Source organism: Oryza brachyantha, chromosome 9 (assembly GCF_000231095.2).
Source record: "Oryza brachyantha chromosome 9, ObraRS2, whole genome shotgun sequence".
Taxonomy (NCBI): domain Eukaryota; kingdom Viridiplantae; phylum Streptophyta; class Magnoliopsida; order Poales; family Poaceae; genus Oryza; species Oryza brachyantha.
In genome coordinates, this window is record NC_023171.2 from 5,488,024 (window position 1) to 5,630,013 (window position 141,990).

The 141,990-nt window shown below is 38.0% G+C and overlaps 15 protein-coding genes across 19 annotated transcripts in view; 7 read left to right on the top strand and 8 right to left on the bottom strand.

Moving 5' to 3' along the window:
• Nucleotides 1-6,987, top strand: part of LOC102702593 — a 10,521-nt gene extending 3,534 nt beyond the window's left edge. The window contains exons 8-16 of one of the 2 annotated variants that reach the window (XM_006660446.3): nt 34-159; nt 504-1,528; nt 1,827-2,033; nt 2,140-2,200; nt 2,461-2,574; nt 2,951-3,064; nt 3,138-3,218; nt 5,729-5,821; nt 6,520-6,987. In XM_006660446.3, coding sequence (XP_006660509.1) covers nt 34-159; nt 504-1,528; nt 1,827-2,033; nt 2,140-2,200; nt 2,461-2,574; nt 2,951-3,064; nt 3,138-3,218; nt 5,729-5,743 — 1,743 coding nt within the window. In that variant the 3' untranslated portion in view covers nt 5,744-5,821; nt 6,520-6,987. The remainder of the gene's footprint in view (nt 1-33; nt 160-503; nt 1,529-1,826; nt 2,034-2,139; nt 2,201-2,460; nt 2,575-2,950; nt 3,065-3,137; nt 3,219-5,728; nt 5,822-6,519) is intronic. The other variant, XM_006660445.3, reaches the window with a different exon arrangement.
• A 10,606-nt stretch (nt 6,988-17,593) lies between these two features.
• LOC102701577 (ferrochelatase-1, chloroplastic) lies at nt 17,594-23,215 on the top strand. The gene is made up of 9 exons (XM_006661027.3): nt 17,594-17,806; nt 19,026-19,341; nt 19,770-19,913; nt 20,118-20,219; nt 20,819-20,922; nt 21,043-21,169; nt 21,654-21,806; nt 22,021-22,121; nt 22,591-23,215. Exons 1-9 carry the CDS (start codon nt 17,730-17,732, stop codon nt 22,904-22,906), a joined length of 1,440 nt encoding a protein of 479 aa, XP_006661090.1. The 5' UTR covers nt 17,594-17,729; the 3' UTR covers nt 22,907-23,215.
• Nucleotides 23,216-23,646: 431 nt separating this feature from the next.
• Nucleotides 23,647-26,869, bottom strand: LOC102703059 (ubiquitin-conjugating enzyme E2 variant 1C-like). The gene is made up of 4 exons (XM_006660447.2): nt 26,730-26,869; nt 24,783-24,922; nt 24,251-24,376; nt 23,647-24,139 (listed from the first exon to the last, which is right to left on the bottom strand). Exons 1-4 carry the CDS (start codon nt 26,767-26,769, stop codon nt 23,999-24,001), a joined length of 447 nt encoding a protein of 148 aa, XP_006660510.1. The 5' UTR covers nt 26,770-26,869; the 3' UTR covers nt 23,647-23,998.
• A 4,034-nt stretch (nt 26,870-30,903) lies between these two features.
• On the bottom strand, nt 30,904-35,250 carry LOC102703331 (phosphoenolpyruvate/phosphate translocator 1, chloroplastic). Its single transcript, XM_006660448.2, has 9 exons — nt 34,768-35,250; nt 33,549-33,671; nt 33,294-33,446; nt 33,099-33,184; nt 32,550-32,634; nt 32,151-32,270; nt 31,984-32,052; nt 31,695-31,824; nt 30,904-31,259 (listed from the first exon to the last, which is right to left on the bottom strand). The coding sequence occupies exons 1-9, from the start codon at nt 35,137-35,139 to the stop codon at nt 31,183-31,185; spliced, it is 1,215 nt and encodes a 404-aa protein (XP_006660511.2). The 5' UTR covers nt 35,140-35,250; the 3' UTR covers nt 30,904-31,182.
• Nucleotides 35,251-38,193: 2,943 nt separating this feature from the next.
• On the bottom strand, nt 38,194-39,292 carry LOC102701855 (GPI-anchored protein LLG1). The gene is made up of 2 exons (XM_015841114.2): nt 39,065-39,292; nt 38,194-38,964 (listed from the first exon to the last, which is right to left on the bottom strand). The coding sequence occupies exons 1-2, from the start codon at nt 39,144-39,146 to the stop codon at nt 38,525-38,527; spliced, it is 522 nt and encodes a 173-aa protein (XP_015696600.2). The 5' UTR covers nt 39,147-39,292; the 3' UTR covers nt 38,194-38,524.
• Nucleotides 39,293-39,910: 618 nt separating this feature from the next.
• On the bottom strand, nt 39,911-40,745 carry LOC121055377. Its single transcript, XM_040527832.1, has one exon. The coding sequence runs from the start codon at nt 40,743-40,745 to the stop codon at nt 40,062-40,064; it is 684 nt and encodes a 227-aa protein (XP_040383766.1). The 3' UTR covers nt 39,911-40,061.
• An 8,559-nt stretch (nt 40,746-49,304) lies between these two features.
• LOC102703610 (pyrophosphate--fructose 6-phosphate 1-phosphotransferase subunit alpha) lies at nt 49,305-54,504 on the top strand. Of its 2 annotated transcripts, XM_006660449.3 has the most exons (19): nt 49,305-49,681; nt 49,927-50,093; nt 50,535-50,647; nt 50,897-50,971; nt 51,057-51,170; nt 51,395-51,462; nt 51,543-51,626; nt 51,753-51,806; nt 51,896-51,976; nt 52,051-52,144; nt 52,271-52,344; nt 52,427-52,537; nt 52,627-52,671; nt 52,754-52,810; nt 52,893-52,997; nt 53,075-53,191; nt 53,294-53,397; nt 53,739-53,904; nt 53,998-54,504. In XM_006660449.3, the coding sequence occupies exons 1-19, from the start codon at nt 49,586-49,588 to the stop codon at nt 54,133-54,135; spliced, it is 1,863 nt and encodes a 620-aa protein (XP_006660512.1). In that variant the 5' UTR covers nt 49,305-49,585; the 3' UTR covers nt 54,136-54,504. The 2 variants fall into 2 exon arrangements, with proteins under 2 accessions (XP_006660512.1, XP_040383419.1); XM_040527485.1 differs by lacking the exons at nt 53,739-53,904; nt 53,998-54,504 and having other exon boundaries at nt 53,265-53,315.
• Nucleotides 54,505-55,005: 501 nt separating this feature from the next.
• LOC102702130 (glucose-1-phosphate adenylyltransferase small subunit 1, chloroplastic/amyloplastic) lies at nt 55,006-59,802 on the bottom strand. Its single transcript, XM_040527717.1, has 10 exons — nt 59,411-59,802; nt 58,443-58,739; nt 57,527-57,796; nt 57,261-57,440; nt 56,975-57,078; nt 56,780-56,891; nt 56,488-56,586; nt 56,296-56,415; nt 55,499-55,641; nt 55,006-55,287 (listed from the first exon to the last, which is right to left on the bottom strand). Exons 1-9 carry the CDS (start codon nt 59,621-59,623, stop codon nt 55,525-55,527), a joined length of 1,512 nt encoding a protein of 503 aa, XP_040383651.1. The 5' UTR covers nt 59,624-59,802; the 3' UTR covers nt 55,006-55,287; nt 55,499-55,524.
• Nucleotides 59,803-64,609: 4,807 nt separating this feature from the next.
• Nucleotides 64,610-71,559, top strand: LOC102703894 (THO complex subunit 3). The gene is made up of 11 exons (XM_006660450.3): nt 64,610-64,909; nt 65,554-65,649; nt 65,878-66,007; nt 66,623-66,711; nt 68,192-68,260; nt 68,647-68,704; nt 68,843-68,954; nt 69,932-70,018; nt 70,656-70,734; nt 70,826-70,958; nt 71,213-71,559. The coding sequence occupies exons 1-11, from the start codon at nt 64,793-64,795 to the stop codon at nt 71,245-71,247; spliced, it is 1,005 nt and encodes a 334-aa protein (XP_006660513.1). The 5' UTR covers nt 64,610-64,792; the 3' UTR covers nt 71,248-71,559.
• A 2,579-nt stretch (nt 71,560-74,138) lies between these two features.
• On the bottom strand, nt 74,139-79,599 carry LOC102704173 (E3 ubiquitin-protein ligase WAV3-like). Its single transcript, XM_006660451.3, has 3 exons — nt 79,251-79,599; nt 77,441-77,533; nt 74,139-75,868 (listed from the first exon to the last, which is right to left on the bottom strand). The coding sequence occupies exons 1-3, from the start codon at nt 79,395-79,397 to the stop codon at nt 74,513-74,515; spliced, it is 1,596 nt and encodes a 531-aa protein (XP_006660514.2). The 5' UTR covers nt 79,398-79,599; the 3' UTR covers nt 74,139-74,512.
• Nucleotides 79,600-89,596: 9,997 nt separating this feature from the next.
• On the bottom strand, nt 89,597-98,024 carry LOC102702409 (flowering time control protein FPA). Its single transcript, XM_040527616.1, has 5 exons — nt 97,846-98,024; nt 97,331-97,747; nt 93,783-94,999; nt 91,363-92,813; nt 89,597-90,720 (listed from the first exon to the last, which is right to left on the bottom strand). The coding sequence occupies exons 1-4, from the start codon at nt 97,846-97,848 to the stop codon at nt 91,370-91,372; spliced, it is 3,081 nt and encodes a 1,026-aa protein (XP_040383550.1). The 5' UTR covers nt 97,849-98,024; the 3' UTR covers nt 89,597-90,720; nt 91,363-91,369.
• Nucleotides 98,025-104,924: 6,900 nt separating this feature from the next.
• Nucleotides 104,925-110,923, top strand: LOC102704445 (protein PHR1-LIKE 2-like). Its single transcript, XM_040527660.1, has 6 exons — nt 104,925-105,415; nt 108,288-108,364; nt 108,438-108,492; nt 109,637-109,706; nt 109,834-109,903; nt 110,273-110,923. Exons 1-6 carry the CDS (start codon nt 105,235-105,237, stop codon nt 110,585-110,587), a joined length of 768 nt encoding a protein of 255 aa, XP_040383594.1. The 5' UTR covers nt 104,925-105,234; the 3' UTR covers nt 110,588-110,923.
• A 6,128-nt stretch (nt 110,924-117,051) lies between these two features.
• Nucleotides 117,052-120,708, top strand: LOC102704731 (myb family transcription factor PHL7-like). 3 transcript variants are annotated; one of them, XM_040527786.1, is made up of 8 exons: nt 117,052-117,240; nt 118,306-118,534; nt 118,732-118,808; nt 118,899-118,941; nt 119,028-119,085; nt 119,607-119,676; nt 119,885-120,248; nt 120,351-120,708. In XM_040527786.1, exons 2-8 carry the CDS (start codon nt 118,393-118,395, stop codon nt 120,356-120,358), a joined length of 762 nt encoding a protein of 253 aa, XP_040383720.1. In that variant the 5' UTR covers nt 117,052-117,240; nt 118,306-118,392; the 3' UTR covers nt 120,359-120,708. The 3 variants fall into 3 exon arrangements, with proteins under 3 accessions (XP_040383720.1, XP_040383719.1, XP_006660517.1); XM_040527785.1 differs by having other exon boundaries at nt 117,058-117,240; nt 119,885-120,708; XM_006660454.3 differs by lacking the exon at nt 117,052-117,240 and adding an exon at nt 118,101-118,195 and having other exon boundaries at nt 119,885-120,708.
• A 617-nt stretch (nt 120,709-121,325) lies between these two features.
• LOC102702688 (putative uncharacterized protein DDB_G0287975) lies at nt 121,326-122,503 on the top strand. The gene is made up of 3 exons (XM_015841137.2): nt 121,326-121,618; nt 121,726-121,909; nt 122,044-122,503. The coding sequence occupies exons 1-3, from the start codon at nt 121,334-121,336 to the stop codon at nt 122,097-122,099; spliced, it is 525 nt and encodes a 174-aa protein (XP_015696623.1). The 5' UTR covers nt 121,326-121,333; the 3' UTR covers nt 122,100-122,503.
• A 2,295-nt stretch (nt 122,504-124,798) lies between these two features.
• Nucleotides 124,799-128,735, bottom strand: LOC102705372 (two pore potassium channel c). The gene is made up of 2 exons (XM_006660456.3): nt 127,242-128,735; nt 124,799-125,123 (listed from the first exon to the last, which is right to left on the bottom strand). Exons 1-2 carry the CDS (start codon nt 128,420-128,422, stop codon nt 124,934-124,936), a joined length of 1,371 nt encoding a protein of 456 aa, XP_006660519.2. The 5' UTR covers nt 128,423-128,735; the 3' UTR covers nt 124,799-124,933.
• Nucleotides 128,736-141,990: the final 13,255 nt, after the last annotated feature.

Sequence of the window (141,990 nt, forward strand, 5' to 3'; positions counted from 1 at the left end):
TGTTAGAGTTTAAATTTTGAAAATACATTTCAGCTGTTCATATGGGACTACAATAAACGAGATGAAGCATCTAACCCTTCAATGGTATTAAGAACTCGCCGTTCACTGAGAGCTGTTCAATTTCATCCTCATGGGGCTCCATATCTACTGACTGCAGAGGTAGAATTTGTCCCTTTAAATTGATGCTTTCTTTAATTTTACTACCTCTGTCCCATAATAACTTTATTTTTCGATTTCTGTGTCCAATATTTGACCATTCGTCTAATTTGAAAAAATTTGTACAAAAACTTTAAAAAAATAGTCATGCATAAAGTACTATTCATGTTTTATTATCTAGTAACAATAAAAATATTAATCACAAAAGAAATTAAAATAAGATGAAGAGTCAAAACATTGGATCTAGAAACTGAAAACTGAACTTATTTTAGGACGGAGGTAGTACTAATTTTCTCTATGTGTTCTCCTATTGTAATGTTTAATCTCATCCCGAGGTTCACTGGCAGGTTAACAATCTTGATTCCGCTGATTCAGAACTGACCCATGCAACATCTTCTGGCTATTCAAACTCTCCCTCACCTTTCTTTTTTGCAATGATGAACTCCGCATGTTGTCCAACTTCTGAGTCTAGGTTTTCATCAGCTTGCTTGATTTGTCCTGCATATGTCAGAGATGATGGAAGCATATGTCTGTTTCGAGCTAGTGGTTCATCCAATGTACAGCTGCCATCAGATTCTGAAACTCTGCAGGCAGACCATATGGTTACACCTATGGATGTATGCCCTGGAGAACCTGGGGTGAATAACAATGACGATGCAGCTTCAACATCTTTATCAACTAGAACTGAAATGCATACTCTCAGTGGGCAGAATAGCTCAACATTTCGCAACAGTAGTGCTGCTATCGATCTTCAAAGGTACAATGCTAGGGATATTACACAAATTTCTGACCTGAGCAGCAATATGCCAAATCGAGAAGTGCCTGTGCATTCAACAGCTGATGTCCCAAGTACAATGGATTTGTTCACCACGTCTAATACACTAGATGCTCTAATGTTCCTCAGAGATGTAGAGGCCGGAAATCACCACAATAATTCCAGTGGTGGTGCACATAGCTCAGAGTTGCCCTTTCTCCAAAGTTGGTTGATGGCACAAAACCATACAGGATCACGTCCAGCGCTTCCTAGCAATGAGGTCATAGGAGACTTACCTATCGGTGGCAGTTTGATCAGTGAATTATCAGACAGTTCGAGAGGGCTAAGTCAACATTATTCCTTACACCGTCATCTACTAGCCTCTGTACCTGGTGGAGATGCGAGCTCACATCAAGGTACTCAAAATGGTGAAGATCAGGTTAATGTTGTATCATTAGGCGTTGCATCAGAATTCGCTACGTCACTGTTTGTTGGTGATGGTGCTGAATTACCATGTACAGTGAAACTTAGAATATGGCAGCATAAAATTGAGAATCCTCGTGTTGCATTAGCGCCTGAGGCATGCTGCTTAACAATCTCTCATGCTGTTCTTTGCAGGTAAGCGTTGGTATTCCTTGTCTTTCGTCTGCTTTATCGTGTAACACAAATTTTCAATCTATTCCTGTTGTTATTTACTAATAGTTTGAATTATTAAACTGAAAGCATTGTTATTTTCTTGTGCTAGTGGTAGGAAGCATTAGCTATGTGTTTGTTGAACCACTAGACAGTAACGAATAAAACAATTGATGCACAAATGTGCATTTGTCTTGGCGCAGTTGAGTTGTATTTATATTTTTATAGATGAACTCTGTACTTCTGCTGAGATTTGAGATTCTGGACTTATTAATTGCTGCAGTGAAATGGGCACCCATTTTTCACCCTGTGGGCGTTTTTTGGTGGCTTGTGTTGCGTGCTTGCTGCCTCAAACAGAAGTTGGTGATCATGTAAGCCAATCACCTGTACATTATGATTCTACTGGGGCTGGAACATCACCAACTCGCCACCCTCTCCCCTCTCGTCGAGTTATATATGAGCTTCGGGTTTATTCTCTTGAGGAGGAAACGTGCGTTATCTCGATGCTACATTTTGACAATTTTTTGTATGTTCAGTATGTCAGTATTTGTAAATGGACTAGTGAAGGCATTTATTGCTTTTGTGGTTTCTTGTAGGTTTGGTACAGTTCTTGTGTCCCGGGCAATAAGGGCGGCTCATTGCTTAACTTCCATTCAGGTTGTTTTCTTCCCAATTTTCTTCATGTCTGACCATTAATATTTTTGAGGTGGTTGCTTACTTGGTTGTATGGGTGACAGAGACAAGTTTCTGCAGATTACTTCTATTCTGAGACCATTAACATGTATCGAACTCATGTTTTCACTGAGGACACGTTCGCTTAACATTTTTGGCAGATAATTCTTTTGTTTTAATCATTTAATTTTGGATTGACGTGATAGGAAATTTGTCTGTGTGATGATGTTTTTCATTCGCTGCAGTTTTCACCTACATCAGAGCACATACTACTGGCATATGGTCGTCGTCATAACTCACTTCTAAGGGGCATTTTCATGGATGGGGACACTACGATTCCTGTGTACACTGTCTTGGAGGTATATATGATTAACTTAACCTTGAATATTATCTAGTAAGTCTGACTCAGATGCTCCCATGATACTTGCTTCTTGTTAACAAAGCTTAATTGTGACCACTAGCTTGTATTGTAATTTTTTTCTTGCAGGACTTGATAAAATTATAATATCGTGAAAGAATACTTGTCACATGAATGTACTATTACCATTGTTTTAGAAGTCAAATCTAAACATTAATAAATATATTAGCCAATGTCAAAAATAATTTATATTCGGTCAAAAAAGTTCATATTGGGACCAAACTGTGGGGTTACAATTTGTATGCAGTTTAGAATGGCCAAACACTTTCAGGATAAAACGCTATGAGCTAATACTATTCTTTTTCGCACTACCATAGGTGTATAGAGTTTCAGACATGGAGCTTGTAAGAGTTATCCCTAGTGCTGAAGATGAAGTCAATGTTGCCTGTTTCCATCCTTCCCCTGGCACAGGTCTTGTTTATGGGACTAAGGTGAGTAACAAGTTAGGTTAACATCGAAGATGGCATGAATATTGGTATCTATGATGCTTATGATGAATTGCAGGAAGGAAAGCTCAGGATTATCAAACATAATGATGCAGACTCTGCAAGCATGGGGCCTCTTACTAGGGGAAATATACTTGAGGTACCACTTAGCCGTTATTTACTTTTATGTCTTTAATAATGCGCTCAAATTGGTACCTAGAATAAACAGAAACTTTTTGGGTATTTTTCTGCTTGCAAGTTTCAGATACCATGCATTTGGTCTTGATCAGATAGGTTAAAATCATTTACTTTTTCTAGTAAACTACCAATCGTATTAATAGAAGCTGGACTGCCTTTCAGATGTTAATAGAGGATCAACCATTTTAGCCTGAGCTTTCTTATGTCCAATCTTCTACTCATAATAGAGGATTCTAAGGCTAAAGTTGTTTTTATATTCATCATTTTCTGTATAATGTGGGGGTGCAGGTTTTCATTTTTTTTGCATCACTGATTTACTGTTAGTGAATTAATCCTAAGCTAGGGTCTATTAGGGCTTAATGCCTTAAAAAAAGTTTGTGTCAAGGATTATAATATCTACACTCCTTTAAAAGAAGCTAATGCTGGTGATGAGTGGTGAAACTGCCACCACCACCGACCTGACAATGAGCCCCATCAGTCAGCTTCCACCCTCTACAAAATTCGCTATCACCTCTCAACCTAGTGGACTAATGTCATGCCCGGAAAATAGACCACTATATTCCGTTTGTGAGTGCATTATTCCTTGTCCTAGGAGGCAAGGTACACATCACAGAGTTGATAGTTAACATAGTTTACAAGCGGAAGCGTAAATAGATTTTTAATTACATGGGCGACCAAAGGCCCTACATACAAAGACAAACGACAAGAAGTAGATGACCAACACGCGGGCAACCACAGACACTTGATGACAGGCAAGAAACCAAAGCCACCAACTTTGAAGAACTCCTCTACTGGGGGGAGGAAGAAGCAAGGCTAAGTACTTTCGTACTCCGCAAACCGCGCCGGAACAAAATGCAGAAGTAATGCAAGGGAGTACAATTGTACAAATGAAGCATATATAGGGCTATTTTGCAGTAAACAAGTAGTTAAATTTTAAAGGAGTTTGTCAAGCAATTTAACAAACCAAGTTCTATTCCTACAAGTTAAACTCAAGTCACACACCGACGTGATCTTGCCTCAACAAGCCACACACCAACGCGATCTTGCCATTCCAAGCCGTGCACCAATGCGAACTTGTGTTACCCTAGTTTTACAAGTTTTCAACTGATTCTCTAACTTTGGATTGTTGCTCCGCCTGCCCATAACCGAGGTTGTGACTATTCAAATAGATCATACTCTCTGGCTCAAGCTGTATCACTTTACTCACTAGACACTCCTTCCTCACGTGTCACCATGAGCCTCATGGCACCCGGGCGGAATTCGTGCCGAAACCCACCGTCTAGTATATCCCTAAACAAAGAGGACCGGCATAGACTTTCACGGCAAGTAACCCCTGGGACAGGTGAATAGTCTATGCCCCCAGGCTACATGCCAGGGAATGTCCACTTGACACTTGGGTCTCATCCACCCCTATCCATGTCCACCTTGTTCAAGACTACACTACCTGACAAGTTAAGCCTTACCCATTAAACCAGTGATCGAACGGAAAATGCGTTGCAATCGAGCCCCGAAGACTAGTCCTTATGACGGCCGAGGTTGATATCTCACAAACCACAGAAGCAAACCACACAAATGTGGTTGAAATGAAGATACGTAGAAAGTTGCTTCAATCCCTTATATCATCAGAAGATAGCCCCTTCCAAGCTATCAAAAGATCAGCACAATCAAATACCGTTTGACCCCTCAAATTGATTTTCTATCAGAAATGCTCAGTGCGCTCAGTGGTGAAACTGCATTTACCCGAACTGACAAAACCACTCTCAAATGTGGTGCTCTACTCAATATTTCCTCAAACCAACTGAACAAATCGAAGTAAAAAGCTCACCTAGTTTTGTGCTGATCTATGCACGTCTGAAACTCCAATTGCAAGCTTGAAGACTGAGTAGCAGCTAGCAATTTAGATAGATCTCTCTCTCTCTCTCTCACCTGAGTTGTGTTGCTTGTTTCTTCTCTTTATTTGCTACAGCAAGGAAATATGACAGTTCTCAATCACTTAATGTGACTGAAACTAATGGTTCCGATGGTAGTGCACAAGGGGATGTAAGTCGATATTTACTGCTGTATAAGGAAACACGATTTTTCTAGTGGCATGCTAGGATTGAAGCAACTTTAGATGGCATGTAGGGAATTTATTCAAATAGAAAAGGGTTTAAAAAATTGAAAGATTCTGCAAGAGGGATTTGGCTCGGTTTATATACTTCAATACCATACTATTTTATTATGTACACAGACAAATCTAACCAGGCTAGTCTTAAGCTGATTAAGTTCAAGCATAGTTGGGTAGTGCTTGTTTTTTAACCAATGCACAAAATGACAGTATCGTCTATCTGAAGGGTAACTATCTTAAATTTATCAAGACCTATTGCTTGAATTGTTTCCTCTTTTTCTTTCTGAAGATTGTCTACTTGATTCAATTATGCTAGTAGTGCTCTTGGTCATAATAGATAACTCTCTCCCTCTCTCTCTTTGTAGATTCAGAGGCATTGACTGTAATGATGGACATAACCACTGTATCATATGCTTCTTAACTTCCCTGATAACTTCTTTTACAACATCCAGGAAAAGGTTCCTACTACTCTTTGTTCTTTGTTTTCCGATATTCACACTATGTTGTTGCTGCTAGCATTTACCAATATTCATTTACTAGCTATATGAAATTGATCCACGGACTGACTGACTTGGTTACTATTGAGTATAACTTCCAAAAGAAGGAAGTTCCTACTGACACAAGCTTCGATATTGGAATTATTTTTAATTAAATATTTCAACTTCATGTTGATACTTGTATTTGTATACAGTATTTTGCTATGTATTGTTGATTGTGCAATTGGCCCTGTGGTGAAATTAGTCCTCCACAGCAGCCTGGTTGCAATTTACCAACTTTATAAAAAAATCTTAACAACTTTGATATCAAACTTTATGGATAAAAACAATCTCTTAGTGATAGCATGTTATATTTAGTTCTTTGTTAATTTTGCACATTGATTTCAAAATGGCATCCTACATTTTGGATCATCAAATAAAATATTAACATACTATATTTTTACATGGTTTTGGGTCAAAAGGGACTTTGAAACTTCGAGATAATATAATTGGAGGTTTTGGATTAATTATCAAAATGTATATTGGATCGTTACATTACCATATCATTTCAAAACAAAGGCTATATAAATACATGCATTTTGGCAAGCCAACTATAAACTAAATCCTTGTTTGGTTCTAGTTCTACTTCTGAGTGAAGCCAATGCTATTTCTTATTCCAGGAACTTATCTGTGCAGATTCATCCATGTCCAAAAGGGCGTAACGTAATTTAATCAAATTTCATGGAGGACAATTTTGAATGATCAAAGGATCAGTATGCAGATGTTGTATTCCTGAGTAATCAACAACTTGGTTACACCGAGACCTCGTGAAACTTTTCCGACAACCCTGGAGACTTTTCTTTGCATCTAGGTACAGGTAATGTGGCAAGAATCACGCTGTGTGAGAACAGTCAATGAAATTGCTCCATGTTGGCAACATGTATGTGACTAAGTGATTGGCTGCTTGTATTTTCCATGCTAGAGGGGGTAGAGGAGGATGCTGGTGTATATGTGATGAAATGATTCCATAAGAAATCTAGGAATTCTGTCATACACGTCAATATGTCATGTTGCTTTGCATGCCCCAATGGTCTGAAACAAACTGATATTGTTGCAAACGGAAGTTAAAAATGCTGGCTAAAATTAATTTGAAAGTTTCAATTATGAGTTGACTTTCAGTTAATTTTTTTTTATTTTAAGTAGAAAGTTTACTTTCGAAGAAGTCTCTGTTACAAAATTTTACTCAAATTTGGAAAGTGTTAAAAACGACAACTGCAAATATAATTCAAATCTATCAAAAATTTCCAAATACCAATTCAGATAACTTTCAGAATATGTTAATCATTTATCCATACTTGTGTTTGTTTGTGGGATATATGTACTAGAGGTATCTGTATACTACATGTATACATACAGTCGTAGGGTATCGAATAGAAAGGATATTATACCTGTATTATACATACAGTCGTAGGGGTATCGAGTAGGACAGGGGCATCTCTCATGTGGAGACGGCTAGACACGTCATATTTAGATCGGCTATCTTTTAGTTGATTTGTCCACAATTCAATACAATCTCTAAGCAGGAGTGCGGTATTATCTTGCTAGTCGAGAGCCTAAATCTGGGTAATCTTGTGTCTTCATCTTAATCATTGATTTGTTAAATACTTTCTCAACTTTTGTCCACTTATTTTCCGCGAGCATGTTTCTGGAACGTGTGTTTTTTGCAAAAGAAATACCATAGAAAGTTTTTAAAATCATATTAATATATTTTTCTATAGATAATATTTAATTAATCATGCGCTAATCGGTGCTCCGTTTTATGTGGCTGATAGTTGGACAACCCTCCAAATGAATATAGCTTTACTCCTTCAAAAAGTGTAGTGGTGGGACTACTATCCATCATCTTTACTCAAAAAAGAGTAGTGGTGGGACTACTATCCATCATCTTTACTCAAAAAAGAGTAGTGGTGGGACTACTATCCATCCTCTCTACGATTATACATGAGAAATAGTCTTGGATTAAAGTCGTACCAAAACAACTCGAGCGCTTAACTTGGAACGTTGAGTGTAAAGAAAATCACCTCCAATACTTAAGACCTTGAATCTCGGCACCAGTGGCTTTGACATGGAGCTCGATAACTATTTTCTTATTATATTTTGGACTTCTTTAATAGTACACATAAATTGTTGTGCACCATCCATGGCCTATGGCCTCTGGATCTAATGGCTCAATCCCACACATGGTAAGACATCATTTACGGTAATTTAATTCTATTAAAGACAGTTAATGTAAGATCAATGTTATCATTAATATTTTGGGATGAATGCTTGAAAATGGTTGGTTTATTAATCTCGGTCATTGGTGATGACCAAGACTAGTAAGGAGACTAGTAAGGAACAGAGGTCTAGCACGGTTAAGATGTCATATAACAAGGTTGGACTACATTCTAAATACTTAGGGTCAACATCGATCGACAATGAGATCAGGAGTAGGTTTACGAAGGAGCTAAGGTCTGTAACGATCAAGGATGTGGGGTGACGAGGTTGGACATAAGTTGCCATATGATGGATGGACACCGTGTGACAATGTAATCATAACGGGATTCACATTTTATATGTAAACACAAAGAAAGCGTGGAGAAATTCAAACAAAAAACGAAGAAAGAATATTACATTGATGCTATGGTACTCGGACGACTAAAGTAGTAATATATGCGGTTTTGGTTTGGACACCAGAATTTATAAGAAGATAATTTAATTTGGTAAATCGATTTTGGTATTCAAAATTGAGGGTTTGGGTCCTATTAGGAATAAAACATTGGTGATGGAGTTTTTAATAGAAATAGATGAGGGGTTGAAGCCCTAGGAATAAAAATTTTGTAAGAGAAAAATTAGGGTTTGAGAGAAGTACTTTGTATGCATTTTGTAAACACATGTTGATATAATAAAATTGATCTATCATTAAGTTGTCGTGTCTAGTTCTTGTGCGATCGGATTGACGGTATAAGGAAGATTAATATCGACACGTTAGTCCATTAATTTTGAGGTTCTTTTATTTTGCTAAAAGATTTGGTTGATTGATTTTTCTTACCACTCGTGCCCCCTCTGGTAAGTTTAGTCTTGTATTTTGACCCAAGAGTTAATGTATAATATGGAATGCATTAATATTTTTTATTACATTCAGAATACCAATAAATAAAAAAACATGTTGCATATTGAAAATTCCTGTATCCAAATTACAATAGTTTTGTTTGTAAAGAAAGTTTAATTCAAGATTTTCAATTATATAAGTTTAGATCCTTTAGGAAAAGTTACTTGGCTTTTATTCCAAATTAGGATTACCATGAGAGAATATAATTTTATATAATGACAATCATATGTGTCTATACATAAGGAAGAATTTAAAATTTGCCCGTTCAAATTCATATAATTTAAATTTAATGAAACTATTAATCTTCACACTATATTCACTTAAATGATTATGATAAATTTTAGATATTTTTAAATTCGAAATATATTTTTATTTTATGTCTTACTTCTAAAATGTTGTAATTTTGACATTTTGGACCTTTTTAAAAACTTATTTTATAAATAAACCTCCTAAAAAACTTATTGCATGAATAGATCTTTTGACCATACCATCGTCATTGGTGCCGTCGTTGAATAGGACAGTGCCAATATTGTTGGCACCGTCCTCCGGTCACGTGAATATGATTTGGAGGATGACGCCAATGACGTTACGCAGTTAAAAAGGCTCATTCGTGCAATAGGTTTTTTTAGGGGTATATTTGTAAAATAAGTTTTTTAAAGGACCGAAATATCAAAATTCCAGTTATTTCTTTTCAGAAGTGTAATATTTGTTTGCACATTCATGGCATGCGTGATTGAAATTTATAAAGAGTAATTATAAGTGCTTCTTAATGTGATTTAATTACTAACCGCTAAGATATACCTATATTTATCTACGTATCAATGAATATGTTTTATACTAAATTATTTTCATGCTTTGCTATGCATATATATATGAATATATATTAAATATTGTAGAAATATGGATATATGGTGAAAATAATGTTGAATGTATATATACTAGAAAAAGTACCCGTGCATTGGGATGGGTAAGGAATAAGTGATGGTGCTAAAGTATTAGATGGATAAAACACTTAAAAAAAGAATTGTGTGGATTATTAAAAGATTATAATGCTATTTATTGATATTATTTTATAGTTATATCTTATAAATTATATATGTAGCACATAGTAATGTAGGAATATAGCAATTGAAATAGCCGAGCCACCTAGGAGGCCCAAGGTGGAGGAGTCGTGAACGTCTAGCCGATTTATCTTTGTTGCTGCCGATGGCTGCCCAAAATCCAAATAAAAATGTTTGCTTCCTTTCTATCATTGTGTAAGATAAGCTGCTTTAGAAAAAGAGCATGTAAGGACTTCCTCTATTTTTTTTTTATTTTAAGCCATTGACGAATTGTGCCCGGGAGATATCCAGCATCTCAAACCAGGGCATGAATTCGAGTCTCCCCTTGATGGAGGGGTATCGCGCCAGGCCGTAGATCTTATCACCGATGGTCAGTACAACTGGGTGGAGCTTGGTCGACAATGGCTTGGGTCCATGGATTGCCACACGCGTCTCGGTGTTGAAGACATCTCCGATGCATAATCTTGACCACTAAAGTGACCAGAAGGGAATGTTTTAATATCTTCTCAGTCTATCATAAACAATCTAGAAATTTTATATTTTGAAATGGATGTCCTAAGTAATAGGAAAATAATTATAATATGTTGGTGAAATTAACATTTTTATACACATGGTTTTGCCGGATTTTAAGCTTAAAAAACAAACTATAATACGAAAACCCTCAAAATCACTCAAAAATAAGGTATTAGAAGTTTAAAATTTCATTGTGGCTACTTATATTTCATACGCTAATGTTATACACAAATCCCTTTCTTCTCTCGAATTTATCACTCGTAGTTAATTAGTTAATTTACATTTTACAGCTAGGAGAATAATGATAAAAGCATGCTTTTACTGGGGCACAGTCTAGTTGGTGCACACACGATCGAACGCACGAGCCTTCCGCCGCCATCGATCATATCGACGTTTTTATTGTATATACATACGCATACACCACACATAGTATAGTACTTACTCTTGTAGCTAGCAAATTAACTTGATCGATCGATATAGATACGACCGTATGTACTTCAGCTAGTCACTGAATGAAAATACATTCTAATATCTTGAGGTCGAGGGTATGCTCTCTCGTTTTCATATGCCATCTAAAAAGTTATAAAAAATATCAATAAGAGAGCTTACTATGTAATATATCGATCACTTCATAAGTTACATATCTAAATTCTCTCTATAAATTAAAAAAAAGAAGAAATTAAACTTTCATTAGTATAAATAGTAATTTTTTTAATAACTATACTGTATTGCACATTTGTACACACAGTGACATATTACACATTATTTTAATTTTTTAATAACTATATTTAGATAATATATTTTAGAAAAGATCGGCTGTCTCCCACCAAATGCATCCATACCTGCTGCGTGCAAAAAGGAAATAAAAGAAGAGACAAACGGTGATCAAACCAGGGACCTTACACAGGTAGGGCGTGTTTGGTTGCCTACTTTAGGTTGGCTCGTATGGTGGATGCAGAGGGATGCATATTTGGTTTTCTGATCATGTGCCAGACCCTGCACCTGCGGGTGCAAAAAGCATCGTCCAACCAGGATGAGGAGGGAAGCTCGAATCGATTTTCGCTCCTCAGCTTGGCCCCGGTCGTGCAGCGGGTGAACGAGGGACGAGCAGCGCCGCCGCGCCTGAGGGACTCTCTTCATGCCGCCGCACCGGAGAGACTCTCTTTGCGTCGCTGCGCCGGAGGGACGAGCAGCGCGCCGCCGCGACGGAGGGACGGGCAGCAACTAGATCCACCGTTGTCGTCTCCACCGTGGTCGTCGTCGCCGTGTCGTCTCACCCGTGGTCACCGTCTTCACGTCGTCTCCACCGTTGTCACCGTCGCCTCGTCGTCTCGCCAGATCCGCCGCCGTGTCGTCTCACCCATGGTCGCTGTCTCCGCCGTCGTCGTCGTCGCCTCGTCGTCTTGCCAGATCCACCGCCGCGCGGCATGCTGCTGCCTCCGTCATTGGCCTGCCGGAGATGGGTGCGGCACCGACCTCAGTGAAGGAGAGAGATTTGTTTTTTTTTTATTTTCTTCCATACCATTGTATGTATATATGTGATATGACAAAAAAAACTATTAATATATGTGATGTTTTAACTATAAACTATTTCAAACAAACAAATTCTCGGGTATATTTTTTTATATATGTATCTCATGCATTCAAACTAACGAAACCTCTTGTGTACAACATATATACATGCAACCAACCAAGTAACATCTTAGGGCGTACAGGCTCAACAGAGACATCAACCAAACAACTTTCTTTGATCCACCTATCCAAGCTAGAGTTAGCTTGGGTGGCTAGTACGGGCCATGCTAGACTGATGCGAGCAACAGAACAGACCCGGAGTGATTCGTGAATTTTGGTTGAGCACAAGCAGACTTAATATAACTTGGTTACGGCGTGGGCCTAGACGAACGACGAAAACCTTGCTTACTTTTATAATAGGTATAGATATAGATATATCAGTTTTGTTATAAATTATTTTTCACTCGTAACTACATCGTTTCGCTTATTCCTTTCAAAAGCCAAAATAAATAACCTATTTATACAAGTTTTTGAGGGATGAAAAGCGGGTTCGTGCCAACTTGCGGGGCACAGTACCGATTCCATTGGCAATAGGGACGGCAATTTCCCAAGCGAGTATTGGCTCGGCTCGTGAAAGCTTGATCAAGGATATGCTTGGCTTGACTCGGCTTGATAAAGAAAACGAGCAAAAAGGATAGCTCGACTTGGCTTGTTTCAAAACTCGAGCTAGCTTGGTTAGAGATGTCGGCGGCGTGGGGGCGTCGAGATCAAGTGGCACTAGGGGGAGGCCGGAGTCGGCGCAGCCACACGGGGGAGGGAGGCGGTGCCGCGGTGGCCAGCAACTCCTCTCGTCGTAGTCATGCTCGCTGTCTCGGTCTCGGTGTGATTGCGATGTGGTATCGTGAGAAGCTAGGAAGAGGAGAGGAGTTTTTGTTGGGTGATCACGTAATAGGTTAGGGTTTCTCTATCTTATAGACAGACAACTTTTTAATGGGCCAGATTAGTTTTTCATAGCTCGACAAGCAGTGGCAAATCTAGGATTTCAGCTAAGGGTATGCACAATCAATGACGGACCCATAATAAAAATTATCGGGAGTCTTATACATACAAATGATATAATTATTGATAAATATAGCAATTAATATGGTATAAATTAGTTAGAAATAACTAATCTACCCAAGGTCCAATGCACCGAGCTGAGGGTACGTAGGTACGCCACCGTGCACAGTAAAAGAATTACTATACGTCTCGCTATATTTATTTTAGCAAATTGGTAAAATTGACAATGTGATTGAATACATATGTATTAAGTATCATGTTAAGGTTTAAATTCATGTATTAAGTTGAAATCATCTATAAATATAATATATATAGTTCAAATGCTATATTGATATTTGACCTCGCAGCGCCAATGTGCTGATGATTTAGGATATTAGAGCTTATCAAATGGTAATTAGACTAGAAATTATTTTTATGAAAAACTGAAGAACAATCGAACAAATAGCAATCAAATCTCACACTGCCATGAACCCGTGCTGCCGGCCTGCCGTGGGCCCATAGAGGTGGAGGCCGCAGAGTTTTTATGCAAGCACTGGCACTCTGGCAGAGCAGGCGAGTGGGCCCCAGGCAGATCGATCGCTCGACGCTCGCGCGCTCGCCTCCGCGTCTTCCGTCCTGGAGACCGGAAACTGGCAAGTGTATTTTTATTTTTTATTTTTTAAAATACATATATACAGTTATATATCACTAGATTACAGGGATGCCAGTGCATAACTGGCGTACCCTGTAGATCCGCCCCTGTCAACAAGCCTACCAAGCAGCTTGCGAGCTAGCTGGGCTCGACTATTTGCAAACAAACTATAGTGACAGCTTGGCCTTGGCTTGTTTAGTTTTCGAGCCGAGCCGAGCTTCACGAGCTCGAGTCGAAGCCTGAGACGAGCTCACGAGTCCAAGCTTTTTGTCCACCCCTACAAGCGAGAGAGGAGGATAATTTGTCCCCGCGGGGACTTGGACCGGGGCCCCGATTTTAGTCGAGGGCGGGGACGGTGGAAGATTTATACCCACAGGGACCTGAGAAATTATATTAGACTTTAATAGAGTAGATTGAAGATTTGAAGGCCTAGGAAACTAAAGCCCACTGAAACCCTAACTTCTCTCATTTTTTTATTTTTTATTTTATTTAATAAGTAATTTATAAAACTATTTTTTCATTTTCAAAATTTGTAAATCTAAACTCCTGCCACCTTCCGAGAGGGTATAAAGATGACATGGCAGACACCGGACGGCCGCCAGGGATGACCGCTGACGACGCCTGGGCATTTTTGTAGTTTGGCCCCTTGGTGCCCTTTGTAAGGGTGGCAAAGGGACAAAATACAAAAAAACATGCATGCCCGGGAAAGGTTAGACGGAAGAGAGCTTTGATCAGACTATCAGAGGGGTTTTGGGCCTTTGGAAGGGGGTAGGAGAGGGTTTGGGCCTTATGGTGGGAGGGGGGCATAAAATAGCTTATTCTACGAGGGTGCACATATTAGTTTTGATATATATATATATATATATATATACATATATATATATATATATATATATACATACAAACCCCATCTTTGAAAGGCCCAAAAGACCCATTAGAATAAGCTATTCTATGCCCCTCCCCATATGACCCAAACCCTCTCCCACTCCTTCCAAAGGCCCAAAACATCTCTTCTAGCCTGGTCAAAGCACTCTCCCACTGGTCAAACCCGTCATTTGACCTTCCTCCACACCTCACATTTACCAACTCCCATCTATCTGAAAAGTGCAATAACACGAAGCCAAAAATACAGTAACATGCCTTATAAAATACAGTAACAACGTCAAAATATAGTCATGACGGATCTATTTTTTAATCACATTTTTTTAACCAATGTGGTGAAAACGGTTTTGAAAAATAATATAAAACACATGAGATATTGCTCTCTAAAGATTAGGAATACAATATTTTTAGCTCCCTCACATGCATTAGTTGTACTGTAACAACAATATAAAGTCATGATGTTATTGTACTTCTATCGTGATGTTACTGTATTTCTATCACGACGTTACTGCAACCGTGCAACACGCATGTTATTGCACGTATATCGCGATGTTACTGCACATCTATCATGACGTTACTGCAATTATACAGTAACAATACATATATTTTATAGCAACATAACGCTATTCCTGTATAGGAGGCGCATTATTACTACACATATAGATATTTCTTAAGATTTTGAACTTTAAACAATTTTATCTCTCACCTTATATATTATTTTTTAAGAACTTTTGTACCAGACTGTTTGAAAAAAATTGTTCTAAAAAAGTAGATCCTTCATGAGTATGTTTTGACGTTGTTACTACAAATTAGTCATCGTGTTACTGCACAATTTCTATGAGACGAGGTGAGCTTAGACAGACATGAGGGGAATCCAATAAAGGGGTTGACCCACGGGATTAACCCTTTAACCAGCCTTTAAATAAGGTGGAGTGGATTTTTGCCTTGGGAGAAGGGTGGGAGGTGAGATGGCCTTGGGAGGCTTTGGAAGGGAGGGGATGTAGAATAACTTATACTAAGTAGGTGCACATATTAGTCTTGTCATATATATATATATATATATATATGTAATGTTATAATTATTTAATTAAAAGTACTATCTTGACTCATTCATCACTACCACTCTCTTCTATCTTCTATCTTGAAGAGTAGATGTCGAACCTTAGAAGTATATTAGCTTTTTTTTTGTTACCGTTCCCGGGGGTGCACGTTTTCTTTTTTTATTTTGCATTTTGCTGCAAGGGACCAAACTGCAAAAAAAGCTCAAGTGTTGTCAACGGTCGTCCCTACCTGCTAGGGACCAAACGGCAAAAATGCCTAGGTGCCGTCGGCGGCCATCCCTAGTGGCGGGGATTCCGCCCTCTAGGAAGGTGGCGAGATGTTAGATTTGTAAATTTTGTAAATGAGAATATAGTTTTATAAATTATTTAATAAATAGAAAAATTCAGCTTCTCTCTCACTCTCACCAACTCCTCTCTCTCAATCTCACCTGCTTCCCTCTCCCTCTCTCTCTCCGATGGCTGAAATTTTGACATTTTGGTTCTTTTGAAAAACTTATTTTACATATAGATCTCTGAAAAACTTATTGCATAGATAGACCTTTTTGACCGCACCAACGTTATTGGCGTCGTCGTTGTATAGGATGGCACCATTGACATTGGCGTCATCCTCCAAGTGATAATGTTGTGTTCATGTGGCCGGTCCTATACAACGACGATGCTAATGATGTTGGCGCGGTAAAAAAGATTCATTTGTGTAATAAGTTTTTTTAGGCGTCTATTTATAAAATAAGTTTTTCAAAGGACCAAAATGTCAAAATTGCAACTCTGGTGGTGCGCAGCGGCGGGGCGGCACACCGAGCGGCGAATCTCTTGACGGCGGGGTGGCTGCCCGGCGGCAGCTCGGTAGCGGATATGCTGGGCAGCCAGGCGGCGAGGCGGCAGGGCGGCAGGCATGTGCCACGGTAGGGTGGCGTGGCGGCTGGCGTCTCCATCCGCTCTCCGCCGACGGTGATTCTCTTCCTTTCTTTCGTGCAGTGTTTCTCGGGGGCGACGAGGCCGTTCAGGTGCGGGGGTCCATCATGGTCAGGACCAGGGTTTTTACTTATCGCGATAGTCGCGACGATTATCGTGATAATCGAGGACTCCGCCGAGAACCGATAACGGTTTTTGGGCGGTTCGCTCCGAGAAAAACCGTCCGCATTCAAAAAATTTGAAAAATTTTGATGAAAAATTAAGAAAAAAACAAGGTGCTAGATATGTATTTAGTGAGCTTAGATGTGAATAATTTTCAAAAAAAAACTCAATGTATCATTCGTACCTTTGAGAAAAGACGACTTGAGTTGATTGGAGAAAAATATGTTTTTTTTGCACAGCGCATCTGGCCCAACTTGATCCATTAGGGAGAATAACACGACCGATGAAATGGTCCAAAATCTCTGTCCATTTCCCCATTTGTTTGCATGACCAGTGTACTTTACTATATTTGTATGACAGACTTTATGTTATGATTGTAGACCTGAGCCTCTGGTCATTGTGGACTTTACTAGATTATTGTTGTGAACATTAATATATTATGGCTACCAACTTCCTTATAATATGCATGCTCATTTCATATCATAAATTGTGAATTTGTGATTGTTATATGTGTTCTTAATTGCTAATTTGTTGAACTATTAGCAAAGGTCATGCCAAAGGCAACCGTACGATATGGTGGTCAAAACCGTTATGATTTTGTTTGAATTTTTAAATTTGAATTCATGTGATTTTTGAGCGATTATCGTGGCTCCGTGCCAGACCGATTTGGAGGGCCTCTGAAAAACCCTGGTGAAGACGAGGGAGGATTTTCATTTTCGTGGCAGGTCGGGAGATAAATTTCGGAGCCCTTGTTCAACCCGGCTACGACCCGCCCAACCCAACTTGGAAGGAAGCTGCCACTTTTGACCCCCAACCCCAAGGCAAGGCGGAAGGAAGGAAGAAAGAAGACGTGGCAGTGTAGTCGTCGGGACACCACCATTCCTGGAACTCTCTCTCTCTCTCCTCGGATCTCTCCTCTCCTCTCCCCTCCCCTCCCAGGGTGGTCATGGAGTGCGCCCGCTGCTCCGGGGCTCTTCATCTCGACTGCTCTGCGCGCTTCCTCGGGAAGGGGGGCTCCTCCAGGTGAGCGGTTCTTCTTCGTCTCAAAGTGATCCCCCCCCCCCTTGCGATCTGCGATCTAATCTAGTTAATCTCCACGGAGGGTTTGGTCATGGTGCGGACTAGATCTTACTTGGCTCACCTGGGTCTGGGTTTTTTTTTCCACCCCTGATGTTTGTATCGCTAGAGATTTTTGTTTTTTGGTTCATGTGATGATTCGACACGATTTTTTTCAGCAGAAAGCAAATTATATTCAGAATTGAATTCGTCTGCCATGTATCATATCGAATCACCATGATAGGTAGTACTAGGGCTGTGTTCTTTTCCTCAGCTTTTGCAGAAACTGCTAAACAATGTATTTTTTTTTTACAAAAGTTTATATACATAAGTTCATCATCTCACCATTGTTCAGTACATTTTTCAATTCTATAGTAAGTAGTTTCAACGTTTATAATATTGAATAGTTGTTAAAAAAACCAGATAATCTTCTATCTTTCGTCCTCCAAAAGAAGACATGATTATCTTAATGAAGCATTTAGCCCCCCTAAACTATTTTTTGGCTTATTTTACACCTTGAACGGTTGAAAACAGTTCACTTTACTCTCTAGCGCTACTTCTATTTTTCGCTTCTCTATATTAGTCATAGTTTGCACTGCAATTTTGTTAGGATGATACATCGCAACTTATGTCTCACCATTTTTTTTAGAAATTTTCAGATTGTTACATAGGTTGGAAGCACCTTAGATTGATTGAAACAACAATATTTTAAAGTTCAAGCAAATAGTCATGAAAAAGATGAAAATATTTTAAAATTTTGATAATGGTGTTATCTATGGTTCTAAAATAATTCAGCTTAAAACACAACTTGTATTAACAATACTACAATAGCAACAAAGAGAAATGTTATTAAGTAGTGAAGTGAACTATTTTCAGTCGTTTAGGGGTTGAAATGAGCCAAAAAATAGTTTAAGGAGTTAAGTGATTCCATCAATTAGTTCGGGGGAGTAAAAAGAACTTTTTTCGTAGTACTAGTGTTTAGCCGAAATGGTGCTGTGTTTTTATTTTAGTTCAATTATTTTAATGTATCCATGGACCAGTCAGATATTTCGATCTCATGAACATGCAATTCCTTACAAATTTTTTTCCTATGTCTGCTGATTTTATTTTCGGATATGTGTTGAATCTGTTTCTCTATGAGTAGCATTATGTTTGTATTAACTTCGATAACTGATACCAATGACAGGTCGTCCAGTCACTCCAGTTCTACAAATCTCGTTTCCACCAAATATGAGCAAAACTCACGCAGGAATGTTAAACCCTCACAATTAGCTGCAAGTGGATCTTCTTGTCTTGTTAACAGAAGTCCAGTGCTTAAGCAGCGACAGAATCTTTCTCTGAGGTCTACCTTGGCAGATGTATATAATACTTTTGATGAAAAGGTCATATCTGTTTCTTCGCATGCTACTGAAGAAAAGGTTGGAGTACTCTTGCTAAACCTTGGTGGCCCAGAGACACTGGATGATGTTCAACCATTTTTATTCAACCTGTTCGCTGACCCAGTAAGTGATTACACTACATGCTTATAATTTTGATTCCCGTTTAATTTTGACTTGTTTATAACCATTTGTAGCCAATTTATCAGTGCTATTTGGCAGTTTTGACTCCTTGTATATTTGTATGGATGGGTTCCTTTAAGTGTTCTAAAATGGTTTGTTTTAGTATTAAGTGTTCTAAAATGGTTCATTTTAGTATATCAGACAATTGATCCACCAATTCAAAAGTTGTCAACTTGATTTTATCATATATGTTTATCTAACCAAAAAAATCAAGTTTTTTCCCCCTGTAAATCCATGCAAGTATTATGTCATGTCAATATGATATGAATGTCTCCATTCAGAATGTCTCTATTTCTTATTCGGTATGTCACATTGTTGGCCATAGAAAGCACATTTCATGTGACTGATTTACTTATATTTATACTGCTCAGGATATCATTCGATTGCCAAGGTTGTTCAGGTTTCTTCAAAGACCATTGGCCAAGCTTATCTCTACTTTTAGAGCTCCAAAGAGTAAGGACGGGTATGCTTCAATCGGTGGAGGTTCACCTTTGCGGAAAATTACTGATGAGCAGGTAAAATCTTGCCATCCTAATCATGTTTGAAACTTATCCTTCTTATAGTTTACATAAGTCCTGTTATTTGACTGTGATTTGTGAGCTTGCCATTATAAAAGAAATTATCAGCTTAATCGTAAATTAGATTTGCCCTACTCATAGGTTGTAGTATGGGAAAAAAAATTATGGTTCACACTCCTCACTCGGTTGAATGTGTTTCAGGCAAATGCTTTGAAGGTTGCACTGAAAAAGAAGAATTTGCATGCAAATATATATGTTGGAATGCGATACTGGTACCCTTTTACAGAAGAAGCCATTGATCAGGTGAAAATTTTTGCTTCTAGGAGTTCTTTTCATTTTTTGGTAATCCTCCATTCCTCCCATCCACAAATATAAGGGATTTTTGAGCCCTTCCATTTGTCCAGAAATATATGGGATTTTGAGATCCCGAGAAGAAAAGGTACAACAGACATCACATCAATTGTACATTCAATCCCCAAACCTCTCACTTTATGTATTTTAGCATCACCTCAAAATCCCTTATATTTGTGGACAAATGAACGGGGTCAAACTCCCTTATCTTCTCCAAGGAAGGTCAAGGTGCAATTTACATTAAGTTGGCAACTGGAACTATCTTGTGTCGCCCTTTTCTTTGTTTTATTTTCCCTGGAAATTACTACAATCTGCAATGTTATTTTTCTTGCAACCATCACTTAGATATTATCTGTTATTACTTTCTTTTTATTTTCACATAGATATAGTAATTTCTTTTCTCTATGTTGTTTATATATTTTCTTTTGATATGCTGTTGAGTATTCAGCAGCATATACTGCATTGTAAACAAGACATCTCTGCTGTACCATAGTTTCTAACCAGTAGTTTTCAATTGATTGTAACCGTTTCTATTCTTTGGTTGATCATAGATTAAGAAGGATAGGATTACAAAGCTTGTTGTTCTTCCATTGTACCCTCAGTACTCCATATCAACAAGTGGATCAAGCATCCGCGTTCTCCAAAATGTTGTCAGGTAGGCACTTGCTTTCTCATTTGAATTGTCATCTAGTCATCTTTCTTATTTGGTAGATCTTTAAATTCTAATCTTCCAGATGCTGTAGATCCTTAAATATTTCTATGCTGCATCATGCAGGGAGGATTCATATTTTGCTGGATTGCCAATTTCCATTATCGAATCATGGTACCAACGTGACGGTTATGTGAAATCAATGGCTGACTTAATTGAAAAGGAATTATCAATTTTTTCCAATCCTGAAGAGGTTTGACCAGTTGTGCATACCTGCCACCTGTATTTTTGACTATCCAATGCTAGTTATATTTGTACTGAACATATGAATTATGAAAATCATGTTTTTCCTTCTAGTCACAAGAATAATTTTAGTGGATACATACAGTCAAACTTTCTTAATTTTTGGATTCCAATACTCTCTAAACATTTGACACATGACAGTCGTGTCTTGAATTATATCTTAGAAAATTATTTTCACAATATTGTAATTTTATTGAGTCCTAGAAGTATATATTATGATAGAAATCTGTTGTCGAATTTGGATTTTGAGGACCGTGCTGATGTTCAAAATCCCACTTAGTAAGCTCATGTCTAAAATGGCATTTGTTCTATAATGCAAGGAGTGTTTTTTTTGTTGCATGCAATTGTTGGATGATTTATGGTGGAAAATTAGAAACTGAATAGACAGAGATATAAGTCTGATACTAATCATGATTGCAAATTTGTAATTTCAGGTTATGATATTCTTCAGTGCCCATGGAGTACCGCTTACATATGTTACAGATGCTGGAGATCCTTACAAAGATCAGATGGAGGACTGCATTGCTTTGATCATGGGAGAGTTAAGATCCAGAGGAATCTTAAACAGCCATACTCTGGCTTACCAGGTATAGAGATTAATACCTGTCTTATGAACCATTTTGTTTTGAATAAGGAAAGCGTCTTAGGATATTTTAAGTATATTAAAGCGATCATATCACCTTTGTTTTTGCCATTTTCACTTTGAAGGTAGCAACCAAACTTTCACTATCTAGTACAGTTGTGTTGTCTACCTTTGCTTCAGTGGTTAACACATCATTAACCTTTTTGCATACATGACAGAGTCGAGTTGGGCCAGTTCAGTGGCTTAAGCCGTATACTGATGAAGTTCTAGTTGAACTCGGTCAACAGGGTGTAAAGAGCCTCCTGGCTGTTCCAGTAAGGTAAACATAACTGCACATATTTTAGCTTAGCTTTTTCCTTGCATTTGCATTTCCATAAGAACAAGAAGATAAACTTGTATCTCTTGATTATAATTTAATCTTCTGTCTGCACTAATCACTTGATGCACAATTGTTGTTCTCCAGTAATATTTTCTTGTATAAAACAATTGTAATGTGGAAAATTCGTTCCATATGATTCTCATTTTATTAGTGACAAAATGGCAGGGTATCCTGTATGGACTTCATTCCTTATGCTTTTGTGTTTTGTGTTTTTTTTCTTGCTCGTTCTTACTGGATAGTTGATTGATTTTCTTATTTCATCAAAAGTACTTATAATGTTAAACTGGAAGCTCCAACTTTTATATTCATTCCTTTAAGCATTCAAGTATGATGTGTTGAAGTTTTGCATTCACTTTAATATATCACCTTGTGATTACCTTTTATTCCTAACCAATTCATCATAAACCAGCTTTGTGAGCGAGCACATCGAAACCTTGGAAGAAATTGACATGGAGTACAAGGAACTGGCTCTAGAATCGGGCATCGAGAACTGGGGAAGGGTTCCAGCTCTTGGGTGCACCTCATCCTTCATCTCTGACCTTGCTGATGCTGTGGTGGAAGCCCTGCCCTCCGCTTCGGCGATTGTAACCAAGAAGGCGGATGAAAGTGATTCTGACATGGACCTCATGCACTACCTGAGCAAGATGTTCTTCGGCTCCATCTTGGCGTTTGTCCTCCTGTTGTCGCCGAGGCTAATTTCCGCTTTCCGGAACACTCTGTTATAGGTGATGGTGGGTTCTTTCCTTTGGTTGGCACAACCAGGGTTTTGCTTGAGTAAAGTAGAAGGCAGACTCATGGATGTAGTGAATAGTGATTGTTAAAGTTCTCTTTTTTAGATCAGTAATGTTCATAAAGAACCTCAAGGACTAAATTGCCTATCTGCACCAGCTTTGTTGTACTGGTATACCGCAAGCCTATCCTTGAACTGTTGAACAATACCATTTTTCCTTTTTACTATTTGGTTTACATGAGCACATTGATAAAACAGCATTGATATGATTACTAATGCATACGCATCATAAATTTACCTTGTTTGATCATGATACTTTTCCTTTTTCCCAATTCAGCTTTCTGCCGTTCTGCGTACGTAAAGATCATACGATATGGCAACAATTGTCGGAAACTCGCAAAAATTATTTAATGGAATATATGTAATGTTTACCAAGTTGGGCTCAGATCTAAATACCTTTCAGCTCAAGCTGAAGCTACCTGCTACTTTTCCTTTCTTTTTATGCTTATAAACCAAAAGTTTTAACTTTATTTTGGGATTTTTTTACATATTTTATTTTAAAATCACTGAGACACATATATAAAAGATTTATTCATAAATTATTTTTCGTTTGCAAACACGTTTCGTTCTCTCTTAAAAAGCCCGAGGACCATCTATATACCACCTACATGTATCTGGAGAGACTTCAAAAGTAAAAATTCTATGGAACAGTTGACAATATTTTCTAGCAACGGCTGAAAGAAAAGCATGCACCACTATATTCATGTAGGCAATATAAAGGACCTGCAGTTACACATTTCTTGACACAACATTTGTCACTAATTTTACATCCTTCATACTGCCAATTTTGCGAAACCCTTTTCATCCCACCCATCTCCTGAATCAACAGCCACCCGACGAATCACAAGGCGCAAAGTTGATTCGATTGTTGGTACACACAGAGCAGGGGCGTAAACAGAACTAGAAAACAATTAAGCGCAGGAGCCAGATAATACAAGTTGATGATGTTGAATCTGAATTCTGGGGATGATATAAGTTGATGATGTTGAATCTGAATTCTGGAGATGAGCTAGGGGGTAACACTCCTCTAGAAGAACGTCCCTTCTGGAGGTTGCACTAACTTGCGATTCTGTGCGGTTGCCATCTCCTTCTTGAGCTGGGTAAGGATAGTCTCCATGGTGTACTCTCGCTGCCAGTTTGCTAGGACACCAAACCTCCTTGAGTCAACCTTCATGACCACAGCACCAAATAAACCGAATCAATTAGAAAAAATAGTCCACAAAAAAAAAACTTAAATTCATCATCTACACATGGGTTGGGAGAGTGAAAGAAAGAGCACCACTCCAGTCTCGTGATTAACACATGTCATGTTGATTCTGGAATGAAATCGGACAGATGGTGGCTTCTCCGGATAGTCCTTATCACAGAACAGCTTCAACTGGTATATGCGACCCTCATGGACACTCTGCCAGAACGAGGAAGATAGTCATTTGGTAAATGAATGTCAAAGTTAATATCTGATATATGCGATACAACAGGTGGAGCAAGGTTGAACTCTAAATCTCCACATCTCTTGGAGGAACAAAGTTGCATTTAGCTAATATACTATGTTAGTTTCAACTGGCAAGTAGCAGTTCTGCTTTTTGTGTGAATGTAAGGGAGTTGAAAAGCTAATAAAGTGTATCTCTTCACAAAAATATAAATCCAGATCCTCTTCACGCATATCTTGCTGTCATTCAACTAGTGCTTTCAACTAATTAAGGCCCACAGTAAGATGGTGAAAACGTTCAATAAAAAACTACACGAGAAGATTTCCAGATTAATAAGAATATATTGAGAGTGGATCAGGAGTAAAGAGTTCATGCTCTCACATTATGTGGACCAATAATGGTGCCAGTCCATGATCGCATATAGATGTCATCTGCATCGTCCATTCCATAGCTCACTGTTCCATCTCCAATGCCCTTCTCACCACGTTCAAGCTCTTCTAGCAACCTGAAGTTCCGAGGAACTGCAGGCATTTTACATATTAGTCAACACATCGGGTGTAATGCAGTGCATCCTCTTAAATTAAGAACTATATAATGCAATATCTCCACACAGAACAGGAAACAATAAGCAACCTAGAAACAATATGAGAGGTTTCCATACCCATGCATCAGTGATTGAATTATTGTGGAACTTGGCTAAAACCAACATTAATAAAACAGGAGTGTCAATATCTCATCTTTAGAATTTGGTGAACTTGCAGCCATTATTATTTATTACTGTTTCTTGAGGCAAAAGGGCCAAAAATGCATAACATTTATTATCACTCCCAGTGAGCAACATTCTCCCAGCAAGGGCCAAGAACACTGCAGCATAGTTTTCTTGTGTTCAAGTTATGCAAAACAAAACTTCACTATCTGCCACTGGGGGTATATTATTCTGTTTACAAGGCATTGAAAATATGTGATCTGAATCCAATAATTACATATATATAGAACAGAGACATCAGAATTTACTTTATGCTAGTCATTGTTGATCCATCACACAGACACTCAGATAGGACTTGGCAACACTAAAGATAATGATCACCGTCCACTTTGATTTTGGTAAGAAATGGTTTGACTCGTTTTTCAAACCTGAACTTTGTTTTTTTTATTGCTTATACAATGTAGTATTGATTATTATAACAAAATCAAGATGACACAGATTCAAATAAAATATAATGGTCACAATCTTTGTGTCACTGAACATCTAAAACTATGTATTGTTGGACTAATTGTCAGTCAAGTGTTATCAAGTGTTAACAAGTCTGAATTTTGGAATGCATGATGAACCAATAAAACCTAATTGAGTATAAGAGTTACAAATTTTCTTTCGTTGTTTTGGTAGATCATCCCAAAAATGAACAGTAGAAACAGTGGAAGTTAGCACATAAAGTTCATCAGTAGAATATAGTGAACAGCTTACATGAATTCAGGTGGTATAAATCACAATGTTGAAGACAAAACAAAATCAACACAATTAGTTGAATGGTGCAAAGTTCCAACTTGCGAATAGAACACAAAAGGAATTATGTTAAAACTTCAAATATAAGGAGATACAGGAATGCAACCTAACTCCAAGCAGAAAAGTAAAGGATAAATTACGAAGAACCAACTTACTGCAAGCAAATTGCAACGGAACCTCCATACGCAGATTTAACAAAGCACAGCCTGTATGCCCATGCAGTAAACAGAGCCAATAAAAATAAGCCATCGCAGACTTACACAGCCGCGCAAGGGTCTATACAACAGCTATGTGAGGGAATCATGATCAAAAGAGCATAGCTATCTTCACTCAATACATTGGCACCGTAAGTCTACAGCTATTAATCCCATGGTTACGCTTTCTCGTCCACAAGATAACGATCCCAAGCACTCATCTGTTCTCCCCTTGTAACAACCAAGCCAGAGATCGTAAGGACCACTTCCTAGCTAGTAAGCAACTTCATTCTCTCTCAGGATACCAAAATTACAACAAAAGACCAGATTTACAAACTAGCATATCATGTTGCCGTACATCAATCACCAGATACATATATGATTTTTTACATGCATCCACGTGATATCAGCCACAATTACCAACTTCCAATAGATCAATCGATGCTCTCCGCATCGCCTGATCACCCCCAAACCAGACTCCCCTCCTCAACGCCGCATCCTCCGCCCCAAGGCAACCAGATCCGAAAAAAGCGCGTGGTTCTCTCATGTACGCGATCCGAGGGGGCTACCAAGAGGGGGGAAAAACAAGAAGAGAGAAAAGAGGGGGGGGGGGTTCGATGGGTGGCTCACCGACGACGCTCGATCCGGCGCCGGAGCTCCCCAGCGTCATCGCCGACGGGTGGATCGAGGAAGGGAGCGAGCGAGGGTTTGGGGGGAATCGAGGAGAAGGGGGAAAGAGGGAAGTTTTGCACTCCTGCACTAGCGGTGAAATTGGGCGCCGGTTAATAATAATAATAATAATCGTTCTTTTATTATTATCATCCGTGTTATCGTTTTATTATTATTATCATCCGTATTATCGTTTTATTTTCTTGTTTTGGAATATGAAAAAGACATTATGAGTAGTATATTGGGATATCAGGCCAATTTATTTTTCGTTACGAAACATAAATATGAATAAAATATGATATGACATGACGGAGATAGATTTTCTTTTAAAAATGCAAACCATCGAAATTGCTTGTAACGAACTAACGACAAACACTATTCCATTTGATCTAAGTTCATATCAGCATGTCTTTCAGCTAGTATAAGCCCCGGCGAAAATGTAAATTTTGTTAGGTTGATTAGTGAGGTCTTTTTTACAATATTTTTTTATTGCTAAAAATACATATCTAATTTTTTATCTATAAATCATATTATGTCGCTAAAATGCAGCTTAGTGTGGACCAATTGATCATGGTGAATTGGTGATAATCTTATCGTAACCGATAACGGGAACCTATAGGTCTACAACCGTGTTCTTTTGGTGGTCAAAAAAAACATAGCAATGTATTAGCATAATTAATTAATTATTAGCTTTAAAAACTTGAAAAATTATATATAAAAACTTATGGTTATAAGTCAAAGTTTGAGTTTTTGAATTTTGATGTTTTTTCACTAAATTTATTTTTAAGCTTTGTTTATAGATAGCTGGGAATGAGTATAAGAAATACTATGTGTTTGCACATATGGCGTTGGTTTTTTTTTAAAAAAAACGTACAATCACCCTAATAAAAAAAACGGTGAATGACTAGTTGACTCTTTCAGATCGAGTCAGAGAGACCGAGACGGAGTATGTGAATCAGTGTCCGAAACTCCGAATGAATACGACGAAACGAAACGGACTCGGAATACTCTGTGGGTGACGGTGAAAAAGCATATTTATAAATAAAAGATAATTTATAAATAAAATTCGTAGGTATATATTCTTAATATCTAATCACTAATGCTGGAAACTAAAAATTAAATCTAGATTTAAGATTTAAAAAACGAAAAGACTAGGGAGTTCATCAAAGTCAAGACTTACCATTCACATGCACCGAGAGGGACGATAAATTTTTTTATTAAATAAATTCTTTTAGCGAGTAACTTTATTACTGTACGACGGTACGACGTTTAACATTTAGACATACCGTTTCACTATTTATCTTATTACAAAATAGTATAGATGTTAAAAGTTAGTGTAAATGTGCTGAAACATATTACATGTTTAAAGTAATTTTGATTATAAAACAAGCCACAACAAGATAAATTATACTTAAAAAAATAAATAAGATGAATAATTAAATATTATATCTAAAAGTCGAAGTGATATATTTAAATATGGAGTGCGTACTAAATCTACTGTTAGTAGGATGGTATAATAAGGATTACAAATTTGTACTATTAAGTTATAAAGAGCGCTAGATACCTACAAAGTTATCGTGTCACCGGAGGAAAATAATCTGGCTCCTCTAGTTATAAATATAAATGACAAATTGCAGTACACGCATTAACAAGTTTCAATTTTGATCATATATATCTCTTGTTTCTATCATAATTCGCCTACAACGTTTATCGCAAATAAAGGGAACACCAACGCAAATAGAACCTTATAAAACATTTTCCCTTGTTTCTATCGTAATTCACCTCCAACGTTAACACATTCATATTTTTACTTCTGCTTATGTTTATAAGCCAAAATTTAAATTTTTAACTTTAAATTTAGAGTTGACTTTAATGTTTTTTATTGTACTTTATTTTTTAGCATTTGCTTTAATTACTAAGAATACATATATGAAAGTTTTATTTATAAATTATTTTTATTTATAAATATATTGTTTGATTTGTTCAGCCAAAAAATTAAAAAATGAGGGGACTAAGACACACCAACATGAGCTGACTTGATTTCTGCCTTCTTGATTGCACCTCTTGCGTTGGCATAACTTCCTTCTGTATAATATCAGCTCTAGCCTTAACTGCGTTCTCCAAATCTGCCTCTATAACCATATCCAATATTGATAATTAAAAAAAAAGACAACACATTTTCATCAAGAGATTGGGGTAACTTTGTTTCAAATACAACACATTTGCCAAATTTGCCTCTAACCATATCCACTATAGTTCCAAATGGACTAATAAATTACAATCAAGCCAATAAAAACATGCCCAACTATAACCTTGACCAAAATTAATCAGGCAACAACATGCCCGACTCCAATAGTTGTTCCAAATTCCAGCTACTCAAACATATTTAGAAAGAACATAAACTTAAATAAAAAGATGATTTTATTGTTTCAGGTTGTTGCCAGAAGCAAATGTACCGAGGCTGTGTTCTCCCAAGTTTATTCTCTTTTTTCCCAAGTTTATTCTCTATCTTTTTCTTGACTTTTATGCGTGGTCTTTTCAAACTACTACCTCTATTTCCTCTATTTGATAGTGTAAGTCGTTCTAGTATTGCAGGCAATTCATTTATGAATGAATGTATATAATTTATATATGTATTTAGATTCATTAGTATTCATATGAATCTAGGCAATGCTAGAAACATTTACGTTATGAAACGGAGGGAATATTAAACAATACGTTTTTGCAAAAGTCTCTATACAAGTTCATCGTCTTGTATTTGTATTTCTAAAATAGATTTTTAACTTTATATTAATTAATTCTATTATTTTTAGTGTTAAATAGTCATTAAAACTCAAGTAATATTTCATCCTTCTTTAAAAAAGCTACTCGTAATAACATTCACAATACCTAGAATGATGTTGAATGAATTAAATAAGTTATAACAAATAATTAAATGAAAAAATAAGACCCTGCCTTCCATAAGATCTATACAACACCTAAATTCATGTGACCTAAGACATGATACGAAATAAGTGACCTAAGACATGATACGAAATAAGTCACGTATTGTAAAAGATATATAAATTAGTAATGCTTGATGGTAAGAATGAGGCCGTGTTCGGCAAACCTGTAAGATAACTTATCTTTCTCGTTTTTTACGCACATGCTTCTCGAACTTCTAAACAATGTATTTTTAAAAAAAATTATATAAAAAAGTTGTTTTAAAAAATCATATTAATTAATTTTTATTTTTAATAATTAATAATTCATTAATCATGTCCTAACATATTGCTACGTTTTCCGCAGGCAAGTTAACTTACCACCCTTATACAGGAACGCTGCCTGAGGCTGCGTTCGGCCCCCCAAATAAGATAACTTAGCCTCTCGTTTTCTACAAGCACGCTTTCTGAACTATTCAACGGTGTATTTTTTTAAAAAAAAGTTCCATAGGAAAGTTTTTTAAAAAATCATATTAATCTATTTTATATTTTTTTAATAATTAATAATTAATTAATCTGTACTAATCTATTAATACATTTTTTGTGCTAGATAAGTTAACTTATGTACCCCTCAACCGAATGCAGCCTGAGTCTAGTTACTAGTGTCTTCCATTCTTACATTAGGGCCTTGTTTAGTTTGCAAAAAGTTTTTACAAAAACATCAAATCAAGTTTTTGGACACCCATTTGAAATATTAAACGTACTCTAGTTAGAAAACAAATTTCAGATTTCGCCTAGAAACCACGAGACGATTCTTTTGAGTCTAATTAATCCGTCATTAGTACTAGTTACTGTAGCACTTATAGCTAATCACGTCCTAATTAGGTTTAAAAGATTCGTCTCACACATCCTAATTAGGTTTAAAAGATTCATCTCACGATTTCCTTAAATCTATATTTAAGGCTTCATTTAGGTGTCCACCGATTTAATACGATGTTTTTATATGAAAAGTTTTTAGTAACTAGGCAGGGCCGGATTGCTAGTCTGCATTGTACCCTTTTTTTTTAAAATCCCCAACACCCCCTCCCACGTTCAAGCAAGCCGCCCGAAGACTTTTTGAAGGGATTTTTTTTCCTTGCACAAACTTTGCAATGGACAATTGTTAAAAGTGGTCATACAAATACGATCATCAACACTTCGACAATTTCAAATACTAATACGTCAACATAGAAACATGCATAATATTATGATATTGCAGGAAATTTATTGATACAACCAAATAAAAAATAACAGTTCAAGCATAGGGTGGTAAAGAAGACACAAAAACCTTGCCCCGATTAGGACGCTAGTAACTCAACTAAAGATGACACACACAGCAGCATCAGTATACTGGACAGGGCTTCTCCAATGATCATTCGTTCGCTCTAAGCTAATGCACTCATTCCGATGGCGTGTGTGGTAATGCTTCTACAGTTCCTGACAACAGATACAAATCAAGCAGCCTTGGGCTTGGGCTTAAGCCGCTTCAACTGTGAGTACAGGAAAACTCCTGCAAGAGCGATCCCAGTTCCTGCAGGAGGCAAATATTGGAATATGTAAAAAATATGAGCTAAAATATGCAAGCAATTCGATACAGACGTGAACAGAAATGATTCTTTGATCCTGTTTGATCCATGGACTTTACTTAGTCACTATCACACATCATATTTGGACACTAAGTATAGGTATTAAATATAGGCTATTAATAAAAACCATTCTATACTCTGGACTATTTCGCGAGACGAATTTATTGAGCCTAACTAGTCTATGATTAGCGAACGTGATGCTATAATAAACATTTGCTAATCGTGGATTAATTAGCCTTAAAAAATTCTGTTTAATGAAATAACCTTTATTTATACAATTAGTTTTATTATCAGTATATATTTAATACTCTTAATTAACGTCCAAACATCCGATGTAACAAGGGACAAAAAAAAATCACTGGATCCAAACAGCCACTTACCCAGTGAATTGATAGGAGAAACAGGGGTCCTGAAGAACAGAACAGATGTCACAATGACCACCACACGCTTGACACAGTTACCGACTGAGTGAGTAACAGGAGACACCCTTGCCAAGATCATGTATGACACCTTCAACAAATTAAATATGAGATCATTAAGGGTTTTGCATATACACATCAATGTAACAACTGCAATGTAATTAGCGCTCAGGACCTGTTTGAAATGAACAAGCGAATCTAGATATTTCAAAAGATAAAGTCAACTTTAGTAAGTCATGACATGTCTCACCTGTTGGTATGCATGGAAACAGAACGCCGCGAGCAATGACCTTGTGTATATCTGTTTAAGGTTCAAACCCTACATAAGAAAGAAAAATAGAAAATAGTCAGAAATTTTTCACCAAGCAAAATACTGGGGCAAATTGTCTATCTATACTTAAATATCAAGATACTCACAGCAGATTGCAGAACTGTCGGAGTGACCTTGACACCCTCTGTTAGCAGGGTTACTGGGGCCAACAGGAAGAATGACATCACCGTAATGATTGAGAACAGGTTAATGTTGTCCAGAGATTCCTGGTCAGAAATGGGGAAGATAAGACTATTAGAATTAAATTATGTAAGCACCATGGGCATGCAATCGAGAGTCAATAAAGAAAGGCACGGATCAGCAAGTGCACATAAATAATGCTCACTCAAAGTGTGAATTTCATCTTGAATCAGAAAATTATGAAGTGGCATATAATAATGGACAAATATTGCTAAAGCAGAGTATTCAAGAGAAACAAAAAACTTATACTAATTCAGTTACCAATATCTGCAACTACGAGGATCACACATTAATCATTCAGTTACCTCCTTCTTCACCATAAGCTTCTTGCTCAGCACATTCCTTGACTGGAAGGTGACGTTTGAAGCCATTGCACTCCAAAATCCAGCCCTGATATAATACAAATTACACATGAATCAAATCTATATCACTAGCACTTTGCACACGATATCAAGAGGCCTATGTTAGAATAGCAATTTGCACAGCAAAGACACTAACACTTTCTTCAGGTCTTGTATTAGACACTAAATTGAAAATATCTAGATATATATCTTATCAGTTCTTTTTTAGAAAGAAAGGTTACACGGCACCTCTATCATTTCCATTACTAGACATAGGTTTAACAAACAGTTGAGTTCAACCACAAGATCAGGAGAAAAGTAACTTCTGATAAATTGGTACCAACCCACTACTCAGCAGGACAAAGAGAACATTAAAAGCACCTACAAGCTACAGCCATACTCAGACCCAACAGTCTAATGCAAAGAACTAAAAGACTACACCGTTCACCATGACATCCAGATGAAACCCCTACATAAGAAAACTCAACTTAGTTCTCCAGGAATATTCCTTACCAGTTAAATGAAGCTTCGGTAAGAGAAGCCAATGCCACACCACCAACAATTGGAAGAAGAGACAATACAACAAAAGGAGTAGGCATCTGCAAATTTATTCATGTTTCAGAACCAAACCAACAAACAGATGGCTTTTTAAGATTATATCCAGTTGCATAGTTATCACTGGGTACCAGTGCAGAGCCAAAAAATTACCTCACCAAGGAAAAGTGTTGAAAGCAGAACTGAAAAGAAAGGCTCCATAGCCTTAATGGTATGGGTAAATGACACTGCAACCTTTCCAAGGCTCATGTTCGTGAAAAGATTTCCCATGGTATGGACCATAGCAAGAGGAAGGATAGCAGCAAGCTGAAAACAAGAACAGTTACAGCAGTTACAATAGATGTTTGATAGAGCACTATAAGTATACCGAATGTTATCACAGTGTATTTTATAGAGAAATATATTTACCTGAGCACCAGAAATCTTTGGTCTTTTAAGGATACCGGTAATCCACATGAACAAAGCAATGACAGTACCGACAGCAAACTGAACATTTGTGATGTTTATGGGGTATGGGAAAACCTTCAGAACCTGTCACACAACAATGAATGAAAGTAGTTTTATCTACAAGAAACTAAAGAGGGGTTCAAGAAATTTCAGGAAATTAACCATAAACAGAAATACAATTCCATCACTAGCATAATTTGTTTTAGTAGACTTTGGCAACACTCACTAAAAGACATGGGCACTAGAAAGATTTGTTCTTTTTTCTGCTGTAGTCTATGCTACTACAAGATAAACTATAAACAAATATGACTTTTAGAAAGTTGCGCTAAAAGTTCGATAGGAAAGGTGTAGCGTGTTGAACATACACCGTAACACAAAAACCACTAGAGATAGACTAAGGGGTTGTTTAGAGCCCATGTCACATCGGATGTTTGGACACTAATTTGAAGTATTAAACATAGACTAATTAAAAAACTAATTTCATAAATGAGAGCTAATCCACGAGACGAATTTTTTAAGCCTAATTAATCTATAATTAGAGCATGTTTACTGTAGCATTAAGCCTAATTAATCTATAATTAGAGCATGTTTACTGTAGCATCACATAGGCTAATCATGGATTAATTAGGCTTAATAGATTCGTCTCACAAATTAGTCCAAGATTATAGGTGGGTTTATTAATAGTCTACATTTACTATATATAATAAATATCCAAACATTCGATGGGACAAGGGCAAAAGTTTAGCCCCTTGTCTCAAACACCCCCTAAGCCACGATCTACAGCATTATACTTTTTGACTCCGTACCAATTCAAGATCCGGATGAGTTTGAGCACCCATTCAGCAAGCGATGCTGAAACATATTTACAGAGAATGACACAAACAAGGTCTGCAACATATTATGGTGCAAGAGGGATTGCAGATTCTGTAGATTCATCAGGACAAACAAAATGACTTTCAAAATTGTTCCCTCCTTGCCCAACAATTCCAACCGAGCGAGTAGATCTTTGGGGAATCTAATAGACGAATGCCCGATCCAAGATCAGGTTGCCACCACCACTACCAAAATCACAAGCATGTAAACCCCCAAAGAGATCAATCGAATCGAATATCCTACACTCCCCTAACCTGCGCCGATTTGGATTTGGGAAGCCAATGGATCAGAGTTCAAACCGCCTCACCTGCTTGTTGTAAATGTTGAAGTAGATGTTGAAGAGGTACCACAGCCCGAAGAGCGCGCCGAGCTGCAGCGTCTTCGCGAGCCCTCCTCCCTCCTCCCCTCCGGCCTCACCCGCCTTAGCCGCCGCCGTCGCCGCCACGGCCACGTCACGGGCACCCCGCTGCCGCTGCTCCTCTTGCTCCGGAGAGGCCGGCACCAGCCCGATGCGCCGCGTAGCGGCAACGGAGAAGCCCGCGCGTGGGGCCACGGCGGAGTGGAGGCGGAGACCCCGCGGCTGGCCGACGCCGCAGCTCCGGGGGCTAGGGTTGCTGCCGACGTGGCGCGTGGCGGCGCCGCATGGCCGGAGGATCCCGACGGCCGCCGCGCTCTGCATTGCCGCCGCCGTGGACGGACGGACGGACGGAGGGAGGGGGTCCTCGCCTCGAAGGTTCTAGAAGCTTCCGGAGTGGCGGATGCGTCGAGGCGGCGGCGGAGTGCTCGAGGAGTAAGTGGGCGGCGTGAGAGTTGGAAGAGGTTTTAAAGCAGCGACGCGGCCGTGCTGAGCTGGCACTGGGAGAGGCTACGTGCTGAATGACAGGTGGGTCCACGGGTTACGGTGGGGCCAACATGGCAGTGAGAGGACGGGCTTGACGTGGGCTTGCCAGCTGCTGGATGGACCGGGAGCACGGTGGTCCAGCGAGGATACAGTGGTTAGCCTGGTAGGTGATGGCCGGGGGGGCCCACCTGTCGGCGAGTGAGCGGGTGGAGCAGGTTCAGCGACGAGCACGAGGACGACTGTGATGTGGGGCCCACGGTTTGGACTTCGGCGGCGACTGCAATGGCCAGCTGGCTGCTCATCGTGGATGCAGATTCGGAGCAGAATATTCTTTGACACCGATGCTGTTAGTTTCAACTTTCAACCACAAATGTGGAGCTCGGTAGTAGTAGTAAGGTTGCTTCAAACTTTTTTGAATTTCGAATTCAATTCTCGTTGGAGACAAAACTTAATTGAGTTCAAAGTGCCACGCTCTGCTAGAGCTATAAACTATAAACTTGTAACATATTTATGTATTAACTAGAAAAAATACACGCACGTTGTACCGAGTCAAGTTAATTATGTTGCATAATTCAAATAAATTTTGGAAAAAAAGAAGACGAGTGGTATTTCGACTGCCAAGAAAGATGGAGGCACATTAACCACTATTATTCCATTTTCAATTAGTTCTCTAAGTCATGCTCTCTTTGATTTATATTTTTATAGAATTATACATAGCTATACCCAACCCTGCGTGAGTTCATTTAAAAAAAACATAGGGACATTTTACATGATGTGACATATGACAGTTGAAAACTTGAAAAGGAATTCATACTGTGTTTAAACTTGAGAATATACCCACAGAAAAAACCTATAAATTTCTAGTATGTTTCATAAACTTAAGAATGCAAGAATTGAAAAATAGAAATTTTAGCAATTAAAAATGAATTTGAGAAAGTAGAAATAGAAAAAACATAAAAACAAAATTTAATATCATAACAAAAGAAAAGATTTGAGATTGTGTAGAAAAATACAAAATGAATATTGAGAATATATAGGAAAACACAAAACTATTGTGTGCAGAGAAAACACAAAAAATATAAATTTCAGATTATGTAGAAAATCACACAAAAATAGAATGCGTACAAAAAATTTCTACACAAATTATTCTATGTAGAGAAAAACAAAAAAAAAACTAAGATTGTGTAAAAAAGCAAAAAAATAAACTAAAAATATTCCGTGTAGAGAAAACACATAAATAAATAAGATTGTGTAAAAAATTAAAAAAATAATTATTGTTGCTGACGTGGATCAGACAAGAGACCATGCATAATGGGCTCTACCTTTAGACATACCCTATCAAAAGTTACTCACCTACTTTTTTACTTAGTTGGATGATATAATTGTGAACTACATAATAATTACTGCACGTGCATTTAATTGACGATCCATATAGCTGGTTTTTGCAGTAGATGTTTTGATTGAAACAAGATTCGTTCTTTTAATTGTTTTGCCTATTATTTGCTGAGCATTCTCATGACCTTAAATGCTACCATCAAAATTTTAGCCTGATATTGAACTTGATGAACACCGATAGATACTAAATAGCATCAGGGTTCACACAACCCCTGGTTAGCCGCTGTAGCTGGGCTTACATGTCAAGTGCAATAACGGTAATCCACGATTTTCTATTTTTATTTTTAATTTATCTTGATTCCAGAAATGATAATTTTCACTTTATATCATGTGGTAACCACAGTAAACCGTGTGGTTACCGTAATGAAACCACATCAAAATCATCCCTACCATGTGTTTTTAATCGTTACCTTAATTGATTCAACGAGTGGCGGTTTTTAAATTAAAATCACATGTTGACCATGACAAAACCATCCTTATCGTGGATTTTAAATTCAATTTTTTGAAGTTTGAGTTCATCACGGTTTTTTAGGTAACCGCAGGTAGTGTGCGATAATCATGTTACCACTAGACGGCTCGGCAAATGGTTTGTCGAACCATGGTGGAAGACCTAAGTACCTTTCATACCTACGAATTTTAATTTGAATTCCAAACTATAAATGCTTAAGCCACTAAAAATCCAGAACAAAACATAATAAATAAAAAGAACATTAAATGATGTACCGCTTTCTAGTTCAAATCACACGGTAACCATAAAAAAATATCCGTATCGTGGATATTGGATCCAAAATTTTGAAGGTTGGATTCATCACAGTTTTTGAAGTAACCACAGGTGCTAAAGAATAGTCACGCTACCACTAAGAGCATCCCCGCAACTTATCAAAATTTAGTCATCCATATCTTTATTTGAATAATCATCTAAGACGGTTTCGTCCTTCATATACGTTTGTACCCTAGCAGATCATCCATATATGACATCCTCTATATCTCTTTAGAGGATGGAGAGAGAACATACAAATATAAAGTTTCTCTCTCCTACTATCGATGACATCCCAAAAATAGAGATTGAGATTGATATTCTGCTAGAGCTCAATTTTTACCATTCATCTTATTTTTAAGATGGAGGATGGGATAGAGCTACTGCTGGGATGCTCTAAGTGGTGTCATGCACTCATGCATTGACGATCAGGAAAAAGTTTGTCGAACTACGGATGGAAGACGTAAGTACTTTTCATAGTCTCTGCGAATTTTAATTTGAATTTCAAACTAAAAATTATTAAGTACTAAAAAATCCAGAGTAAAACATAATAAATAAAAATAATATTAAATGATCTAGACAAATGATTTTATTCGAGGTGGTATCAATATATTTCTTGTACTTATCTAAGTGAATTGATTTAATATATGTTACATTGTTAAAATTATCTTTACCTCTTGCAACATTTTTAGTAAATTTAAAAATAAAAGGATTCAAAAAAATATCACAATCGAACCGGTCCTATGCATTATATGGCCTTGGAAGAATATATCTTCATAATAACGTTCGTAGTTGCATCTTCTCTGCTTTATATACAAGGCCACACATGCACCATACAAAAAATTGCATGATTGTTTCTTATATGAATTAAATCAAAATTGGAAATGGATTTCAAATCCAACATCCCAGCTTCCATGTCAACGTTCGTATTTCTCTCTAGCATCGATAAACATGCATTTAGATCGCAGGAAAAATCTCCAGCCTGAATTTGATTACCATCCACATTTCGAGAGCTGAAAGAACATGTTAATTAATTAATTTGATCGAGATCATACACATATGACGGGCCGATCAGGACATGGCGACGAGCATCAAGAAGGCGGACACGGCGGTGACGCCGGCGGCGGCGGCGATGGTGGCGGCGGAGGAGGCGGCGTCGGCCTTCTCCTCGCCGGGCTTGACCTGGGGGGTGTCCTCGGGGCAGGCGAGGCCGTGGGGGCCCTCCTTGCAGGTGTTGGCGAAGAGGCCCGGAGGGTACTTGCCGTAGAGGTTGATGTAGCTGAACATGGTGGCGGCGCAGCTGGTCTGGACGTCGTTGATGTAGGTGGTGTAGGGGCACGCGAAGTCCTTGAGCGCCTCGCAGCACAGCGACGGCGGGTACAGCGGGCCCTTGCACCGGCTCGTGATCACCGTGTAGTTCGCCTCCTCGAAGTTCACCGGGCACTCCTTCTTCGCCTGCAGCAAGCTCCTTCCCCCTCCTCCTCCGCCGCCGCCGTGTCCCACCGCCTCATCTGCATATGCATAGATGTTTCCATGGCCGTCATATCCAGAGACGGGAGATCGCGGCTAGCTTGAAGGTAAAGAAGGGGTGGGGGGTGTTTGTTGACGGACTTGAGATAAACCCGGCGGTGGCGGCGGAGAGGCCGACGGCGAGCACGGCGGCGAACAGCGCCACGCGGGCATGCAGACCCATCGCTCGATCGCCTCTCCCGTTTCTGGGAGAATCTGCAGGAAGAGGGAGAGAGACGACGACGGGCGTACGCGCGGGACGCTGGCTGGAGATGAGCGCGGGAGAAGGCGGCGACGGCGGAGGTGGCTCGTGCCGGAAATGGGAGGATGCGGCGGCGGAGGCGGAGGCGGAGGTGGAGAGATGGAGAGAGGAGAGCGGAGGCGGCGGGCGCGCGCGGCCGAGCGAAGTTTGGCGGGAAGGGGCACCCAGAAATAGCCAACGCTTTTTGGACGGCCATGACGCTACGCGCGCTCTCCTTCGAAGGAGGACCCTCCGATCTCCATCCTACGGTCCACAACGCACGCTGATCTGCTGATGGGTTGTGCGTTTGGATTTTCAAACTTTGGACAATGCTACATCGGTGTTTGATTTTTTTTTTTTTGAACATGAGTGCTCTCTTTTTCTGTTGCTCTCATGCGATTCTACGAAGAAATGTAGTTCTGAAATGTGGAAATACTAATTTGTCGATTATGATTATTCTTTCGGGAGTTGAACTGATTTATGCGAAATTCATTAAAAAATATTATCTAAGGTTTTCAAATAGGATCCTCTGCAGTCTGCACCTGTAGTATTATAGATGATCTGAACTTATTAAAGTGGTTTAGATTGAATCGGTGGGTTATGTCCTTTCTAATCTAAAGAAATATTGGGTTTGTTCAAATATTCTTGTTTCAGAGAGATTTTGGTACGAATGATAGCAAAATTCATGCTAAATGCCAGCCAAAAGGGGCACAAAGACCCATATGATTTGGTTGATTAATCTGACAAATTAACAGCAACACCTGAGAGAGACTCTCCTGATCTGAATTGAACCTAACAAACAACTAATCAGAAATTACAAGAAAAAAACTGATTAGACGTCCGTGGATCGATGGGGTTTCAGACGGCGAAGAACTCGAGGGCGTTGCGGAGGAGGCGGCCGGCGAAGGGGTTGGGGTGGTCGGGGTACGAGCAGCCGGAGCTGAAGAGCACCCAGTGGCGGCGGCACCGCTTCACCGGCAGGTCGCCGAGCACCCGCCGCGCGCCGTCGGGCGTCTCGACGGAGACCGCGCCGTCCTCGAACACGACGCGGCACATGGCGCCGCCGGCGGCGGCGGGGTCCTGGCACTGCGCCGCCTCCGGCCACTGCGTGTCGAACAGCTGCAGGTTGGAGAGGTAGTTCCCCTCGTAGGCCCAGCTGCAGAGCACCCAGGAGACGCGGCCGGGGTCGATGAGGATCTCGGCGACGCGGCGCCCGCCGCGGGGCACGCGGCCGCGGGGGACCACGCTGAACTCGGTGGCCACGTCGAAGCCGGCGCCGATGGCGCGGCAGACCAGCTCCATGCCGGCCGCGGCCGGGAGGCGGTTCTCCACGGACGCGTAGTAGGCCTCGGCGCGGGCGTGGTCGCGGTACGCCGAAGCCGCCGGAGCCATGCCGAGGAGGAGGACGACGGCGACGATCGCTGCCACGGTCGCCGCGGCGAGGCGGCGGCGCGGCATGGTCGACCGGTCGTCCGTCCTCGCTCGCGCGCGTTGCGTGGTGGTGGCGTCTTGGCGTTGCATGGGCCGTGCGAGGGGCGCCATTTTAAGAACGAACTCGCACGTGCTATGTGTCCTCGTACTAGGCATTTATTGAAAGCATGTGAACTCCTTTTAGTTTCTTTCCGCTATTGCACATTTGCACTGCTCCTTCTTACTGCTCGATCTCCATTTGAAAATTTTGAATCAACTTTGAAACAAGAATATTGAAGTTTCATATGAATTTGATAGCTTTTACTAAAATTGTGTTGACGCCAAATTCGTCCGATCTAGCGTGTTGAATACACGCAAAGTTCCGAGAGTCTCTGCGTCACTCAAGCGCGTGACCTAAATTCTTAGATGAGGTGCTTGCATACCTATCAGTTTGATCCTGCAACCGACAAGATAAAGAATAAAACAAGTCGATCGGCTACCAAGACAATAGATACAAAATTCAGCCGATACGATGTCGATGTAACAGTGTTTAGCTGATAGTTTGATCAATCAGTTTTTAAAAGCTTGGATCGGCTAGAGTCCAATATCGATAAACTTGAACAGTTAAATAGACAATGAATCATCTGCTACGATCTACCGAACTGACTTATATATAACCCTCATAAATCGATTCAACATAAATAACTACTGATATAAATAAAGTTGATTGGTGTAGAAACAATAGGTTAAAAAGCAATTGGCTACTCTCATGATATAAATATAATGAGTATGCAGAGTAGCAATGATAGTTGGCTATAACTAGCTAACAATCAACTAAGATCTATAAAATATCTAGCCTAGCTTGATCTATAAAATATCTAGCCTAGCTTAGAATAATCTTAGAAGATCGGAACGAACCGAGACAGTTTAAGATTACGGCTAGCAATATCAGGCAAGACACTTAAACATATCAAGATCGCTATCAAGATGATAAGCCAATCACTAATAGCATATCGGCTAGAACTTCGATAAAACAATGAGCAAGATACATTGATTTGATATAGAACATTTGATTACGTAATCTAATATATTGGACCGAACCGAGACAATATTAGATTAAATATATCAAACAAGCAAATATTAAATCAATGCACTTCACCCAAAGTGTTCGACCAGATCAACATTAAGCTGAAGCTGATACGATAACTAATAACCGTACAACCAGACAAAAAATCGGACCGAACTAAGACATTTTCAATCTAGCGATACAGTTACCGAGGCCGGCGGAACGTATGACTTACCCTTCTGCTAGATATCGAATCGATGTAGCCCCGCGTCAGGTGCCAAGTTCCACCGGTGATGAAACCTCGATGAGGGTGACGATGCGCTGGAATTTTATTGATCTGTATGGTATAGATGATTTTACAGGGACCCGGATATACATATTTATACCCATGGATGAATACTAGTCCATATTGGATACGTCACACGTTTCCTAAAAGATGCTTCCTCCATCTCATAATATAAGACATAACTACTACTAACACAAAGACCAATAAAGAGTTATAACCACCTCTTTGTTTAGACTACCTAGGCACATGTACGCATGCATGTAACATGGTTGAACGTTTTGATGTTGAACAATGTGCTAGTTAATGCATGCTTGCATGCACGCCTTATATTATGAAATAAAAAAATAGCTATGTCTTATATCATGGGATAGGTGGAGTAAAAGGAAACACATGAGTCCTGATCGTCCTCTAAATCTAATCTCTATTAGATGCGACACATGCTTCCTACGTATAAAAGGAAATCTAATCCTAATCTGACACAAAACTTTTCCAAAGATAAATAAAAATACTAAAACTGCCTAATTAATAGATAGAATTAACCATCATGTCATGGTCTTCACGATTTCTTCTTGAACTCGGACTCTTCTTGATAAGCGTTCCATCTGTTGATGGTGCCATTTCCTTAACCGAATCTTACTAAATTTTAGTGTTAATAAATTACTAGCCTTGTTTTAGAGCATTCTTCTTAGACACTGGTTATATGTCCATGCTTCGTAACAGAACTATATTTGAGAAGGAAATGGTTAACTCAGAGCACAAAGTAACAAGTTTTTTATGCATGCTAGCTAATTAACAAGTTTTAAATGTACTTTTCTTCAAAATTACTTCCCTAATATATGATTTGAGCACACCACTATGTTTGTTGTAAGGACTATTTTACGGTACTCCATATTTAGTTTAGACCATCCATTGGAGGCTAATCTAACGGATGTCATTAATCTTACCTCATTGGAGGTAATACATGGTAGAAAAGGAAAGAAACTGCTATAGAATATATTGGGATAATTAAAGTAGGTAATAAATGCATGATCGGCCTGTCTATTTTTACAAGTCCTAATTTGTAATTACTTTCAAATCTTCAGCATCATATGTATGTACAACCTGAATAAAAATTTAAAATTTATGTTTAAATTTGCAGAATTCAAATCCGATACTAGAATAGTATCAATACTTAGGCTATATGCATTTAGATGCTTGGGGGGCAATTCAAATATTCATAATTTCAAATATATTTCTATTTTATTTCTTCTATTAAGAATTTGAAAATTTATATATTATGACGTTTTGAAATGTTAAGGATACGAGATGATACACCGCGCGTTGCTGCGGAATATGCAATTGGAACAATAGAATTGGACTATAGAGAACATGGAAAATCTTGTACTTGTATTTTAAATGTTAACAATGCTATTATTCATAATAATATACCGGATAGGCACCACAGTGGACGCAAGAATGATTTGGGCCACCCAGGTTTAATGGTTCAAATATAGTGCCTAAAAGGTAGGCCATAGATAGAAGTGAAAGATTTTTAAGCAAAATTATGACTAAACTTGTTAAGATATGAGGAGTAAAAAAAAACTTACGCCTGTAAGAGAGTTTGATTTGACGTAGATGAACCAATATGAGCATGGTGCTCATTTTGGACAGTACGATTAGAAACAGAAGATTGACGAATTAATCGTGGGCATAATATACGCTGATCTGCAGAGGTTGATGCTAGATAAAAATATTGAGATTTGTGATGTGAGCAACATTATTTTTCCTAAATAGCCAAGTTTTTGATGTAAACTTTAATTTCTAGCCAACCTCTGCTCCTATTTGAATCAGTGACTTCCCTATGTCTGCGGTGAGATTCCGTTGCAGTAGCTTGATTAGGACACGAAACCGATATATTAGAGGGCTATCGTCGACCACGACGACGCATAATTTGATGAAAAACCCGATGCATTATCTATTGCACTAAATAGTAGAGACGGATAAATCCTACAAGAACAGTGTGATTTCAGACAATCGTCGAGCCTAAGCCAGACAAATTTTAGGCAATCATTGAGCCTAAGCCACACAAAGAGGTTTCGTTAAACAAAACATATGTTAGACACAGCATAATCGAACTGAACGTTTGTAACAACCAGTGGACTTGACAAACACAAAAAAAGGATAGATTCAACTGAACATTCGGTACAGAGAGTAGAGCTGAATAAAATTTGAGTGAGAATCTAAGGGAAAGTGATACATACCATATTTTTCTATCCAAGAAAAAAAATCAACAGGACCAGAAGAATAAATTCAGAAGTAAGGCTGTAAGAGCTTAAATGAACGCTTGTACGCACATCAAATTTCCAAAGAGCTGAAATTAAAACAACCAAAAGATTACAACATGATGAACAAATCAAAGAACATGTCAGATAATTTGAGCCAACAGTACCTATGCATAAGGGGGGCGATGCAAAACCTTTCTCGCTTAGAAACTGGGGTGAGATGAAGCATCGTGGTGAGAACCAAGCAGAAGCACAGTAGTAATAAGCGAGCGGAAGCGATGATTTCGCCATGCCGTTATGCGTAGAGAAAATCAATGCCTCGATGACAACCAACAAGAGTACTCTTGGTGTCCGTCAGACGGTTTGGTTTCCTCTAATACGGCGGGGAGGCGAACAGAAAGGAAGCTGCTAGTGAGACCGATGAGGCGGTAGGACCAAGGAGACGGAGAGGTTGCCTGACGCGGAGACCTCGCATAGCGCCGCCGGGCGTGCTGGCTCGCGAAGCACTTCGGGAGCTGTAGGCGTCGTGGGGCGCGGGCGGCGCGGGGGGAGAGCGCTTGGCAATGCTGGAGAGTGGAGGGGCACACATCGTGGCATTCAATGCGATGGATAGGGGGTGGCGTAGTTGCGGCAACATCAGATGCGACGGCCGAAGGGAGTAGAAAGGGAATCATGATGCTGCTGTTTCTTTACCTAGCCTAGCCTATAGGAATCGGGCCATCGTGGGGGCATGGGCCCATTTGTGGCTACCTCAGCCCAGGAAGAGAGAGAAGCAGCCCAGGAAAAGATAGTAGCGTGTGCTGTTGGATGATTTTCATTGGTTAACTGAGGACGTTTGATGGTGATCAAACGGCTAGGATTAAAAGGGTGACGTGGAAGCACGAAATTGCAGAGAATTGATAATAACTACACTAAGTGAGGATGAATTGTATAGGTTTATAGGATTTGTTTTGCAAGAAAGTATAAAATTTCGTATGCACCTCCCATTGCATGCGTGATCAAACTTGGAAAGTATAATTATAGGCATTAATTATTTCTTTTATTGCTAGGATTTATTAATTAAGAGGTGGAATTATATTTAGTAGTAGATAATCAATAAAATATATCAATGGCTAGGATTCACCATTAACTCTTATTACCACCACAAAGGTAAGATGGAGCACCTCAGTACGGCTCATGTCCTAATTAAAATTTACAACAAGATCTCATATGGTATATTTGAAAATACTCGATTTTGTTCAAACATTTATATATCATGTATGAAACGCCAAGTTTTAACGTTGAAACATAAAAAAAAAAACATTTGTTAAACATCCAAAGAATACCACGTGTAATATTTACAAATAAATTAGTGAAACATCATGGAATACTTAATGTTTTTTCGCTGAAATATAATCATATTGACAAAGTTGTCGCATTTTTGTATGAGGAAGAAGTAGTGCTGACATATGCAACCTGCTAGCCCTGCATTCAGAGAGAGAGAGACAGGATTATGATGCATGGAGAGCGTCCGACAGAAAGCGATACGTAGGAGCAGTGTAGGACGCTCGGACTAGAGCGTTTTCGCGTATATATCCAAGGCTTACCAACACCACATCGGTTCCCCAAAATTTTAATCCCTTTTATCCTTTTATTTGGAAGTATCTTCTCAAGATTTTGGGATTGAAAATAGAGGATTGCTACAAGACGGTATTCCGTCCGAACAGAATGTCCGTGCGGAGAAGAGCGGGAGGAGGCGGACGCGTGGAATACCGTTCCGTAGTTTTTCTCTTAAAAATAAAAATAAAGTTCTCTCCAATAGATAGATAAAATTTGATTCCTTAAACGAAATAAATGGGGCATATCCTCCATGCCATGTGATCTGTCTTGCCTACAAACGGAAGGATTGAGAGCGATGTGACTTCCCTAGATACAGGGAATCAAATTTTACGAATATGGGGTTTGCAATTTTGGACAGATGTATAGGATTACTGCTGGAGTTAGGTTTTTCTCCATTAAATCCCAAAATTTTTGGGTTGGAAACCATATAGGATCAATGTGGGTGATGCTCTAACCACGTTATAATTGGCTTGAGCTCAAAAGAAAAACACTTTTCTTTAGTATGATTGTAACTTTAGGATGCTTGCAAAAAAGAGAAAATGTAGACTAAAACAAGGTCCTTCGATCCTCTAATTTGGTATACAACATAAAAAATATGTCTAACCCAAATATCCATAGTTTATTTTTTCTAAGTTAGAAATAATCATAGTTTATTACCAGTTTCAAACTTTAAAATATTCGGTGCCAGATGAGAGTTTCCATGTTTTTAAGTAGAATTTTTTATCATCTTTAAAAAAACATCTCGATATACCACATTTTTCAGTGTAAAAGTCTAATACCTTTAGGTATAATATATTGATATTTTTGGTACTTTAAGATACTTCTCAAGGATGGTAAAAAAACCTTTTAGGTATATTTGGTGGGGTAGTATTGGCTAATGTTTGATTTGTTGCACTTTGACATGGTCGAAAGTAACAACAAACCAAATCAACATGCCCTTTTCACTCTTAAAACTCTATATTTAAAAATTTGGTAAGGCTTTTTAGCAACAAATTATTTGTGTTCTAAGTTCCTCTCTTATGTCGGCACATCGAACGTGGAGCTAGTAGCTTATACGTGGGCTATGTAATGTAGCCATTGTGCAGCCAGTAGCTTGACAATTCTGACGGTACCTAGCTAGCTTCCACACGACCACTGTGCTCCCGCGAGCACGACGATCGTATCAACCTAGTCAAAACCAATGGGATCCTACAAATGTCATGGGAATCTAATGGAGAACAAAAGGAAGATTCTGAGCTGAACTTCCCTTGACGAAATCTACCAAATTTGCTTTATAAATCGTAGACACATCAGCCAAAATGTTTTAACTTTTCTTTTATAGTGAAGAACATCAATCAACAAATCAAACTGTCCTTTAGGGTGAGTTTGAGATGGAGAGGAAGAGCATGAGTAAATACAAGACGAGATGAGTCATTAGCTCGCGATTAATGAGTATTAATTATTCCAGACGAAAAATAAATTAATATGGCTTTTTTAAATCCAAATTTGTATAGAAAATTTTTGAAAACGTAATGTTTAGTAGCTTGGAAAGTATGTTAAAAAAGGAGAGTTTTTCTTTCTTTGGTACAATAAGAGCAAGTTTAATAGTGGGGCCAGCAAGTAGCTATAAGCTCATCTTAGAGTTAACTATAATATGTTACTTATAAGGCTGGTTCAACCTTCTCCGTCTCGAAATATAAACATTTCTAGATTGTTTAGAAGAAAGTAAGGTTAATAAAAAATCTATAGTAAAAATCTACTATAAATCTTGAATGAAAAATGATAGATAGGACATGTGTTAAAAATGTTTATATTTTAGAATAATATTTAAATGTTAGAAATGTTTATATCTTGGGACGAGGGAATCACATTTTTTCCGTATCTCACTTACATATTTAATGTATATATATTAGAGCGTGTATAAAACTAGTTTTTTGCATGAGAGCTGATATTCCTTATTTTTTATTTTATCTAACATATATTTATATTTATAGTTAACTTGTAGCCTACTATTACCTCCGTTCCATATTATAAATATTCTATCCCTCATTAGACTAGACTATTATAGATGCTAAGACACATATATAAAACATATTCATTGAAAAAATCTAAATATAACCAAAACATCTTGCGGTATAAAAACATGGACGGAACCGATGGAATATTATATTTGCTCAAACGAACGCGTCGTTAATTTGGAAGTCCAAATGTGAAGACTGTGCCGGCGAAACGAATGAAAACCAGCCCACAGATGGACGCCGGCGAGAGCAAAGGAATGGTTTGGTTGCTTTCGTTCTTTCCAGGACGCCGGCGGCGACGGCGACGTGAGAGATTGTTGTAATCGGCAATTGGATGCTGACCAAATTAAGCATTCACGCATTATTGCATCGACGAAATTCATGGTTGTGTTTCAGTGGGAGAACAGAATAAATTTAGCCTTTGATGGCTCCGTGACCCCAGTTGGCTTTTGCAGAGGAAACAAGAATTAGAATCTCCAACACCAAGCTTAACCCTTTTTTTAACGCGTGAAATCGATCGTGGGATTTGATTTAATGAAGATGGCATATATCACCCTCGTCTTTTCACTTTTGCTCATAATTATTGGCTAAAATTTAAATTCTAAACCTTAAATTTGGAGTTAATTTTGATTCTTTTATCGTAGTTTATTTTTCATGTTTAGCTTTTAGATCATAAAAAATATATAAAAACTTTATTCATAAATTATTTTTTATTTTTAAAAATATCGTTTAACTTTTTTCCCCTTCAACTAGCAAGATGGCCCTTACAAAATATGCCGTTTGGCTTCGCAAGAAATCGATCGTGGGATGTGATTAAAAGAAGATGGCACATACTAGCAAGTTTGGACTTGAGTTGCGAGGATTAATTTCATTTAATTTGTAAAACACAGATCAAGTACTCTTCCTAATTTTGTGTGGGATTTAATCTCTTCTGACTTTGTTTTTTCTCCAAACATGGATGGCCCACGCAAATGTCATCACCTGGTTCTGGTCTTCCAGAAGGTGGTCACCTAACCAATCAACGGTTCAACACAACACATAGGCCGCGTTCGGTAGATGGAAAAGAAGGGTTAGTTGTTAAGCACAGAAAACATAGCAATAGATTAGTACATAATTAATTAATTAATAAAATTATAAAATAGATTAATATGATTTTTTAAAATAACTTTTCTATAGAAAATTTTTATAAAAATACACCGTTTAACAGTTTAGAAAGCGTGCACACGAAAAACGAAAAACGAGAGAATACAAGTTTAGTTGTCTAGGTGCGCCATATAGACCAATTGCTCCAAACTTCCATGGAAAAATTTTTAATGCTCACAAATAAAGCTCAAGAGTGGATGCTTTTGCTATGCTATCATGGGAATAATTTGTAGGCAGGTTTGATGTTAACACTATTGTTCTCTAACAAAAACAAAATTAAAAAGGTCACCTGCATCAGGGCAACCTAGAAGGTCACTCCACTTGACCAATCACACAGTTTGCACCCTTAGAACACCCAACACACAGACATATACAACAATGGAATCTGGGGTCAAATTTCTGTTGGTGTCATCAGAGGGCCAAGAAACACAAGGAGCAGGACTAGAAGCAGCACCAAAACTTTTACTCCCATCACCAAAAGTCTCACTTTCTTCTTCTTCTTCTTCCATTGTCTCCCTACAAAAAGGGGAGCAAGAGCACAAGGAGAAGAAAAGAACTGCACCAAGAACAATTAGTTGAATTCTCTTCTTAGCATCAGCATCAGAAGAGGAGAAGGAAAGATGTCCATGAACGCCGACTTAGGCAAGCCAAGGGAGCTCACAGGGTTGCAGCAGAGGAGGGCTCTGTACCAGCCAGAGCTTCCTCCATGCCTCCAGGTTTTCAAGCTCTTTCTTCTTCTTCACCTGCAGGATGCATCAAGCTATTTCTGTTCATGACTAATGACTAAAAATTTCATGTTCTTCAGTTCTTGATACAGTGTGCTGTTCTCTTTATATTTTGCTCCTTCACTTACTTCATTCGGTTACTTTGCTCAGAGCTCTGTGGCAATTTCAGATATTTACAGGTTACTTGACAGTATTATTTGTACTATCTCTCAAAGTTTTTCAACCATCATGATCAGGGAAAGGCTATTAGAGTGGAGCTTGGTGATGCAACTACAACCATCGACCCAACATGCGTGAACATGGTTGCACAGGAATTTCCCCACACCTTTGGTCAGCCTCTGGTGCATTTTCTGAAGTCAAACAAACTGGATGCTCAAGCCACAGATGCACATACATCAATCAGGTTTGGTTTCTTTTTCTTTTAGAATGATGCTAAACCCTGTTCCGTTTTTTCGTTAAGAAAAAGAATGGGTTTGGTTTCATGCCAAATTAGTATGATAACAGCTAATGTCAACGCTTTTCACTGAAAACCTGATGTTTTGTCTTAGAGCAAGGCTAACAATATAGCCAACAAGCTGGTTATAAGAGTAATCGTAGTTTTCTTTTAGCACACTCATATAGTATCTTAGCACACTCATATAGTAGTTAGTTCTTTATCATTAATACAAGACCCACATGTCTCTCTTATAGAGTTTCTTAGTCTCTATGCTCAAGCTAGCTATAAACTTACAACATGCTTCTACTCTCTCTACTCCACGTTAATATTTAGCTGACTTATAGTCTGCTATTATACTTGCTCTTACGAAGATAGTTTTCAGACAAGATTCTTTGTCTTTGTGTGTAGGGTTGGTGTAGTGTTCTCCGGGAGACAATCACCAGGGGGGCACAATGTTATATGGGGCATCTATGATGCTATGAAGACACAAAATCCACAGAGTGTTTTGCTTGGATTTATTGGTGAGAAATTGAGCATACGTCCAATTTCTATATTTTAAATTGGACACAAAAAGCAGTGTGTTCTTCCATTGGATGGATCGTCATGATACCTATCTGCTTAGTACATATATTTATTTCCCTGCAAAAAGAATTATATATAGGAAATTAGATGCTACAACTAGGTGTAGTTACTCTCTTTGCGTTTATAAGGTGCACAGAGAGAGAGATAATAAAATAATTTTCATGACGAATTTTTTTTTGTATATATAGGTGGCACTGAAGGCCTATTTACAAATAAGACATTGAAGATCACGGATGATGTTCTTTCAGCATACAAAAACCAAGGTTTTGCATTTATTTACCTTGATTGCTATCTTTCTAAATTGTAGTATGGCATATATAAAAAGAGTTTTTTTTTACTTTCTTGAAGGTGGATTTGATTTTCTCGGCAGAACTGTAGATCAAATCCACACAACTGAGCAAGTGAATGCTGCAATGTCAACATGCTGTGATCTTGACTTGGATGGCCTGGTTATCATTGGAGGTACTAATAGGTTATACCCAAAAATTGCTGATTAAAATGTTTAATGAGAATGAAACAATCGTTAAACAACATCACAACTAGTTTTATATGAGCACTTCCATGTCATTTCTAGAGCAAATAAGACCTGTGAAAAAAATAGGGTTAGGTGAAAACATGCAAGTTTATTTCATAAACATTCTCAGACTTTAGGACTCGTGTAATTCTTGATGTTTTATTATCTTTAGGGGTGACCTCCAATTCAGATGCTGCTCAGCTTGCAGAAACATTTGCTAGTCACAATTGTAAGACAAAGGTATATACACATTGTTAATTCCACATCCTTACATGTTTGGAATATAACACCCATTTTCAGATCTTTCTCCTTTTTAACAGGTTGTAGGCGTGCCTGTTTCATTAAATGGTGATCTCAAGAATCAGTTTGTTGAGACAACTGTTGGTTTTGATACAGTGTGCAAGGTGAGTCTTGCAGGTTATGTAGCAAAAAAGATTCCAATTTAAAGCTATGACAGTTTCTACGATTCCAGAAAAAGTCATAGACATGCTTTTTTTATGTAAATGTGTTTTTTGAATATGATTTTACAGGTGAATTCCCAGCTTATAAGCAATGTTTGCCTTGATGCAATCTCAGCTGGGAAGGTAAATTCTAATATTTTCTATCATAATAAATTGGAAATAATAGGATAGCTTATTATTTATCAACAGTGACTTGTATCATTTCCATGCAGTACTACCATTTTATCCGTGTGATGGGTTGGAAAGCATCTCATGTTGCCTTGGAGTGTGCACTTCAATCACAACCAAATATGGTCTGCTTCAAAATATCATAAAAACTAACATATGTGCAACGTTGTTTTTTTATAATTATTGATTTGCCATTCAGGTTATCTTAGGGGAAGAAGTGGCATTTTCCAAGCTCACTTTAAAGGAAATTGTAAGCAAGATATGCGATGGAGTGCAAGAAAGGGCAACACAAGGTTTCTACAGCTCATTGGCTGTTTGAGTTGATAAATTTCCATTAAATACTGTAGCGTGCACAGATCAATTAAATAAAAACATGATGGACTTTGCGACAATCTAATATGTTGGATATAAATTTTCAGATAAGTACCATGGTGTCTTACTTATTTCAGAGGGACTAATCGAAAGCATTCCAGAGATGTATGCACTTATTCAGGTAATACTTGTTAATACAACATAATCCAGTGACGAATCTCATTTGTATGGAATCTTATTGGTTTTCTTTATTCCTATTGTAGGAAATTAATATTCTCCACAGCAATAAAGTTCCTGAGAACAAGATTCCATCTCAACTTTCTCCATGGGCTACTGCCTTGTATAACTACTTGCCTCCTTTCATACGAAGAGAGGTATTGGTGTATTAAATTACTAATAACATAGAGTAGTTTATTTTGTTAATAAAAATTATGGTCTAAAGATTTGGATCTTTCTATTATAGTTGCTCCTACATCAAGACTCCGATAACTCAGCACAACTGTCCCAGGTTTGTGCTTTCTGGAATGCTCAATAGTCAGTTAAACATGGAAATGCAATTATTGAGTCAACATTTTTATCAAAATTATCAGATTGATACTGAGCAACTCTTGGCCCATTTAGTAGAAGCAGAAATGAACAGGCGAACAGTAAGTTTAGTTCAAACTTGAGCTTTATGTGACCTTTCCAGTATTCAGTTGTTTTCTAATTCTGATTGTGATTGATTCTCAGAAAGAGGGGAAATACAAGGGAAGGAAATTCAGTTCAGTTTGCCACTTCTTTGGTTATCAAGCACGAGGATCCCTACCATCAAACTTCGATTGTGATTACTCCTATGTAAGTAGTAAACCTGAACTATGTCGGTCACAAATGAAAAATTTTACATGATAGGCTCTAAACCTTGAACAATGCAGGTTCTTGGTCATATTTGCATGCACATACTAGCAGCTGGGTTGAATGGTTACATGGCTTTTGCAACAAATCTGAAGGAACCGACAAACAAATGGCGATGCGCTGCTGTTCCTCTAACTGTATGCTTTTAGCTGACTGACTTGTTTTCATTAATTTTGATAATTTTTAAGTGATCTCAATTCTCAAATTCAGGACATGATGCACATTTTACATCTTACCAGGCAATGATGAGTTTGAAGAGGCACTCACGCAGTCCTGGAGCTGTTCCTACTGGAAAGCCAGTTATTCATCCTTCTCCAGTTGACCTGCAAGGGAAGGCCTATGCGTAAGTTCATAGTTTACAACCTTAAAGCTAATATTAATTGCTGTTTCCAGCAAAAGAAAACAACTTAACACTGACATCTGTTAATCTCATTCAATGGCTTGTAGATAAATGACCACAAAAGTTCTTGAAAGATAGAAATACAAAACAATAACAGGCAATAAGTAAGTTTTTTAGATAATGGGCACTAGCAAGTTAATATAAAAACTTGTTTAGATCAATTTGCAAAACAGCTAGACACATTACTGCATCATTGTGTGTTAAGATCATTGATTTTTCACAGTGAATCTTCAAATTAAGGCAGAGGAAAACTGTAAACTAATTCTTTTCTCACATTACTCTAGGGTCCTGAGAGAAAAAGCCTCAAGCTTCCTGTTAGATGATTTCTACAGAACTCCAGGGGGCATTCAATATGATGGATCTGGTGCAGATGTGAAGCCAATCACATTGACTGTTGAAGATCAAGACTACCTAGGTGACATTGAGCTGCTGCAAGACTACTTGGAGAAGGTTTGTCACAAAATCAGCATCTGTTTAACTTCAGAAAAGCTAAGACTATTTTGGTACCTGTAGCTGAAACTTGTCATCAAACTGGTATCCCAGGTGAGGAACATTGTGAAGCCTGGATGCTCCAGGGAGATTCTGAAGGCTGCAATAAGCTCGATGTCGTCGGTGAAGGATGTGCTGAAGGTGATGTCGACTCCCTTCAGTGCAGAGCTTCCTCTGTTCAATCTCAACTGAAAGTCAGCTTCATCAGACATGAGTTATTTTTTTATCAGGTAGACATTGTGTTCATCATATGTGGCATCTGTCCATCTTGTAGAATTGGATCAGAGCCATGAGTGATGGTGGTTATTAACAAGTAGTAGACTGTTTTGTTTGATGTGTCTGTTCTGCTTGTGATATGAATGGAACCCAGCTATTCTTTTTCTTTTGTTTTGAGGGGATGAACCCTACCATTCATGTCAGTAAACATTGCATTGCAGTGCATATGACCAGCTAGTGGATATGAATAAGTACAAATTGCAGTGACTTCCTAGCTTGTAATCAGAGCATGTTTTTTTCCTATCATGGTAGCTGCTTACAACATCTGTAAATGCGATCCAACAAAGTGAGGGCTTAGTGAAACCAAAAAAAAAAAAAAAAACTGTAAACCAATTTAGAATTCTGATGTTCTTTTCCCAGATAGCTCAACTGTAGGAAACTGGTACTGTGCTATTTTGCATATCTATCTTGATATTTGCCTTGTTCAATATGCACCTGCCATGCCAGATAAAATTACATGATGGTCTATGAAAATTCTGACTTCTGATGGGCATTCTAATGGCCAACAGCATCATGCACCAAGATATCAAAATATGTGAGACTGCACTGTAGCACAGAGCCACACTTACACATCTAAATCACACCATTATTTTCAGACAATCCCTTTCCTCTCTACACGGTCTCTGTAACTACAGAGCAGATCTAGCTTACCTCTGTAGCATCTGGGAATGCCATATGTGAATCTCAAGGACAAATCCATGGTGCAAACTGGCTGCACTTCCATGGGCAAAGTGGATCATTCAGGCAGTAGAGAGAAATGGCATCTAACCAGAAGAGGTAGATATAAACACAGAATATTTAAATCTGATCATGCAAAAGGATAAGATTATACACATCAAAATATCCACATTTCAGACGCTGTTTTCAGACTCGACAACACCTCTAGTCTCTAGAGCGGCTGCTCATACTAGTAACAGTAAAACTGTGCCTTGAGGGGCACTGTTTTTATTTTTTTTATTTGTTTTTTATGATATCTTTGCAAATTGATGGAGAGCTTGGTGAACCCCGGTCTTAAAAAGTTGATTACTTGATGTGCACCTGAGATCAACATATGCTGCAAGGCCCAACCTGCATTACAGAACAAAAGAATCACTCATTTGAGCATAAAGATGAGGTTTACCAGCTAATAAGAAAATTCCAACATTAAGCAACACAGTTGATACAGTTATATTAGAAAATGTTTGTTAGAGAGGGACAGGAAAAGCTTTCAATTTCATGCTGATGTCCAAACGCCCTAAATAGAATCAATTGAGAAAATTCAGTTTCCCTTGGAGAGCACCTTATGTACATTGGTGAATGACGCCTTTATATGACTGTTCCACTAGGGATCAGGGCATCCTTGATCACAGTGACAATGCCGCTTTTGATGAAGTACCCTTCTGTCTCCCTTGAAGCTTCTTGGACGTTGTCGACATTGATTATCTGTCCAAGCAACAAATAATGTAAGATTGATCATTAATTAATGCAATAAACATTGTACATTATTTTGTTCAGTTCAGTATCAATTGATCATCTCTGGAAAAGTGGGAGAAACAATATACTCCTTTTGTTTCACAATTTAAGACTTTCTAGCCTTACCTGGATTCATATAGATGTTAATGTGTCTAGACATATATACAAACCATATATATTGAACAATGGATGAATCTAGGCAATACTAAAAAGCCTTATAATATGAACCGGAGGGAGTATGTAAATTGATCCATATTGCCTGGATATTTCAGTCTGTGCTTTTAGTAAGTAAATACCTAAAGATCCATACACAAGACAAATACTCATGACAAGACAAATAAATCATTTGAAAAGAACATTAATTTGAGAAAAAAACAGTATAATGGCATATTTGCATTTTGTAATGATAAAGGACTTCCAAATCAGTGGTGCAACATGCATACTTGCATAAGACCACCTTTCACGAAAAGCATGAAAATGCATCAAGTTTGTATAATTGCATTCAAACAAATATGTTTGTCCCTCTCTTTCTTTCAAGTAATGAATAGTTGAACAGTTAATACAGAACATACACATCTGATGATCTGATTGACTACCAAAAGTAGAAAAATATATATGAAATACCTTCACATTTTCTCCAATACGAGCATTCTTGTCAATTATTGCTTTTCTGATGTGTGCATTCTTTCCAATACCAATGGGAATGCCACCAGTCTCAGAAAGGGTTTTCTTGTCATTCTCCGTCTGAACAAAAAACTCGGTAAATTATCACAACAGAAATACATCATAATATGGTATATTTCTATTTTAGCTCACCTCATAATAGTCTGCACCCATTAGCAGAGAGTCCTCTATCACTGCACCTTCAGATATACAGGACCGTAGTCCAACCACAGAATGGTTGATTGTGCAATGCTATATTTTTTGAAGCAATGAGAAAGAAAGTATCAACTAATAAGTAAAATGGTATTCTATGTTTTGAAGCAATGAGAAAGAAAGTATCAACTAATAAGTAATAACTTGAAAGATCCTAATATGTTATGTTCTAATACTATCCACAGATCATACAAGGAAGTGCTATGGTAATTCATCTGACAATGATACTTACTCTAATGACACAGCCTTCACCAATAACACTATCTGTCACATCAGCATCAAGAACCTTTGATGGAGGCAAGTATCGAGGTTGCGTATAAATTGGGGAAGAACGGTCATAGAAGCTGCACACAATAATGTTTGATCAAAAATAAGTAAAATGAGTAAACTTCTGTAAAATGCACTGTACAAAATGAGTAAACCTTACCTAAAATCTGGCACAGGTTTCTTGGTTATCCCCAAGTTTGCATTGTAGAATGCTTCTATAGTACCGATATCTTCCCAGTAACCATCATATAAGTAAGCTTGTACCTATTAAAAACATTGACAGCATAAGCAAACATGCAAAGTAAAATTAAGTAAAGAAAAAACATTTCATAGTAGATGATGTAACTATAGTTTCTCAGTTAACCAAATACCAAAATTCACAAAACCTGCAGAATGAGCTGAGAAAAGGATAAAAATTCCCTATAAGTTTCAAGAGCATAGCATACCCTCAATCCAATTTCTGTTGCTCCAGGAATAACCTCGCTTCCAAAGTCATTTGCGGCAGGGAAATTTTCATGGAGAAGCTTAAGCATCACATCTTTGCTAAAAACATAGATTCCCATACTAGCAATATAAGGCATTTCCTTTGCCCTCTCAGTATCAAGGCCCAGTATGGTAGTGTCAACCTGAAAGATCAAAACATACCAATACATTACTGAAATTGCATAATTACAGAAGCAAATATGTTCTCAACAGATGACTCATCAATTACCATCATTGATTTCAACTTCTCTCCTTTTGGCTTTTCTGCAAATTCAATTATCCTCCCTTCATCATCAATTTTCATAAGGCCAAATGCTGTAGCACGTTGTTCATCCATGGGCAGTGCAGCAACAGTGATATCAGCATCTGTTTCTCTATGGGCTTGAATGAACTTTTGGTAATCCATGCGATACAGGTGATCTCCAGCCAAAATGAGAAACTCCATTACATTGTGTTCCTCAAATAGCCACAAGTATTGGCGCACAGCATCTGCAGTACCCTGAGATAGGAAGAAACAAACTTAATTAATCCAATGATAAATTAGGAAGCCTTCCTTGGGGATTGTAAATTGTAAAGCAGAAACTGTAAAACTTGAAAGTTAGCAACAGACGAGCACATCTAGCATTCTTAACTTTACAGACGAGTGGATCACTGAACGTCTAAACTAGTGAACAGTTAAATGTATTGAAGTAACAATGTAACAAAGTATAGACAAGTGAATCACTAGATGTACATTAACCCTAATGAACCTTTATATTCCATAAAAGAAGGTGTAGATGAGATATTGTTTCTTTTGGCTTAACTAATGTGTTCATATCGATATTTATCCCCTTTTGTCATTGTACCCTATAAAGTTTAACTACAAAGTATGTCCCAGGGAAAAAAAACTATAATGTATTCCCTCCGTTCCATATTATAAGACTTTCTGAGTTTGCCTAGATTCATCCATATATATGTTTTGTACATGTGTCTAGATTCATTAGCACATATGTGGCATCCATGCATTTTGGCTGCTGCAGGAGACAAATAGTGCGGAGAAGCAGAAACATCCAGTAACTGATGGTACAAAAATCATCGGTTATTGTGTCAATTCAAACTAGTACTCTTAGAAATTTGGTGAATCAGGTACAGATTAACCATGATACCTGAAACCAGTTGGGATTCTCTGGGCTCTGCTGCGCCGCAAGAACTTCAACGAACCCCTCATTCTTGTAACCACTAATGTTGTTTCCATAGGCCCTCGAGAGGTGGCGGTTGAGCGACGCGGAGTTGAACTGCGTAAGAACGTAGATCTTCGACACGTTGCTGTTCAGGCAATTGCTGACAGGGATATCTATGAGCCTGTAATTGGCACCCAATGGCACTGCCGGCTTCGCCCTCTTCTTTGTCAGTGGATACAGCCTTGTCCCAGCGCCACCTCCAAGGATGATCCCGAGAACACTCTGCAGGGACAAAATTTTGGATGTGAAAATTTGTACCAAATCATTATCTGACTATGGAAAGATGAACTACCCTGCGTTCTAGGTTCTTTACTTTTACCACAGTGTCTAATAATTAAACTGAAAAGTACAAAACTCAGATCTTGATGCAATTATTAAATGCAAGACATGGACCACGATAGATCCTCCACTATTAATTATAGGCATCTTGCTAACAATCACCGTTAAAGGCAATATCAATATTTCATCCAAAAACTAAAATAAGAGGTATGTCGCCATCAACTTTCCACCGTTTATTGGATCATAGAGTCTGAAGGCAATAGCTGATAGAATCACCGAGAAATCGACACCAAGACCCTCTAAAAAAAAATAAAGATTTTTCAGCTGCAGGAGAATACCATAAGAAACATATTAAACACATTTTGCTCATCCAAATGCGTCGAGTAAAATATGGTTCTCATCGAATCCCAAGAACGGCCCTTCGATTTCCCCAACTCTCTGCACGCAGAAACAACCACCCAAAAAAGATCCGACTTTTCCCCCACGTGAAACGCGGACAGATGCGAGCGCCGGAAGAATGGAACCGCCGCAATTAAACACACACACACACACACACACACACACAGAGTTTTTAGCACCGGCGGGCGGCGCCGGCGCCGGCGAGATGGGCGTACCGTGCTGGCGTCCGGATCGAGGCACGTCTGCGAGCTCCGGGAGTCCGACACGGCCCGCGGCGTGAACACGAACCGCGTCCCCCCGGCCGCCCGCAGCGGCCGCCGCGCCGCCCCAAGATCGCCGCCGCCCGGACAGAATGCGGCTGCCACCCTCGCCGGCGCCGGGATCGGGGCCCAGGACGCCGCCGCCGTGGCGCCCATCGCCATCGCCATGGGAGCGAGGAGGGACAGGGACAGGCAGCGACAGCTCGCAGCAACGGCGGAGAGAGCCGCGGGGATACTGACACCACCACCACTGTGGAGTGGCAGAGGCTTCAGCGGCCGTGAAAAAGCTCGCACCTTTTTCTTTTTTCTTTTCTTTTTTTTCGGCTCTCCAAACTGATGATGTGTGCAGGTGCAGGGGACGATTTGTCTGAATTTATAGAGCACTTTCTGATCTTCCACGGGGATGGTAGGTGTACATCAAATGGCCAAAATGCCCTTAAATTGTTTTTCTTTGAACTAGCTCACAAAATGTGCAAACTTTGAAAAAATATATTATTTGAACATTTTTCGTTTTAAATTTTATATAAAACTAACCTTTATCATTAATTTTATTTTTAGATCTGAATATTTTAGCCTGCAAAACAACAACAGCAACGATTGATTGTGCTAGTATAAAATAACTTTTTTAGGTAAAAGAATTAAATTTTGATGGAGTCTAGTTATAAAATTAAAAAGTATCATAAAACGAGGCTAATCATGGAGGGGTAAATTGGGGTTTATTATGTTGGAGTTTGGAGGGCTGAGAATGCTTTGGTGCAAGGTCACATTGATATCATGTGATTCACTAGATGCTAAGATAGTCCGAGTTGTTTAATGTGATTAAGCATGTAACTTTGATGGATGTGTGGAGGACAGGTGTCCGTGTTCTCAGAGATGATCAGCATTCGTCACCGTAGGTTTGGGCTATTTTACTGGTAATCTTTGTTTGCTAGTAGCTTAATAATTAGAGAAATTATTTTTGAGTCTTCCAGTGAAAATTGTATCAAGGGAGATGAATCATGCTAGGTCTAGCGTGCTTAAGTGGACCACACCTAATGCCATTCGAATTGGATCTATGGACGATGACAAATGATCAAATCGATATGGCACTTTCACCGTTTCACGTTTAGGCTGGCCAAGAAGAATCAAAAGAAAGAAACTTCAAAGGTAGCAATGGGCTTGCACGGCTTGCGATTTTTTGCGTTGAGTTAGGTGCGAGTTGTTTTTATTATTAGCTAATGTATGTGAGACAGCATGATTTGCTATGATTAAACAAAACCAACATTTTGTTTGATTTCATAAAAATAAATAGGCTTGTAATAACTTAACTCAAGGTATATTACCTTACTATTCACTCAACTCCAAAATATAAGTACTTATATATTTAAAATTTTACACCACATTACAAGCATTTATGGAGCACTAATTTTAGTGCATAAAAGTCCACAAGTTTTGGCCAAAAAGTGCTTGGAAAAGGAAGCTAAGTAATTCAAAATTTAAAAATCAACTATTGAATTAAAAGAGAGTATTTTTGCTCAACTTTAAATGAACTAAATGAAGTATAAATATTTATATTTTAGAATGGAGGAATTATAAGAGAAATTCTAACTTTTATCATCAACAAATGTCTAATTCTATTTTTTTTATCATGGATAAACCTTATTTTGAGAAAAATATATCGATGCTCATCTTTTCACTTATTCTAGGAATAAACGAAACGACATATTTATGAATAAAAAATAATTTGTAAATAAAACTTTTTATATGTGTTATTGGCGATCCAAAAACCAAGACTGGGAAATAAACTACCACAAAAAATATCAAAATAAATTTTAGTTTAAGGTTAAAAATCAAAGTTTGGCTAATAAACATAAGCATAAGCGAAAATATAAGGGTGCTCTGAAGTTCCGGGGAGACAGCCTAGAGGGGGTGAATATGTGTCCTGAAAATTCTTTCAAATTGCAACGGTAAGTAGGGCAAGACCGTTCGATCGGGGCTCTCGGGTTGAGCCGAGAGCTCTTGCCGGACTATCCGGGTATAAACATCGGACCGTCCGGTCAGTAAAAAGAGAGACTTTGAAATCCTCCAATCTCATTGAAGTTCCTGGGAACGTGTTGTGTTTATGTGCAAGAGATGAACGCAAAAAGATCACAAGAACAATGAGAAACCGAGAAACTCACAAAGAAAGACATAAGAGATTTTATCCCGAACTTCGGATCTTTCGATCTACTCTCTTGATCCTTTCCTACGAGCGAGATCTCCTTCGATACTTTCCCTCTCTTGGCTTCCTCCCACAAGGCTAATGCGACGCGGGTCTCCGTATTCACACCTAGGCACTAGCGAACCCTTGATTGAATACCAAGGTCAAGATCAAGGCGTTTCGCCTAGCTCTAGGTTACAACCCGCTCTACCTGGCAGCCTTCTATGAAGAAACACAAGAATTCACTAGAGATCTTACCTATTTTTTTTTGCGGAGGTTAGGCACAGACCTTCACAAACTTGATCCTAGCGATCCACAAAACTTGGAGGCTTGCAGGCGACGCCTATCCATCTAGGAACATGAACTCCAAGAGTAATATAGGCCACCGCGTCTTCACATGCATCCATATTTCGCTCAAGAACACTCACAATTACTCAAGATCACTCACTAATCCCTAATCTCACAAACCTAGGCTTGATTCTCGCATTAATCACTCTAGGATGTGTTTGGATTAGTGGAGGAGGCTTGGTAAGGGCTAGAACTCACTTAGGAACCCTAGAGTTTGAACATGATACCTCACCAATGGTTAGAATTCCGAGGTGGATTATATAGGGCTGTCAAATATCAGCTAGCCGTTGGATAAAGTTACAAGGGTCGGACCGTCCGGGCTCAGGGGTCGGACTATCCGGCCAACACTTGGCTCAAGTTTTGAGCTGGGGCCGGATTGTTCAGTCCAGCTTCTCTGGAATTTCACTAAACTAGGCCTCTCACTCTCATGACTCACTCAATGATGTATGTAACGACTTAGCTAGTGACCCCTCTGCTAGTGACCCCTCTTAATAGTACGGATTGCCATACGACTCAAAAACGAAAAAGAAAAAACGTCTTTGACCGTCTTGACTCTGTACTCTTTTTGCTTTTTTTGGATCACTCTTGCTTTAAACATTTTCGCGCACTCCATACATGAGTCAAATTGTCTACTTCTCTGCAATCACAAATTGTTAGGGCACATGCTTTGACTAGGATTGTCATTAATCATCCAAAACACGTTTTAGGGGCTAGATGCATTTTCATGCTCTTCTATAACTAACTTATGTTATGAAAAACATAACCATTATCACAGTTTCTTAGAAAAATTAAAAATTGTGGGTCGATTTAGATTTTGTTATTGCTACCAAATACAACCTTCTAATGATTTACTCCCCCATTTTATACTACGAGACATTTTGACTATACCAATAAATTCATCTATTAATCAAAGTATATTGCTAGATTCATTAACATTCATATGATTCTAGCAAATGCTAAAAGTCTTACATTCTGAATTATATTCTGAATAAGACCACATTTGTATCATAATATAAATATTTATAGATTGTTTAGCAACGATTAAGATCTGAGAATAAAATACTATATTATCATTTAATAAGTGATTGTTTAGCAGAGGAGAGGTAAAATATGAAGAATCTTAAATAATAAGTGATTGACGTGAATGTACTTAAATAGTGCTAAAAATAATTATATTCTGGTACAAGATTTAAATGCTAAAAATACATATATTTTGGGACGCATCGAGTAGTGTGGATACATAGTTTGGATGGAAGACAATTTATTGTAAATACGCATGCTAGATCTCGCACCAATTTAGAAAGTTCTGCACTATAATTTCACACTTTGCTTTTATATTTGTAGCAAACTAAATATGACCAAAATTTTGGCACTACCAAAGAATTAGTAGAGTAGCAATCCAAATGGGCCCTTTGTTTGAAGTTATTTGATCGTATCATGTTTTTCGGCATCAACTTTTAAATCACTCACATATATAATCTTAGTCATAAGTCAATTTTAAGTTGCTTTGTTCAAATTTCTATGAGTTATCAGCCTAACTCAGACAATCAAATACTAATACTAGGTTATGTTATTTTCTCCTCTTTTCTAACTTTTAAATCACTCACATGTTTAACGAACTGTTGGATGGTATTTTTTTAAAAAATATATAAGCTGTTTTCAGAAAAAATCACATTAATCTAATCCTCAAGTTTTTTTTATAGCTATGCTTAACGAATTATGTGCTGATGAGCAACCGTGTTTTTCATATGGAAGAGAGTTTCTAGACCTTTTTACCAAAAGCACCGTAAGATTTATGTGGATACAATTTCATATAGGGATAGGAGACGAAGAGCCCATCGTTTAGGATCTGGATGCTCTGCAGTACTGCTCACTAACAGGTGACACTATAAGGCTCAAATGTTAGTGAGCAATACCGCAGAGGATCCCAATTACATCGTTTTTCTCTTTTGAAAAAAAAAGTGAAACAATTTACTACAAACACAAAATAATTTAGGCGTAAAATAGACTATGTTTAAAATAAGGATAAAATCAACTTTAAAATTTAAACAGCTGTAAAAGCAAAATAATGGAAGATAACCCTATTTTAGAAAATTTAATTTGTTTTTAACTGTTACGGTTTATATATTTATCTATACGTCTCACCTCGATAAACAGTGAATAGAGTGACAAATACTTTAATGTAAGATGTTTAAGTTTTGTGCTTACAATGTTTGACCATTTATTTCTTTTTAAATATATAAATATTATTTATTTTGCTTGTGACTTACTTTATTATAAAAATACTTTAAACATAACTTGTTATTTTTTATATTTATACTAAATTTTTGAATAAGATGAATGGTAAAACGTTGTAACAAAAAAAATCAAACATCTTGCACTCCGTTTCATAAGATATTTGACTTTTGTGCTTATAATGTTTGATCATTTGTCTTATTTAAAAAATTATAAAAATATTATTTATTTTTTGTGACTTACTTTATTATAAAAAAGAACTTTAAACACGACTTATTATTTTTTATATTTATATTAAATTTTTAATAAAACAAATGATCAAAAAACGGAAGTAACAGTAGGATATATCCCCTTGTTGGGCCGCGCTCGAAATCTACGTTTTTGCCACCGAACCATCCCCGGCCCGGCCATCCTCAACTCCGAGCGCGGGCGCCGCCGCCACCGCCACCGCCGCCGCCGCCGTCCTATCTCCCACCCGCGCACGCCGCCGCCGTTCGCTGCCTCTTGTGTGCCCGGTCTTCCCTCGCCTTCAGTGGGGAGTAGTACAAGCAGCCTTGACTCAGTCCGCAGGGGCAATGGAGGGGAAAGAAGAGGACAGACGGCGCGCCGGCGGCGGCGGCGGCGGAAGCTCGACGGCGGGGATGAATTTGAAGAACCTGGTGTCGAGGGAGTACTACGGCCACAAGAAGAAGGTAACATCTCCATTCCCCCTCACCATTCCTGAAAGGAATACACTCGCGCACGGGGAGGTTAAACCCCAAAGGTCAAAAGTTTGCAATCTCTGCATGTCCCAGTTCCAGTTCTTGGGGTGAGCCCCTAAAACATGGAAGATACAAGCAAAATGACGAAAAAAATGCATGAAATCTTCGATCTTTGGGTCATCTCCAGGTAGAACAGGAGTCGTGGTTCCTAGCTTTTCTGGTTCATGTCATATGCTGAATTGCTGATTCTTTTGCTCTAGGGCTAAGCAATGTTGAGAGAGGAGCTTCGGTTGTTTTCCTTTTGGGCGATAGTGAATGTGCTTATTCTTAGAAATAATTCCTGTTCATAATTACTCCCAAAATTTGGTGCGAATTTGGCAGGACAAGAACTTTTATCTGGATTTGTAAAGTTGCTACGAGGGAAAGAGTGAAAAAATTCTTCCTTTCAGGAGGAATCATGGTAGACCAAGGTTTCTTGGTTACTTCTCTCGTTCTGTTTGTTGTGTTCCTAACTAATCCTTCCATTCAAATACATGGAGATGCAACAGTTAACTATTTTATGGCATTACATGTGCTGTTTCATTTATGGACATACTAATATTTTGTATAATTCTGGTCCTTTATTGTACTTTTAGGTGCACTCTGTAGCATGGAACTGCCTAGGTGCGAAGCTTGCTTCAGGCTCTATTGATCACACTGCACGTGTATGGAGTATTGATCCCCACGGCCATGTAACATTCTCTCCTTGTTTCCTTATTGCAATGAAATACAAAATAGCCTTCCTTATTATGTAATTGGATAACACATACTGCGAATGATATCTTAGCTAAAGTATATTGGTTTGACAACATTAAGGATTTTTTGGTAAGATCATAGGAGGTAAAGAACTGTAGATAGTCTCTGTTTCATTGGAAGTACCAAATTGCAGCTGTGCTGATTAGGATTTTTATCATGTACAGTCGAAAGTTAAAGATACTGAATTGAAAGGCCACACAGATTCTGTAGATCAGCTCTGCTGGGATCCAAAGCATCCTGATACACTAGCTACAGCAGCTGCTGACAAGTCAATTCGTCTCTGGGATGCACGGAGTAAGTAGTTCACTTCATCTATGAAGGTTAAAGAACTAAGATATTTAGTTGTGTTCAGCATTCTCAGCTTTTATCTCTGAAATTGATGACTCTCTTTTCGTCAATTTGTCCAATCCCTATGGTCTATTTACCATGAATTTGTTGTTACAGACAAGATCTCTTATTCTTTTGTGTAGTGACTTTACCTGAAAGTTAGTTTCAGATTTTTTGTTGTGCTTGGTTTTTGCTGTAGGATAGTACACCATACTCTTGACTATCTTTTTATAATCTACTTGCTTAACGCCTGTGCTTTGTTATGGATAAAAAAATATAATATTGCATAAAATAAATAAAAATATGCTTTCCATGGAATGTGTTACCCATCTTTTTTCTTTAGGGGATATTCAACTTACTTTGATTTTTATATGTAGCTATCCTTTTGGATTTCATTGTTTCTTAATATTAAGAAGTTCAAGGGGTAATATGCAAAGTTCACAATGAGAGTAGGGTGGGTGGCAGATTCACTGCCACCACCATTATCTTCTTTTAAAGAAGTATGCTTTGGCCAGAAGTTTACCTTTTAATATTATTTTATTATTTTGACCTTTTTCTCAACTATACGATGTTTTTTCGCAGGTGGAAAATGTCAAGTTGTCGAACTTAGTGGAGAAAACATCAACATCACCTATAAACATGGTGGTACTCACATAGCTGTTGGAAACAAGGTCTATATTGCTAGGCTATTATCCCTGTTAACTTCCACAACGGTAGCTATTTATGACTAAGAAACTAAATTTTATGTGCATATATAATGACAGAAGAGGGTTACAGGCTTTCTAAAGCGATACCCCCTCTGTACCAAGATGTAAGCATTTCTAGAGTTGGACACATGTATTAAGTGAGTGGGGGAATTAAGTGAGGGAAGCTTGTGGTTGATTGGGATGGGAAAGTACTTGGAGAAATTGGAGAAATTAAATGAAAGATGGTTGTGATTGGTTTAGATGAGTGGGTCGGTGGAGAAATAGCTACATCCTAGGACAACATTTGAATGCTAGAAACACTATATTTTGGATGACGGAGTATGCAACTATAATCTGATTTGTATTTGATTGATTGATTGAGTTATTTGGCAAATTAGCATCTAAATTGCGATGTTCATTCTTGTATTTGACATTGCTCTGACTCTGTGTCTCTGTGTTGCCTTTCTTGGAATACAACTGGCTCCAGGGGTCATAGTACCAGTAGCCCTATAGCCTATAGGTTTGTATAGGCGTCACACCTTGCTGTCCCAATACTTCTTTTTTTTTTAATAGAAAAAGATCATGATATGTTTCTATTATGGTATGATACTCACCTATACACCATCATCCTGCTCACATAACATCCCTCCATATCCCCCTACATTAGTGTTTGCTGCTTCCTCCATTGAACAAATGAATCAAATGGATTATGAGCTCCCAATATGCCTAAAAGGAGGGAGAGCAATAAGAGGCAGCAGTTGGGGCTCAGGTGGAGAAGGTCAATGCTGGAATCATGCCTCAAATCCCCTACCCCCAGAAAGATTGCTTATGGCAAATCAATTTTCAGTCCTAATTCCTCCTGTTTGTCCCTCCCTCCTGAGGACTGTCTATCTGTTCATTTTTGGTCGAGTGTACACTTTTGTAGCCGGAGTTGGTTGTGTAACTCTTTTGTAAGTTTATTGTGTTTTTCTAAGTTTTAACCCAGATTTCTTTGCATTATGCATTAGTTGTCTATTCTTTTGTCTGTCTGGATATTTTGAGTTTGTACCTTTTGTAATTTTGCTAGGAATTTAGATCTATTATTGCGTAAGTACTATACAAGAAATCAAGTTATATAATCCAGATAAATGTGTAACTTATTTCATAAAAATGTTCCCAGGAAAGTGTTCAACATCCATATCCTGTATAAGTATTAATACAGCTTAGTTCAGTGTGGACACATCTGAAGGTATACATATTAATCTAAATTAGATGAAATTATTAACTTTCTTGCTATGCAAGGTTAGCGAAGTGTTATTGAGCACAGGGGGTGATGTGTAAATTTTGTAATAATAGTTGTAAACCTTTTTTCTAATAAAATTTACAAGTTGGTTAACTAGGTCCCATGCACACCAAAGGGTTACTTTATGAATTCTAGTTTTATTACATTATACAAGTGTAGTAACATCTGTCACCATGGTTGCAGGAGGATGAGTTGACAATAGTGGATGTTCGGAAGCCAAAAGCTCTTCACAAATTTAAGTTTAATTATGAGGTACTTTCCAACTGAAGGTTTGGATGTTTGAAACATTCTAGCATTTTGTTTCTCCTTTTTTGGATTTTTGATTTCGTTGGATGAACATCCACATGTATTTTTTGAGAAGAACTAGAGGGGGAATAGATGGGCATAAGGGCATTATGTGGACCTTTGCTTGTCTGTGGGACTAGGAGCTTACCTACTGGTATTTGAATTAATACTGAGCATGAGTTACCTAACTATTGAATCTTTCATTTCACTGCTGCATTATTGATGTTACAGTTTTGTAATTTTCTATTTTCAACTAGCTAAATGCCTGTAGGCTTGCTGCAGATAAACAAATCATATAGGTCCTCAGATCAGTAAACTTTTCTGAAATAAATTATTGATTTGTTATATCTCAGATCAATGAGATTGCATGGAACAAAACTGGAGATTTATTCTTCATCACTACTGGACTCGGTAAGATACTAAAATGCTTTAGTAGTTCTGAATTGTCATATCATATTAATTTTGAAAAGAAACAAAGAACCCAGATGTACATGTCAATATCACAACAGTTGATGTCAGGTGTAATCACATTGTTTGTTATCTATGTAGGAAATGTTGAGGTGTTTGGTGATCCTTCTCTTGATGATACCCTTCATGTGGTTGGGAAATTGAATGCTCATACAGCAGGTTGCTATTGCATTGGAATGGATCCCCTTGATAGGTGATAATAATAATTTTTTAAGTGTCTCCTTTCATTTGTTCAATATCCATTCACATCTCAGCCCATGACATTTCATTTTAACTATATTATTCTTTTGACTTTATGTTATAGGCATGATTTCATGTTTGACTAAACATTAAACTCTAAATGCTTTACACTGATGCTGGTATTTTTTATTACTTAGTGATTTTTCTAATTTCATAGTAGTGTAGAGAACATGCATGTATGAAGTTATTTGGTCTATAATTATGCATTTTGGCTATTCCAATGTAGGGAGCAGCTGATATATTGTACTATAGTTTGATCTTTTAAACTACTATATCCGTTCCAAGATATAAACATTTCTAGTTTGTTTAGCATATACTAAGGAGATGTCAAAAGATTCATTTTAGTTGCTTCAATGGTCAATTTTTGAATTTTGAATTGATTAGATTCTCTTTATAAGCATTTGATTGGCTCTGGAATCATTGTAATGATTAAAATTATAGGAATAAGTGCAGAAATGCTTATATTGTGGTACAAAATATGAATCCTACAAATACTTATATTTTGGAACGGAGAGAGTAGTATATATAAAAAATAATTTTTGTCAAGCTACCTTTTGAGTGCATGATTACCTAGGATAGTACCTAGCCGTAAATGACTATAATTATAGGACTTCGAGGCCTATATATACATGGATACTGGATTCAGAGATTATGTAAAAGAAAAGGTGCAAAATAGTTTGCCACCTGTCCCTGATTTATTTGTTATACACCATGCAAACTTCATGTTTTTTTTTCTGTTTGGAAGTTTGAACTGCTAATGAACCTCTAACAAAACTTGCTGTGGAAAAGTATAAAAAAATGTTTCAGGCATTAGTGTAGTTAAGTAGTTATGTGAAAGTATTGTGCTCACATTTTGTTTTTGGGGTTCCAAATAATAATGGAGCTTAAAATGATTTTGACAAGGATACTTACAGAATGTGTTGATGCCAGGTATTTTGCTGTTGGAAGTGCAGATTCGCTTGTCAGTCTTTGGGATGTCAAAGAGCTGCTATGCATTAAAACCTTTAGTAAACTCGAGTATGTTTTCCTCTAGCATTTTATCATTACTTTGTAGGATGGTAGCAATAGCTTTTATTATTCTTATTTGAAACAACCTAGTTGAAAGTGTCATAATTAGTTTTCAGTTTGAACTGAGTTGAGTTTTTGAACTTGAGTATGGTTTTCTGTAGTGTGACCTTTACTTTGAATGGTATCATACAAATAGCTTCACATTTTTATATTCAAACCCTTGTTAGTAGTTGGTATTATTAATTTTTGCTTCAATCGAGCTATGAGTTTACCATGATACCACTGGATAATTCTGAGCATGAACTCTGATGTTCTCCATCACTTCCCTACAAAGCCTGTTACAGTATGAACTTCTGGAAATGTGTAAACTTGAATACTATGTTTTACTTTCTGTTTTCCTTACAAAATTATGACATCAAAAGTGTGCTTGATTAATTTTATATCATACCCTTTTCTGCAATATATTTAACAAACAGCCATGAATATTTGGACTAAAATTAGGTATAGCTACTTCTGATTGAAATTATACCTCATGTTAGAAATAATCAAAGGTCAATATGATTATGCTTTATGTAACCCTACCTTCAGTTCCAAGATGCTTAGAATGTGTGCCACTTGTAATCTTTAATTGCTGTTATTTTTCCAGGTGGCCTGTAAGAACAGTTAGCTTCAATCATACTGGAGAATTTATTGCATATGCTAGTGAAGACCCCTTCATTGACATTGTGAGTGGTTTCAACATAATATAATTCTAATATGTTCCTGACCTATCTGTTACCAAATAATATTTCTTTTACATTTCTATCATGCGATCAGGCCAATGTTCAAACTGGACGATCGATTCATCAGATTCCATGTAAGGCAGCTATGAATAGCGTTGAGTGGAACCCCAAGTACAACCTCCTGGCTTATGCAGGAGATGACAAGAACAAGTATCAGGCTGATGAAGGTACGATTGTTGCTGTTCACTCATTTTAGTTCGGCCAAATAAAATATCTAGCTTTGCACTTGACTTGCTACAAGAGAGTGAATTCATTTGCTTTCAGATACACTTGTTTCAGACTTCCTTTTCATTTAGTTTATAATTCTGCAAGACTGCAACTGCTTAGTAGTACCCAACAGTAGGGAAATTAAAACCAAAATGGTGGTGTTACTAATTATAAAAACCACTTCAATTAATTACTTGACCTTTTTTTTTTGCAGGTGTTTTCCGAATATTTGGCTTCGAAAGCACGTAATTGATGCTTAGCAGATTACATTTGCCAAGTCTTCCTTCTAGATTGACTTCTGAATTTGACCTGAACACTTTGACACAAGTTTGGCCTTCTAATGTAATTTAAATGTTATTAATCTCATAGCCTCTTAAACTGAACACTTGTTGTAATGTACTTTGTGACTCATGACCCATATTTTTGTTAGAGAAATTTGAGAAACACCATGTGTTCTTCAGGTATTGCAATTGTGGCACCGAATCTCAGTATTTTTTTTTTAGAACAAATTGTCCATACCATCAGACCTATGAGTTCCCTTCCATTGGTAGACTGTTGACAATGTCACTAATTTTCAACTTGTAGTTCTTAGCGCATGAATAATTGCCTAAATAGCTCTGATTTGTGTAAGCTCTTCACATAATATCTAGACTGCTTTCAGAAAACACCAAGTCATCCATTTAGCTAGTATGTAGTTACTTGGTTATATAAACAATTTAAAAACTTATATAATGGTATGCTGTCTGTATTATCGTCCGTTAACGACATGGTATTCAGGCAATCTTCTTTCTCCACTTGCTCTTTTCCACCTTATAAAAAACTGCATGAGAAATTCCCTTCTAGACAGTGACACTATTAAAACCGGTGTTTTTTTTTTTTTTGCCTTGAATCTCTACTCAAGTTGAGTAAATCAAATAGACTATAGCCGCGTTCGATACCATGAATAAGGTATCTAGACCTACTCGTTTTCTGTGCGCACACTTTTAGAACTGCTAAATGGTGTATTTTTTGCGAAAATTTTCTATAGAAAAGTTGTTTTAAATAATCATAACAATCTATTTTATATTTTTTAATAATTAATAATTAATTAATCATGCACTAATCTATTAGTACGTTTTCCGCGCCAGATAATTAATCTCCTTCTCCTCACTGCCGAACACGGCCTACAAGTGAATGGACATTCTTTCGTTTAAATAGAGTAAATTTTATATGACGTAAATTTGTGGGCAAGGGCAGCACACAACTCCTTTTTTTAATAGAAAAACCCAACATTTTACTTTAAATGAAGATGAAATTTGCTTTCATCTTCCAACTTTAAAGGTTCAAACTGTATGTAATCTACTAAGTGGTGGTGTAGCGGTGGTCTGTCACCTATCCTATCACCAACTTTCTTCTATTTTTTTAAAGAAAAAATAACTTATACCTATAAATCAAACCTATTTATTAATTTTATTTTAACAGCATGCTAATAATATTTTTAATAAAATCACATTGCAATGTAGGGGTAATATGCTAGTGTAATTTAAGTGTCATATATCCTCTATAGTGGCACTCTCGGGTAAAAACACACGAGCGCACACAACGTTTTGACGTTTTTTCTTTCTTTCATGGTCTTCTATGTATAACTTTGGCATCAATTTTGTATTAAAATAAGTTAATAAAATACAATAAATTTAAGAAATTACCAAAGTACTTATATTTTTGAAACCAAGTACTAGTATTTCAAAAGTCATTGCCAGTCAGTTTTAATAGTTTGGTCCGATCCTAGGTCGAAGTTTTAACACTTTGATCCAATCTTGCTTGAAATTTCAAATGCTTTATGACTAGAGGGAGTGGCACTACTTCTCATATCCATAATCTTTTACACTTCATATCACAATCAGAAGCTCTACGCAGTGGCATCCAGTGCCGATGGGATGAATTAATGAGCCACTCGTATTTCTTCTGGGCTTCCTTCCCACGTTGGCACTAGGGTTGAAAACGGAGCGCATACAGACGGATAACATATGTATCATATTTGTTTTCATATTTTTAGGCAGATACGAATATCTCGGATACGGAAACAAATACGACTTATCTCGAATACGAATGAGAATCGGATATAGTCGAACATGAATACGAAAATAAATATTTCTCGGAACATACAAACCACTCAAACCGTTCATAAAGACAAATAGCACCACATATGTATATAGCTAACTTAATCGAGATAGTTGTCATTTTAAGCCTTATCATAGATTAAACACATAACATTTAATTTCACGGGTAACAGATAAGTGACAAATACTGATAGTCTAATAGCATAAAAGTAATTTGTAATAAATTGGTTGATAGGCCAGAGCTGAAATCAAGTGGGCTGAACTGATTTCAGGTGTTCGGGGATATCCGCTTATTACAATCTTCGGATATCCGTATCCGTCGAAAACTGTCATACCATATTCGTATTTGTATTCGAAAAAAATTATCCATATTCATATCCGTATTTGAATTATCTAGGAAATATCTGCTCTGAGCTACCTCCGTATCCGTTTTTTTTCGGAGCGGACGGGAACTATCCGCTCCGTTTTCAGCCCTAGTTAGCACTGCATGCTCTTTCACCACCAGCGTAGCCTCCCCTGCGCCCTGGTCCTCTCTACGCTGATGTCCTCACCCCTCGCGGACTTCGCCGCTGGCGCCGATCTCCATCCGTGTTGGAGTGGGCTTTGCCACTACCAATCTCTGTCAGCACTCTCCCCTCCGCCGGCTTCACCACACTCCACCATGGCTCTGTGTTGTCTCATCGTGAGACGTCGATGATATCAAATGATACCAAATACTAAGTAGTTGGTACCATGTTGTCTCATCGTGAGACGTCGATGATCCTCAAATGATACCAAATACTAAGTAGTTAGTACCAACTAATATCATCTAGTTTATTATTTATCTCATTTGAACGAGATACCATTCTGCAGTTAGGGTATAACACAGTTTAGGAGTGAAAAGACTAGCGTAATACTGTCTTTAAAAAAGACTAGCATAATTCTATACTCATCGACCAGTGACAATGCAATCGAACAAGAGAATATGAATCCCATGGAAGACGGCAGCAGCTTGATAATTGCCGGAGAATACGAAAAACCATTAAACCTTCTGATTGCTGCAAGCATCACATTCGTTAAATTTCTTTTGAAAGATAGCATGTCAGTTGCTGACAATGAAATCAGAAAATTCACTCCAATGCAACCACCTCTCATTCCCTGTGCTGAGCTTTTTGTTCACATTCCGATTCACACATACAGATTGAGAACAACAGAAAACCTTGTGCACAGTCCACACGTCTGATGGAAATCAGACATCTTACATAGACTCAGATCCACAACAAAAACCCCAAAAGCAAGCACTTCCCTGATGAGATGCTTGCTGGAATGAAAGAAAAAGAAGAAAAAAAAATCAAGAACCAACATGAATCATATCCTGTCAAACTGGTAAACCAGCCTTGCTGAGCTGATGATCATCATCAAGCTCCCTCCTTTAGTCAGGCCCTGTACACATTGAAATGTTTCGCCCATCGCCGCGCCATGAACGGATCAAGGTAGTCCCATCTCTCAGCACAGCAGCTGCTCCTCCTCTCACCACCGATACTCAGACCACCTGCATCCCTGATCCCGCAGTACCGGTTTTCGCCTTTCTCTTCGAAACCTACGGCGACTTCACCGGTCCTGAACTGATCCTCTCTTCCACCCTCCAAGTAGCTATAGCCAACCAGTATGAATCCACAATCTGACACTAGATCAAGTGGGATCCTTCTCTCTTCACCACCCCTCAGCTCACCTAGCCTCACCACTCCACCATGCTCGCCGATCCTGAGCTGGGTATCGCCTATGACACCGCCAAGTAACCGTGCCAAGAGCTCCTCAAACTCATGCATCACAAAGCCATTCTGCACCCCGAAACCAAGCCCGACATGGAACTGGTGAACCGGGATATTGAAACGGTTCGTGTCGACCCCGAAACAGCTGCGGATCGGATGGTCGGACAGGTGAAGGATGCAACTGCTTGGATTCTGGTGTGCCCGGTCCTCTAGTATCTTCAGGCCCTTCTGCAAAGCCCCTACAGGATCTGTACCACCAACACAGCAGAGGTGTTCAATGACCTGCAATGCCATTCGTTTTCCATGGGATGACATCCGGCGCAAGGGGAAGGAGCGGGTTGCGGTTGTCGCATTTGTGACAATGGCTAACCGGTCAATTGCGCGCATTGAGAAGACAGCAAGTGCCATTGCCTGCTTCAAGAGCCTGAGATGTGGCCCATTTGGGCTGGCAACCAGAACTAGGTCCATGGCTGGCTGTGGAGCAAGACTGACAGAGAGGTAAGCACGCCTCTGCCCACTTGGTGAAGCAATCTGTGGCGGTGAGAGCATGGAAGAGCTGCTGTACTGGCAGTGCTGCTGCAGCGGCATCACATGGCCACAAGGGTAGTGCCCGAGGACATGATGGTGAGCTGCAACTGGAGATGGGATAAGAGCAAAGCGAAGGCATGGATCCACATGCTCGGTCAAGGTGTAAGGCTCAACTGGATCATCGTCATTGTATCGGGCAGCACGGATGGACGATCTTCTGTTGACACGAGAGGATGCGATGTTATCATCGAGGATTCGAAGGATTGGATCAGACTGGTTTTGCAGCAATGGTGGCACCTTCAAGTCGCGTGGCAGCTGAGACCACTGTGCACGGCAGATAGGACATGTAACGTTGCCATGCCGAATGTTGGAGGCGATGCATAGGAAGTGGAAAGAATGGGAGCATTGCGATGTGAAGATTGCTGGCTTGTCACCATTATCAGTATCATTGTTGCCAGTGCTGAGGGGTTCCAGACATATTGCACAGAGATTCTGCAAATGAATTGTATAAAATATTACAATTAGTGGTTATTATAAGAATACATGTGCAATGAGAGTATGAAGTAAATCCACATAAATACAAGATTGGGAAATATGCTACTTCCTCCGTTTCAAAATGTAATCATTTATAGGATTTGAATATTGTACCACAATTAACCATTTCTAATACTGTTCACAAACAATCAATTCTCATTCAAAATTCTTCGAATTTTATCCCCACCTACCATCCAACCCCTATCCATTACCGATTTATTGAGGGGCACCAGAGTTTTTTTTTTCCTCAACCTAATGCTTATCATTTAGCACTTCATTTAACCTAGACGTGTATAAAGTGCAGCAAGCACCATTTTCATAAGGTCATTATTTTGGGACTACTTCTGCCATCCCAAAATAAGTCCATCTTTCAGTTTAAATTTGAACTTATTTTGGGATGAAGTAATACACCAACTAGGGCATATGTGTAGCGCACCGGCATGTGTTGAGAGACAACAGAACATATGAAATTAGTTTGTAAAATACAGAAGGCGGTGCCATTTGGTTTGTAAAATGACACAGATGTAGTTTATTATTATTATTATTTTGTATGAATTTTCATAGACTGTTACCAAAAATCCCCAAACAACACATGCATCCAATCGAGCTACATCTTCACAAACCATATCTTTAAACATTACGGTATTATTTTTGCAATACGGAAACAAACATGTCGATTGCATTTGTATGCAAAAATGACTAGCATTCGATTTAATTCATGCAGAAGGCATCATGCATAATGTGCATGGTCATGAGCCACGACATTACAGATTATCTGTTAGACAAATTAAAAGTTCCTTTTTCTCAACCTTTGTATAATACTGATACAGGCCATGTCATTTTCAATATGTGAATGTTATTGTTTGTACCTTTATGTGGCACTAGGGAGACAATTATCATGTTATCTGGGAGACCACATAATTATTCACCAATTGCCACCAAAAAGTACTAAAGCTCCCAACTTATTTAAACTAACAAAGACTTAGAATGCTTGTATGGTCCAATGGTAGATGCTAGTGGATGGACATGCAACCCATCGTATGAACTAATTAAATTTACGAGTTCTTTTAAGAAAATGCTTACAATAGTGCCACTGTTTAAAACAAGACATGAAACCGTGGACATGGCAAAAGCTAATCCCAGTTGGCTAGATCGTCATGACTCAACATATGACAATACACTTTGGCTAACAAGAATAGGTTTTAGAGATAATCATTTAGAGCATCAATAACCTTCAGCACTGAGGAAGTTATCTAAACCCTTTAGCACTCCTCAGAGGGGTTAGAATGGACAATAATATTTCCTATTACAATCAACCACTTAACCCAGTTCTGTTTTTTAGCTTGTTTCTTCCTATCAACACACAAACAACCACTTAAGCATAATTCTGACTTAATATTAGTGAGTGAATATAAACATTATTATACCACTTGGTTAGAGAAACACATTTTACATATAAAAAGCTCCATACTGGATCCATTTAGGTGGCCCAGAACTCGAAAAGGAGGAAAATGGACATGGGGATGGTACCTTGTCAGCCATTCTTGTGCTAGTGGGCTCCTCCAGCTTTTCCTGGTCTTCATCAGTGGTGTCTGCAGGCGCATTCAGTGCTGAGCACGAGATCTGCATATATATATATTTACACAACACAATCTGTTACCACACTGCAATACAGCAGAAAGCTAAAAGCAAAAATTCTTACTGTTCTTGACTTGGAACAATATGCTACTACACGCGAAAAAAAGGAAAACGATAAACAAGATTGTCGCCTCCACTGTTACTATATTTTGTACTTTCCTCTCCTATTTACCTATCAATGAACAATGATATGATGAAAATAATGCACATGGACATTCGTCAATGTTTGTAAACTGTTAAGCAGGCAATTCTAGACACAATGCAGTCCCCACACGCTAATCTCACACAGTACTGACTACACATTAGCACTGGTAACAGCCAAGTTACTGAAGAAAGATATTAATCTAGGGTTCGTTAGCAAAGTAGTACAATGCTCCGAAAAGTGGACAATGTAAATATGATAACCAGTTCCAAGAAAACACAGCTTTGGGGGGATAAAGAAATATAAGTGCCCATTTTTCCAACAAAGAAAAGGAACAAAATTTGAGCAAAAGGGGAGAAAAAAAATAGAGACTCCATAGAAATATGTGCCCTATGCGCTCTGCAGTGCAACTTGCAACAACCATCAACTGACGTCCAATGTGGAAAGGGTACCAAGACCAGAGAGTATGCACAGGCTTTCACCAACAACTAAAAAACAATTTTATCTCAAGTATAGATAAACTGAAAATACAACCTTGTTCACAGCATTTTAACTTCATATAGATGGATAGAATTATAGTACTCCTAGATCCAAAGTAGATCTTTGGGTGGAAAAAGAAATGAAGGGACCATAAACATGGACCAAACCCAAAGAATGGTACCCCTCGCTGGCATTCTTTTTCTCATGACACTAGTACAAGATGGGATGGATGAGAGCTAGAACAATAATTCCAATAAACGAGTGATCAGTATCCATAAACCAGGTAGGCCACACAGCCACTGTTAGCACTGTTCACAACTCAAACCCAAGAAAAAGGGGGAAATGCAAAAGGAGTACAGCCTCATTCTTATTGGAGCTTCAGTACAGAATGCAGATAAATAGAAGGGCACGAAAAATAGAAAAATGAAATGTTCCGATGCAAATTCTAACAACAATTTTTCTAGGCAAAGACCAACAAATTAAACCAACCAGGCCAAAATGCATTCTGGAGCAACCTTTTTTCATATAAAAAATGCAAGAAATGTGGCACTGTGAGATTTTTTTTTCCCTTTTGATGAAACATCATCTGAAATTGTGAGACCGACATCTGAAGGGGAGAATGAAATAGGGATGCAATGTGGGAGGTGAAAAGGACAGGCAGTGATAGCTCTTCGAGTTTCAGAAGGAAAATCACCTGCAGATGATGGAGAAAAAAAAGGTCCAAGTCCCAAATATAGCTCAGATTGTGAAAGCCAGCAAGAAACTGATGAAAGCCAAGAACAACCAGAAACCGCGATGCAATGATGATGGACTAAAACTCCCAAAACTTCAAAATTTTTCCCAACAGAAGAAAAAAAGGAGCCTCCTTTTTCATCTTCGACACCTAGCAAACTGGGAACGAACTGCAAAAGGCAGAGCACAGAAAAAACACAAAAAAAAATTGAGCCATTTTGGGTGGGGCTGGTCTGTTTCTTCAAGAACAATAGCTTCTTGTCTCTGAATCATTAGAAAAGATAAAATCTTTGAAATGCAGAGAGATAGAGAGAGAGAGAGAGAGAGAGAGAGAGAGAGAACGCATACAGTCTTGGAAGGCGGGGAAGGGGAGGAGGCGGCGGCGGCGTGGGAGAAGAAGGAGGCGCAGGAGAGGCCGATCCGCTTGGCGGCCGCCCTCCGCAGCCGCGCGAGCATGCCGTCGCCGTCGCCGGCGCCGGCGCAACCCCTCGCCATTGCGTTCAGCGTTCGCCCCGCTCCTGCGCCCGCCTCGGCCGGAGAGCTACACCACCATAGGCTAGCTCCTCTTCCTCTCTCTCTCTCCCTCTGTCTCTCTCTCTCTCTACAAGCAAGCTAGCAAGCAGCCAGGTCTTGCTAATGGTAGCTTGGCTTGTCTGCCTGTCCGTCCTAGGTGGTGGTGTAAACGCAACGTTTTCTGCTTCTCTCTCTCTCTTTGTAGTAACATGGAGAGCAACGGGGCAAAGCTCTCTCTCTCTCTCCTCTCTCTCTATATCTCTCTTCTCTCTCTCCAGCTAGGAGGTGAGCAGATTTGCAGCTTTGCCCTTGCCATTTTTCTCATTTGGAATTTTCCACCAAACTTCAACCTCACCTGAAAAGAAAAGAAAAACATGATGATATCATGACATTTCTTAACGGCAGTGTTTTGTACTCGTATTATTTTTTTTAAAAAAAACACAGTTGTATGTCATCTCTCCCTTCTCACGCACCGATTGAGATTCGTCTAATGTAAAGTCAAGCATACGGGCGTTGTTAAGTTAAGTGAGTCACTAACACATGGGTCCCACTATTTATGGGTCCACATGCTAAGTATTTCAGTAGGTTATTTAAATTTGATCATTTATATCGTTGTGATCTAAAATAAATTTTCTTTTCGTATTAGTTATCACTTCAGCAGAATATCTATATTGCATCCTCTATATATATATTTTTTAATATTTTTAATTACTTCCTCTCATGTTGTTATTATTTTCTTCTCTTGAGATTAAATATTGAGATATAGAGTGAGGAGAGAACATCTAAATATAGAGTATAACTTTCTAGTACGGAGGATACTCTATTTGTTGAGGTTGTGATGAGTATATGCTGGAGCAACTTTTCTCTTTCACGTACTCTATTTTCAGGATGAATAATGAGATTGAGTGTCTACTAAAAACTATTTTAATGACCATGTCATTAGAGAGTTTACGCTAAAGAATACATAATGTGTCCTCTCCTTAAGAAATCAGAAGAAAAACAACTGCTACTTTCTACTCTATATCCCAACTTATATTTGTTCCTAATAGCTACATCAAAAATTAATAACCTATCATAACCTAATTTTTGTTGCAAAGCATGGACATCTTATTAGCTGCGGTAAACAAGTGGATTTTCTCGTCAACTTAATCTATGAATTATGGGTGTTTGTAACTCTTTACTCTTTTGTATTTTTTTAATTCTAGTTTTCACTACGCTGGCCATCATCAGATGATGTGGAGTACAATGAACTTGCTCATGTCTCATGGACAATTAACTAGGCAATTTGAATCGTGTAGCTTGTAGGAATTCAATATGAAATTTTACATGGTTCTCATGGAAACAAGTTCAAAGAAGAATAGATTTTTATTATGCCATGAAAAGGGTATTTAAGATGTATTAACATTGAAAATCAATTCTTTTCTTGGATTGTAACTCATCTCCGCTACAATATCATGGTAGTAGATCTTTTCGCTCAATCTTTAACCAATAAAATAATTATGTAGGGTATAACAAAACTCAACCCTGTGATAACAAGACGATGAACAAGTCGTTGTTAAGCCCTTTTAATACCCTTGACATACTACTGATGCACATATATCAGGGTGATTGTTTGCCTTATAGAGAAAAGTCAACGATATATTTATAAACACAGAATAATTTATAAATAAACTAAAAGTTGATGCTGTAAAATAAACTACTATAAAAAAAACTTTAAAATTAACTTTAAATTTAAGATTAAAATTTTAAATTTTTTAAGCATAAGCGGAAGCGAAAAGGAGTGATCATCGGTAAGTGTGGTTCCTCCGAAATAAGCATACACTTATGGGGTGTATCGCCAATTATTCCTCCAGGGGTCTTTATGCAAAATGCCATAGCTTGCTGAGCTGCTCCTGCTCTTTTCTTTCAAAGTGGTCCCTCTCACCCTTTTCTTCTCTTTGGACAAGGGATGAACAATTAAAAAACCCTTTTTTTGTACATATGCTTCAACTCACTCTCCTGCTGCTCAGCTTGACTGCCTTGGACTAATCACACCAATACACCACCAGGCCATGCAATCGGACGGTGATTGATCAACAAACCTGGCTAATCACAGCCGCCCATTATATCAGTTCAGTCAGTCTCAGGCAGGCAGTCAGAGTGGCACATTGCCCCAAATGTTCAGCTCAAGCTTTAACTTTTTTTTCCCCTTCTTTTTACTGTTACTAGTTGGAGGAGTGGTAGCCTAGTAGTATGAGTTTTTTTATGTATCTTTACTTTTTTTTTTTGTTTGTTTGTTTCAGTTCAACAGCTTAAGGCACAGGAAGGAGACAAATGGCAACAGAAGTGGCTTAAAAGTTGCAGAAGATATGGACAGTGTGTGCACAGCAATACAGGCATTCAAGTGAAGTGGTTGGATTAGTTGCAACCATTTTACAAGTATATGAAATTGTGTATTGTAAAAAGATTATAGTAAAAGCCAAGTTAAATTGGGACAGAGGATTATAGAGAAATATTGTGAAATGGTGATATATTTATCATGTATTTCACCATCCTCTAGGTGCTAGTCCCTTTTAAGCCCAACTCCTTCACATATAGCATCCTTACAGCTCATCTAAATTTGGTCATCCATATCTTTATTTAGATGATCATCTAAATTAGTTTCATCCTTCATATCTCTTTGTACTCCACTAGATCATTTATATATAACATCATCTCTATCTCTTTGGAGGATGGAGAGAGATCATTTAAATATGAAGATTCTCTCTTCAAATATGGATGACATATAAAAATAGATAATAGGTTGGAGTTTAATTTGTATTATTCATCCTTTATGAAAGAAATATATGAGCTGTTGGGGATGCTCTAAAGGTGATAGGAACTTATGAGCAGTAGTTAGGTTTTAGTTTGGAAATTACCATTATAGGCAGGCATGGGTATGTGTCTGAATTTTCAAGAGGTTCTTTCAAGCTTTCCCTGAATTTGCTGAAAGAGTTTAGATAAGAGTTGTTGAAGCTAACCCCAGTGAAAACGATGTTACCACGTTTATGTTGGGTTCTATGTTAAACAAGTATGCCTTTTGGCATGCTTTAAGTAAATGCTCACCAGTACAAAACTGATCAAATTCAGTGTTCAGTGTTCTCTATGGCAATTTGGTGACTTTTGCTTTGTAAGCAATTTAAATTAATTTAATCCGTTAATATAAAGTATTTTAAGACTTCTTTATCCACAAATATAAGGGATTTTACACTACTACTTTCCCAATCCTTCTAACCATGACATTTACTGCTTACTGGAAATTCACAATTATTAGGTGTGATTTATCCCAATCAAGAGAAATTCCATAGATATCAAAAAAATTTAGAGCGCATGGATATTATAGAATTTTTCATAAAAAAATATAACTTTTCTAAAATTTCCACGAATTTCCTCTAGACTGAATATATGCTTTTACATGTCTCTCCATAATCTTCTTCCCCAATTCAACTTGGCTTTTACTAGGCAACTTAACATAACCTACTATGGCCGCGTTCGGCCGATGGTTGGTTAACCAGCATGAAAAACACAGTGTATGATTAGTTAATTGTTAATTATAAAAAATTAAAAAAATAGATTAGTCTGAATTTTAAAAACAACTTTTCTATATAAAATTTTTGAAAAACTCACCGTTTAGTAATTTGGGATACGCACGTGCGAAGATTAGAAGGAGGAAAACGAGCGGGGCCTATATTTGTCGACATTCTACCTACTACTAGAAAAGTTAAATTAGCATGGTTTGCTACTTTAGCCGTGTATTGAACCGGAAAGTTGAAATTTGATTGAGGAATTAAGCTGACTGAAAGCACGGTTTTTCCAAGCAAATTTGGCTCTCTCTCTCTCTCTCTCTGAGCGGCAGGTACCTTGCTAGTAAATTAATCGCACTTGCTCTTATAATTAATCACAAGGGAGACATATATTAGAAGAATGGTTTATCAAGTAGGGCCTGGGCGTCTCCCGTAAGATTGACTTTGTTTTGCATATAATCTATTAACCAATTTACATAATTTAATTTTGAATTTCGTGAAAACACAAAAACCCACCAACCATACCCTACTTGCGTGGAAGCAAGTCCGAGATCACAAATTGGCTTAACAATTAGCCCCAATAATTCCATTGATTTTTCTTCTAGAGTAGGCATGCCTCTAGAACGCCTTCTTAAAAATTCCAAAAGAACACAAAACATAATCTTATTTTTTTTAAAAAAAATCCTTTATCATGTGGGTAATTAAGCATCTTTGACATGGCGTCGGAGTTGTATATACTCCATCCGTAATAAAATTTAATTATTTTTAAACTCTTTTGGAGATTAGATTAAGGAACAGGCTGGAAATACCAAAAATGCCAGATGCAAACATACAATGAGGTGAAATGCGGTTGACAGCCACGAGGCAGTCGGTAAGGGTATAATGGATATAAACACTAAAACAACTACAAATGACTACTCCCTCGGTTTCTATGTTTGACTTTTTTAGTGTTTGATTATTTGTCTTATTTAAAAATTATAAAAATATTATTTATTTTGCTTGTGACTTATTTTATTATAAAAAAACTTAAACAAGACTTGTCATTTTTTATTTATACTAAATTTTTTAAATAAGACGAATGGTTAAACATTGTAACTAAAAAAGTCAAACATTTTATATTATTAAATAGAGGTAGTATATTTTAGAATAAAGTTGGTTTCAAAATCGGACGGAGTATATATTTTCTAAGTCTATATTAAACTATTTTCGTACATGGTATAAGAGTCGTGGTTGCACAATTTTCACTCAAATCCCCCTCACATGTGTAAAACTCTATATTGGGATTTGCATAGCAATCATGCAATTAAAGGTCAAAAAAAGGTGAATGGCACATTGCATGGTGGATCCAATGTCATTGTCCTTGATGATTGCCCATCCATCGTGCATGTTTTGCGACGTTGAGATGCATTGTCTGAGGCCTACAAGGAAACAAAAGTAACCTAAGACGACAGATTGCATGCAGAAAATATTGCATATTGTGACGATGAGAAAAGGCCTACACACAAACTAGCTAAGAATATCTTCTTTGTAGATAGCAGAGAACTTTGTTGATGCTGATTTTGGTGCACCAGCAGTGGTGATTCTGTTAAATAGAAAAAACAGACAAAATAGTTCCATCTGTAGCATGATATATCCTGTGCTGTATAGTCTGTTATACAAATGAAAATGTTTTTAATAAGTATACACTAATTTTTTTTTGCTTATAAGACAAAATAAATTTTTAACCTTAAATTTAAAGTTGATTTTGGGTTTTTTTCATCGTAGTATATTTTTAGTTTTAGCTTTTAGATCGTTAAGAATATAAATAAATTTTTATTCACAAATTATTTGTTTGTTTGTAAATATGTTATTTTTTCTTCGTTAAAAAACATGTTTAAGCAAGCATTTGTTAACGTAGAGGTACATGGAGCTATATATGTGTGGTTGATGTCTTCCATAATATAATTCTAAAGGCCCGTGCCTTTTGAACTTATCCACCGGACTGTTTTCATAAAATTCTTATAAATAATATTATTTATTAAAAAACCTCTTCTAATAAATTATTTCGACCCGATGTTCTAATAAGCTGTCGGATTTATAGCATCTTTTTTCTTTGAAAATAAGTATATAAACCATCAACTTTGTTTTCTCTACCTAAAGCCCGATTGAGACTCTTGAGATTGAAAGATTATCCAGTGTTTCTACATCTGTTTGAGGATATAAATAAATGATTTAACTACTACAGAGTTAAATATTTATTCTAAAAAAATTCAGATGATAAAATTTTTTAAATAAAAATGCCATTCAAAAGCTTATAAATCGTGTCCGTAAAAATCCAAAATTCTACCACGAAAATAAGAGATTATTTATTTGGAGGGACTAATTCATAAGTCCCTCCACTTTAGTTCATTTTATTTCCTAAAATACCAAAGACTAAAAGAGACTAAAACTATCTAGGTTCATAAATTACTAGAGGAGGTACTAAGAGCAAGTATAATAGCAGGCTATAGACTGGCTATATACTTATGTGGAGGAGAGAGGAGATAAGAGAGTGTAAGCAGGCTGTAAGCTTGTAGCCAGCTTGTGCACAGGAAAAAAACTCTGTGAGAGTGACATGTGGGCCATGCATTAATGATAAGAGCTAACTAGTATATGGGTAAGCTAAGAGAAGGCTATAAAAAATCTTATAGTCAGCTTGTTGGCTATATTATTAGCCTTGCTCTAAAAGGAACTAAAGGCCTATAACACATACTCTACTACTCTAGACTATGCGTGGGTACTACGTACTATTGAGTAGGTTATTTAATGAGATTTTAGATCCTTTTAGTCTCTCCAAACAAACATGATAGTACTAAAATAAACTTATATTTTAGTCTGAGAACTAAATTTTAGTACTGGTACTTATAAAAACAAACCTAACAGGTCCTTAAAAATGCGACCGTACCAGCAGTAATCGGGCAAATTATCCGTACACAAGCACCATTTGTTTAATATCCCCTTTAGCGATTAGGCTGTTAACCTAACTTTTTCGTTCTTGTTTATATTTATAAGTCAAAATTTAAATTTTTAACCTTAAATTTAGAATAAGTTTTATTTTTTCATCATACTTTATTTTTCAGTATCCTTTTAAATCACTAAGAACACATATATAAAGTTTTTATTCACAAATTATTTTTAATTTTTAAATATGTTGTTTGGCACACTCCCTATGGTCCTCTTTAGATCTTTCAAAATGACAAAAGTTTTGTCATTTTGAAGCAATATTTGGTAAAATGGATCTAAACATTAGGATAAGAAAACGATAACTTTGCATTTGGCATTTGGCAGACTAGACTAGCAAATTTCCTCCAAAAGTGCACAGGAACATGAACCACCTCTCACTTTAAAAAAAAATGGTAACTTTTGCATGTCTCTAAACACTAACTTAAAAAATACAATGCCAAAACTTTTATCACCAAAACTTTTGCTATTTGTTATTTGCCATTCCAAATGCCTCTAAACAGGACATATATATCAATCTAACTACTTTTGCTGAATCGCTGTATTTCAGATATTGCAAACTTTTCTGTTGCAACCAGAAGAGAAGTACTCTAGCATGCGCCTTCATAATCATTCCAGTACTAGCTCAGCAAGCATGCGCCTTCATAAACATTCGTTGGGAGACCTCTCACACTCATAGTGAGTGAGATGCGGCCGTACTAATTGATGATTTGCTTGAATATTACATCAAGCACTAATGGATCACCAAAGTACTACTCCAGTGTACTACAGTAGCTGGTAGTACTAGATCAACTTTTGTTTGTATAATGGCGCTGGACAGAAAAGAGGCCTAGACCCTGTTGTTTCTCTCTAACTTTTTTTTAAAGTCACGCTCACGTCAAATGTTTGGATACTAATTATAAATATTAAATATAGACTATTAATAAAACTCATCTCATACTTTGGACTATTTCGGGAGACGAATCTATTGAGTCTAATTAGTCCATAATTAGCGAATGTGATGCTACAGTAAACATTTGCTAATCGTGGATTAATTAGGCTTAAAAATTTTGTCTAATGAAATAGCATTTATTTATGCAATTAGTTTTGTTATCGGTCTATAGAAGGGGGATAAGTTAACTTATGCCGGCGCGGAAAACGTAGTAGTAGATTAGTACATAATTAATTAATTATTAATTATTAAAGAAATATAAAATAGATTAATATGATTTTTTAGAACAACTTTCCTATAGAAAACTTTTGCAAAATATACACCGTTTAGCAAAATATGCACCGTTTAGCAGTTTGGAAAGCATGCGTAAAAAAAACGAGGAACACTGGTTAACTTACCATGGCAGCCGAATGCAGCCTAATTAACGTTCAAACATCTAATGTAACAAGGGACTAAAAAAGTCCCTAGATCCAAACACCACTTAAGTTGTTGACTCCTATCGATTTCCTTCTTTGTAAGAGAAAAATGAAATCATGTTTTTACGAATGAAAATTAATTCACAGATAAAACTTTTATATACATAGATCGACTAAAAAGCAAAAGCGCTAAAATAAAGCACAATAAAAAAATTACAAAATCACGTCCAGAGTCAAGTTTAAAATTTAAATTTTAGATTATAAACAATTAAACAATTGCAACGGTTAGACAATGGAAGCCTTGATTGATGGTCATTAGTTTATTTTCTCTAAAATAAGACTACACCATAACCTAGAAAATCACCACTTCACAGGATGCGATGCATTTTTGATTTCCAGATAAATAAGATAGTGGTCATGAATTGAAGCAAGGCAATGAGAGTTTTTGTAAGTAACAATATAAGGAGTTTCCTAAAACATAAACAAACAATGGGCACTCCCTGCCTTATTTTACAAAAGCCACTAATTATTTCAATATTTACGACATAACGCTGTGAATAAAATTTAGAAACATGACAAGGACATGGTAAATATCGTAATATTTGCTCCCATAATATCTTGAGTGGTCGTTTGGGGTTTCTGATCTCTAGATCCCTCAACATTAAATACATGTTTCACCTATGATCATATCAACAGAACTTTAAAAATTACACTTAAATATATAAGTCACACCCATTGAAGGTGTTTCCGTTGGACACACTCAATAAGCATGTGTCTGCTGTATACATTACATTATGTATAAGAGGGGAGCTAGAAAATTAGTTTGCCGGTGTTATTAGTGTCAGAGTACATGTTTAATTTTTAGTTCATCTTTGTTGCGTAAACTATTTGACAATAGATTTCACGGGAGGTCATTGGATCACATAACCCCTGATAAAATCATGTAGCTATGCCCCTTGATTTCGTAGATACACATAAAAAATATCAAAATATCGCATAAAACTTTATGTTGTTGCAGTGTTCATGGCCACCCAAAACTAATGGGGGTAATTGTTTCGTTTTTATGAAACAAGTCAAATGATATATTTATAAATAAAAAGTAATTTGTAAATAAAACTTTTATATATATATTCTTAGCCATCTAAAAACTACGATAAAAAAAACTTATAAGCATAAGTAGAAGTGAAATGATGGAGCTAAATAACATGTACATGTGCATTCAGCCATTTGCAAGATCCATGGACCATGGCTGAAAAGGAAAAGGCAAAGCAAAAGGCGCAAAAAAGAGGGAGAGGGGTTGCAATTGCAATGTTTGGGATCACCAATTTGGCCATGCAATGGCACACCACCACCACCATCATCATCACAACCTACACGCCGCATGATGCTGCCGTTCCATCGCGGTTTCCCGCATGCACGCACGCACGCAGGGTGACATGCTATCTGCCCATATGCCCAGGCGTCGACCTATTGACGTGTCCCTGATTTTTAATATGAGTGGCCAACTTACGTAATTTTTTTCTGATGATCACAAATATAATGTTCAATATTATAACGGATCAAAAGTAAATTTTGTATGTGTTAATAAATAATAATTTTCTTTTATATATGTAATATATATAAGCTTAATCTGGTATATATTTTTAGTCACAAGACCATTCTCTAGATCGGGCTCTGAAAGCAACCAAGCAATACCACACCTGCCCTCCCTGCTTATGAATCATCAGATACTATTTATATTTAAGCTTTAACCATGCGTCTTTTTCCCCAAAGTGTTTTATAAGTAATTTAGAAGATACCATGTATCAAAGTGTGTTGCATAAGCATTAAGCCTTCACTTATTGCAGTATAACTATTTTAAAATTATTATTGCTTAAAGTTAAACCGGTTACTTCCTCCGTCCCAAAATAATATCGTCTTTGTCCTTTCATGTTTATTCCAAAATATTTTTTAAAAAAAAATCATTATATTGAAGTAGACAACAAATACATTAAAAGTAGATAAAGTAGGAAACCGTTGTATTGAGATTTAATGAAGCGCAGGGTATTATAGGTTTTCCTTTGTTGCTATTGTATTGCTATGGGTTAATTGTAGGACCGGTTATTGTGGAACTAATGGAGTAATCAATACTGATAAGCATTATACTTATATCGTCGTATGAAATTCCTAGTTTCAAACGGTCTAACTTCATCGGCACAACTTGTACAAGTAATCTTCTCGTTGATGTGGTGTGTACTCGTTGTATCTTTGTTTAGGGTTTTGTATAGTATTTCAAGGATGAAAAAATGTCCTCCATGATTTTATATTCCTACGAGAATCTTACATCCAGAACTTATGTCTTGCTGCTAGGTTCAAACACATCCTCCCAACGCCCAAAAGAAAGAAAGAAAAAAACAGGTAACAATAGCCTGAATCACCCGTACGAATTTGCCTTGCTTTCAGCAAACAAAGCAAAATTAAATAAATCTTAAAGCACTGAAGGCCATCATTGGGTTGAGACCAGGAATATTTAGGGGGAGAAAAAGAACAGCTGCTGCAATGCTGTTCCATGGAACTCTGAACTCTGATACTACCACTGAACACTTTTAACAAGCTAAAGTTTGCAGTAACAGCAAATATATGCCATGCACTTTAGCAGACAGACCATACATGGCAGAGACCACAGAGATAAAGCTGCTGTGGTGTGCACTGAAAGTAGTGAAAGAATTTACAGCACACAGGTTATAAAGCTCAGACCCCTGCATCATGGGAAACCCCCTTAATACATCGTTAAGCATCTCAGGGAGGATTCCTTGTTCCATATCAAAAGACTGTTTCAGTACAGCAAACACAGTAGAATGTCATTTCCCTCTTCTTGCACTTCAAATCTTACCTGGAGGAGGATATCTTTTTGGATGCTCTGATCACACTTTAGTTCATAAACAGCCCATAAATTTGATGGTTTATTCACCCAAGAGATAAAATACTCATAATCAACCATCAAGCATACAAGGAACACAGGAAGCATGGTCTGAATTCTGATTCTTATAATCTGATTGAAAATTTGGACCCTTTGGGAAGCTGAAGATTCTGGGAGAAGCAATAGTTGCCAGAAGCTACTCAAACAAGGCCAAAATGAACTTTAGAGAGCTGACACATCAGAGCAATGCACAGGTGATCTATGGGTGCAAAAAAGGAAAGGGAAATAGTATTCAAGGCTCCATGTATTAACATAAAAATACAAAGAAAGGATAAACGGTGCAACACAAGATAGAGGTTACGACCTAGGAGTGAGCTTCAAAATTAAACTGTGAAACAGCAGAACCTATGTTAACAGAACATCAGAATAAATCTGGATGCCCAACAGCAGTTTCAGATTTTCAGGCTATTCAGTACCAAAGGCTAGAATAAGGAGAAATATCGCCATATGATACTTGCAGGCAGGAAGTTTCCATGACCTGTCATCATAGGTAATGGAATGGTTGTGAGTGGCGATTGCAGCAAACAGAATTAGCTCTCATTTTGTTACTCATGATAATAAATACTGAAAATGAAGAGCAAGTTCAGAATATGGCATCTGAAAATCTCATTACATTAAGCATCTTTGAGCACAAATAATGCCTTGAAAACCTCTTAGTTTAAAATTAGGCACGCTACATATATATCACTAAAGATGTGCTGCTTTTGCCAGAATTAGTCTCACACACTCCTTCTTTAACAAATAGTTTTTCCCTTAAAGTTGATTTGTTAATAGCAGACAGGTTTGCAAATAAAATTCTACCTAAGGTGACAAAAGTACAGCTGTTGTGTAAAGACAAGCAATGGGAATAAAAAAGATAATGTAAAAGTGATGGAATGTAAAAATGACAAACAATATCCATGATGTTTGGTTATCACATAAAAGTTTGGAAAAATGATGACCAAATGAGTAATACAAGGTACTAAGAGTTTCTACTAAACAATATACAAACCATTTAAGCAATTAAACTGATGGAATGTGCTAGCATAGACAATTTGGTTCAAAATTCAAATAGGGCATTCATTATATTCTTAGTGTAAATGGTACAGAAACTAAAACAGATCTTTGGGTAAATAATTACCTCACATCTACTTCTGGCCAGGTTTAGATTGCTGCTGTATCTGTTGAAGTAGGGTTGCTGCCAACTGCAATGTTGCTTGAAGGCGCTTTTGAGGGTCTCCATTATGGTCTTCCTGAACAGACAATTGCTGGCTAGTCTGCTGTCCAGCAGAAAGCGAAGGTTGTGCTTGTAGGGCACTTGATGTGTGCTGCCTAAGGGGTGGAGGACCTTCAGGAAGAGGAGGGACGAACGATCTCAAAGGCATAGAAGAATGAGCTGGGTTTCCCGGAGGATGCATAGGGGGTAAAGGCAAAGGGTTGTGAGAAGGCATAGGAGCATTTGATGTAAGCATAATGGACGGATTTGGTGGTACTGAACCTTGAACTGGTGGTGCATGGACCTGTAATTGTGATGCAGATGGTTGAACAGGTGAAAATGAGTTTTGGACAGGGATAGAACTTGAGCTGTTTGGCACCATTGAAGCATGTCCATATGGATTCTGTACAAATCCTGACTGTTTATTTAGGCTGTCCACAGGCACTTTTCCTTGTTGGTTTTGTTGTGCAAGAAGAGTGGCCAATTGTGCAAGTTGCTCTGGTGGAAGAGATACTGGGAGGGTTGGAGATTGTTGAGGTCTAACTACCTGCTGTGATGCAGGTTGCATGGGATGGAAGGACATGTTTGATGCCTCACCTGCAGATGGTGTATACCCTGATGTACTAGAGGCAAATGAGTATGCCTCTGGTGTCCTATGAGATGATGTATGTGGGATCGCACTCTGAGCCAAAGAATTCAAATTTCCAGAACCTGGACTTGGATTGTTCATGTTGTTGGACCATCTTGAGGGCAACACATCTGGGGGTTGCTGCTGCTTGTCTTGTGTTATCTCCCTGTGGGAGTCAGGTGGAGGCCTTTGTTGAGCTAATTCAGAGCCCAGATATGAAGGAGCATTTCCAAACTTGTAAGGCAGAACCGAATGTGCACTTGCTGGATTATAGCTTCCAGGTGACGATCCACGATAATCTGAACCCTGAGGAAGTGACCTGCTATCTGGTGGGTTGAGTCTTCTCAATGCATCTAGATTCTCATGAGCACGGACATCAAGGTTCAAGTGACTAGGAAGGTACGGGGGAGCTTTCTCAAATGCTTCTGGTTTGCGATTTGGTGAGATAGCTTCTGTATCTGACTGCTCAAACTTCAGAATGACTCCAGAGATGCTGACTTTACCTGGCACCCTCAGTACTTGTTCAGAGAAGTCTGAAGGTGGAACAAGAAATAAGCTGCTCCTTTCTCCAAGTTTACAAACTGCTGCACGCTGCTTATCACCAAGGTAATTCATGAACTCATTATAGGCTGCCATGTCAGCATCATTTTCTGGAACAAAAAACACCACCCAGCTGCTGGCAGCTTGGTAATAGTGCTTAGCAAGCATCTCCAGGCTTGTCCTAGCAGTGCAGTCCAAAATTTCAGGCCTGAAAAGTATGAAATCAACAGCCGTTTAAGACTGAAAGTTGAACTAGAGATACTCAAATCCAGAATGATAAAACATAACATGAAAACCAAAGGCTTCTCTCATCAGGTACAACCAAAAGCATGCAGCCTAGATGGAAATTAATCAACTAGATGGATTACATGAAAAGAACACAACACCTAAGATATTTTATCATGTACTTCCTATATTTTTTTTATATGACGCCATTGACTTTATGTTTACATTTAACCATTCGTTTTATTCAAAAAAAATTGTATAATTATTAATTATTTTGTTATAATTTGATTTATTATTATGGAAATTTTAAGAATGACTTATAATTTTGTATATTTCGATAAAATTTTTGGATAAGACAAATGGTCAAACGTAAACATAAAAGTCAACGGCGTCATATAAAAAAAATATGAAGAGAGTATTGTGTACTACCTCCGTCCCAAAATGTAAGCATTTCTAGAACTATTCACAATACTACTTCTCTCATCAATAATTTCACATTCAAAATTCTTCCCATTTTATCCCCACTCATCCATTTCTCATTTATTAAGGGGCATCATAGTTTTTTTTTTTCTTCTCAGCCTTAACATCTGCTAAACAACTTAGAAATGATTACATTTTGGGACGGAGGTAGTAGTTTAGACGATAAAGGCAAATGTCTGTATTTATTACGATTATGAGTAGAGGCAATGGTGAAGTGATACCCAAATCAAGAACTATGTGAACAAAACATAGATATGGAAGCCTTCTTTCTCATCAGGTGCAAACAAAAGCATGCAGTCAAGATACAAATTGCTCACCAAGGTAAATTAGATGTAAAATGCAAATATTAATCTTTCCTATGATTATACAGCTGCAACCATGATTACAATAAGCAGAACCAATGTTATAGATATGTTGAATAATGTACAGGGAAAGAACAAGAAAATACAGTGAAAGAAGAACCCAGACTTACAGCATGAAGTTAAGAACCTTCCCAACAGGGAAGCATCGAGCTCGGCAAATTGGTGTACCTCCCTTTGCTATTGTACCATCCCATTTCCATTCTTCCTTGAGAAGGGGTTCATGGTATTCAGGAGTTGGCTTTTCCACTTCTACATGCCTAGGGAAACTGTCCTGTGAATGATATGGTATATGTCTATCTACAAGAGGAGTTGGATTCCTCAAAGGATCAATGTGATTTCTAACATGCATAGGAGCAAGTTCATAGGCTCTGGGGTGTGTGTCATCTTCTGGCATACCATAGAGGGGCCTCCTTGGGTACCCGGAGCCAACCTTTCCTCGATCAAATTCAGAGAAAGGGTATTCAGGAAGTTCAGAGTCATGTGCTTCACCAGTCCTCAGCTTCTTTGAAAATGGGTACGGATTATCCCTAGCATTCCAAGAATCATCCAACGGTAAGGCTCCCTGGGATCGCTCGAACGGAATGTTGTACCATGGTGCATCATGTCTAACAGCAGGGCTACGTCTATGCTGCTCATATGGGTCATCAGACATCCTTCTTTCTGGACCCAACCCTCTTGTCTTATAAGGTTCAAAATGGGATCTATGATCAGGCTCTACTCCAGGTTCATATTGCAAATAATCATTCCTGTTGAAACCCACATCATCAGGATCCCTAGAAAGTCTCTTAGATCCAAAATGGGGTGATGGCATGTACATATCTTTTGGAGGACTATCAAAAGGCCTAGCCCTGGGGAAAGCTTCAAAATCATGCTCCCTGAATACAGATCTAACACTAGGGTTTAAATGTGGGGAATATGGGGCATCTAAGGAACCTTTTCCAAATTCTGCCGAAACACCATCGCTGCGAGAAAAGCAAATGCTAACTCGTGGGTTATTGAAAAGATTTCCCTGAAGTGCTTCCTTTGCCCTGCATGCTGCTGCAATAGTAGTGTATTGAACAAATGCATAAGTACGGCCTGGGAATGTAGTTATCTTGACAACCTCGCCAAAAGGCAAAAAGGCTTCCCAGAGGGTTGCCTCATCAACCTTTAGACCAACAGGAAAACCTATCCATAATACTTCACTAGGTTCTGTTGCCCTGCTTCTTTTGGATTTATCAGTTGATTTTTCAGGACTTGATTGATGATTTCTTCTATGTTCAGTCAAACGTCTTTGATCAGCATGTTGTGAATATCTGTCATCCATAGAGCTACTTGAACCTTTATCCTGTAAATTCAAATATTTCAGGTCTAGAGTAGCAAATGAATTATGATGAACATAAATACCATAAGTACTTATGCTCATACTGCTATTCAATTGACAAGGTCTATCCCCGCAAAAAAAAAATGATAAGGTCTATGACATAATAGTGGTTCGCTCAACCTATGTCCATGCTGCATCTGATCAATTCACCCTACCAGATGCAGTTTAAAACAGAATATATGAATGATAAAATCATCAGTCAAACAACTATACAAAACCACAATCACAGCCTGTTGTTTCAAACATGGAATAAGGCCACAAAGGAAGAGCACAGATCAACTCTATCAAGTACTAGATCATTTTTTTATCATAAAATCTTGTGGACAAACATTTGGTGCTTCTGCTGTCATGGTTCTGTGAATATCATCTGTAATAATATCATATTTGTTCTCAAATTCTATATCATGAACAAGACTCCTGTTATGGCATCTTTCTGTCATCTTGAATACCAGGTTTTTAACTGGGAATTTGGTATGAATACCGATGATGAGATTTGGTGAGATATAGTTCCATCATCTGACATGAACCTTTGGCTCATGTATTAATGTACTAACATAATGACGTATGGTGCATCAAACTTTATGAAGGTAGAGCTATTTACAACATATAAGCCAGTTCAACACTGTTGCTGCATTGACTAAGATATAGTTCTATCATCTGACATGAATCTTTGGCTCAGTTTTAGCATCAAGGTGGGATGGTGTATTACTATATCAAATTTCATGCAAATGGTGCTATTTACAACAACATATTCATCTACCCAAGAAGGTTGACTGATAATCTGTGATCAGTTCCAAAATTGTCTCATGTATTATGTGAATTCAAGGCACAAACCTTGATGAGACAAATAGACATGCATTAACAGGCCACAAAGCACTAGTAAGAAATCCTGCTTTTAACAAGTTTTAGCATGTATCAGGACATAAAGGGTGCAAAAGGTGGAGATTGATCTTTTAGATTAAGTCATGTGCAAGTGTCAACATCACCGTAGTCTTCCAGATCAAACTAAACATTAAGCATTTCAATCAAAGTTGCTGAAAAAGTGCTGTTATTTTCTGTCAATTAATAGACTGCCTCGGGATTCAAATGAGACTATTCTGGTTGCACACATGTTAGTATGTACCATGACATAAAGGGTGAGAAAGGTGAAGATTGATCTGTTCGATTAAGTCATGTGCAAGTAGCAACACTTCAACATAGTCCTTCAGACCAAACTAAACATTGAGCATTTCAATCACATTTGCTAAACTAGTGCTGTTATTTTTCTTTCAATTGAAAGAATGCCTCAGGATTCAAATGAGACTACTCTGGTTGCACAATAATATAATGCAAAAGCTCTTGTGAGTGCCTTCGGTAAGTTATGGAAACCAAGTCCTGTACCGGTCAAGTACACCATAGCATTGTGCTTGTAATACACGTTCTCTATTTAACCAAGGAGAGGTTATATCTTCTCAACAGCAGAATTTGAGTTCCATCTCAAACTTAACCATAAGCTGCAGAAGATGAGAAAGGGTGCTGACTAACCCAAAAAAATTAATGGCCAAGATTATTGAATGATCTTGATGTTTTGGAATCGTCAAAGGCCCTCGCTGATGTTTCATAAGCTGTTTGTAATGTGTGCAAAACTGAATATTCAGAGAGTTCCTTATGCAATACATTTCACCCAACTTTTTTGTGACTATCAATGTCAGGCCACAGCAATGTTCTGCATTAGATCTTCTAAAAACCCTATTTTGGAGTTTTGATCAGTGTTATGGAAGTTAAAAACTCATAGATTCAGACTTGAGACATCGCTACAGTTGTGCTTATCACAATCAGTTAATTTGAATCTCTGATTGAGTTCCAGAATTTTACTAGTTCCCAGTGGGATGACCAGGGAAAACATGTAACAATAGTCCTAAACATGTCCAATCTGAGATGCACTCTTGCCCTGTATAGAACACTTAAGGGTTTCTGATGAACAAACATGGCAGGAATTAAACCAAAGGTCCGACAAGTCTCTTTGTATAGAAGACTCATAGGATAAAGATTGAGGTTATGTGTTATCCAAGCGTGCAGGAGAACTTATAGTTCATCGATTGGCATATTAGGATGATCCTGTATCTGTCTGACTTTTTCTTACTATTAGCAAACATCCATATCAATTTTAAGCATTGTTGATACTCTGTTGTTCTGAAACATAGTTGTTCTTATTTTGGATTTCATGTTTTCACACATGAAAAGATTGGCATAACTCACTAGTGTGGATACTGATAATTTTGAGAATATGAACAATTCGACAAGAGCACGGCAAACCGTGGCAAAGGCGGGAGGACGATCAACACTAACCCCCTTGGAAAATTCGATCCTAATGGGCGCTCCGCGGAGCTGGATCCCCTGCAGCTCCCGCACCGCCGCGATGGCGTCCTCCACCCGCGCGAAGGTGACGAACGCGAAATTCCTGCCGGGGTCGCGCGAGATGCCCTCCACGTCGCCGCAGCGGAGGAAGAGCTCCGACAGGTCGGACGCGGTGACGCCGGGGCCCAGACTGCCCACCCACAGGTGCCGCGACGGCGGCGCCACGCCCCACCCGGAGGAGCGCCGAGCCTGCGGCCGCTGCGGCGGGTCCTCGCGGGCGGCGGAGAGACGGGACGGGCCGTCGCCCCTCCCGCCGCCGAACCTCCCCCTCCCGCCTCCGCCTCCGCCTCCCCCGCGGCCTCGGCCTCTCCCCATCTGCAAAGAAAACGAACCGCGATTTCGTCAGGGCAACCCGCATTTCCCGTCAACAAAGAGCGACCACGAGTACGAGAGGCGCGTGGGAGGGAGGGAACCATGTGCTTCGCTGCGGCGGCGGCGGCGGCGGCGGCGATTGGTGGGTTAGGGTTTCGCCTCCGGGGAGATGGATTGGGATGGTGGCCGAACCGAACGGTCTCTCTCTCTGCAGTTTATTCTTTTCTTGCTTTTTTTTCCCTTTATTTACTAGTTAAATATTCGTGCATAGTTAGCTTAAAGCATAAATTTCATTTTCAGTATATCAATAATAAATAAGTTTTATAAATCCTAAATAAAACGTGTAACAAAAAATAACATATTATCGACGATCAGTGTCGGCAATATATATGAGGCGGCTAGTGAGGCACAAAGATTAATGATTAGGATGAACACACGCGGTTAGCTAGGTTTAGACTCTCGGTATACAAGATAATATCGTACTTTTGCTTGACGATTATTTTGATTGTGTATAGATCACATAGAAAATAGCCGATCTAAATGTGACGTGCCCCTATGAGGGGGTGTCCTTGTTCCCCTTACAGATATAGGGCCTGTTTGGGGAGCTTCTCTCAGCTGCACCTTTTCTCCCAGAAGCTGCTTCTGCCAGAAGTTGCCCCAAATGGCCCACAACTTCTGAGAATCTATAGTTATAAATTCTAGAAAATGAACTAAGAATCCAGAATCTGGAGAAGCTGGGTTTAGGAGCTTTTCCAGATTCTCAGAAGCTGGATACCAAGCAGCTACTTCTCAGAATCTAAAGCTCCCTTAAACAGGCTCATAGTAGAGTACTAATCTAATAAGACTAGAATCTATCCTATGGATACGGTTGGGCCCAGTGCATGAGGCATGCAGTCTGGATATTACCAAACTTCTAACTGATCCAGTACCTATACGATTGTTTTCCCTATTCGGTAACCCCTGCCTAGAAGTGGTAATGGGCCAAGATCCTTGGCTTCTTTCACAATGCTATTTAATTCTTAAAAATTTTTAGCTTAAAACTCTATACAATTTTATTTTCAACCCATTTTAAACTTAACCCTTAAATTTTGTAGGCAAAATGGTTAGGTCCATTACCACCCCTACTCTATATGTACCTGTATAGTCTACGGATACCCTAGTACAGGTATTCTACACTAGTAATTAAATAATTAGGGCAGCACTCCCTCCATTTGAAAATATGTTGTGTACTTTACTTCGTTAGGACACGGATTTAACTAAAGATTGCACTATTAATATATTACTTATGTAATATAGAGTTATAATCATAAGAAAACAATTTCATATATGGATCTAATAATATCAATTTTATGTAAAAAGCTATAGTACTCTATAGTCAAACCTTATTGTAAAAAAATAAAATTCGTCATATATTATGAAATGGAGGGAGTATTAATGGGTAGGACTTGTTTGAGATTATAAGTTGATCATGTGCACTGTAATGTCAAATCCTATAGCACCATGAGTGGGACCATGGTTAAAAAAAGTAAAAGCTTCCTCTTCACATGTAAGAACATTCGTAGTGGAAGGCATATGAACTTAGTAGTCTCAAGTGCCACATAGAGACTGAGACCATTCATCCAAAAAAATCTTTCTATAATATGAGTGGTTTTAGTTGTAGCTTCAGATGCATATCGCAGCCATTGATATGTTTCATTTAAGCCCCTGTGTTTTGTCTTAATTTGCATCAAGTCCAAAATTTTGTATTAGCCCTCTCAAATCGGGAACAAATAAAAAACTAGTACTCTTCCCCTTCCTCTCATTTTCACCACATCCCCTCCCGTCGATCTCTCTTCCTCGCGTTGATTTGCCCACCAGCAGCCTCTCCCGTCTTCTCTTCTCTGGCCTCCATCTCCACCGGAGCCATGCCCTTCGTCCACCTCCGCCGGCCCACCACGCCCATTGTCCCTCTCAGAGCGGCAACCTTGACAAGTTGACGTGTCACCGCATCCATCCTCGAGCAACATTGCCTGGGATCCAGCCATCGGCAATGTCTCCACGACCATAAGCTTCGTCGTTAGAAGCCGAACTCCATCCCATCAAGACGCACGGTGAGGCTCTACTCTTCTTCCAGTGTGTGCCTCTAGTCGTGGCCTACAGAAAACGTGAGAGTCCTGCAGAAGAGACGCGGTCCTACGTCTTCTCTCCTTCATATCGGCATAATGTCTAGCTGGACTAATGAGGCCATTCGCTATAGTGGCCCACTATGAATGACCTAAGAGTCCATCTCAGTTATTCAGTGCAGCGGATGTTTGATAATGAATCGAGAAGTATTTGAAATATGTGTAGACAAGGTAAGGGTGGCTGAAAGACGCACACACTTATGAGTTCACATATGGTGGTGTGAGTGTGATATGTGTGCTCCAATTCTATTGCCTTCGTCTTTTTCATTTAACTTCGTTGGCTTTTGGGCCTTGCAGCGATTGTTTGGCTTTTCATGAAAAAAGTCAAATGACATATTTACAAACAAAAAATAATTTGTGCATAAAACTTTTATATACTTATTTATAGCGATCTAAAAGTCAATGCTGAAAAATAAATTTCGGTGAAAAAACCTCAAAATCAACTTTAAATTTAAGGTGAAATATTCAAATTTTAGTATATAAGTATAAGCATAAGCCAAAAGATAAGTGTTATCAGCATTTGCACGTTCGTCTTATTCAAAAAATTACATACTTATTAATTATTTTGTTTTGATTTGATTTATTACTTTAAAAATATTGTCTAAGTGCATGGTCGTGCTGTGTATCACAGGCTCGATATGCAACCCTCCTACCGAGCCATTCATCAACATCACCCAAAATTTTTAAATGCGAACTTTTAGTCTGTTTTAAGTTCCGTTACCTAGTTGCCTTAGTTGGTACGGTATCATTAGTTCATTACTTGATCTCATTTTGTCTTGCCTTGAAGAAACTCCAAACTTTACCTAATTAATTATTCAAACAAGTGATCTCCTACAATGAATGGAGTGCATGAATCCTGAAGCGACAATTCTTCCCACCACAGTACAGAGTACTATAATATTATCCCATAATAATAATCTGATTGCAGAATTAATTTTTCATGGAAAAAGCCGAACGCCATATTTACAAACAAAAAATAATTTATAAATAAAACTTTTATATATGTATTCTTAGCGATCTAAAAGCTAATGTTAGAAAATAAACTTCGATAAAAAACCCTAAAATAAACTTCAAATTTAAAGTTAAAAATTTAAAATTTAGCTTATAAGCATAAGAAAAAAATGAGGCGAATATGTTAACGTCTGGTGTTCTGTTAGGATCTGTAGCTTAGAGCGGTCCCTGTGTCCATAAGAATATTGCTTCTTCTAAAGAGGTAGGAGTAGCAGTGTAGCACGTTACCTCCATTCACATTTGCTCTTCAACCAGTGGCCATCGTTTATGCTACCATACATATAGCTGTGGAAATTTACATTCTAAAATTTAATCTTAGAATTGTTTTTTGACTTTTCTATTGTAGTTTTTTTTGTTTATTGACTTTTAAGTCGCTAAAACACATACGTAAAATTTTTAACTATAAGTTAATTTTTTCCTACCAATATACCTTTTTGTTAATTATCAATGATTGGTCAACCGATCAGGCCTTGTGTTAATAAGTGCCAAGAGATGCCTATGTCACTCTGTTGACTATAAAACTTGCCTTTTTTTGGTTGTTTCATATAGAGTCTATGCTTTAGGTCTAGTCTTTGGAAAAAGAAGGGCCCATTAAATTTGAATATGTATAAATTACTTTTTCAGAGCGAGTATAACGAAATAATGTAGCACGAGTTATCATGATTGATATTTTAGATTTGTGCTTAAATGGCTGAGAGAGGAGATGAGGAGAAGAAAATGAGCTTCAAATTTATAGTGAGCTAGAACACGGACTTTAACAAGTCATGTGTGAGAGATATGTGTCTGCACATTAATATTGTAGTATGTATATGTGTTAACTATCATTCATATGATGAGTTGGCTATTATATTAGCTATCGATAATATGTTATCTTTTTAGAGCTAGTAGTTAGCTATACTACTAATCTTGTTCTTGAGGGGTCCTCTTTTCTTTTTTAAAGGAAAAAACCAAAAGACGCATTTGCAAAAAGAAAATAATTTGTGAATAAAGTTTTATACATGTGTTCATAGCGATATAAAAGCGAAGACTAAAAAATAAGCTACAATAAAAAATCTCAAAATCAACTCTAAATTTAATGTTAAAAATTTAAATTTTGGATTATAAGCAAAAGCAAAACCAAAAAATATGGGGGTGTTTGTTTGCATAATTTTCTTGGTGGAGTCAATCTCCTCTACAAAAGATATGACCTAACTACGATTTTGAAAAAGAAAATAGTAGCTCTATACTTAAGAGAATGTCCAATGATGGGGCTAGCTCCCATCTCAATTGTCTAAGAGACATTATCACAAACAATAGTTTACAGTGGTCCCTAACAAAATCTCTATGAACTGTTGTATATGTTTCATCTTAATGTTATTGTCACTGAATACCGATACCACACCCTCTCAACCAAACCGTGGTTTCTTTCTCTCTTCCTATTTAACCCCAACATCCACTAGAGAACAACACAATCAGAAGCTCACATGAAGCTAGTAGCTCTCTTTTAAGCTGATTGTTCCGGTATAATTAAGCATAAACAAGATAACTTATTCATAACAAAAAAAATTAGGTAAAACTTTTATATATGTACTCTTAGCGATCTAAAAATAAATGTTGGAAGACAAACTTTGCTGGAAAAAAAAATCCAAAATCAACTCTAAAATTAAGTTTTGATATCTAAACTTTGACTATAAGCATAATCGAAAAGATGGGAGACTTTTTCGTACAAACTATTGAAGTGGAAGACAAGAAAGACAACATTAAAGTACATGGTCTTTTAAGTATGAAGTTGAGAGCAAGACATAGGAGGACACATTGGAGCAAATGGTTTTACATTATAAGATGTCATAACTTGAGAACATGGTACACCACCAAGCTTTGCATCGATTAAAGAAATGGTTTCTTCAACTTACTCTCGTCAGCGGCTCTTTCCCCATCCCCTTCTATTAATGAGCCGGATTATAAAAGGATAAATATAGATGTGCTATGTTTAAATACAGATCGGCTTCAACAATCTTACATTATAAAAATAATCTCACCAAATATGGCACATCAACCATATATACCTTCGTGGATAATACAAGTATTATAGTCTTGTATCCTAAGTTCACAAGTTAACTTGACCGTTTCATTTATTTGTTTCTTGTGGTTGCAGCATGGACCACACTCTGACATGGGCAAACAAATTCTGATGTATGCAGAGCCAGTAGCATGCTAATTTCTTCTAGGTCTGTTGCATCTACACTCTTATAATTAGCAAGGTGAAACCGCGCGAAAGAGACCATCGGAAGCACCACAATTTCTGCATTTGTACGCGTGCAAACACACATGACGTCTGGATATGGACATGAGCATGTGCAAAGCCGAGTAATCAGCAGATTTCACAAATTAAAAAACACACATTATAAAAAAAATAGAAATTTAAACAAATGGAGAAGGGCCACTGAACTGTCTGTTCACCTCTCACATGATCTTCCATCCACTAGCGCATTTTCTAAGCAAAAAAGGGTCATTAAAAAAACCTAATTAAAATAAACCCAAGTTGCCAATTTGCTAGCGTCACCAAACGCAAAAACACAGATAGAGATTGGGAGAGAGACAGCTAGAGAGGCCAGGCTGAAATTTCCAATTTCCATGCAGCAATCATTGGCTCATTGCCCAGCTCCCAACGCATACATCATCACCAAAGTGCAAGAAACCCAATTATCATATATTTTCTCCAACTAATTTACTATTTTATTTGTTTCGTAATAGTCATCTTACTGGATAACATCCCGGCGCCTTACAAATAACTTTGACCATTGTTTATATATAACAATATCAACAAACATATACACAATTTTATTAGAGCATCTTTCAGATGAATACTTGTAAACTTTAAAAGTTATGCATAGTCTAAGGTTTTAAAATTTTAACGTACAGATATATTTGTGTAAAAACAACCAGTACTATTAAACCAGAGTACACCGTGTTTGGTTTAAACTTCTCTATGATGCTCCAATCAAATTTGAGACTGGGAAGCACAATAATTTAGTACTAGTACTAGATGATGTACTTAATTCCATATTAAATGAGCTGATAAGAGTTGAGGTTGAGGTTTAGTCAGGTGTGTTGGTGATGGGGGTAGATGTAGTGTGCTAATTAAAGATATACAATCATTAGTAGGGATGTTAACGGATCGAATAATATCCGATCCGAATCCGCTTGAATTGAGAATGTGGTAGGAGTTTACAACTATCCGATGGATACGGATTCTGACAGTGAGTTGCGGATTCGGATACGGATATGGTATTGTTAATATCCGGTGGATGCGTATTATCCGATTTTCTTACTGGATTATCCGATAGACATTTTAGCGGATAATTCGAGTTTTTAACCCACAAAGCACTCAATCAAAAGCTCATCAATAGCCCCAAGAATTTTTAATTTAATATTGGATGACAATGTATTGATTACATGTATATATCACATCCGGTCATAATAATCCGTTTCCGAGCCGACTCCACACTGACTCCGCACCATTTCCGACATCCGCAACATTCCGCATCCGTATCCACATCCGGAAACATCCGCACCCGCTCCGCATCCGCTTAAAAAATATGGTTTAGGATATGGTATAACAACTATCCGTCCGAATCCGCTCCGTTAACACCCCTATTCATTAGAGCATATACAATAGCAGGCTATAAGCAAGTTGTAAACATATTTTAAGAAGATAAAGACAGGAGAGAGAAGAGCAGCTGGCTACAGCTGTAGCATAGACTCCAAGATATAATATGTGTATGACAGGTGAGACATGATAATATATGTTTTATAGGTAATTATTGTATGAATTGACTATTAGATTATATAGATGAATTAAAGCTAGCCGTATACTATTGAACTTGCCTTACTACTCACTCTAATAATGACAGTGGGAGTAAGTTGGGCGTAATATTCCGGGAACAGTAAGAAAATGACGTCGCTGTGGGCACTAACACGCATCATTATGGCCACTGCTGTTGCCATCCATCCTTCATCCAGACAAGTCTCCAAGCCACAGTAGCTGCAATACTCCAAAGAGAAGTGCAACAAGAGAGAGAAGAGAATAGAAGAGAGAGAAGAGAAGAGGAGGAGAGAGGAGAATCGCTGCCACTGGAAAGCAGCAGCTGAGCGCCTGAGCCTGCAGCTGCAGTAGGAGCAGAAGAGAAGCAAGAAACGAGAGAGAGAGAGGGAGGGAGAAAGCGTTGGGACTTTTCATTGGATCCTTCGCTTTTGGGAGGAGGAAGAAGAAGCCAGCAAGGTCTCGTCTTTCCTCTCTTCCTTCGCGCCGGCGAGGGGTTGGAGGAGGAGGAGGAGATGTTTCCGCCTGGGCTGATCCACCACAGGCCGGACGGCGGCGACGGGGGGAGGGCGGCGGCGGGGGGCGCGGGCGGGCCGAGCCTGGTGCTGACGGCCGACCCCAAGCCCCGGCTTCGGTGGACGGCCGACCTCCACGAGCGCTTCGTCGACGCCGTCGCGCAGCTCGGCGGGCCCGAGAGTGAGACTGCCCATTTGCCTCTCTCCCTTCTCTCCCCCATTCCCTCCTCCGAACCTCCGGTAGCTCCGGCATGCCGGAGCGGCGCATTGCGCTCCGCGCGCGCGCGGCTGGTGGGTGGGAGGGTGGTTGGGGCTTCCTCTCTTCTTCGTCTTGGCTGGTGTTCGCGTCTTGCTGCGGCGTGTGGATGTGGTGGTGGTGGTGGTGTTCGCGCCAAGGCCAAGCGGCTTGGGAGCAAAGATTCACGCGGGGTTGGGCTTTTTTTGATCTTGGATTCAGGAAAGCCTGGATCTTTGGTTTTATCAGGCTTCGATTTGGCGGGGAAATGCGCCCCGTATGCGAGGCGAATTAATGCCGCTGTTACGGTAGCGGATTTAGCAGCACGATGGATTTGGAGGGGGAAATCTGTGGGCATTAATTGCTTACAAGTTGGGAGTTGCTGATTCGAGTGAAGAAACAAGGTTGGCTAGTGATTGAGAGTAGCTTGCTAGTTCTGCGCTTCGCTGAATTCTGAGCTGATAGGAACCAGAATATGGTGTTTGTATATAAAAATTGCTGGTGGTTTCGATTGCTGGAATTGGGAGGAGGATGGGAGCGAAGTTTCTTCTCATTTTGGGTCCATGACTAGGATTTTTAAGTATCATGAGTGGGTCAACAGCGATATCACCACGATTCCCAAATTGATAAAGTGCAGTACCTCACATTGCCACAAGCATAGAGTAAATTAGTATGTGGAGGGAACTACTTGATTAGTACTACTCCGTTTTACAATGTAAGACTTTCTAGCCTTGTCTAGATTCATATGAATACTAATGAATCTAGACATACATATAAATTATATATATTCATCAATTAATGATTTTAGATAAGGCTAGAAAGTCTTACAATATTAAACGGAGGTAGTATATTTTTAGGAAGGTGTATGTGTAGCTCGGCCTAGGTGTGCGATCTTCCTGCCTCCCTGTATAGCCAATCACTCCATTTAGGGCCACCTGATTTGACATTAGGCACTTGCGATGGTATATCCTGACCTTGAGCGTGCGTGGAATGTTCTCTCGTGTAGCTATGTTTTTTGGGGGGCAATGGCATTCAGAAACGAAGGTTTTAGAGGATTGACTGCTCCAGTATCAGACATATGAATCTTAGTTCATTGAGGTAAACATGGTGCTGTTTGCACTAGCGAAGCAAACAGTAGTTCCTTCACATGACGATATGACAGGTTTTTTAACCTGACTATATGACATGGTTGTTGACTAATAGGCTCTGTGCTTAAGTGTTTTCATCCAAGTTTGAATTATGTAAATGAGTGTTATGTGGTGGCATTGTCTGCTATAGTCTATGGCTAGAACTTTTGTAATGATTGATGGTTGATTTCATGCCTTGAGCAGAGGCCAGAATAAAGACATCTGTTTATTGAAAAAATGACATAATTGCTGGGCTTGTTTGGTTTCAAGGAATTCCAACCCATGGGAATAGGAATGCATGCGCACATCAATCCATGAGAATTTTTCCAGAGGTTTAAGTGGATGCAAAATTTCTTGTTCCCTCTCTACACACTTGTAGGAAAGGAAACTTTCCTTTGGTTTTACTATACTTCATTCCTACAAACTGAATAACACGTATAGGAATTAATCCTTAGGACTCAAAATCCTTTGTTTTTCCTCCAAACTGAACAAGGATACTGTTTGATTTTTCTTGGGATGCAGTCGAGACATTGCGATGTATTTTTTTGGGATGTCTTTGCCCAAGATTGCCCTTAAAAAGTAGAATCTGGTGCCTACATGCCAAAATGCTTTACTTATCATATAGATAATTAGTTATTTATCTATGATGGTGATCTAGTGATCTACTTTAGCTTAAAGCTTTGATTTCTGCGGACTGGTGTCTGCAAGAAGTACAGCAAATAGAAGTGACTGTTCTTTTCTTTGAGGTCTTACTCAATTTTGTTGATTTAAGTTTAGTTCAATTAAATACTGTTGATTTTGTTTCAAATTTCACAAAACTATGCAAAATTACATATTTATGCCACAATATCATCAAACTACAAATTTAGCACCAAATTTGTGGTTTTGTGTATTGTTTATCAAAATTCAGGGGTTCACTTTTACCTTTTGGTTCTAATTATTTTGATGAACTATTTAAATTTCAGCCCAACGTCACATGTGCTTTTGTGATTACTGTCTTGCACTATGTTAGTTACCATCTAGTCGAAGCAAAGCATGTATCGCACTGTTCCTTACTTCCTTGTAAGACTAGGAAGCAAGTGAATACGCGGTTGTGCTTTTTGGTTGTGAGTGTTTGTGTAGCAAATATATGAGAAGAAAACATTTTCTTTACTTTGTGGAAATTCTTTTATTGACAAATGCATATTTTGGCCAGTAAACCTCTATGTAAATGTTAAAACATTTAAAAAAAATAAAGGACTGTTTAACTGACAATAAAATGGAGATGACCGGACAACATATATGAGATGTTGTTCTATTATGTGGTTTTGAGTCTTGATTTTTCAAAGTGTAGTTTCTTGAGTGATAATCAGTAACTTAGTCACACCAACATTATATCTAAATTCTAAGTACGGTTGTATCATAGCTATGTAAAGGGCAGAAATGTTCTCAATACAGTTGTATTATCTTGATGTATTGTCTAATATTCAATAAAGCTTCCATTATCTAAAAATGATCTGAATTCTAAATCTTATTTGAATCATGTTGGCGCTTGTTATCTAAAAGGGAAAATGTTGGCACTCTAAATCTAAATTGCTAGTTTGGCATTAGTCAGTTGCTATAGGTAATCAAATGCAATGTGATAAGATGTTATTTAATTTTTTAATTTTTTAATTTTTAAATATATTACTTAATGCATAATTATCTTGCAGAAGCAACACCTAAAACTATCTTGAGGACAATGGGTGTGAAAGGACTCACTCTTTTTCATCTGAAGAGTCATCTTCAGGTAATTCATAGTACTTTTGCGTGTCTTGCAATGTCTGAAATGCATCTATTAAAGTTTGATCTCCCTCAACCAGAAATATAGATTGGGGAAACAGTCTGGCAAAGAGGCATCAGAGCAATCTAAAGATGGTAAGCTAGCAATTTTCTGACGTTACTGTTTATTTCAATTAATGTTTCAATTCTTGCTGCAACAACTCCATTTTCTTTGCATCGTGGAAGTTCATTCTGAAGTCATGCAACTGGGCTACTATTAATCTGTGGGCATGTTAAATATGGTTCTGCTCTTGACCTAATATGTCATTTGATCGAATATAAAGTTGGTTGATCATTGATTGTGATTGATCAATATTGATGTATTTCAAGAATCACCATGTAGCTAACATCTTGTAAGATTGGAGTTAGGATTTGGACATGGCAGCTTAGATTTACTGGTGTAAAGTTTGTATGCATGTTTGGACGAATTAGTTGTTGGTAACTTCTTGAAAGACACGAATTTCTGGAAGTCCTATGGTTTGGAGATGGCAGCTAAGTTAACAGTGTTATGAATGTCATTTAAGCTTACCATGCATATATCTGTTCTGGGCACAAGTCTGTAGGGACAAGGAATAGAGTGAATCTGATGTGGAAAATAATGGGGAGGATATGGAGTTGAGTAGTCTGCAGGCAGCCAAGGACAGAATGGTGAGAGGGAATCTGTATGTGGAGGAGTATTTTATGTCAGTGGACAAACTTTTCTTTTTCAAATGTTTAACAAAAAGAGAAAAAATTGGTGGTGACTGTAGGTGTAGAAAAGATTTATATCCTATTCTGCGTTTGGGTGGTTCAATAATTTATATGTGCTTGGATAGTTGCATATAAGCAAATTCATATGGGCACACTGACTCAACACATTCTTAGCCAGAAGCTATCGGTCCTATCCAATAGGGAAAATCTGTGAGGTGTACTTGTTGCCTTGTATAAAAAAATCAGTCTTCAATTAAATTGAGCCCCAGTTGTAATTGAATATTACTAACATGAATAATCACATCGAAGCATGAAAGTTCATCAATGGGAAATGGAAGAGACATGTTGGTACATGTATCAATGAATTGCAGCTCAATGTAATTATGTCAGATGGAAACATTTGTAGGTTGAGTATGCTTGTCTAGTCAAATTATTGACTTGCACAGTGTTACATGTGCCATGCAGATATGCCTTTTTGACTTGAAAAAACAGCACTAGAAAGAGTTCCATTGGTCTTGTACTAACCTCTGACCTCTGCTTTGGTTTGCAGCGTCCTATCTTCTAGATGCTCAAGGTGGAATGAGTGTGTCTCCTAGAGTTTCCACTCAAGATGTGAAAGAGTAAGCTCCATCGGATACTTGTCGTAACTGTTTGTTTATGTATTCTGTAATATATGAATATTTTAATGATATTGCTCGTATTGTGCTAGTTGAAAAAGAGTTAAAATGCCACATGTACTTGTTACAGAAATCAAGAGGTCAAGGAAGCATTGAGGGCACAGATGGAAATGCAACGAAGACTGCATGAACAAGTGGAGGTAACTATGAGTCTATGATAGCTTGTTCCCATATAAACTCTTTGGTTGTCTCATACATGCCATCAGCAAGAAAGAAGTGCTAGTATTTCCCAACGTCAGTATTTGCTGATCTTAACCAATCTTCAGAATCAGAACAGCTGGTCTTTCAGGATTTGTGCTCCGCGTCTCTTGTGTCACCCTAAAAATGCGAATGCACACCCGTTCATTCTCATTGCTACAACTGCACTTTTGAACACTTTGCATGCCACAAAATGCCAATATGGAAAGCTCAATCGAGGACCTGCTTACTTTTAGAACTTAGATAGCAATCAGGAATACAATGTTACAACCTACAACATTTGACTCTTTCGTTTTCCCACCATGGATCAGGTCCAGAAGCATGTGCAGATCAGAATGGAAGCCTACCAGAAGTACATCGACACTCTACTAGAGAAGGCGTGCAAGATCGTCTCCGATCAGCTCGCCTCGAGCGGATTCAGCATCTCAGATAATGATCTCCCAGAGCTCTCCGGTGGTGGTGGTGTCATGTGTGGCTCCACTGACACACTGACCTCCGCCATCTTCCACCAGCTCTCTGTCAGCCCAATCAACTTACATAACCCTGAAGGCAAGCCGATGCCATCGGGCATCGACGGCCAAATGATCCTCCAGAAATCGCCTGAGCTGAAACGCAAGTCCTGCTGAACCCATATCGTTCGACGACGCATTAATCTGGATGCAACAACAGTTTTCAAGCCATGCATGAGTAGATTCATTGTCAGATTTCTGAAAGAGGATGGAGGGGGATGTCTCTGCCAATCTTGCAGAGCCCATCTTGGTCTCTGGCTAGTGCATGTCAAGTAGCAAGGTTTAATTTCTCTCTTATGACTTATTATTACGTTATCAATCCAATCAGCATATCTTATATAAAATGCCTAATGTGCTAGATTCAACTGCCTTCCTTGATAAATAATATTATTTATTATCATGGGATTTGGGTTCTGACATGTTTAACTGATATATCCATCTGGAACATTTCGAATATCAGTTCCTACTTTTCTATGCAAATAGGTTAATGCAGTTTCTTTTTGGGTCTACACATAGCGTTCCTATTGCCTAAACTGCTTCAGAAGCACAGGAAAAAAAAACCTTCATTTCTTAGAATCAGCAAACGGTTTTTTTTTATCAATATCGAAATTCTGTATGTAACCTCAAAATAAAAAATTATTTGACTTCGTAAGTCAACAGGAGAAGTACTTATTAAAAATTAGTTGAAGGCTGTAGCATTTCATAGACTGCTTCTTTATCGACAGGCTTTGCGACTAGAATGGCACTTGGCAGTTGGTGTATACAATCACTTGTCCTTTCAATTTCAATTATTTCTATAAAAGTACAGATCAACCACTACATCACAAATTTCACCATCACCATTTTCATTTAAAATACGATCAATTTTTTACAGATATAAGTTGTGATTGGTCACATACATGATCTGCAAGATAGAACCAGGACTACTTTTAATCGTAATATTTTAGAGTTAATAAATATTGATATATCGTTATGAAGCATACTCCCCCCAAAAAAAACTCCATCCTCACCCCACACGTATACCAGCACAGTTTACTTCCACAAACTTCAGTGCAATAATCGCTCTAATGCATGTCTCCTCACTGTCACCATCCCCAATGTATGTGTTATTCACTTTCACAAGCTCTAATATTATAATCACTTCAAATTCGAAATCTACGTGACACAAATAAAGAGTGTAAAAAAATAAAGCCTTTATGGGATGGAGGGATTTTTTTTTGGCAAATTACAAACATTATTTGCACCAATCTACACACCTTCTAGGAACACACCCATGTACACCCTCCGTCCCAAAATAAACCAATTCCTGCGTTTTTAGATTGAATTTTTAACTCTTCGTCTTATTTGAAATTTTTTTTATGATTTATATTTTTATTGTTATTACATGATAAAATATGAATAGTACTTTGTTTGTGACTATTTGTTTTTAATTTTTTAATAAAATTTTCAAATAAGATGGATGGTCAAATGCTCTATAGAAAAAACTTAGAAATCTATTTTGTTTTGGGACGGAGGAGTAGAGCTCAAAGTTGCCACCTTCTACCTGTTCTACCAGTAGGACAAAGTTAGAGAATAATGATCTCACACTCACTAAAACAATACAAAAGGTTCCAACAGGGAAAGCAGTCTCATCTAGCTTCATCTTAACCCTCATTTGTTTATGCCCTAATGCCCAATTAAGTACTCTCTCCGTATTTTTACGTATGATACCGTTGACATTTAGGATTATGTTTGACCATTCGTCTTATTCAAAATTTATATCCAAATATACAAAATTATAATGCACACTTAAAGTTCCTATAATAATAAATCATATTATAACAAAATAAGTAATAATATATAATTTTTTTAATAAGACGAATGGTCAAACGTGAACCTAAAAGTCAACGGCGTCATATAATATAAAAAAAATATAGAGGGAGCAGCATTTCAGCAACAAAGAAGAGACAGAGAAACCATTTCTCACAAGTGACTAGCCCTAAGGACAACCTTGAAGGAATATTCCGAGCATCATTTTCTGTAGATTCCTGCAATGGAAGCCTCCAAATCCAAAAAATATACTATAACTTTGGGCAACTTTCGACAACGACCAGCTGGTTTACATACAAGTACTCTCTCCTTCCCAAAAAAAACTTCATTTCTAACCTACCTCGTATATATAAAACTATAAATGCTAAAATATAATTTACTTTTTAAAACTCCAATGCATTTGTCCTTCGCCCTTTCAAATTTCAATGCATTTATTTCATATTCTACCTTATTACAATACAATAATTAATTAGAAAATAATAAAGTCGTTGAGAGACAACGACATGAGCCAAAGATAAAGTTTCTTTGGAATGGAAGTGGCATAGAATCCAGCTTTCAGGGTCTTAAAGATGAAATCGAGGTCAAACTGATGCATTTGATCTCTTTAACTTGCAACAGATGTCATGCATGGTTCCAACAGTCAGTAAAAGATTGTAATCAACCGGATATACCTCTTAGTTTCAAGAATTTGCATGGACAGTTCCAGTTCTTGTTCCTCTTCGTCAACCTTGTTGAGGGTTTCGCATTTCTACGATTTTCCCGGTTCTGGCCTGTCCTTTATAGATAATGAATTAAAAAAACCTATCCTCTGCATCTACTCTCTCCATTTCATAATGTAATGAATCTATACATATATATAAATTATATACATTCATCAATTGAGGCAAGACTAGAAAGTATCACAATATGAAACGGAGGCAGTATGATTTTTTCGGTTATGGCTAGTCTATACATATACAATATAAGTACATTCCACATTAGCTTACAAATGTTTGAACCATACGTATTTATTTTGTATATGAGTTTATAGCAAATTTCCATCCCCATTGTTTTGCCAACAATCTATAAGCATAAGCAAAAAATTTAAATTTTAAAACTTAATTTTGGGTTAATTTTAAGATTTTTTGTAATAGTTTATTTTATAATATTTGCTTTTAAATCATTGAAACACGTATATGAAGATTTTATCCATAATTATTTTTATAATTGCTAATAAATTGTTTTGCTGATACTATATATAAGCCAAACAACGAGCCTATTTATGGTCCCTACATGATTTTTAAATCAATATTCTATGCATAGTTATGTGATTTACTTGTTCTATAATTTAACATCCCTTGAAGTATCATCTCAAAAGGTTAAAAAAGAAGAAGATAATATTACCTTATCATAGCACCTTCAATATATTACTTGATTGAAGACTAAGAGCAAAACCACAAGTGAGAAAAAAGAATCATAATGGCAGTATCCAATTCTTTTTTTTACATCAACCTTTCTTTAGTACTACATCCATTTTATATTGTAAGACTTTTTAGCCTTATCCAAATTCATCAATTGATGAATGCATATAATTTATATGCATGTCTAAATTCATTAACATCAAGGTAAGGCTAGTAAGTCTTACATTGTGAAACGGAGGGAGTAAATTAAAATTAACCACCAGAGTTACCATGATATGTTTGTCTTTAGAGACAACACACAACAGAATACTTAAACATAAAAGTAGTAGTTAACTGTATCTCGGAAAACCATTTTAAAGAAAGGAGTGCCATATTATACGCTCCTATTTTGAAAAGACACTGCTATGATTTGGCCAACCATATACGGTATACCCTATATTTGGAACACTGGAATTTACCCAATTCTTATAGCATTGAACAAATTTTCATGATGTTCCGGTGAGGTTTATTATTTTGTAAAAAAAAGAGCACATGTGTGGAAAAGCAAGTAGTCTGTTCAAAGTGTTTTTTGAATGAACTTTGTAAAGATTCTAAAAATAATCCTATTGAGATCATACTTTCCACTTTGATAGCTTGATAAAACCATACTAGTACTGTACACAATGAAAATACTAGGTTTAAAAACATGGCAACGGCGGAACCAGGCCTAGAGCAAATATGACCAGAGCCTTAGGCCTAGATTCATAATCCTCTTAAAATTATGTAAAATTACAATGTAATTTTAAAAATAATTTAGTGTTGCATTGGTTTAGCCATACTCTTTAAACTTTTTTTTTCCAAACGCGGTATATATCCCATGGTCAATCGTTAGACTAACCATTAACACAAAAAATTGGAGGATCCATTTTAAGGGGTGACTGTTTGACTTTTTTTTATAAAAAAACAAATGATATATTTGTAAACAAAAATAATTTATGAATAAAAAATTCATATACAAATTTTAGCGATCTACGAGCTAAGGAAAAAAACAAACTACGGTTAAAAACCCTCAAAATTAACTCTAAATTTAAGATTAAAAATTTAATTTTTGGCTTTTAACATAAGCAGAAGCGAAAAGACGAGGAAGTAAAGTTTTGTTAAAATTGTTTAGAGAATAAGAACAATCCGTCCAAAGTGTGCGCTCTGTCCAAACTTTTCATAGAAAAGCCACTTGGTGCTGCACTTTCTAGCAGCAAAGCTTTTTTAGACCATCTACGACTTTGGACGTACCAAAATCTTCCACGTGGCACAATCTGCTACGATCCAACGGCCTGCAAACCGAGGCGAAGACGCCATTGGCCAGCGATCGATCGGAGGAGCAGGTGCGCTCCTTGTCTCTTCTAGCGTATGAAATTCAGCCTTGCGCCCGCTAAACTCGCCATATTATGAACAGGGATGATTAATCATGTCCAGGTTCATCAGGAGGCTTCATATTGCATCCAAGTTCATGCGTCAGGTTAATTAGTTAGTTGTTTGGACTGAAAGTCAACTCATCGTTCTTGTTTGTTGGTTGGTCGGGATGAGCAATTATCAGAGCTCCCATATGTGCTTATTATTATAAACTAAAATTTTTAAATTTAAAATTAGATCTAATTTTAGAGTTTTTTAATTATAATTTATTCTCTAGTCTTTTTTAAAAGATAGTTAAGAACACGTATATAAAATTTTTATTCATAAATTATTTTTTAATCATTAATTAGCGTTTCGCTTATGCTTATAATAAGCAAAAAGACGTGATTGTAAGCGTTTTACCAGGCCAGCTAGACCAGTTTGATGAAAAACACCATCATGCTAAACATATTATTATTACGTGACAGGGACGGACCTAGCCCAAAAATCGAGTGAGGACATCTTATTAGAATGGTTAGTGTGAAAAACTTATTTCCTTAATTACATATTAGTAATACACTAAGTATTAAATTTGAGTGTGTCCCTTGGATCCCACTCAGTACCCTATAGATCCGCCCCTGGTGTTATATTGCCATGTCGATATGATGGTGTGGTCAAATGGTGCAGATTTTGGAAATACATTTAGGATGATTTGTCTATATAAATACTAAAATGTGCAAGAAATCAAAATGAGTAAATATCACAACGTCATATGTATTATGATCTATGTTGCAAAAAACCATAGAGATTTTGGCACATGATACATAATCTCAGGTATTATGATACAAGAGTTTCATACAAGTACACTCAATTTAACTTACTGCTATAGCAAAACAAAATGATTAATGTTAAGTACTGCATCTTATATAATATGTATCGAAAAACCTATAAATCTTATATAATTTTGATCAAAAGTGTGCTTTTACGAAATTAAATTATCATAATAATACCTTGGTAGTGGGGGTTGGTTCTTTAACCTTTTCTTCCACTGTGCCCTGATTTTTTTTCTCGGGGTATAAAATTTATTACATAAATCATTTCCATAAATTATACTAAATTGTGAAGTAACTTATAAATCAATTAATGAGGAAAATAAAATTTTCCTTAATAAATATTTTTAGTAATAAATCAAATCACATAAAAACATTAATAATTATATAAGTTGTTTGAATAATATGAATGATCATCCAAAAGCCAATGACGTCAGATAAAAAAGACAAAGAGAATAGTTTTTGCTCAACTTAGGTGGTGTTTAGGAAAAGAGGCATTTAATCTTTGCCACTCTTATAAATGACACGTAACAGATTTGTCACTTACTACCTATTATATCGGGCCTTATATATCTATGACATATGGACCTTATGTATCTATGACATATGGGCCTAGTGACAAATATGTTGTGACCAAATATAAGAGTGGTAAAAAGTTAATTATTCCTTGAGAAAGACTAAAAAGTTTTTTAGTTCTTGCCACATCGGATGTTTAGACACTAATTTAGAGTATTAAACGTAGACTATTAATAAAACTCATCCATAATTTTGGACTAATTTACGAGATGTATCTATTGAGCCTAATTAATCGATGATTAGCCTATGTGATGCTACAGTAAACATTTGCTAATTATGGATTAATTAGACTTAAAAAATTCGTAAAGCGGATTAGCTCTTATTTATGAAATTAGTTTTTTATTAGTCTATATTTAATACTTTAAATTAGTGTCCAAATATCCGATATGATATGTACTAAAAATTTTAGCCCCATTAAAACACCCCCTTATACTCCTAAAAAGAATAATTATGTAAGTTATTTGAATAATATAAATGATCATCTAAGAATCAAACGTCAGGAAAAAAACTCAACTTATACTCGTAAAAAGAATTCTCCGACCAAACGATGATGATATCCAGAAAAGTGAAGGTCCAAACCGAAAAAGGTGCATCCGGTTCAGGTGAGAAAAGGGCGACGCGATGCCACACACACCCCAACGCGAGGAAGACGAAGACGAGAATCTCGTGGAATTCTCCTCTCCACGCCTCCGTCTCGCCGTGCGCCTCCGCTCCGGAGCCCACGCCGACCTGCTCCTCCTCCGCGCACGGATTTCGTCCTCCCCCGATCCCGCCGCTATCTCTTTCGGTACGTGCCAGGGTTTCCCCACCCCCAAATTCCGCTCACCTCACCTCCGTCCGTCCCACCCTCCGGAGGAATCTGTGTACTTTGTTCTCCATGCTTGTTTGGCTTGGTCCTCCCCACCCCCACAAAGAAGGGGAGGAGAAAAATGGAGGTGAGGTTGCCAGGTTCGGTGGGGCTGCTTGTGATGAGTTTGGTAACTTATCTGTGGAATTGGTGGTTGATTTGGTCGGTGTGACAAGGGGTGTTCTTGCTTTCGCCATGGAGCTGCTAATTGCTTTGCTTTGCTTGCTTAATTTCATTTTTTTGTAGTACTAGTAACCGAAGGCCGTCAGGAACAACGTCATGTAGGTAGGAGCGGTAGATTGGAGCAGGTTGCTTCCGTAATGTCTCACCTTGCCTGCTTAGTTCTTCATAGAACTAGTGTTGAGCAGTGTGATTCTTGGGGAGCTCTTATGTCCTCGTAAAAAGGGGTGGTTTTGGAGCCGTGTGATTCATGTGGGGGGGGGGGGGGGGGGTGTTCTTGCCTTTTTATTTTTGCAAAGCCCGTGAATCCAGAGCAAATAATCGGCCATGGTAGTAATCCGATCCGTTTGCCCATGCAAGCTGAGTGCACAATTATGTTTACCTAACAGTATGTTGTATTAAGAGTTAAGAGTGTTGCCTTGGTGAGCTTTGAGTTACGGGTCACTTGGCTACCCTTCCATGTAAAATAACACATGGGTGAAACGATTGGGTCGAGGGTATTGAATTGCACATGCTAGCTTTCTTGATTGAATACTATAATTTCATATGAATCATGACAAACGGCATCTGCCTGGTTGACTAGTGCTCTCGTCTGCAGCAGCGACCAACTTCCCTATGTAGTTAAGCTAATGATTGATCTTCCTAGAAACACTTGGGACTGTAATCATCTTCAGAAGATGGACAGAAAATTGCCGCTGCAACTTCGTACTGCTTAGTTATGTTCTACTTTTATCACCACAAAAATTGTTTGTGATCACTGTAAGTAAAACGGATCTTCTTGCTGAAAATTATCTAATATGTGCCTCTCGGATGTATTTTTCCCAGGTGATGATCATTGTATTAACCAAGATCTGAATCTAGTGCTGGGCTGCTGGCCCAACTGTAGTAACTCAGTTTGCTCATCTACAGCATATGGAATTAGGTGGCAACAATATGGGCCCAGATAATGGAGCAAACAACAATTCCAACTTGGCTGCAAGGCAACGCTTACGGTGGACAAATGAGCTGCACGAAAGATTTGTTGAAGCTGTTACTCAACTTGGTGGTCCGGATAGTATGTATTCATACTGCAATTGCGTTTTCATTTATTTGATTTTGTTAAACATATATAGAGACTGTTCTGTGTACATGTTTTTTTTGGATATGATAACCATGTTGATTCATGTAATCCTGTTCTCTTACCATTTAACTTACTACATGAAACAGTAAATTTCTGTTTCTGCTAACACTTGAATTCCTCAATTGTGTCAGGAGCAACTCCAAAAGGAGTTCTAAGGATTATGGGTGTGCAAGGATTGACAATATACCATGTGAAAAGTCACTTACAGGTATGTATTGTTACAGTGTGTCACTTCTCCTTTAATATCTTCTGCAGCTCATTCTTTTTGTCCTATTTAATTCCTCATTTATGTTTCTAGAAATACAGGCTCGCGAAGTACATTCCTGACTCTTCAGCTGATGGTACGTGAAAAATCTCATTATCATGCATTGGCGTATTTAGTACTCAATATGCTTTTAGCTTATCCTAATTTTTGTTTCCTTGGTAGGTAACAAGGCTGAAAACAAAGATCCTGGGGATTTGCTTGCTGGACTTGAAGGATCCTCGTAAGTATACCTGAGCCCAATTATTTCCCCCATATTGTCTTTTGTAAGAAAAAATCTACTGACATACTGTTATGGCATGAGATGGAAGTATGTGATGTATGCCACATTTTACCATTTACTAGCAAATCTACCATGACCAACTCTCATGAAATTGTTTTGCATGCTGTTAGGCAAATACCACTTTCCAAATTGTAGTCCCTCAGCAAGAATAGGCTTCTGCTGGATTGAAACTGAAACTACTATTGTTGTTTCTTTCACCCACCATTGAAATGCCTTAAGGTTGATCAATATGCTTTCTTCTTTTTAGTTAAAAAAATTCACCCATTTGCTTTTGCGGTTTTGCCTCTTCTATTTATCTTCTGTAAGATTTTGTTGCCTATTTTATCCATGCCTTCTTTGCTGTATGGGGTTATTCTTGAAATGTACTGCAAGCTTTTTAATGGACAGTTCTGATGTGTTACTGTTTGATTGATGCTATTCTCCAACTGAAATTTTCATGGGAACCTTTTTTCCCTGCACAGTGGATTACAGATATCTGAAGCTCTCAAACTGCAGATGGAGGTCCAAAAACGTCTACATGAACAGTTAGAAGTAAGTTTTTGTGGAAGTTCCATTCATGATATAATTGCTAGCTTCTAATGTTTGTACTCTAGCCCCTTTGCAAACCTATATATATATATCTATAAAGCCTGTTCCGGAGCTACCATTCCAAATTTTTGCAAAGAATTGCATGGAACAATTCATCAAATATTTGTGGTTAAAATCAATGACTATATGATACTATGAACATTCTTTTCAGGTACAAAGGCAGCTGCAGTTGCGAATTGAAGCGCAGGGCAAGTACCTCAAAAAGATCATTGAGGAGCAGCAGCGTCTTGGTGGTGTGAAATCTGAAACACCCGCTGCCAGCGCTATCACATTATCAAGTGATCAATTCCCTGACTCTGAAAGGACTGGCCCCTCGACTCCTGCACCGATATCTGAATCTCCAACTCAAGGTGTACCTTCAAATAGGGACAATGGAGGGCGAAACGAAGAAACCAAGAGCCCCCATCGTGAGGATTCTCTGTCCCACCCTGAACCACTAACCCCTGATTCCAACTGTCAGCCTGGTTCTCCTACCGTTAGTCCAAAGCATGAGAGGGCAGCAAAGAGGCAACGAGGTAATGGCACAGAGTTCTCGGAGACTGACTTCACCCTTCCTCATTCTATCTTCGAGTCGAGTTCAGGGTCAGAGTTCCAACAATGTTCCATGTCCTACTCAGGTCATTAGCCTCCGGGGATTCCATCCTCACCACAACTTTGCTAGCTTGTTCAAGACGAAGTAATGATCAGGATCCCTGTTTGTAGCTCTCAGTAGTGTATTTTTATGTCTCAGTGGAGATGTTGGTAGACAGAAGTTGTAGGTCTTCAGATGATTGTTTACATGATACTACATATGACAGCTATTTAATCTAGTAACTTTGTGGCATGTAAAGTTTATCGGCTGTTGAGTTGAGAAGTTTGAAGGTTGTGCTTTGTCGCTTCTCTACTCTTTTGGGTAAACTTTATTGACAAAAGTGTAACACAAACTATGTTTCGCCCACAATTTGTTGTAATGTGATCAGAAGCAAATTCCGTTGATGCAATGCTCTTACACTGGGGAAACTTACATTTATGCTGTCTTTTCTATAATTGTTTCTGTTATTTCCATTTATATGAGTACTGGAACCATATTCTTCTGCTCTATATTGCTGGCATATATCATGTGTGAAGTCTATCATTCATGGAAGGTGACTCTGGTAAACACTAGGATTATTTGGAAAAAAAAAAGATTCAATCCCATTCTGGCATGTCTGCCTATGGCCCCGTTTAACCCACCAGTTTACAAATCATATAAGACAAAAAGTTGGCTTAAAATCTTAAACCAATAAACCTAAGCCTAACCAATGGAGGACCTTAGTACAGCTCCAGCTACTGGATCCTGGTTTCCTGCTGCTGAAACTGTGCCAAAATATGGCTACTGGATCCATCGATCTGGATTTGTGCCGAAACCGTTGTAGATCCTCCAAAATATAGAGCTAGAAGCCTAGAACTATGCTGAAAACAGTTGTAGATACTCCAAGAAATAGAGAATTAGTTAATACATTTTGGGACGACGCTAGTATGATATTGTAAACTAGATCCCAATTCGATATCTTGTAACAAATCTTATCTTTATCCTATTATTGTTCTGGCGCGAAGCAAAGAAATAATTTGGGGGAAAGAAATGGCGGGAAAGCAGCAATGTAGCACGCCATTTTTGGCGCCAAACGCGCAGAAAAATCCCACCTTTCTTCTTCTTTGTTCCCCCTTCCTTCGCCTCCACCCACCGGACCGGGAGAAGCGGGCGGCGATGCAGATCCGAGTGCGGTGCGGGTGCGGCGAGGCGTCGTGCCCGGAGTGGGCGGTGGTGGAGGTGCAGGGCGTGGTGCAGCCGCAGCCGTCCTTCTCCGGCCGCATCCAGGGCCTCCACATCGGCCGCCTCTGCGCCGCCGCCTCCCCGTCTTCCAAGGCAAGAACGAAACCTCGCCGCCGGTCTCGTCTCCCCCTCTCGACCATCTCGAATCCGCCATAACTCTCTCTCTCTCTCTCTCTCGATTGATTCGATCGCCCGTGCAGGCGGCGTTCACCTTCACCGTGGGGTACCATGAGCTTGCCGGCACCAAGGTGACGCTCAAGAAGCCTCTCCTGGTGCTGAGGAAGCAGAAGACGTCGACGACGACGGCGGAGACGGAGCTGGAGGTGATCGGCGTCATCCGGCACAAGATCCTCTTCAAGGACAGGCCCAAGGCACTCATCTCAAGTAATCGACCAAACTTACTAATCACTCGACCAATTGAAATGTTCTTGAACTCCAATGAATCAACTCGCTAATGAATTTCGAGCAGAGATTAGCAAATTTGATTCTTTTTTCTGGGGGATGGCGATTTTATGCAGAGCCGCAGGTGAAGGAGAAGAAGACACTGCCGGCGCCGCCACCTCCAGCATCCTAGCAGCTGACGCCGATGCAGCTAAGATCAATCAAAACGCTGCCTTTGCCTTTGCTGCTGCCGCTGCTGCTGCTGCTGCTGTAGTTTTAGGATGAAGTGAAGAACTAACTAGTCATGGTTGTTCGTGTTCTTGGGGTTATCACTGGATTAGCCCTTTGTGATTGTTCTTGCTCTCTGCAATCAGTTTTTGAGGCGCATCAATGACAAATCTTCCTCTTTTTTATTTTTTGCGAGGATAATAGTATCAAATGACAAGACTGCTACACGAATACACGATAATTATTTTCACCTGATGCAGCCTGACAATTCCAAGATCTAATCCGATATGGCGCTCTCTTGTTTATCTTAATGTTTGCTCTATTATTTATGTTAATGTTGCTCCCTCTATTTCAAATTATAAGATTTGATTGTATCTAGATTTATTAATGGATCAATGAATATCCAGATTTGTTATTATTCATATAATCTAATATAATCTAAGGAGTAGAACATTTTATAACGTGAATCAGAGTTAATAATACAGAATCACAATTGATGGGGATGAGTTTGTGATGGGCCAGACCATCATAATTATACCAGTAAGGGTAGGCAGCTGTGATCGAAATTTCACTTGATTAACAGTTCACTTTCCACTTAATTATTAGCAGTTTACTTTTCGTTTACTCCATCCTCTTTAATAGAAGGCGCAGTAGATTTTTATATGAATTTTGACTAAATTGTCTTATTAACAAAATTAATGTAAATATGCAAAATTATAAATATCTTTTATAATAAAATAAGTTATAGCAAAATTAATCTTGAATGGTCAAACACCATGTTCAAAAGTCAAACAACATAATCTATTAAAAATAAAAATGGAGAGAACAACATACATTCCTCACATGTGGTTGATTGTTTGGCTTTTACAACATATTTATAATTAAAAATTAACTTATGAATGAAATTTTTATATATGTGTTTTTAGCCATCTAAAAGACAAGGCTGGATAAAAAACCCTAAAATCAACTCTAAATTTGAGTAAAGCAAAAAGATTAGACTCAAAGCGTTGATAAAAAGTGGAGTGGAAACCCCATATTATGGGATGAGGATAAGCTACATTTGCAGCTTTGACTGTAACTTATGTAGTCCATCCATTCGACTATTAAATGAGCAACCAATGGCTGGATTAGGGATGACAACGGGTCATTTGGTGTGGGTAGAGCAATTATCCATCCGCAAACTTGAAGGCCGCGGGTAGAATTTTCTACCCGTATCCGTACTCGCGGGAAAATCTAATACTTGTACCCGGCGGGTATCGGGTACCCGTTGGGTCTACCATTTCACATGTTAAAAGCACATCAAAATAACCATCCCAGCATAACTAAACATATTGCTCGTAATACAATATTGTATCACACATGAAAAGTTAAACAAATACAACATATTGCTCATAATAAAATATTCTAACAATTACAACAAACTAATTATAGCAATAATAACAACACATCGCACATTATCCGATGTTCAGATTCAATCATTCGATATTGCATCACACATCAAAAGTTTAAGACATAGGTCATATCAAGCTAAACGGGAATACATCACAAATATTATTGCATGAATAACATAATAAATTTTCAGCCAAAATTCAACGGGTACTCGATAGGTTATCCGCGGGTGGAGAAAAATACCCGTGCCCTTACCCGTATCGATTTGGATCGAGCACAGATATTACCCGCAGGTAAAAAATCGTACCCGTACCCATTCCCGTCGGGTTGGGTAGCCGTACCCGGATTGCCACTGCTTGATGTAGAGCTACTCGTTTCCCTGTAGCTACTTAGCAAACCTAAATTAAGTTATTCAAAACTTTATGAAGTAGTATTTTGTAACTAGAAAGTATAAACATTGTTTACCTATGAATATCTGCAAAAAAGTGGCAATGTAATTTATTACTTTGCTTAAGCTGAGAGTTTTATCTTTTCCTAGGGTAGAACACATTGAGCATAACTATTTAACCATTATATTCCTAATCCCATGAATTTTTTCTATCCATAATCTGCAAAATAACCAGTAAAGGAAAGAAGAGATAGTGCCTTAGATCTACCAGTTGGTATTCAGTTGAACGGTGGATCATTCAAGACTGCTTAAGTTGCAGTCATAGCTGCAACTGCAAGTCTGCAGCTGATCGCGATCCCATATTATGCGTCCCATATAATGTCCATAAATAAATACTACAAAAGAGATACTCAGTCTTAATCCTGCGTCCACGAATTCAGAGCCAAATGAGAGGAATTGTCAACAATCAGAGGCAAAAAATCCAAAATAAGTTTGATGACAAAGGCTGATGTCGCCTTCACAGTGTCAGCAGCAGAGACTTCGTCATCAAATCATTATGAAAAAAATGTCTGGTGTCTACTAGTACAAAGTACACAGAAACAGATATGGAGTGCTCATCTTTCTTGCCTCACCAACCAACCAGAATTATATGGACAATAGGGTCCACATCTGAAGAAATCGTTCCATGCAGCACAACATTGGCCATGATAATTTTCAGAACATAAAGGACAAATGTCCACCATCCAACCTACCATATATATATATATAAAATCTGAATTAATAGCCTTGTATAATTGTTCCTATTTACATCTTCCTATTCACAGCAGTGATCTTCTCACCCTTTCTAGGGTAGAATCATAGCTGGAGGGCAGCAACTACTTTGCTGGACCTATCCTACCATCAATGGTTGCTTTCTGAATTCAGCGGAGGAAGCTTCCTAGCTCCACCCTTGATGATTCAGCATATCTTACATGAGCAAAATGCTTACTACTCTACGGTTTTCCTGCGTCTTGCAACATCTATTATGATTTCTTCCCCTTTTTCTTTTCACTAAGGTCAGTGACCAAGTGATGACTTTCGAGAAGATCTGAAAGCGTAATCTTCCCACAGTTCCCTGTGTCCAGCCTTTGGAATTGGTCACAGATCATAATGATGTCTTTTTCTGAAATCTTTCCCATCTCCTTGAGCTTGTAAATTACAAATTCTGATTTCCTGAATAACAAAAAAACACAAAAGATGATCAAAACAATAACCAATACAGCTAGAAATTGCATTATTCTGGGATTATGACAAAATGATAAACATCCATGCTATTCCAGGAGGATAGCTGTCGTGGACGTTGGGACAAGGTCCATCAGCCCTGGCCATGGAGGAGCTCAGAGGGGGCACAAATGAACAGTACTGTTTTTTTACTATACTGTTCAAGTGCACACATCCCCACACTCCTCCATGGCCATGGGGCCTTGGCATAATACCCATGACAATAGCTCTCAACCAATTGTGGCAGATTCAGCGATGATCAATACATAATATTGGTAATGCTCTATAAACTAAAAGTTATCATCAAGCTATACGTCAATGTGGATTGTGGACAGAGTTTTATTACTACAGCTTTGTAGCTACCATATGCGAACAATGTGCTCCAAAATAAAATGTTATGCATATTATGTGAAAGTACTGTTGTTAGGCTTATGATTGTATTCTGCAGCTATTACATAATAAGCTTGCAGTATTGGAGATTAAATCAACCACACTAAAAGGTTTTAGTTTTCTAGGTATTTATGAACACACAACGATTTAATCTCTAGCAAATCAATCTAACACATCAAGCAAAGGACCAAGTAAATACAGTTCAAATAAACAAGCCAAAAGGTGTTCCCACTGTTTCACAATAATAGCCAGCCATCACCTAGATACAGAGAACAAAATATATGGTCAAGAAAAGAATGTTATATCATTATAAATTGAAATGCTCTCACTATGCAGCAGCACATTCTTCAAACTTCAAATGTTCTGAATTCATAATGTCATATTCCTCTGTTGACAAACTGTCAAGCTCTTCTGGTTTAGTATTTCTTTTGTTTACTAGACGTTAAATTGCATAATACATTTTTATTGTTTCTTCTGAGATGTGAAATGTGTTAAAACTATACAAGAAACGAGAATAAAGATGATTCCAATCCATTGACTACACAGTGAGTTTATTCATTTCATTCGTTTTATATTCCTTCCTTCCCTCTGTTCATAAATAAATGCCATTTATGAAGGCAACAAAATGTTTTAAACTGCTTCACATACAAAAAGGTCATTTTTTCAGAGCATATCTCAGTTTCTCATTTTCTCTTATAGTGTGATATATCCACAAATCGCAAACAGTGGCCCGTCTCCAAGCACAAATTGTTTAACACTTCTCAGATCTTCCATTTCAATAAATCCAAAATTCCAGTATCATAGAACTCATAATATCACTAAGCTGAGGTGTTTGTTTACCAGCTCTCTCCTGATTTCTCATTTACCTTAAGCACAAGAGTTATGAATTCCCATGTGTAATGTACAACCCACAAAAGCCAATAATCATCTATATAAATTGCGAGTCTGAAAATTCAATGTCCAATTGTACCAGTATCTAAGGCATATGCAAAACTAAAAGAAGTCCAAATTCGTAGTACTAGGATACGTTTAATCCAGTACTAGTTTTTTCTATTTTACGGAGGGTGTAGATGCTATCATGCTAATGTTCCTTGCTTACCATTCATTTTCCTCTTTCCATAAATTAGGCCTCTGTTGCACCTTACATTAGTTGCAACTAAGTTGCATACTAAAACGAACTACAGTCCACTCCAAGAACTAGAGAGCACCAAAAACAATATGTCAACACCCAACAACCTAGTAAACAACCAGTATTACTAGGTTGCTTAGATTCATATGGATGTTAATGAATCTAGACACATATATAAATTATATACATTCATCAATGAATGAATTTAGACAAAGCTAAAAAGTCTTACAATATGAAATGGAGGTAGTAATTAACTAGTGGAGATGAAAGCCTTCTGTTAACTTGTGACTAATAACATTGCCTGGTCATTTGACCTTCTACTAATGTCATAATGTGCTGGTGTCCAACTGCCACATATGCTGACTAATGTTTGGAAAATCTATACCTGTCTAAGTAACTTTGTTGGATGTTCTCCAAAGATCCATTTCAATTGCAAATTGGTAGATCATCATAAGGAAAAAAACAAGAAGTATATATGTATATGTGCACATTTTCTAAGAAACATGGTTAATGCAAGCAGGAAAAGAATAGCTAAAGCCTCTACGACTTACGTGACATATCCGTTGTTGTCGATATCTGCAGCTAGAAACTCTGACACAGTCATGTCTCTCGACAGCACCCAGTTAGCCATTGCGCGGTGCCTCTTGTCAATCCTCATCTCCGCCAAGTAGAGGAATGCCCGTGCAACAGCCAGAGTCGACACGAGCAGCCACGCGGACGCAAAGAGCCGCCCAGCCAGTGTCTGGAACGCATGATCACCATACCCAACGGTGGTCACTGACATCACAGCGAGGTAAACAGCATCGAGCCAACCCATGTTCTCGACCCTCTGGAGCACCGCGGCGCCAACTCCCACGCAGATGGCCACCACGGCAAGCGCGAGCGCGACCTTCATGCGCACACGCATCCGGCCCTTCTTGAGATCAAAGATGTAATTGTGCCGGTGCTTGCGCACAGAGCGGGGATTCTTGAGCGCGGTGATGAGGAGGTGCTCCTGGAGGTCGAGCACATAGGAGACCATCCCTGATAGGAGGATGTCGATGAAGCCAAATCCGATGAGGACAAAGGAGATGGAGAAGAGCTTCGCGGCGGGGGTCGCCGGGGTGATGTCTCCGTAGCCGATGGTGCAGAGCGTGACGATGCAGAAGTAGAGCGCGTCGGCGACGGGGTGGGTAGGGCCGGCGGAGGAGGTGAAGTTGCCCGGCAGGGCGGCGTAGAAAGTGACGCCCAGGGAGAGGTAGGCGAGCAGGAAGAGGAAGGCGTGCAGCACGATGGCCGGGCGCCGAGGGGGAGGCGGTGGGCTCCGGCTGTCCCCCGCGGCGGCGAGCATCGCCGCGTTGAGCGGCGCCATGGCCGGCGCGGTGCGCGAGCGGTGGAGGTTGGTGCGTGCCTCGGAGATGAAGCCGAACAGCGAGGGCGGGTTGGGCGGGGGGTTCTCCTCGTCGGAGGGAGGCGAGGAGGAGCAGGACGGCACATCGAGGTCATCCCCGGGCACACGCCGCCAGTGCCTCCCCCTCGAGGGGCACGGCGGGGGCGGAGGAGGAGGCGGGGGAGGCGGCGGCGGCGGCGGCGGTGGCGGATGCGCGCCGAAGATGATCCGGTCCTTATACGAGGACGCCGGCGAAGGGCAGGGGGAGAGGGGAGGGGAGAAGCGGGAGACCTCGGCGTGCTCCGGCAGCGGGTGGAGCAGGTGCTGGGGCGGCGACGGCTGCAGCAGCGGCTCCGTGTCCATGGACGAGCACCCTTGTGGGGTGCGGGGGTTTCTTGATTCTCCCCGGAATCCGGCTCCGGCGGTTTCCTTTGAATCCGGCCGCGGGATTCCTCACTGGATGATACGATTCCCGCGGGCCTGGAGGGAAGCAGATGGGATCGGATTGGTCGGATTGTTGGGGACCCCGTCGGCGGCGGCGAGGCGAGGAGGAAGACGATGAGAGAAGCGATGTGGCCGCGACGTCTACTTGACGACGGCGAAGTAAATTTCCCCTTCTCGGTTTGATTTTTATGTTATTGTGATAAATAAATAAATACATAAATATTACCTTTATCTGGTACTCGTGCCAATGCTAGGATAAATACGTATTATATTAAACTATTAATCCATAGATGGTTCTACGGAATACCAAGACATAACGAAAGGAGAAGCAGATAAATAATACTACTCCGCCATAAAATATAAATATTCGCGAGTTGCTCAAAAGAGAGTTAGGCCGAGAAGAAAATGCTACGACATCGCTGGATAAACAAGTACTACCTTCGTCTCATAATAATATTTGACGTTTCATAAAAAATACCAAGATAATATATTTACAAACAAAAAATAGTTTATGAATAAAATTTTTATATATATATTCTTAGCTATAAAAACAAAGATAATATAATAATCTACGATAAAAAATTCTCAAAATAAAATTTAACTTTAAAGCTGAAAATTTAAAATCAAAATATAAATGTGTTATATTTTAAATGTGTTATATTTCTAATCAAAGTAAATTAGAGTCTGTAGTATTATTGAATATATTTCGTGTGCGTGGCTGGAGATACGAGGAAATAAATAATGACAGGGATGGGAGGGGAGCATAAGCGCCGTACGTTTCCCAACAACATGTATTTATGTGGTATGTGGGTAGACTTTTTCTTTTTAAATTTAAACGGCACTAAATGTGGGAATGTTTGCCTGGAAAGTTTGAATTTTTCACCTGATTTTATTGTTTACTCACTCCAATTTAATCATTCTTATTGTTTGGACAACGCTACGGTCCCTGTTCTTAATTTTCTATTAAAATATATACATATATAAATAAATATTTACTTTTTTATAACTTACCTATACATGTTGTCATAATAATTTTAAACTATATACAATAAAAATATCAATAGCCAAAGTTTTAAAAGTTTAATTATGTTCTTATCTAAAATGATAAGAATTATTAATTTTCTATTAAATATATACGTACATAATTAAATATTTACTTTTTTATAACTTATCTATACATGCTGTCATAATAATTTTAAACTATATACAACAAACTAATAGCCAAAGTTTTAAAGTTCAATTATGTTCTTATGTAAAATGATAAGAATTATGGAAGTAACATTATGAGTCTGTCCTTTGTGTGAACTCAAGTACTGGGGCTGTGTTTGGGAGGAGGGGTTTGTGACTCTTTTACCATTGTATGCAAAATTGAGCAGAAAATTAGTATTAGTTAAATTTACTTAAAATTTAAAAAAAGATTAATGTGATTTTTAAAGTAAATTTATTTAGGTTTTTAAATGACACTATTTAGCAATTTGGGAAGCATGTATGTGAAAAACAAACAAATAAAGTTAAAAGAAGAGGGGCAAACAACCAAGCCTAATATTACCTCCGTCCCAAAATTATTTTATTATTCGTCACACATGTACCAAATATAAAAATTAAAAGACTAGAATACATTTCACTTCATCTATTCCAATACATGTATTCTTTGTTTTCACAAAATCTAACGCAATGATTACTTCAAAATAGATTTATTTTAAAATAATCTTATTTTCAGTGAGAGTTATTACTTGTTTAGAACCCTGACTTGGAGAGTTCATTTGAAATTTTTCAATGATGGAACGTCAGACATTTGAGATTAAAGGGTTATTCAATTTTTTATAGCTACCTGACGATATAAATGATTGAATTAAGTATTAAAGCATCATCCATGTATATAGAATAGCATCACAATGTATATAGACTATTTGGTCCATATAGCTGGAACCACGTAAGTGGTATTTTGCTATTTCAATTTGTATAATTTATAAAGATAGCAATGAACATATAAGGTAGGACCCACAAATTATATATAATATTCCTAGCTCTCTCACAAGAGAAAAGAAAGAAGAGAGAGATAATATATTTTAATCATATGGGTAATCCATAGCTAATGGTAGCTTCCCCTATTTTATTTCCTAATGTCTCTATCCACAATGGTAAAGTAGTTTTTTATAGAGCTACCACTTTTAGAGCGAGGCTAATAATATAGTCAACAAGCTGGCTATACACATATAGTAGTTGGCTCTTCATCATTAATACAGGACCCACATGTCACTGTAATACAGTTTTTTGGTTCTTGGGCCCAAGCTGGCTATAAGCTTACAACTCGTTTACACTCTCTCGTCCTCTCTCTCCTCCACATAAGCATTTAGCCAATTTATAGCCTACTATTATACTTGCTCTTAATAGACATTCTAGATGCCCTTATATCTTATTTTAGAAAGTTCAGATATGACACTCGTATATAATTTATTTTACCAAACACAATGTTTATGAGTACTGTACGAAGCATGCACGTGAAAAATCCAAAATCTAAACGTTGAAAGCGAACGCAACCAAAGAAGCGTTATGAAGTATTTCAAAAGAGGTATGATTGGTACAGCTCCCACAAAAAAAATCAAAATATTTCATTGAACTGCTCTTGTGTGTTTTTTTTTACTCGCATATGTACACAATTAAGTAGTACGGAAGATGGGCTAATTTCCATCTCTCTAAGTATAGTATTTTTTTTTATAAAGACAAAAACTTCTATAGCTAATTTCCATTCTCCCCTTGACCCTCTTTTGCCTACTGGCTTAAATTATGATCTCAATTAATCATGACCCTAGCTTTAACCATGTTGGATACATCTCAACATCGACTCAACGTTACCTACAATGTGATTTGAATGGGACAACAGTGCAAATGGACCACATAGGTTTAGGAGGTTGCAATACCAAAAAAATATTAGTCTTAGACCGCGTTCGCCCAGGGTATAAATTAACTTACTTTTTTTTTCTATGTGCACGCTTTCCAAACCACTAAACGGTGTATATTTTGTAAAAAATTTCTATAGGAAAGTTATTTTAAAAAACATATTAATCTATTTTATATTTTTTTACTAATTAATAATTAATTAGTCATGTACTAATCTATTACTATGTTTTCCGTGTCAAAGCAAGTTAACTTACCACCCCTTGGCGAACACAGCCTTACTCGTTATATATCTATCTAATTCTAGTTGCTTTTTTTGGGCATTGCCTATTTGTTCTATGGCCAATTTTTGAACTCATAACTTAATTTAAGAATAAATATAGGTTTTTTAAAAAAAATCTGAACCATACAACAAAATTGCGAAACAGTTTTCATGAAAGTAATATTGGGCATTTTGATTCGTTGTAAAAATATATGAAATTTATATAAGTTGGATCCTATAGAAAAGTTTTCTATTTGATCCTTTGAAACAAAGGATTGAGATTAAAAGGATGCTATGAAGTAGAGAGATTGGATTTTTTTTGACACTTCACAAATTGAGGTTTGATTTATTTGACATCCTAGCTCACTATTATTGATTTAGATGGTTCCATATGTCATACTCACGACTGTCAACATAAATAATTCGGTAACGAATAAAGTGTCAAAGTGAATTATTATAGAATGGCTCAAGATGGGGAGATTTCAAAGAAAAAGAGTAGCATATGTTGAACCTCTTGGAAATTTTCCTTCGAAGTCATTATGCCTTCTCAAATTTATGTGTTTTTTCTTGTGATCCAATCTGTATTTTTGTACGTTTTATGATCCCGTTAAAATCCTTTTTTTCCATTACTATGTTTTCGCAATCCCACATTTTAAAGGGAGCCTTAACCATGTATTTTGAACTATGAATTTCCAATCATTTAAATTGAAATGCTACTTGTGGATTTTATTATTAAGGTACGGGCATATTTTCTTTTGATACAAATAAGACAGTATTACGTCTCTTTATTTATGTCACCATTTACCAACTTAATTTTATTATTCCATCACACGCCAAATAGTATGACATGCATATTCAATCTTACACCAAAATTTGGGCATCCTAAACCAATGACATATGGTTGTTTACGAAAAATCAATTTTTGACTGCACTGTGGAGTTGGCTGTCCAACAATCTATTTGCTGTTGATCTCAAGATTCCAGCCCAACACAAAGGAAACTAAGCTCCTGATCCATGATGATGACCGTGTGGCTATGTGCACCACAGCCACATGACCCATTCTGGCATCCAAAGGTTTAAGGGAGCTTATTGAATCTAATGCCTATCATTATGCAGATCGAATTCTCGGTGTGTAATTATTTAAGAATTGCTGGATGATGCTTAGGGGTGATGGCGATGGCATGTGTGTATGATGGCTATTATTTGCTTGTCCACTTGAGCAAGCTGGACAAGGTCACTAAAAGCAGTGTTACGCATGCATGCATGTGACTGGATGGGGAACTGTTGCCTAATGTCTTGGAACGTCCAGTTAAGAGGTTGTTTGTATGTAGCGACTAAAGTTTAGTCCATAGTCATATCGGATGTTTAGACACTTATTATAATATAAATAGTAAACTTAGAATATCAATAAAACTCGTTCATAATCTTGGACTAATTCGCGAGACGAATCTAATGAGCTTAATTAATCTATGATTAGCCCTATGTGATGCTACAATAAACATTTGCTAGTTATGGATTAATTAGGCTTAAGAAATTCGTCTCGTGGATTAGCCTTTATTTATGAATTAGTTTTTTTATTAGTCTATATTTAATACTTTAAATTAATGTCTAAATATTCAATGTGACGTTAGGCTAAAAAGTTTAGCGTGCGTTTGTCTGTCTTATGTATATTTTGAGTTAGTATTGGCTACCTAACACAGTGATATGGTAGTGGGCATGACTTGTCAGCTCGAAGCCGAGCTAACGTCGCATCTGAACCCGTTGCGTTACAGAGCTCCATGTGACATGCAGACGTTATGGTGGCTCTACTGCATCTGATCTCTAGGGCAACAGCCCCGGCCCGTAACTCGGAGTCGCACGTCGGGTGAACCATCTTCGGTCTCCGTTTTTAAAAATAAGAACACTCATGAATTATTGGTACCAATTCCTTGATCAAGTACTCTCCTAGTTGATACCTCACAAATACATTTCTAAATATCAAGTGCTTATACATCAAGTGTTTCACCGTGATTAATACATAAATAGGGCCCAAGGTGCTAATTAATACACGCGCGCACATGGCTGGTGCAGCATGGAGCTGCTTGGGTCTGGATTCCCGGGACATTTAACTTTTTGCCACTCTTAAAAATGACACCTAACATATTTGTCACCCACTGTCTATCACATGTGAGCCCTCACGTGTCTATTACATGTGGGCCCAGTGGCAAATATGTTAACACCATTTCTAAGAGAGGCAAAAAGTTAATTATTTCTGGATTCGTAGGGGCGGGGGCAGCATGGGCGGCTGCCGCAGCAAAGGCTTTTGGTCCTTGGTAAAAACACCTCGCCCGCAATGAATAGTATCCAATAAAATAAAAGGAAATAGTAAAGTAGATGGCCGGTCCTTAAACTTGTGGCGCGGTACTATTTAGTTCCATAAACTTAGAAAATGCACGTTTAGGTCTATGAACTTGTTTTCATGTACCATCTAGATCCATGAACTCGTTTTAATGTATTATCCAGGTCCATAATTTTAGACATTAAAACGAGTTAATGGGTCTAAACGTGCATTTTCTAAGTTTATGGACCTAAGTGGTACCTTACTACAAGTTTAAGAACCGGCCATGTACTTTACTCAAAAGGAAAACTAGAATACAAGAACCTCTAGGATGTGTTTGGTTCGTGAATAAGATGGGTTAGGTTGGATCCATCCTTGAATTGTAGGATTGATTGATTCTATTTTTATGTTTGGTTGGATCTATGAGTTGGACCCCTTTTTTGTTTGGTAGAAGGGATGAGATGAGTTGGACCTATTTATTGTTTGGTCGAAGGGATGAGATGAGATAGAGGTCACATCTCATATCCAAAGTAAAATATTAAATACTAGCATTAATATATGAATAACCTAAAGTAATTAGATGTATATTTATAGAAGTAATATATTTTAAATAAATTTAATAAATAAAATGGACACCCTCTCCATACGTCATGGTCCTCCTTTGAGGGATCCGTCACACCGTTTTGGTGGGATGGGTTGGACCTAGATTTGAGAGAAATATTACTCTCCTGGGTCCAACTCATCCCACCCATCCACCAACTAAACAGGGTCAGGGATGAATTTGTTGCAGCGGGTATGGCTAGCAAAGGCCTCAGGTTAGCCCAAAAAATAGATTTTATTTTTTTGGTTATTGTACTCATCAATGACGGGCACGTAGTAATGCTCGTCAGAGATATCATCATCCGTGACAGGCATGTATGACCCGACAGCGGCACACTCATCCATGGTGGGCCTGGCTTTCTGTCTGATTGAGATAGTTGTCATCGGTGACAGCCAAATGCACGATTGAGATAACTTCTCATATCTGTGACCTCTTCGTAATGACGGTGGCCGTTCCCGACACTGATAAGTCTATTCGCCCGTTTGAGATGGTAGATCCCGTGCTAGTTGTATTTTCCGGTGTTTCTTATTCTCCATTTTATACACATATTTTTATCATAATCATACGTTTTTTTCTATTTCGACGTTTTTGTCAATCATGTGTCTCAAATTAAAGCCCATAAAAATGATGATACAATAAAAAGTTTATAAACTACGAGAAAAACCAATATGCCCAAATAGTATTCATTTTGCCGTATTTAAATGGAACCATTGGATTCGCCTTAAAATTGTTTTCCAGATGCTAACTCTTATCATATTTTTCACTAAATTGAACCTCAACCGATGCTTTCGTACGACCAAGTCGATATATAAAATCTTTGTATATATATAGGACTTTTTTCCCACAAAATTAATCATGCCGGGTCTCGTCATATAGATGATGATTAATTAGGTGATGATGCACCGCTCCTCCGCTTCTATTGAGCTGTTCAAACAGCAGTCACGATCGTGGCCTCAGCAAACTGATGTAATTATCCGTAAAAATCCCCTTATAATTTAAGGAATAATTAACGTTTTATCCCTCTTACGCTCTAACAGATTTACTATTGGACCCACATATCATAGACACATGAGGACCCACATGTTATAGACAGCGAGTGAGTTATATAGACAACGAGTGACAAATCTGTTATCATCAATTTTAATTTTAAGAGCGGTAAAAATGTTAAATGCCGCTGTATTTAACCTCGTTTGGCATGTTAGGCTTAATTATCCGTTCTCCGAGCAGTTTGGTCTGCCAGGTGTAATTTGGACAGGAGCGAGGCGTACCGTGTTAAAATGTGATAGTGAAGTAAGCCACGAATCAATTCACAGCTCCATTTTTTGTTTCTTTTATGCTTATAAGAAAAAAATAGTTTTAACTTTAAATTTGAAGTAGATTTTGGATTTTTCATCAAAGTTTGTTTTAACTATAAATTTAATTTTTTAACTTTTAGATTGCTAAGAACAAATATTTTTTCGTGAATAAGCTAAACGACCACTCCATCGAATTCTACTGCTGTTGATAGGGACGCACGGATGTTATGGAAATGTCAATGCATATGAATGATGGTGCAAATGACACCTACACAAATTATTAAACAACGTAATCATTTCCTGATTTCTTTTTCCAAGATTAATTGCCGAGACAGGTCGTGTGGTTCAGTTCGCCAGTAGTTGGCAATTTGTTAGTGATATAATACATGTAAAGTCTAAATAACCAGGAAAATTAAGTCCAAGTGGTATATACCCCAGCTGCAAATGAGATGAACTGGGTGTCTAAGGGCATGTTCAACGGTAGAGACTATTATGGGCTCTATCTCAAACCACGTTAGCAACAAGAGTCTATTTTATAATGATACGTGCAAAGGTAGAGCCAAGTGTAGTTTCTTTATTAATGCAATAAAATATTTTTTATTAAACTAGTTTTCTTTTTATATATTCTTATGCAAGAAAGTTTTCTTTAATAAATCCTAAGAGTCGACTCTAAGCCGTTGTCATGCATGACAACAGCTTTTCTCTCTCCTTCCCTCTCTTTCCTTCACGTCACTAAATTTGCTTATGTGGCAATTGAGAGAGTCAGTAAATATGCGCCTTTGTATGTGCCCTAACCAACGTCATTTAAAAAGAATATTGTAGTTCCAAGTGAACGTCATTACGGGAAAAATATCACATGAAAACAGTTCTTGAGCACCTATATATCACAATATATTTAATCAAAAGCTTAATTAATGGTCCGGTGCATCCAAAAGTTAAAAGATATACTTCCAGCGATAAAACAGATATAGAAGATCCATTCATAACTTAAGGGCCTATTTGATATGACTTCAACTCTTAACTTTAATTCTAGTAGTGGGATTTTGAGTGAATCTATTGAGCGGCCAAAACCTAGATCTATCCATCTGATTTATTTTTTCGGATTACTCAAATCTATCATATTCCTATTCTAGATTAAGATAAAATTGCACGATTGAACTTCAACTCCGAAAAAAGAGGAAGCTGGAGGTAAAGCTGTGCTAAACGGACCCGATCCTACCGGATCACCGTCACGCACTCAGGCTCAGCCGAGCCACTCATAATAATCGGGAAGAAAGTGAAGGGAGTTGTTGATCTAGTGGGCTGCTTAAATATTTGGTCCTTGGGCCCTGCAGATGCAGCGTCGGCACGCCAGTCTCTTCGTGTAGCGGCAGCAGCACTTCGTGTCTGGAGAAATTTGATGGTTGAAAAGGATGGACACCCACTGACTGTAACATTGGTTTGAACATTTTTTATGTGAAAGGATGAACAAATATGTGAAACGATGGACAGAAAATATCAAGCTCATTTATTTATTATTTATTTTCTTGTACTTTAGGCATAGATTATATTTCTATTAATTTATACTAATTGTTTTAATGAGACGAATAATCAAACATGTGCCAAAAGGTAATGACGTCATCTATTAAAAACTGAGCTAGTATATGGTTGTGTTCATACAACAAAAGAGGGAAATTGGCTTTGTACTCATGATTGTACTTTTGTGTCGCATAAGTGATATATGAGTAGGGTAATTATTGGTTAAAGTTTTGTTCAAACAAAATAAGATTTGCCTTGTACTTTAAAACGTAGAGAGTAGAACCGAGGCACACCAACATAACAAATTGTGGAAAGGCTTAAGGTTAGTCCCATAGTAGGTTAGTAACAAAGACGTCAGATTAAATGCTCGCCATTTACCCATCATCATATTGCAAATTCAATTCTCAATAACTAATGTTAAGATAGAATTACAACACCCACGAAATTTAAAATTTGAGAACAACTATTATTACCAACTACATAAACATAAAACATAGAAATAATGGTGAAGTTTTCAAAAAGCTACATAACAAAGTCATAGAGAGAAGTTCCTAATTAGGTTCATTGGGCAGACAGGCAGGCATCAAATAATAACAAAGACAAGCAAGGAAAAGACCCAACAAATCATGAAACAACAAAGTTATGCAGGGTTCTTTAGGGTTGGCAACAGGACAGGTCAAGGTTGGGTTGGGCAAGAACGGCCCTGGCCCCGACCTAGCTCCGAACACAAAAAAACAAGGTTAATTTCTTCTCCGGCCCTAGCCCTGGTGTATCCCCGGCGCTGAATGGGGCCCTGCAAAAACATCACACACAGACAAACAAGTATAGAAAGAACTCATGGTAGAGACGACGGTGAGGATGCTTGTCGCCACCGGCTCGGTGCGGACGCTGCCTGCTTGCCCGGGCTAGTTGCCGCATGCTCGGGGCCGGTGCGGCCTGCTAGAGCCGCTGCTGCCGCCTTCTCGTTGCCCGCTCAAGGTGCGTCACCGCCACCACCGCCTGTCGGACTAGGTAGAGAGAGGGACTAGGGGGTGGATAACATGATAAGGGTTTGTTAGGTAACTTACTAACTTAGGTTGGACCAAGTGGGTTTTTTGGCCTTCTATTTACTACATGAACACATAAATATAAATTTATGAGGCCCTGTTCTAACTAGGGCCCTAGGCAGTCACACCTCCCGCCACCCTTGGAAGCCTGGGTCATCCATGCATGAACATCTCCACTGTGGAGAAGAGAGGGAGAGAAAAATCCAAACTTATCACCATGCCTTGGCGAAGGCACAGGTGGTTTGGGAGATAGAGCGACCCATATATAAGAGAGAAGAAAGGGGGCTGGGAAAGAAGAACTTGAGGCCATCACTGGAGCCAAGCTTGTGGACACTGAGAGCCTTCGTTTGGTGGGCCACGTGAGAGGCCAGGGTGAGGTAGCTGCAACAGCTAGTCAAAAGATGGAGAAGGGGAGCTTAGGAAAGTGCTTTTGGGTTTTATACATTTTTTTTGTATTGAGGGTGTTAGACCTGAGGAATTTTGGACTAGTGCATAAATTAAATTGATTGAAGGACTAAAACATAAAAATACAAGGGTTGAAATAGAAGATCACTATAGAAATGCATGCACACCTCAATCTTACAATTATTTTTCCAAGAGATTTAGGCTTATTTGGAATGTCAGAAAATATAGGAATAGGAAAAACAATACCTGATTTCAGATGTCATGCCAACTTGATCCTATGAAATGCCCAAAACACTTGAATTGTTCAATCATGTTGTTTGGTTGCATCACACGAAAATCGTACATGAATATAGAGAGAGTGACAGAAAGAAACTTTTCCAATAGATTTGATCCGATGGTATATTTTCTCCAAAATCCCTTATGTTTTAGGTCATTTCATAGGAATTCTAAAGGGTTTATTCCTGGGATCCAAATAAGCAAATATGGAATTTTTCCAAAGGATTCATACCTACGAAATTCCTCTCGAGCCTTTAGTTGGATACAAAATTCCAGTGTTTTCTCTACAACATGAGTTTTAAAGGAAATTCTCATATAGTTTTCTATACTTTATTCCTCAAACAAAATAATACTTATAGGAATTAATAGGAACCCAAATCGTTTATTTTTTTCTTCAAACCGAAACAAATCATAACTTTTGTCCAGCCAATCGCCGTCAATGGCAATACTAACCTAGAACTCCCTGAACTATTGCATAGTCGGATTTTGCACCCCCCCCCCCCCTAAACTACAGCACTAGATATTCCCCTTACCCTAAACCTGACATTTGTGTAAACTCCGATTTTGATAAAAGTATAATCTATTTTGCATATCTTGAAAAGCTCTACGTGTCCACGGTCTCGGATTACCCATCCGAGCAATAGCTTAAATGTAAACACCTCACCTTTTACTTGCTGTAATTTGTAATTCAAGCACGGGTATTACACATTCCTCCGTGTCAGATTACAAGAGCCATTTCTGCTCTTCTTCCATGTGACATCAACAAATTTACTTGGAACACTTTTGTGTAATTTTACCTTGCATTAGTGTTTTTTTTTTGGGTTAGAATCAGCTCTTACCTCTACATTTATTCAATTTTCTCTCTAGAGTTTTCAATGGCACAAAATCATTGCAAATATTACTTTTTTATTACACTGCAAGTTAGCCATCCTACAGTATGCACAACAGCACAACTTTATTTTAGTTCCAATCCAATGTAAATTTTACCATCCCTATTGATACATTTCTTTGTTTCGGTCTGTGTTGATTGGCTAGCCACGAATCAGCTCAAACTGATGAAATATGGACTGTCTCGACATTTTTGGAAGAAAATAGTGGCCCATTTATTCGTGACGGGCCGGCACAGAACAAACGAAAACCAAGTACCCACAAGCAGGCCAGCCTGGACTGGGGTACACTGCTAATTAAGCTCAATTAAGCTAAAATCTTGGAGGTTTTTTTTTCTATACTAGCTAAAATCTAAGGTGCATGGCTAGCATTATAACTAGTCTATTAGAGATGATCTTATATGGACTACTGCTAATAAAATAAATGTTAAAATTTAACATTATGTTAAATACGTTAAATGCACTGATCATTTATAAAGTACAAAAGCTTGATTATTATTACTAATTCCATTCCAAAATATTAGCATTTTTAGATTCTTCAGCAAACATTAAGATTGTGATGAAATTACATGTAATGCCCACGCTTGGAATTCTGCAGTCTCCACACATAGCAATGGTTGAGAATGATCAATAATGTCCACTACCATCACCTTTGCTCCTCTCGAGTACCCACACAAATATAATAATTCTAACAGAACCAAACAATGTGTAACCAACAATAAAGAAAATCTTATAATCAAGAGCACCACACCAAAAGTAAACCCTTCCATTTACAAAATAGTTGACGAGGACATGATATGCTTGGGTACGACCAAACCTATATTACATATTGATAAACCAAACATGGATGTTTTCTATATTAAATTTATATTTTATATATTTGAAAAAACACGCTGCACCATGAGTAGATTGGGTTATCATTGCATAAGTATTTGTGTGGGTCAAGTAAAAATAGAGTGAGCGTACGAAAAATATGGATGATCAGTGAGCGTACCAAATCATAAGCTTCTCCAAGTCTACCTGTACATCTGCACATCACTTTTGGCCCACACGAGATAAATTTTCACACGTATTGGATTTGGATTTGGTTTTGGCTCTCCCGAAGCATGAACTTCAAACGGACTTTGCAGCTGATCCATAAGCCTTCTCGGGGTCCAGAAGTAGGGATGAAGATGGCCCGGAAACAGACACGAATCACATATACTGTTTTGGTTCCATATTTTTCTTGAAATTGGAATAGAAAACCCTAGATATGAAAATAAAACCAAATATTATCAAATACGAAAACAAAGTGAATTCGGATAGGACAGAATGCGGTAACAAAAAATTATCGCAGTATAACAAATCCTCAAAATGAGCTTCCATTTTTTTTCTGTAAAACAACATATCTAAAATTCCAAATTTTATCAACTAACAATAGCATTTTATATTTAGGTGTTAACACCAAAATTTGGTAAATTTCCGTATTGGATTCAGATAAGGAAAGGTGCAATCGCCGATAAAATTTTATCCGGAAGAGTTTGAATTTAACAGGGAATCGTGAAGACTAAGGCTTGACGGTGTAATTTTATCTAGTAGTTAGAGTTAGTTAGGATTTTATCTCTAAGAGAGTTAGAGTCCGATCGGGACTTATGTGTTAGAGATAAAATTTAAATAAGAGTTTGTTATTTCTTTTTATCTCTTAGAAGTTGTATGTCATGTCCGACACGGCCTAGCCTCAACCCGAGAGTATAAATATATATGTCCGGGGTCATTGTTTTTCATCTACATCATAATTAGATCAATCAAATTCCGCGCATCGCCACCCTCTTCCGAGGTTTCAACTCGGGCGGAACTTGGCACCTGATGTGGGGCTGCATCGTCTCAATCTTCGACGAAGGGGTAAATCCTACGTTCCGCCGGGCCACGGTAACCGTTCTGCTAGATTAGAACTATCTCGGTTCGATCTGATCTTCTAATCTAGTTGCGCGATTGCTAGTTAT

Bases quoted from the DNA above. Each gene is read 5' to 3' on its own strand.
- LOC102701855 (XM_015841114.2), bottom strand. From the start codon at position 39,146: ATGGGTCTGCATGCCCGCGTGGCGCTGTTCGCCGCCGTGCTCGCCGTC. The intron at 38,965-39,064 runs GTCCGTCAACAA...ATGCATATGCAG, and splicing joins CACCGCCGGGTTTATCTCAA to ATGAGGCGGTGGGACACGGC.
- LOC102701577 (XM_006661027.3), top strand. From the start codon at position 17,730: ATGGAGTGCGCCCGCTGCTCCGGGGCTCTTCATCTCGACTGCTCTGCG. The intron at 17,807-19,025 runs GTGAGCGGTTCT...TACCAATGACAG, and splicing joins GGGAAGGGGGGCTCCTCCAG to GTCGTCCAGTCACTCCAGTT. The intron at 20,923-21,042 runs GTAGGCACTTGC...TGCATCATGCAG, and splicing joins GTTCTCCAAAATGTTGTCAG to GGAGGATTCATATTTTGCTG.
- LOC102702130 (XM_040527717.1), bottom strand. From the start codon at position 59,623: ATGGCGATGGCGATGGGCGCCACGGCGGCGGCGTCCTGGGCCCCGATC. The intron at 57,079-57,260 runs GTATGCTATGCT...TGTTTTTAATAG, and splicing joins CAACAGAAATTGGATTGAGG to GTACAAGCTTACTTATATGA. The intron at 56,892-56,974 runs GTAAGGTTTACT...TATTGTGTGCAG, and splicing joins AAACCTGTGCCAGATTTTAG to CTTCTATGACCGTTCTTCCC.
- LOC102702688 (XM_015841137.2), top strand. From the start codon at position 121,334: ATGGCGGGAAAGCAGCAATGTAGCACGCCATTTTTGGCGCCAAACGCG. The intron at 121,619-121,725 runs GCAAGAACGAAA...TCGCCCGTGCAG, and splicing joins CCGCCTCCCCGTCTTCCAAG to GCGGCGTTCACCTTCACCGT. The intron at 121,910-122,043 runs GTAATCGACCAA...GATTTTATGCAG, and splicing joins GCCCAAGGCACTCATCTCAA to AGCCGCAGGTGAAGGAGAAG.
- LOC102704445 (XM_040527660.1), top strand. From the start codon at position 105,235: ATGTTTCCGCCTGGGCTGATCCACCACAGGCCGGACGGCGGCGACGGG. The intron at 108,493-109,636 runs GTAAGCTAGCAA...TTTGGTTTGCAG, and splicing joins ATCAGAGCAATCTAAAGATG to CGTCCTATCTTCTAGATGCT. The intron at 109,904-110,272 runs GTAACTATGAGT...ACCATGGATCAG, and splicing joins GACTGCATGAACAAGTGGAG to GTCCAGAAGCATGTGCAGAT.
- LOC102704731 (XM_040527785.1), top strand. From the start codon at position 118,393: ATGGAATTAGGTGGCAACAATATGGGCCCAGATAATGGAGCAAACAAC. The intron at 118,942-119,027 runs GTACGTGAAAAA...TTTCCTTGGTAG, and splicing joins TCCTGACTCTTCAGCTGATG to GTAACAAGGCTGAAAACAAA. The intron at 119,677-119,884 runs GTAAGTTTTTGT...CATTCTTTTCAG, and splicing joins GTCTACATGAACAGTTAGAA to GTACAAAGGCAGCTGCAGTT.
- LOC102705372 (XM_006660456.3), bottom strand. From the start codon at position 128,422: ATGGACACGGAGCCGCTGCTGCAGCCGTCGCCGCCCCAGCACCTGCTC. The intron at 125,124-127,241 runs GTAAGTCGTAGA...TTTGTTATTCAG, and splicing joins GACAACAACGGATATGTCAC to GAAATCAGAATTTGTAATTT.
- LOC102703331 (XM_006660448.2), bottom strand. From the start codon at position 35,139: ATGCAGAGCGCGGCGGCCGTCGGGATCCTCCGGCCATGCGGCGCCGCC. The intron at 33,185-33,293 runs GTAATTTTTTGG...ATAAATTTGCAG, and splicing joins CAACACTTTTCCTTGGTGAG to ATGCCTACTCCTTTTGTTGT. The intron at 32,053-32,150 runs GTGAGTATCTTG...TTTCTTATGTAG, and splicing joins CGACAGTTCTGCAATCTGCT to GGTTTGAACCTTAAACAGAT.
- LOC102702409 (XM_040527616.1), bottom strand. The intron at 95,000-97,330 runs GTTTGCCGTGCT...TTGAATTTACAG, and splicing joins GTCCTCCCGCCTTTGCCACG to GATAAAGGTTCAAGTAGCTC. The intron at 92,814-93,782 runs GTAAGTCTGGGT...CATACTTTTCAG, and splicing joins AAGGTTCTTAACTTCATGCT to GCCTGAAATTTTGGACTGCA.
- LOC102704173 (XM_006660451.3), bottom strand. From the start codon at position 79,397: ATGGCGAGGGGTTGCGCCGGCGCCGGCGACGGCGACGGCATGCTCGCG. The intron at 77,534-79,250 runs GTATGCGTTCTC...ATATATATGCAG, and splicing joins CTTCCCCGCCTTCCAAGACT to ATCTCGTGCTCAGCACTGAA. The intron at 75,869-77,440 runs GTACCATCCCCA...ATTCATTTGCAG, and splicing joins GCACAAGAATGGCTGACAAG to AATCTCTGTGCAATATGTCT.
- LOC121055377 (XM_040527832.1), bottom strand. From the start codon at position 40,745: ATGGCGCCCCTCGCACGGCCCATGCAACGCCAAGACGCCACCACCACG.
- LOC102703894 (XM_006660450.3), top strand. From the start codon at position 64,793: ATGGAGGGGAAAGAAGAGGACAGACGGCGCGCCGGCGGCGGCGGCGGC. The intron at 68,261-68,646 runs GTACTTTCCAAC...GTTATATCTCAG, and splicing joins AATTTAAGTTTAATTATGAG to ATCAATGAGATTGCATGGAA. The intron at 68,955-69,931 runs GTGATAATAATA...TGTTGATGCCAG, and splicing joins GGAATGGATCCCCTTGATAG to GTATTTTGCTGTTGGAAGTG.
- LOC102703059 (XM_006660447.2), bottom strand. From the start codon at position 26,769: ATGACGCTGGGGAGCTCCGGCGCCGGATCGAGCGTCGTCG. The intron at 24,377-24,782 runs GTGAGAGCATGA...TCGTTCTGGCAG, and splicing joins CCATTATTGGTCCACATAAT to AGTGTCCATGAGGGTCGCAT. The intron at 24,140-24,250 runs GTGCTCTTTCTT...GTGGTCATGAAG, and splicing joins TTAATCACGAGACTGGAGTG to GTTGACTCAAGGAGGTTTGG.
- LOC102703610 (XM_006660449.3), top strand. From the start codon at position 49,586: ATGTCCATGAACGCCGACTTAGGCAAGCCAAGGGAGCTCACAGGGTTG. The intron at 50,094-50,534 runs GTTTGGTTTCTT...CTTTGTGTGTAG, and splicing joins GATGCACATACATCAATCAG to GGTTGGTGTAGTGTTCTCCG. The intron at 52,345-52,426 runs GTAATACTTGTT...TTCCTATTGTAG, and splicing joins AGATGTATGCACTTATTCAG to GAAATTAATATTCTCCACAG.